Source organism: Nomascus leucogenys, chromosome 22a (assembly GCF_006542625.1).
Source record: "Nomascus leucogenys isolate Asia chromosome 22a, Asia_NLE_v1, whole genome shotgun sequence".
NCBI lineage: Eukaryota > Metazoa > Chordata > Mammalia > Primates > Hylobatidae > Nomascus > Nomascus leucogenys.
The window spans coordinates 24,026,072-24,147,967 of NC_044402.1; the positions used below are offsets into that span (position 1 = coordinate 24,026,072).

The window sequence follows — 121,896 nt, forward strand, 5'->3', positions numbered from 1 at the left end:
GCTTTGAAGCAGACAAATGATGGTAGAGTAAACAGCAGCATACATGGATCAAAAGCCTTTTCATTTAGAATGAAAAGATCTGGATAGAAGGCAACCCTCTGCACTGAGCCAAACTCCACAAGCAGTGACTCATGCACTACCCCAGGGAACGAGGCAGATGTTGACCCTGGAGTTGTGTGCAAGTAATAGACTGTTGTGTTTGACTGACTGAGGGTAAGACCGGATTAGAATGAAGAGAAACCCAGCAGGCCTGCAGCTCAGCCCGGGAATCTGGGCCTACACAGTAGCCATGCTTTCTCCAGGAATCTTTTCAAAATGCGAAACTCACCCAGTCTTTCTTTACTATCCAAATTGTTGTAGCATTAAGCATGGTCTTAGATCACAATATTCCCTTTTTCCACTTCTTGTAGAAAAGATTTTTTTATTTAATCTTTGATTCTATATTTGGGAAAAATTGCAAAGGACTCACTTAGGGAGTAGGAGAAATATATGTACAGTGGTATTTGGAAAAGGACATGCTGGTCTCTTTTAAGTACTCCCATGTATCACCTCACAAGAAAAACAAAAATTTATTTGTTAATATATAATAAAGTGTCATTTCAGATCAGTGAGGGAAAAATGGAGCTGGAGCAAATGGCTAGTCTTTTGGACAAAATGAATCTTTGTCCCTTTATTACTTGTCATACCAAAAAAATTACAGATGGATCGAATATTTAAATATAAATAATGTCATAAATGTATTTGGAAAAAAAAATTAAGTGAACTCTGTCTATTATCTTGAATGACAAAATCCTTCCTAGACATGACACAAAACTTAGAAGTACAAAGGAAAAGATTGGTAAATCTAAGTATATAAAATGTTAAAATTATTGATCAAATATTTAAATATAGATAATAGTGTCATAAATATATTTGGGAAAAAAATAAGTGAACTCCGCCTATAACCTTGAATGACAAAATCCTTTCTAGAGATGACATGAAATTTAGAAGTACAAAGAAAAAGATTGGTAAACCTAAGTCTATAAAATGTTGAAATTATTTACAGTAATGCCGTATTCAAAGTCAAATGGTAAATGATAAACTTTGACAAGTTTTTTAAGTATGACAAAGAAATAATGCCATAAATGCACTACAATTGCTTGCATATCAGGCCAGGTGCAGTGGCTCACACCTGTAATCACAGCAGTTTGGGAGGCTGAGGTGGGAAGATTGCTTGAGCCCAGGAGTTCAGAACCAGCCTGGGCAACATGGTGAGACCCCATCTCTACGAAAAAAAAAAAAAAGAAAAAGGGAAAAAGAAAAAAGCTGAGTGTGGTGTGGTGACACATACCTGTGATCTCACTGCACACCAGCCTGGGTGACAGAGTGAGACCCTGTCTCAAAAAAAAAAAAAAAAAAAAAAAAAAGGAGAAGCAATTTAATAGGAAAATCAGCAAAGGATCTGAACAAGTAGTTCACAGAAAATAAAACAGAATAGTCCCCAAAGGCGGAAAGATTGAAACTCACTCAAAATTAAAGAAATATAAATGTGACCAAAATGAGTTACTGTTTCTCCTATTAGATTGACAAAGATGAAAGCATTTGCTAATCCTCATCATTGCCAAGGATGTGAGGAAACGGTCGCTTGCATACACTATTGGTGAGAGTATGAATTGGTGCCATGTTTTGAAAGACAACTGGTAATATCCCATAAACTTACACTTAAAACAATTTATCCCACAGATACACAAATATAAACATGTATAGATATTTACTGCAGTGTGTTTTGTAATAATCAATAATCTGGGAACATCCTGCATATGCATTAATAGAGAATTGATTAAATAAATTGTAGAAAATTCATACAATGGACTGCAGCTATTATAAAGATTGGGGTAAATCTATATGCATTATTATAAAAAGATGTTCAAGATATACAGTTAACTATACAAAAAGGCTAGTTGCAGAAATGTAACTACAGTATAATGCCACTTGTGAAAACAAAAATGTTCTTGAGATGTAGACTTATTGAACATTTCTGTAAAGAAACACAGAAAATTGCTCATTGCAATTATCTCTGCTTAGTGGAAACTTCATTTTTATCTTTTCATACTCTTAATTTTTACCATGAACTTCCTTTACTTTTACAATAACAATCTCATTTTAAAAAGAAAAAAAGTCTTATCTAGCATTTTCTAGACAGCACTTATCTACCACGCATTTGTTTTTACTCAATAAACATTTACTGAAGGTAAACTATTTATCTGAATCCAAAGATATAAATAAAGATGTCCATAATGCAAGCCTTGCCCTCCAAAAACTGACCTTATACCTACAGAGGTAGAGAGGGAGCCAGGTACCCCAAATAAATAACTGCCCACCTAGATGAGTGCAGTAAGAAAGACCCTCATCCTTTGAGATACCCAATACCTTTTCATATGCAAGATTCCAAAGAAGCCCACACTGGACTCACTCAGGCAAACTTCAGCCTCTTTTGTGATCTCAGACACCAGAATAAAGACCCCACCAGGAGACAGGGTCTTCACAGCACCCCCTAAAATTGGACCATAGCTATCCTTTGAAAGGCTTTGTCAGCCACTCAATGAAATGTTAACCTTTGGAAGCTCATCTTTCAGACAACCTGGGTCAAGGGATCTGACTCTCAAATATGAGCCCACTCTCCACAGGAACTGCAGGTCTATGAAGCCTTAGATACGGAGCAATTACAACGAGGAAGAGGGAAAGTGAACGCCTGAAGCTTTCATGATAAGCAGAGGGGTCTCGGCTACAGCTGTGTAACAAGTATTATTCTCCAAGCACTGTTGCCCCTTCCTCCAACCCACTCTTTAATGCGAACACCCAGCTATTCCAAAAGAGCTTGTGTGCTAGTTCTGTGGAGAGCTCAGAGGTAGAGTAATTTCCCAGCTCCTCACACTTCCTGCTGGCAGGACTCCGGAGTCTGCATTCTTCCCCACGTGGTGCCCTGCTGTTAGAGGGAAAAATTGAGGTCAAGGAACAATTCAGCATGTGGAAACAAACGTGGCCCTTCAGAGCTCTGGGCCCCAAGCGGTCCTTAACCATTGGCTCTTGGTGGGCACACGATTTGCTGTGAAGATCAGTGTGTATGACTAATGAGGTGATGTGGTCTGATCCCTCTGGGAATACAGCCCTGCACAGAAATCCAAATCAAAAGGTTTCACAAACTGGGGTCAAAATTAAAGATGAGGAAAGTTCTGCTAGGTGAGACAGTAGAGAATGTTAGCGCCCCTCCTCAGCAGGCCCAAGTGAACACAGATTTCATGAAAAACTTTGACCTTTTTTCTTCACACCGTATGTTACCTTAACAGGTTTCCAGAGGGGCCCTCTATAAGTGAACAGCATGGAGCAGCCCCGCCATCTTCAACCGCTACCCAGAGAGTTATGCAAAAATACTGTGAATATCATGAATCCAGTGGGGAGGGGGACAGGGAAGCTCTTACCATTTTCCACTGGCAGTCAAAGCCCCTTGATGGGTCAGAGTAGAGGACTAGAGAGAGTCAGAAAGTTGATCTTCTGCACTAACACGGCCAGATCTTAAACAACTCACAGTCTCTCTAGAGAACACAGTCACCTATCTGCAAAATACTGCCTACCCTGCAAGTTATTAGGGTAAATTAAGGAAACATTAGTCAATGAGCTTTGCAAATGTAATGTCATGTTAACAGGTTCCCCTTACTCCAAGGTAGCTGACTTACGCTTCCCCTGCTCTTGAAAATAAAAGCAACCCTTGGCCAGGCACGGTGGCTCACGCCTGTAATCCCAGCACTTTGGGAGGCTGAGGCTGGTGGATCACCTGAGGTCAGGAGTTCGAGATCAGTCTGGCCAACATGAAATGGTGAAACTCCGTCCATACTAAAAATACAAAAATTAGCCAGGCATGGTGGCGGGACCCTGTAATCCCAGCTACTCAGGAGACTGAGGCAGGAGAATCGCTTGAACCCAGGAGGCGGAGATTGCAATGAGCCAAGATCGTGCCATTGCCCTCCAGCCTGGGCGACAAGAGTGAAACTCCATCTCAAAAAAAAAAATAAAAAATAAGCGCAACCTTCACCAGGGTATCATCACTTTATAGTCGAGAAGGGGGAAAATGCGGGATAGGGTACTCGTGCTGAACATCTGTGCAATGGGTGCTCAAATTTTCTATTTCGAACTTTGGGGGAGGCTCAGAAGATAATAAAAGAGAAAAAAGAACTCATTTCACATTTGTCTTCCAAAATAAGTAAGACGAATTCACAAATATTATTATTATTATTTTTTTTTTTTTGAGACGGAGTCTTGCTCTGTCGCCCAGGCTGGAGTGCAGTGGCACGATCTCGGCTCACTGCAAGCTCTACCTCCTGGGTTCACGCCATTCTCCTGCCTCAGCCTCCCGCGTAGCTGGGACTACAGGCGCCCGCCATCACGCCCGGCTAATTTTTTGTATTTTTAGTAGAGACGGGGTTTCACCATGTTAGCCAGGATGGTCTCGATCTCCTGACCTTGTGATCCACCCGCCTCGGCCTCCCAAAGTGCTGGGATTACAGGCTTGAGCCACCGCGCCTGTAAAATACCAAGTAAGGAGGGAAGAGGAGTGTGAGCATGACAGGACACTGTAAGTGTGGTGGTAAGAGTCTTGGGAAAGTTACAGCTCCTGCCTCAGTTTCCCCATCTGTAACAACTTCTACCTTATAGGGCACAAGAAGCACGCGGAACATGCCTGATACCGAGGGAGCCCTGGATACCCGTTTTATTGTTAATGGTCATATTCTGTGCTGGGGAAAATGAGGCAGAGATAACTTGCTGTTTCAGGCACAAGAAGTCGAGTAGTTTCCAGAGGACAGCCTGACCTGTGGTCTGCTGGTTCCCTCTCTCAAACCTGAGCCTTCCTTTTATTTTCCACAACATACAGGTAAAACCTCCTTCCTGGTCTCTCTGCCTCCTTGTCCTACTCCAATCTTTCATTAACATTTTTTAAAATCATATTTACCTCCCAAAGTTCGGTTCAAACCTTACATTTTCTAAAATGTACTTTACTTAGCATTTATAAACTCAGTTTGGCTCCTCCCTCAGGCCCCACCCATTAGCAGGCCCCACCCACCAGCAGGCTCCACCCAGTGACAGGCCCCACCCACCTGCAGGCTCCATCCATGAGTAGGTTCCATCCATGAGCAGCCTCCTCCCACTCACTGGAGCAGCTACTCTTCTTTTACTATTCTGTACGAAAGTGACTTCAAATTTTACCTTAATTTTGTTGGAAACCAGGCTGTAATATTTGTATTAGTCCGTTTACATGCTGCTGATAAAGCCATGAGACCAGGCAATCTGCAAAGGAAAGAGGTTTAATGGAGAATTCGCAGTTCCATATGGCTGGGGAAAGCTCACAATCATGGCCAAAGGCAAGGAGGAACAAGTCACATCTTATGTGAATGGCAGCAGGCAAAGAGAGCTTGTGCAGAAAAGCTCCCATTTTTAAAACCGTCAGATCTTGTGAGACTTACTATCACAAGAACAGCTCCAGAAAGACTTGTCCCCATGATTCAATTACCTCCCACTTTGTCCCTCCCGCAACACATGGGAATTCAAGATGAGATTTTGATGGGGTCACAGACAAACCATATCAATTTTAACATGATTTTATTGAAGGGCCAGAGATAACAAAATATCGGATGCAGAAAACAACTTGCAGCTCCTAGATTCGGCTGTCTCAAGGATTCCAAGCCTGGCCCATTCTCAGAAACCCCCCCGTGGGAGGTGCCTCTGTCCTCAGGCAGGCCGTCTTCCCCCTACACTTAGCATGTGGGCTGCGTATTTAGACTCCTCCATGACCAGACCTGTTGAACAAAGGTCAGAGGGGCACCAGTTTAAGATATACCTTCTAAGTGTTCATTTCCCGCTGTTTCCCACACACACACAAAATGGCAACAGAAATGTGAGGAGTGTCTACTCCCTCCAAAACAAATGGATTCTACCCAGTAGGATAAGACTTGACCCCCACTCACCAACGGGGAGATTTCTCCATGTCTGTCGGAGCTGTTCCCACTTCTACAGAACAATGTGCAGCGTCAGCTTCCGCCAGCCCTGCCCTGCTCCCTTCTTATTGCCTTGCTGTCCTTCCTGCCGTCTGCCAGTCCTCACACCTGCACAAGAACAATGACACAGAGCCCATTCTAAATTAACACAGAAAAGGAGCATCTCTCTAAATGAAATAGAGTCTTCAGACATGCAAGAAGCTGACAACATAAACATTCACGGTTTAGTTCCTTAGAGTCACAGCCTCTCAAACACATTTTCTGATTATGGTGTGATTACATTTACCTAGTAAAACTGTATATTTGGATGGTATTTCCAGAACAAAGAAACAGGCTGCTTCAAAAGTGTTGCTTTTGAAGGAAAATTGCTTCGAGCTTTGAGATGCAGGTTTATCTGCTTCTGTCTCTCCTCTCTAGGGTTTGAGAATCTTAAGGCCAGATTTTAGCTAACAGTCAGACTTACAGCATCCCGTGCTTCTCATCTTGCGGGATGTTTCTGCTAAAGAGAAAAAAAGGCACAGAGCTCAGGAAAGGAAACTCAGACCTGATCCTGACCTTATTGCAACAGACTATTTTCCCACCACAACTTGCTGCATAGATCGTTGCCTTTTCCCCCTGCAACTAATAACTGAAGTTTCTGGGAAACCCATCCTCTTCAGCTCGGACTTCCTATCTTACCTACTTTGGAGCCCAAGAAGGGCATGATGGCCTTTGAAGTTTACAGACATTTGGGAAATGCAGTCTCCCTGGTCTCAAATGCAAAATGCCTCATAGAAATGTCCAGTCTCTCTCTAAGTGAAGTTCTTATTTTGACACGAATTATGTAGAAGGAGGAGGTGAAGGCCCTGAAAAACAAATGAGCAACTTTTTAAAAAGCTTTCAAAATCAAATGTAAAATTCATTAACAAAAGTAATGGAAATTTTATGGCTGGTGCACAGATAAATTCGTTGCTGCCTCTAAATTCATCAAGCACACTTATGGGAGTGTATGCCAAATTAATTGGAACTAACAGCCTCTTAGAAACTCTAACCAGCTGCAGACTCAGGGTAAACTAGTTGGAACAAAACAAAGAACCCCATTGCCTCCTCCTTCTTCCAAGCCCTGATTGAATTAAAAGCTAAGCTTTCTCAACTAAAAATGTTGAAAATTTTTGGTCTTCCATGACTGCAAAGCTATCACCTGCTGTTCAGGCCCAAGCAAAGTCAGAACTAGTTAGAAATGAGGTTTCCCTGGATATTAGAAATCCCAGTTGCACTTCACCATAGCTATAAAGACCCAGCCAAAGAATTCTTGAAAAAAAAAAGACATTCTAACACTGATGATGTATATTGTTCTGATCCAAGTTCATGGGTCAGGGAAAGGAAAGTTGAATTTGAATGATTCACTTCCCATTACCTTCAAGGGCACTTCAGAAAGAAACTTCTGAACTCTTTCTTCAAATTAATGCTCCAGTTCTTGGATATGGTTTCCAAACAGACCATCCAGCAAATCAAACAAGAAAACCAAAGAAACTCTTTATAAGTCATTATAATAATTCCGTTTTAAAAAAAATGGGGATCATGTGCTCCTGAAGACAAGTCAGCACCTGCTAGATTAATCTACATTAATCTAGCATAAATTCTAATCAGACAGTTGTAAATAGTACTTTTTAATAATTATTCATAATTTATAATTTTATATTTTATTAATAACTAACGTTGATTAAGGACTGAGTCTATGCAAAGCACTGTGCTAAACATTATACATGTATTATCTCACTTAACTACCACAACAACCTAACGAGACCAGTATTATTACAGTTCCCATTTTAAAGATGAGGAAACTGATACTCAAGAAGTTGAGAAACTTATCCAAGGTCAGACAGCTGGCATATTTGTTTCCACTCAGAGTTAAGGTGCAAAAGCTCAACCATCATGCAAGAGGTAAAGATTGGCCGGGTGCAGTGGTTCATGTCTGTAATCTAAGCACTTTAGGGGGCCAAGGCTGGGAGGATCACTTGAGCCCATGAGTTCAATATCAGCCTGGGAAACATAGTGAGACCTTGTCTCTACAAAAAAATCCAAAAATTAGCCGGGTGTGGTGGCACATGCATGTTAGTCCCAGCTACTCTGGAAGCTGAGGCTGGAAGATAGCTTGAGCCCAGGAGGTCAGGGTTGTAGTGAGCAGTGACCATGTCGCAGCACTCCAGCCTGGGCAACAAAGCAAGACCCTGTCTCAAGAAAAAAAAAAATGTTAAAGGTAAAAGCCAGAATCCTGTAGATTCTTTTCCTCAGAGAAATCACAGAATTATCAGTGAGCCAAAGAGAAGCTGTTTTAACAACCACTTATAGAAGCTGGGTTTGGTCAGAAAATGTTAAAACTGGATTTTGATCCTCCTGTATAGGTTGTCAAATCTGAACTCTGAGACTTTCATCCTTACATAGCAGTTGCTTTGAGTTTCACCCACATGGAAAAGGGACAGATTTCTACATGGTTTTAGAAAGTACTCATTTTGAGGTTTTTGTTTGTTTGTTTGTTTGTTTTTATGTCCCAGAAAGTAAAGACAATTTGGAAACTTACGAGAACTCAGAAAATCTGAGATAGGTCTCAGTTTAGATAGTTTATTTTGCCAAGGTTGAGGACACACCCGTGACACAGCCTCAGAAAGTCCTGATGACATGTGCCCAAGGTAGTCAGGGCACAGCTTGGTTTTATACATTTTAGGGAGACATGAGACATCAATCAGTATATGTAAGAAGTACATTGGTTCGGTCTGGAAAGGCGGGACAACTTGAAGCAGAGGCAGGAAGACTTGGAAGCAGGGAATGAACTTCCAGGTCACACATAGGTGATGCACAAATGGTTACATTCTTTTGAGTTTCTGATGAGCCTTTCCAAAGGAGGCAAATCAGAAAGGCATCTATCTCACTGAGCAGAGGAGTGACTTTGAATAGAATGAGAGGCAGGTTTGCCCTAAGCAGTTTCCAGCTTGAGTTTTCCTTAGTGACTTTGGGGGCCAAAGATATTTTCCTTTCATACTTATAACTCCTCATTTACAGTTCTTAGAGGTGCTGGGCAGTTACCATGGGAGGGGAAATTCTGAGATAAACCAGTCATTCCGTCTGTCTCTCGCTCTCTGGGAAGTTCTTAGACAACTTCCAGGAAACATCTCCGGGGTTGTTACAGCCTGCATTAATATTGTCCATAAAATGGGGTAACCCATTAAAAGTCTGAGGAAGCTTTCTTAAGAGGGCTAAAAATCAACAAATCCTGCACAGGAAGTGATTTTTCACTTGCCCAATATTATCATTGTATTTATACGATAAACATCTGCTGATTGCCTTCCATGTGCCAAACTCAAGGCAAGATCTGAGGACCCAAAGATAGATGAGTGCTCTTAAGTGATATTTTTGTCCCCTGTAAAGGAAAAGAGTGACAATTTGAAGAAATTGCAATCATTTTGAATACGCGACTTTGGGGCTGGAACATGAAGGTAGATGCTGTGATCAGTCTATACCTTTTCTAAAATAGAAGATATCTAATTAGCTCTCTGGATAATTATGAACTTCAGATTTGCAGCATTTTGTGTATTTGTTTTGTGTTTCTGGATGACTGCTTAATTAGCCACTTGTAGGGAAGAGCAAGGAAGCAAATGCACACTGAGTGTTTTTCAGTGGTGGTTTTGGCAGTGCCTCTGTATCAGATACGAATTCATTTTTCTAAGAAAATCTAAGTAATAGTGGCTTAAATATATAAGGTATTATTTGTCTCACATAACAAGTCAGAAAGTACTTCTGGGGCTGGTAAAGAAGCCCAATATTGCTATTAGATACAAAATTTTCTTCTGTCTTTTTTTTTTTTTTTTTTGCTTTACCATCCTCAGCATGTTGGCTTTCATTTCCGTGCTGCTTGCCTCCTGGTTACCAGATGGTTGCCACAATGCCAACCATCATGTCTGAGTTCCAGGAAGGAATAAAGAAGACAAAGAAGAAGCACCAGAAGATTTTTGTTTATATCTCATTGGCCAACACTATCACATGGCCACTACTAACTTCAAGGAGGACTAGAAAATCAATGAATCCATGTTTTGTTTTTTGTTGTAATAATAGGCTCTCTAATATAGACAGAAAAGAAGAGAAAGAGGTTGGAAATGAAAGGCATTTGCTGTTCCTCTCAACTATAAAGACAGGCACAGGCCTTTTTTTTAAGAATTCTTAGATTTTTTTAAAAGAAAGAAATTTGCAAAAATGGGGGAAATTGCAAAAATTGTAGCATACTTTAAATGTGTATATTATGCATCTATAACAAATGAACTTTTTTTAAAATGCAGTAACTATAGGTAGAACCTCATTAGTCAGTACCAACCTTTAAGAGTCCAGGCCAAATGGTGCTCCTGCCTTCCCATCACTCCCCCAGGCCTCCATAGTTATGGGCCCCATAAACTAAATTGATAATGGCAAGATACACTTCGAGTCTTCTCCCATCAATGTTCTGAAGAAAAATTAATTATGATAGTCCTTGCCACATAAGCCAGAAGAAGAGAGTCTGAAATCAAAAGGGCAGAGAAAGTTTCTGAAAAAGTCCATAAATTATAAAAGGACATCATTTAATGATGTTCTCGAAATAAGAAAGGATAATCCTAAAATATTTTGGAAGACTATGATTTGAGTGATATTTTGGAGAAAATCACAGAAAAACAAATCACAAACTTTTGTTCCATACCCCTTTCCCACATAAATGTCTTTCTTATATTTATCTAGAATGGTGTGGTTCAATATAGTAGCCATGAGTCGCATGAAGCACTTAAAATGTAACTGGCCTGAATTGAAATGTGCTGTAAGTGTAAAATGCATACCAAATCTGAAAGATAGTAAAGAAAAAAGAACATAAGAGATCTTATTAATAATTTTTTATATTAAATACATGTTGAAATGATAATGCATTGGGCATAATGAATGAAATAAACACATTATTAAAATTATTTTTACCTGTTTCTTTTTACTTTTTTAATGTAGCTACTAGAAAATTTAAAATTGCCCATGTGGCTCATATTTGTGATTTGTGTTATTTCTGTTAGACTGTGCTAGTCTAGAAAGATGACATCTTACAAAAGTCTATCTGTAACAGATGCTGTTGGTACATGGCCCCATGACCCCTTGGCCCATTTCTGAGTTTACCAGCAGCCAGTTACAGGCATTCCAAGAGCTTCCCAATTTCCACCTTAAGGGAGCACTTCTCTGCTTCTCTGCCTGAAAGCCATCTCTAACACCATGGGAGATTGCATAGGACAGTTCGGAAGTGCCCAGGATTTAATGCTCCCAAGAGTAACCCTCAAGGGATGATAAATAAATGCCCCATCTTCAGCAGTCTCTCAGCAGGACAATTTTAAGGTATGTCCTGCATTGTCTCTCGGAAGGTTCCAGCACAATTGAACGCCAGTTGCCTACAGCAATAGGTTGCTCGTGGACAGACTTTATTCTGTCTTACCTCCCCAACTCCCTCCCTTGTGCTTCCCAGGATCACCTCCCAAATAAATTCCCTGTTGTAAGAATTAAAAAAAGAGAAAAGAAACATGAAACAAGGTTTAATAGGAAAAGAGGTTTATTTTAGAGAAAAAACCTGAGAGGGGCTTCTGACTGATTTTGGTCAGGAGTGCTTTTTCTTACAAACTAAGAGTATATATTGGTTTTAGGGTTGGGGGGCTTATCACAAGCTTGGAATGTTTCTGTGTTGGGGAGAAGTTTATGGCAGGGTTGGAATGTCTCTGGCAGTGGGGAGGTTATCTTAGGGCTGACATCTTTGGTCAGGGAGGAGTTTGGAATGTTTCTGGTCAGAGATGTTATTTGCAGTTTATGGTCATGCTGACCTTAGCCATTAGACTGATGCCGTTTGGATTTAGGCGGTTTGGGATTAAGGTGAATTTTAGAATAACAGTGCTTATTCAAGATGGCGATACTCCTGCTCTGTCACCTGTGCAGTGTTTGTCTCAGCTCTGCTTTAAGGGGCCCAAATTAAGAGTGCAGTCCAAACATTTTCACAATCTCTCTTTATAGGATCCATGCCAAGTATCCTTTGGCTTCATGATTCATGCTGAATTTTTCTTCCTGTGCTATTATCAGAAAAGATGTCTTTAATTACTACTTTTTTTCTGTCAATCCATTTAGGATTCTATTGTCAATGGCTAAAAAAAAAAAAAAGATTCTGCTCTAATTAAACAAATAGCATGTCATTTGAAAGAGTTTGAGCATTTTTTTCCTTTCCAAGTAATTTGCTTACATTTAAACTGCTCTTGTGTAGTGTTGTTTTAATTACCAAGTCATTAAAGACATTGTTTTGGCCCTTTGAAACATGTTGTTCTGCTTTGGGGCAGTGGCAGGTTATTTTACCCAACAAAATCAAACTCTGTAAGACTATTTTATGTATGTGTGTATATATATATATGTATTTTTTTTTTTTTTTTTGAGACGAAGTCTTGCTCTGTCACCCAGGCTGGAGTGCAGTGGCGCGATCCTGGCTCACTGCAAGCTCTGCCTCCCGGGTTCACGCCACTCTCCTGCCTCAGCCTCCTGAGTAGCTGGGACTACAGGCACCTGCCACCACGCCTGGCTAATTTTTTGTATTTTTAGTAGAGACGGGGTTTCACCGTGTTAGCCAGGATGGTCTCGATCTCCTGACCTCGTGATCCGCCCGCCTCGGCCTCCCAAGGTGCTGGGATTACAGGCATGAGCCACCGCGCCCAGCCTAAATATATTTTTTATTGGGTTTGCCTGAAAAGGCACAACCAGTAGCATGTTGGTAGGGAACGGCCACCATTCTCTGGGCTCTATAAACAAGGGTCAGACCATAGGTAGACACAAAAGCAGTTCAGATGTAAACAAATTACTTGGAAAGGAAAAACGCTTTCAAACGGTATGCTATTTGTTTAATTAGAGCAGGATCTTTTTTTTTTTAATTCGTTGACAATAGAATTCCATAGGGTGTTCTGGATGCCCTGACCTACGACATAGCCATTTTTTTCTTTTTTTTGAAGCGGTGTCTTTCTCAGTCACCCAGGCTGGAGTGCAGTGATGTGATCATGGCTCACTGCAACCTCCACCTCCCGGGTTCAAGCCATCCTCCCACCTTAGCCTCCCAAGTAGCTGGGACTACATATATGCACCACCATGCATGACTAATTTTTTATTTTTTTGTAGAGATGGGGTTTCTCTGTGTTGCCTAGGCTGGTATCAAACTCCTGGGCTCAAGTGATCCTCTCTCCTTGTCTTCTCAGGGTGTTGGGATTATAGGTGTGAGCCATTGCTCCCAACCTGTCACATTCCTATCAGATCTTATTCTTGCCTGGACAATGTAGTATAGTTTTTTAAAAAGGGAGGAGGGGGCTGATATGGTTTGGCTCTGTGTCTCCACTCAAATCTCACCCTTGAATTGTAATAATCCCCACGTGTCAATGGCGGGGCCAGGTGGAGATAATTGAATCATGGGGGTGTTTCCCCCATGCTGTTCTCATGATACTGAGAGAGTTCTCACAAGATCTCATGGTTTTATAAGGGGCTTCCCCCTTCACTTGGCACTCATTCTCCTTCCTGCCGCCATGTGAAGAAGGACATGTTTGCTTCCCCTTCCACCATGATTGTAAGTTTCTCGAGGCCTCCTTCAGTCCCGCAGAACTATGAGTCAATAAAACCTCTTTCCTTTATAAATTACCCAGTCTCAGATATTTCTTCATAGCAGTGTGAGAACAGAATAGTACAGGGGGGTTTAGAATCCAATAGCTCCAGGTTTAAATCCTGTCTCCACTCCTTACTAGTTCAACTTTCTTCAAATCATTTATTCTTTCTAAACCTCAGTTTCCCAATCTGTACTAGGAGGATAGATACTGTCACCAAGTGAACATGAGAGACATTTGGCCAGGGCCTCACATTTTAAAAAGCCTCACGTTTAGATTGTTTTCATTCTCTTTAAATAAAACACGTGTGTGTGTGTGTGTGTGTGTGTGTGTGTGTGTGTGTGTGTGTGTGTGTGTTTAAAAAATTAGATTTTTTAAATTTAAACCTACATTTTTAATATACTTTTCTGGTATTTCTTCAGTCTTTCTGTGCTAGCAATCTGAGAAGTATCCTGGGTTTATCTTGACTCCAACTCTGGTGAGAATAATCATTCAGTTCTTTTCACTGGTTCACAGGGAGCATTAGAAAACATAGCGTTTGTTTCAAACCACCTGTCCTTTCTTTATTCTCTTTCTTCCTGGCAAGGTCCACATCCAACTCTCCCTTGGGTCTTCCCATTGTAGCCTCTTTGTAGCCCTGATGTCCCCAGTACTCCATCTTTTATCTATGTCTGGCTTTCAAATTGAGCATTCATGTCAATTTGGACTGTCATTCCAGGAACCAATATTTGGTGTGGTCCCAGAATGCTCTTACCCATGAACTTTCTCCATGGGAGACGCTAACAGTTCCTTTCAAAATCGCCAGAACTAGGCCCTGGGCCCTAGCGGGCAGAACTGTTGGATAATGTAGTTAGCAAAGTCACTGCCATATAGTACTCGAAAACTGCTAGGTTTTCCCTCATCTACCCAATACTTGTCTTCTTGTCTGAGGTCTCAGGAAGCTGGGACTTTGTTCAGTGTTTCATTTAATTAGAAATAATCACTGAGTGCCTACAAAATGCACAGTACTTTGCTAGATTCTAAAATAAAGAGGGAAAGAGGAGAGCTACAAAGAAGTTTAAAGATGTAGTCCCTTGCCTTTCTGGTAATGTACAATCTAGTGCAGAAGAATGGATCGGGCCTTCAATAAATGTTTGTGAGATGAATAAAAGACCCACACACAATTAAGAGCTCAAGTGGCAGGGGGCTGATGAAGCTTAAGATGCTATTGACTAATGACACCTAAGAATTCCCAAATCCTGCCTTAGCTGGACTCCCTTCCACACTGTAAGGCCTCTCATAAAAGGGACAATGACAGAGCAGAACTGAAGAACTGTGTTATTTTTAATTACCTGTAATTATGCTCTAAACTCCTGGGAAGAGTTGGCTGATAACCTGGTCAGTGGGCATGTGTTCTGTTTCTGCTTGAATGCCAAATGAGCTTTTTCTATCTTCCTAAACCCAAACCCAAAGCATGGGATTGTCTCACCCTCTAACTGGAGGGACTGTATGGGGCAGCACGAGAGACATCACACCGAGCAGCCACAGGAGAAGAGGAAGGAAGTAACTCAAGGTGACTGCACCTGTCACGGGCTGCCTGTCCCAACACTGATTAAGTTACTGAGGCCCCTGGAGGGAGGCAGTACCTGTGTGTGAGACTTTTTAACACACAGTTGCCCTCATCAAGAGTAAACAAAGCCTAACCAGCAGATGGGACTCTGACCTCTCCCTGTGATGACTGAAGCAGTGTATCATTAATTTGTAAGAAAAATGGCAGACGGAAAATGCTATAAAACTCAGAAGAGTGAACTTATTTGGGGCCAGAATAATAAAAAGAGATAATGGGATAGGGCTTTTTTTTGTTTGTTCACAGGGGGATTTTTTTGTTTGTTTTTTTCTAAGACGGGGTCTCATTTTGTCACCCAAGCTAGAGTGCAGTGGTGTGATCTCAGCTCACTGCAACCTCTGCCTCCCAGGCTTAAGCAATCCTCCCACCTCAGCCTCCCTAGTAGCTGGGACTACAGACACATGCCACCACGCCCAGCTAAATTTTTTTGTATTTTTTAATAGAATCAGGGTCTTGACATATTGCCCAAGCTGGTCTTGAACTTCTGGACTCAAGTAATCCTCCCATTTCAGCTTCCCAAAGTGCTGGAATTATAGGCATGAGCCACCATGCCTGGCCCAGAGTTGCTCTTAGACATAGAAGAGTTCCCTAATATCCAATAAGACTAGAGATAAATTTCCTTCTCCCCTTCCTTCCCCCTGAACTTCCTAGAGATTTTTACAAGGGAACTTGCTATGTATTACTTCTCACCCTTTACAATCTCCATAAATGCTTGGTCAATGGACAACCTAATTCTGCGTCAATTACCTGTAAGCTCACAAGCTGATCCCTCTTTAAAATATACATGAGAAGACAGCTACTTGGTTGTTTAATGATATTCCTTTCACAACTTCTTTCTGGGTCTTTTTTATAATTGAATTGTCTACAAACAAAACAAGGATTGCTACTTCTAATAGCATGTGGCATCTCGTGGACACCTTTGAATGAAATGTCACAAAGCACTTCAAACAAATGTTCATTAATTGTGTAGTTCTGTTGAGGGCAGGACACTCTACATTTCTCAGATGAAAGAATTTGAACAATCTAAACATGTCTAAAAAGTAATGAGTAACTCTTGTTCACTAAATATGATGGAAAATGACATCTTTTGGCCAAAATTAATAAAATGCTGTCTCTTTATTTTACTTAACATGATATTTTGGGAAATGTTTTATGTCAATTATAGAAAATGACTTAAAAATGTTAGGACTTCAATTCTCATTACCTATTCTATCCCATGCTATTATCTGCATATCTTTCTGCTCCTTAGCCCAGTCTATAGCCCGAATATGTTTTGCTCCCTCATCTCTGTCTTCATGGGTCCAGAAATTGTGATAAATATAATGCAAGTACTGAACTCTACTTTCCCACAGTCAATCAGCCTTTTCCTATGTACCTGGGTCATACAATCAAGGATCTTTGGTCTTGAAAATCTGGCCAAAGTGCACTATTCACAATAGCAAAGATTGGAACCAACCCAAATGTCCATCAATGAGAGACTGGATTAAGAAAATGTGGCACATATACACCATGGAATACTGTGCAGCCATAAAAAAGGATGAGTTCATGTCCTTTGTAGGGACATGGATGAAGCTGGAAACCATCATTCTGAGCAAACTATTGCAAGGACAGAAAACCAAACACCACATGTTCTCACTCATAGGTGGGAAGCGAACAATCAGAACACTTGGACTCAGGGCAGGGAACATCACACACCGGAGCCTGTCATGGGGTGGGGGAAGTGGGGAGGGATAGCATAGGAGATATACCTAATGTAAATGATGAGTTAATGGGTGCAGCAAACCAACATGGCACATGTATACATATGTAACAAACCTGCACATTGTGCATATGTACCCTAGAACTTAAAGTATAATTTAAAAAAATAAAATAAAAATAAAATTAAGAAAATCTGGCCAACCAATTCATCAATTCAAAGATAAAATCGTCTGCATTTAGCATGTATTCATACCTGTCAATATTTTTGCTATACCATTATGTTTGTTCCTTAGTTTCAAAAGAAAAGTAGCACATAAAGAAATGAGGAGAAGAGGCACTGAACTATTGAAAAACTTGGGTGTGCCAGATGGCTTCAGCTTTCAGTTCCTGCCTATGGAATGTAGAAAAATACTCCAAGCATATTTATTATTCCATGTATTTTTGATATTCAAAAAATACTTGGAGAATTTTCAATTTGGATATCTAAAGCATCACATTTTTATGTCACCCAAGGCTGGTAGAAATAGTATGTAGTTTTTGCCAGGGATATAGTAAATAGGATTATGTACAGGGAAGCCTATTAGGCTAATAATTGACAAATATGGGGGCTGAGGATTTCCATATGCTTGCTGCAATATTTGACTAATTGGCTAGTACCTCTATAGTAGATACTTCTTAAGTGTGCAGCTTAAGAAGCTACCAGTGTCATTTCAGAAAAATAACACTGATTATAAGGGGCAAGGGAGATGAAACGTTTAACCTAAGAAATCCAAACCATCTAAGAGAGCAAATCCAGGAGCGATTACTCAACTCACTAATATTGCTGTTGCCTTGATATGCCAAACAGGCAGACAAAAGTAACACCAGGCTTGATGCTACATGCTAGGATTGAAAAACAAATGAGCTACAGCACCTATTCTCCCCAAGCCCAAAATCTAATAGGAACATCCACACAAGGAAGGGAGGAAAGGAGGAAGGAAGGAAGGAAGGAAGGAAGGAAGGAAGGAAGGAAGGAAGGAAGGAAAAAGGAAAAGGGAAAAGGGAAGGAAATATTAGATAGATTCAACCTGAGGGGTTAAGGGAAAAGGAGATCAGACTTAAACAGGCTCTAGAAAGATGTATCAGCATTCACTCAAAAGACAAGGCAATAAGAGCATCCCAGGCCATGGGAACACTTGGGCAATATATTTGCATTCTCTGTTCTATAAAATAGAGATTGAGGTGTGACTCTACATTTTGAGAAATAAGAAGTCTGATAAGTTCTTATAATATTGTTTGAAAATGAAAAATACATTTTAGCAATTGCCTTTTTATTAACAGGGGTCAGTGGTTCTCAAAAGGTGACCTCCAGGTCAGTAGCATCAGCATCACCTGAGAACTAGAAATGCACATTCTTGACTGCTCCCTCCCCCTAATCCACTGACTCAAAAAACTCTGGGGTGGGATACCAATCTGTGTTTTAAGATGCTCTGTAAGGGATGCTGATGCTAACATGTGAGAAGAGCTGCCCCAGAGCAAGTGACTTCAAATCATCCTGTGATATGCTTTCTGCATCTCTCTAGTGGAAATAATTAAAACTTTCTTAAATCTGATTTCTAGAAATGTATTACATTAGTGGGTCCAAAACTTCTGTTCATGTACAGCATCAATGCCTATCTTGACAAAATTTTTCATTGATCCCCAGAGGAATGAGATAAATGAGACGACTAAGAGTTTTTCATGAAGCTAATTTTTTTTTATTATACTTTAGGTTTTGGGGTACATGTGCACAATATGCAGGTTTGTTACATATGTATCCATGTGCCATGTTGATTTCCTGCACCCATTAACTCGTCATTTAGCATTAGGTGTATCTCCTAATGCTGTCCCTCCCCCCACCCCACAACAGTCCCCGGAGTGTGATGTTCCCCTTCCTGTGTCCATGTGTTCTCATTGTTCAATTCCCACCTATGAGTGAGAACATGCGGTGTTTGGTTTTTTGTCCTTGCGATAGTTTACTGAGAATGATGTTTTCCAGTTTCATCCATGTCCCTACAAAGGACACAAACACATCATTTTTTATGGCTGCATAGTATTCCATGGTGTATATGTGCCACATTTTCTTAATCCAGTCTATCGTTGTTGGACATTTGGGTTGGGTCCAACTCTTTGCTATTGTGAATAGTGCCGCAATAAACATACGTGTGCATGTGTCTTTATAGCAGCATGATTTATAGTCCTTTGGGTATATACCCAGTAATGGGATGGCTGGGTCAAATGGTATTTCTAGTTCTAGATCTCTGAGGAATCGCCACACTGACTTCCACAATGGTTGAACTAGTTTACAGTCCCACCAACAGTGTAAAAGTGTTCCAATTTCTCCACATCCTCTCCAGCACCTGTTATTTCCTGATTTTTTAATGATGGCCATTCTAACTGGTGTGAGATGGTATCTCATTGTGGTTTTGATTTGCATTTCTCTGATGGCCAGTGATGATGAGCATTTCTTCGTGTGTTTTTTGGCTGCATAAATGTCTTCTTTTGAGAAGTGTCTGTTCATGTCCTTTGACCACTTTTTGATGGGGTTGTTTGTTTTTTTCTTGTAAATTTGTTTGAGTTCATTGTAGATTCTGGATATTAGCCCTTTGTCAGATGAGTAGGCTGCAAAAATTTTCTCCCATTCTGTAGGTTGCCTGTTCACTCTGATGGTAGTTTCTTTTGCTGTGCAGAAGCTCTTTAGTTTAATTAGATCCCATTTGTCAATTTTGGCCTTTGTTGCCATTGCTTTTGGTGTCTTAGACATGAAGTCCTTGCCCACGCCTATGTCCTGAATGGTATTGCCTAGGTTTTCTTGTAGGATTTTAATGGTTTTAGGTCTAACATTTAAGTCTTTAATCCATCTTGAATTAATTTTTGTATAAGGTGTAAGGAAGGGATCCAGTTTCAGCTTTCTACATATGGCTAGCCAGTTTTCCCAGCACCATTTATTAAATAGGGAATCCTTTCCCCATTTTTTGTTTTTGTCAGGTTTGTCAAAGATCAGATAGTCATAGATTTTTTAATTCATTGAATAAGTTCAAAAGTTTTTATTGTGAGATTATATCTCTCATACTGTTTTACTTTTAAATCTTCATTCTTTTGAAGAACAAGAATGGTGGTAAAAGAACGGTGATTTTTTTTTCCAAATAATTGGCAAAATAGAATGAAACTCAATATTGGTCCCCAAAAGATTTTTTTTTCAAATGTGTTGGTCCAAGGAATCCAGACATCTGCAAACAACTGAAATTGACGGGATATATATAGCTTTGCCAGGAAAAAAAAAAAAGCATGTGAATGTATTTTTCCGCCTGAGAGTCAATAATGTTAGTAAGATTTTTATCTATTTGTATTTCAAAAATGTTCAAATTGAGTTTGAGATTAATAAAACAAAGTTTTGATAGTATATAAATTTAATAAATGTCCACTATCTCTAATGACTTTTATTCTAAAATTGTCATTTTCTTTATGAACTGTCATTTGGAAGATTTCTTACTTGTGGTGAAATATAATATATAACTGTATCTCCTGTGTATATACGTGTGTATGGGTGTATTTGTTTGGTAGCTTTTTGAGATCCTTAAGCACTTTGTTGGGAGAAAAAAAAGGGTGAGCAGAGATGGTATCATAAATAAACTATTATTATTTGTAATGTACATTCTTCATTCTTATGCACTAATGCACAGTGTTATTTATTAGTTTAATCACTGTTGTGAGAATTGTTATTATTTCACGAAATAAAACTGAAAATGGAAATTGGAAAAGAAAAATACATGCTATCTTGAGGACATGTAAGAGTTACTATATCTGCTCTCTACGTAGACAAGCTATATTTATTTCTCTTATAATATCATATTCATCAAAGTATTAAATTGCCTCTTATCCCAGTAAGCACTGGAGCATTAGTGGCCACTGGAACACAAATGTCATTTCTTCCCATCATCTCCCATATCACTCCCTTCATTTCTCAAGTCTTACTATAACCATCCTAGTCCAGACTTTTAATACTTCAAGCCTCATATGGCTGCAGAGCAAAGTAGCCACTTCCGCAGCCCAGAGGGTCCAGGGAATTCTGGGGATAAAAAAATTCTGAACGTATCAACTCAGATGTCCCCATCTCGAGTCTCAGAGTCCTCTTTCCTGCCACTGGGGGTTTTGACTTGGTGAGGTGCACCTGCTGGGTTGTGAATTCAACCTTCTCTGGCAATCAGCAGTCCTTGTAATTAAATACAGAGCCTGCTCTTCATCTTTTCCTGCCCTCTGGCTGCAAGAGATGAAAGAATATTTGTATCTATCAAGGAGGACCTCTGCCTGTTATAAGTCAAGGGCCTTAAATGGGCCACTGTTCACCCTCAATATTTTGCAAGTGCGTCAATACCCACCAGCAAGAGCATTCGATTAGTAGTAATTCAATAATTACCATTTCCCCCAAGCCTCCGCTGAGACTGAGCTGTTGCATCCACCAGTACATTCTCTTTCAGTGGTAGCCATCCCAGTTCACCACTGGGGAAAGTTGTAACGATTGCACCCTGTACTAATCTTATGATATGAGAACACTCTAAGCCCACTAGAATTTTACTAGTATTTTTAGATGCTTTTTCCTTGACTTCGACTAGACTATAAGCTCTGCTACTTGCTAGGATGCATCCTGGGACAATGAGTAAGTAGATCTCTGAGCCCATTTCCCCGTTTGTGTTAAACTTGGAACTTATTCATTTCGTTCTCTAATGAATATCTGAGTGCCAACTATGTGTCAGGCCTAATGATGGTTTATTTTGTCAAGAACTAGGGGTTGGAAGGTGCCTTGTTTATGGAAGACTGAGCTCATCATTTGAAAGCCAGAGGCAGCCAATGGACGTGCCACAGCCTCATAGAAAGAGGACAAATGGAGAGCAAATTAAGGGAAAAGCAGATTCTGGGAAAAACAGGCATGAAGGGGAGCAAAGTCCAAACCACAAGTCCACATCCACTCCTGCTGGGACGGTCTCTAAGAGTCATTACTAATACCTGATGTCTGTAGCTACTTGTTTTAACCCAAGTCTGTCAAATCCCCAAGAACATTCTCCTCCCTGTCTCCAAATATAAAGAGAAGTTCATGAATAAATAGCAAAAGTAGAAAATTAGTCAGTGAAGGGGAAAAAGTAACTTGGAGAGTGGGTTTCTAAATCTGTGCTAGTGTCTTCAGATTTGGGGGCCCGAGGCAATGGCCATTCTTTATTCCTAATTTAGTTTATCCAGCTCCCTCCCAGGTGTGTTTGTCTGATTGACTCTAAAATTATGCTCTCAGAATGAACTTCTCCCGGGCTGGGGCAAATAAACATCCCTCTTCTATGAGATCATGTCTCCTTTTTATAAAGTAGTGTTGTTCCTTACTCCTGGAATTTCTAAATGTGTGCTTTCTCAATTCTGCGGATGGGAAGACCCTGGAGAAAGGAAAAGAAGGTGAGGATAGGAGAGGCCAGTAGGGATTGAAGATAAAAAATGTGGCAAAGCACACATCTCAGCCCAGTGCTGTCAGAGAGTCTGCCCGCAGCTCGTCTTGAAAGAAGCACATGCTTCCAGACACAGACTTTCAGTCCCCATGGAAGAGAATCACAGTCAACCAAGGCCACAGACTTCAGGTGAGAGACCTGATGTCTAAGAAGTTAGGAGAGGCAGTAACTGCGACTCCTGCCTGATCCTAAGCATCTGTGGAGCTACATGTTTATTCTTGGTCTGACTTCATTGCCGATTTTCTCCTTCCCAGGGTCTTATTAGAAACTACTCTAGGTCTGACCCACAAAATTCAACCTTCTCTGGAGATCAGCAGATCTTGTAATTAAATAGAGAGCCTGCTCTTCAGCTTTTCCTGCCCTCTGGCTGCAAGAGATGAAAGAATATTTATGTCTTAGTTCCTGACTGTGCTGCTACCAACTCCCCCGTTGCCAGTCAGCATCTTTCCCTCAGCCCCTCCTTCTGTGTCCAGGAGGATGCCCAGTGCCAGCTCTGGCTTTGCTCCTTGTCATGATTTTCTCTGGGACCCAGGAATGCTCACATTCAGGTCTCTTTCATGCCAGCCCCATGCACATCACAGAGAATAGATATTGCCCAGTGATGCTTCTGGAAATGGATGATGTGCTCATCAGCAGGTGAACCACGAAGAGGAAAAAAGATGGCAAGTCTTTCTGGCAACAAGGAAGTGACAATTTCACCACATATAGAGAGGCAGCACAAGGACGTGTGCACTACTGGAATCGTGGGCTATCCAGGGGTTTTCAGGGCCAACTGTTTCTCCCCAGTCTAGTTTCTGAACTTCTGTGCTTCTCCATAAGCCAGTCCTCCCATTAACACTTCCCTGCTAACCCAAAATAGAAGTACTTATTCTGAGTCAGGATGCTGATTGCTACTTATTAGTAATATGAGCCTAAGCAAGTCCACCTCTCTGGGTTTTGGTGTCGTGTTCTGTAAAGTGAGGATGTTGGACCAGACCATCTCTGTGATCCCTCCAGCTCTCAGTACACACCGGACACACAGGCTTCACACACATGTTCTTCCCTTACAGATTCAGGGCCATCAGCTCAGAATATGGCTTCATGCACATGTACTTCCTACATAGATTTAGGGCCATCAGCTCAGAACATCCCCCGCTCTGCCTCTGAATAAAGTTTAATTCATGTTTAATTTTGCAGATTCCCCAGGGAGCTGCCTATGTGGGTTGGTTATTGGTCAAGTTGGACATAAAGACAGCAGTTAGGGCCGGGTGCTGTGGCTCATGCCTGTAATCCCAGCACTTTGGGAGGCCAAGGCAGGCAGATCACTTGAGGTCAGGAGTTCAAGACCAGCCTGGCCAACATGGCAAAGCCCCGTCTCTACTAACAATACAAAAATTAGCCAGGTGTGGTACATGTCTATAATCCTAGCTACTCGGGATGCTGAGGCAGGAGAATCAGTTGAACCTGGAGGAGGAGGTTGCAGTGAGCTGAGATCACACCACTGCACTCCAGCCTGAGTGACAGAGCGAGACTCCATCTTAAAAAAAAAAAAAAAAAAAAAAAAGAGAGCAGTTAGGAAGAAAAAACACACAATTTTAGGTAACAGCTAGTCTGTGGTCATTCTGGAGAAGAGGAGAGTTTTGCCCTGCTTCATGCTCCAGTAGTAATTACCTCCATTGAACTCTTGACAGTTTTTTAATGCACTTGTTATCCTAATCAAATCAGCAAAGTTAGCACTAGGATCTTCATCTTATGGAGAAGGAAACTATAACTGGAGGGGCAAGAATTTGACTTGAAACTCCACAGTCTTTCAGTTTTGCCATGCTTGCCCGTCTCAGCGCACCAAGAGAAGGATCAGGCCAGCATGGTTAGAGCATCACTACTGTACAACCACTTTTCAGCCATGCTAGTTTTATGTTTTACCTATTGTTTCTTGAGAATTATATCCGTTTCGTATTAATTTAGCAAAATCTGCTGTCGTTTTTAGTTGTAAAAATTGTTTCATTAGTTTTCATTAACATATTTCCATCTTTATCGAGTGCCTAATAAGTAGAATGAGATTCCATTAAAAGGTCGATGAAAAAACTAACACCTATGAGCATTCACAGACTTTACTAGGTGTTATGCTTCAAGGGAAAAAATGAGTCATGGCATATTTGAGTACATGCAATGATGAATAGATCTGACTGTTCTTTTGCAATTTCTGTGATTCTCTCAGTACTCAGACACTGTCACTTTTCTTCTCGACCACCCAAGAGTGGCCATGTGCCACCCTAGCCTGTCATTCTGAAGCTCATTATTACAGATCCTACAACCCATTCTGGCCAGCCAGTCATTCTATCAACCTGTCCTTGAATTTCTTAGGCAGCCCGTAAATGAGACCAGCATGATTTCGATTCAGTTGGTATAAAGTGGATATTTTCAACTTATCCTTTCGGTTTTTTTTCCTCTATAAATTTTTTGAAAATTTAAAAAATACAGAAAAGTACAAAGAAAAAAAATCTAATTATCATCCAATTATCCCCTGCCCAAAGCTGACTACTATGCATATCTTGTCATATTGATTTCTAGTCTTTTCTTTGTTTTTTTACATTTAAAAATCACCTGTTTTGGTAAAAATGATACATGCCTATTCTAAAAAATATAAAAACTGCAGAAAATCACAGAGCCAAATGTAAATTTTTTTTTAAATCCAAATTCCACATCCAGGAATAACTATTGTTCATATAAGGTTAAAATGATGACATATACCTTTCTATACAAAAATACAGAAAAAAAGAACTGACAAGTAGAGAGAGGGAGGAGGGAAAATCCATTTATAAAAATGAGCTTATTTGTATATACATACTTTTCATTAGAAAGAATTAATTTTAAGTTTACTTGATTTTACAGAAGTAAAAGAAACTGCAGTGAAATCGAAGTAATTTTTGAACTTCAAATAAATGTTTTTTCACTTTTTAAAGCTATATTTTTAAAAAGATATCTCTGAGATTAAGAAATGAGTTTACTAAAAACATGAGAAGATTGGAGTTTAAAGCTACCTATTTCAGGGAGGACGATTTTTCTTCTCTTCTTGCAATTTGCTATGAGAGATGAAAACTTTCAGATTCTCCAATTTTTTTCCTATTCCCTCCTATTCTTCCTCATGTTTGTATTTATATTACTGTGTTTTCTTTATCCATTAATCTCTTGATGAACGTTTAGGTTGTTTCCACAACTTGGTTATTGCGAATAATACTGCAGTGTACATGGGAGCGCTAGTATCTCTTCAAGATCCTCATTTCTTTTGAATAAATACCTGGAAGTAGGATTACAGATTCATATGGTAATTCCATTTTTAATTTTTTGAGGAACCTGTTTACTATCTTTCCTCATAGCTGCACCATTGTGCATTTCCACCAACAGTGTCCAAGGGATGGATTTGCAGACTCGGTTTTGTTTTCAATTCAGAGAAAAGTTACTGTTATTTCCTTGAATACTTCTTTGGAGACATCCAATGTTTTTTTGTAGAATTTTTTTGTCTCTTACATCCATTATCTTCAATTTAATTGCTTTATCTTTTGTCTTTTTCATTTAATTTATTTAGAATGACTCAAGCCTTTCTTTTTTCTTTTTTTTTTTCTTTTTTTTTTTCTTTTTTTTTTTGAGATGGAGTCTTACTCTGTCACCCAGGCTGGAGTGCAGTGGCACCGTCTTGACTCACTGCAACCTCTGCCTCCTGGGTTCAAGTGATTCTCTTGCCTCAGCCTCCCGAGTAGCTGGGATTACAGGCATGAGCCACCACACCCGGCTAATTTTTGTATTTTTAGTACAGACAGGGTTTCACCATCTTGGTCAGGCTGGGCTCAAACTCCTGACCTCAGGTAATCCGCCTGCCTTGACCTCCCAAAGTGCTGGGATTACAGGTGTGAGCCACCGCGCTTGAAGCTCAAGCCTTTCTTCTATGTTAATAATTCAAATTTCGGCAACGTTTAAATGGTGCTCTTTGCAGTTAGCAATTATGAGTTTGAGAATGATATTGTTTAATTCTTCCAATTCCATAGTTGCTTCCATAACTCCTTGATTTTATTCTATTGTTTTATTATCTTTGAGTTCTTGACTTATTATATTTGTTTTCTTATAAAGCCAAGTTGCTCTAAAACATAAAGTGATTGCAGAGAACTTCTTCTGTTCCTTATGTTTTCTTCTAGACACAATCTGTGCAACATGCATCTAGCCTGCTTGCTTTGACTTGGAGTTTTACTTGTTGTTTCTTTTAGTGGGTTTGCATTCCTGCTATGCTGTTTATTTGCATTTTGCTCATGCTCACCAGCCCTGTGCGGACCTTCTATGTGGTCTGACAGAGTGGGATGACTTCTTGGCTCTCTTCTCACCGTGTCTGAGACCAGTTTAAGTTTTCTGCCGAAGACCCAACTGGGCCCTTACCCTTGAGATGGTAGGCAGGGCAGATTTGGTTGGAAAAGTTAATCCTGCTCTTTCTTCCATTATTTTGCTATCTGTGCTGTACAAAGGATCACCCTACCTAATGGCGATGGAGGTGAAAGCGTCTCCTTCCCATTGCTCAATGACCTTGGGATTCGGTAGATTTCTCCAGTCCCATGTGTGGCCATAGAGCTATCCTCACTCACTCCTTTCTTTCAGTATCATTTCCGTGATTCGTCAGTCAGAAGGAGAAAATAAGGTCACTTTGTTCCATCTGCTTCTCTCAAATTTGGGGCTAGTAGTGGGAATTCTTAGAATGTTATTGCCTCTCCAGTCTGGAGGATTCAGGCATTACTAGGGTTCCACTCTGTTCCAGCACCTTCTGAGTCTTTTCATAGTGGCCAGGTTTTTTTTTTTTTAAGTTTATTGTACTATTTTATATTTCTTCATTTGATTGCTGCTTATGGTGTTCTTTGTTTTTCTTTTCCTATTTCCTTATTTCATTATATTTTGGGGAAGGCATGCAGTTTTTTAGGCATGTTAGCCTAAAGTCTCATACTTGTCTATATGCTGTTGAATTGTACAACACAGTTCCATGTACACCCAAGTTTTGAGCAATTTCTGACACAATTGTACCTCCTTCCTTTCTTTCCCACTCAAGAATGCATATATGAAAAGTAAATGTTAGTGTCTGATGCAGTACATACCACAGAGTGCCCGCTCAACTTTTTTTTTTTGTTTACTGAGTGTGACATTAACATACAGCGAAGAACAAAACAGGGCCGTCTAAGCCCTTATGGAACTTGGAGCCCATGGGAGCAGACAGATATTAATCCAAAAAACCACACAAATAACATTAAGTTAATTTCAGTTTTGTAAGATGAAGAGATTTCCGTGGATAGATGAGGTGACGCTAGCACAACAATGTGAATGTACTTAATGACACTGAACTGTACACTTAAAAATGGTTAAGACAGTACATTTCGTTATGTGTATTTCACTACAACTTTTACAAAACAAGATTAAGTATTATAAGAGGGAGATAAATGGTGCTATGAAAGCATAGATGGGGGTAGGTCAGGAGACCCTTCCTTCCCTGAGGAAGAAATGATTGAGCCGAAATTCAGAGCAACAATAGGATGGAAGTTATTATAGGGATAACCTTGAAACCACTTCAACTTATAAAAAAAGATAAATTATCCACAAATGCTGGTACTTTATTATTGGTATGGCAGGATAATATATTTGAAATATTAACCAATATTTTTCCCTATATTTGCTTTCACCTTTCTACCCTTTTCCTCTTGCCCAACCCCAAGCTGCTGGATTCGCCTGTACTTGCTTTGTAGGGAGAAAGGAGGCAGCGAGGAGAAAATCACACAACCTTTGAGATTCATTCTGGATTTTGTTTTTTCAAAAAGACAGGAAATTTAAGTGCCACAAAGAGAATTTGGCGTACAGGTTTTAGAGAGAAATCACGAATACAAGAGCCAGGGTCCCTCCCGTTCCTAGATTTTAGACGCTTGAGATAGGGAACCTAAGGGGAAGCAATGGGATGGTAGAAGTTGGGGACTGGGTGGGGGAAGGGGCACCTTGGGCAAGCCCCAGGGAGGTACTAAAGTCCCCAGGTGGGTGTGAGGCATCTGAGAGCAGGAAAATATCCCCATTCTTGGGGAAGATCTCTGGGAGGCAGCAAGATGCAGAGAGGACATTGTTGCCTGCTGTTTCTGGGACCGCTGGACAGAGCCATGGGTGGCCTCAGAGAATTTGCTGAACTCCAGTGTGACAGAACAATTCCTGCTCCCCCAAAGCACCCAGGAGATAGAGTGAGCCAATGAATCTGCAACTTATCAGGGAGAGAAAGGATGTCTCCTAGGCAACCTGAATAAACTGATAACCAAGAACCAGATGAGTAATGGACATCTCAACAGATGCCCACGTGGCCAGGTGACGTCAAAGGCTTAACAGCTCCACACACTCACCGATGCCTTTCCATCACCCCCTGCCCATGCCACACGACCTGTCCCAGAACAAGAGAAATGAATGACTAAGATGACGTCTCTGGCATCCTAACAAATTGAGGGACAAAATAAAATTAGAAGGACTCATTGGAGGATAAAGCAAGCTACAGGTTTTGCTCCCTGGTTTCTTGGCTGGGATTCACAGTAAAAGAGAATTACAGCCGGGCGCGGTGGCTCAAGCCTGTAATCCCAGCACTTTGGGAGGCCAAGGTGGGCAGATCACTTGAGGTTAGGAGTTCGAGACCAGCCTGGCTGACATGGCAAAACCCCATCTCTTCTAAAAATACAAAAATTAGCTGAGTGTGGTGGCATGTGCCACCTCAGCTACTCAGGAGGCTGAAGCAGGAGAATCGCTTAAACCGGGGAGGCGGAGGTTGCAGTGAGCTGAGATTGTGCCACTGCACTCCAGCCTGGGTGACAGAGGGATACTCTGTCTCAAAAAAAGAAAAAAGAAAGAAAATTGCCTCTGACATCATCATTATGGTTCTTAGCAATATACCTGTGTGTCATGGCATGAATGTTTAGAAGCACTGATACAAATGTTCCCCACTGGGACATCATATAGGCAGAGTCCAGCCCATCAGTCATGGGTGAGGCAGGGAGTTGCGCCTCTTCGACAAAGAGGCCTACAGACAGCTGCAAGCCAGCCCCTGTTGCAAGACCCAGCAGACCCTGCTCTATTGTCTCAGCCCATTGAGCTGCTCTCTTCTTGCTTGTTACTTTCCATTTAGGAGCTTGATAAATCTCACAGATTTCTTTCTTTTTTTTTTTTTTGAGACAGAGTTTCACTCTGTCGCCCAAGCTGGTGTGCAGTGGCGCGGTCTCGGCTCACTGCAAGCTCCGCCTCCTGGGTTCACGCCATTCTCCGGCCTCAGCCTTCTGAGTAGCTGGAACTACAGGCGCCCGCCACCACGCCCGGCTAATTTTTTGTATTTTTAGTAGAGACGGGGTTTCACCGTGTTAGCCAGGATGGTCTCGATCTCCTGACCTCGTGATCCGCCCGCCCCGGCCTCCCAAAGTGCTGGGATTACAGGTGTGAGCCACCGCGCCCGGCCAGATCTCACAGATTTCTTAATGACAGTGACCACGTCTTAACTTTGGTCTCTTTTTTTTAACCCCTTGCTGAAACTATGGTACGTCGTGGGTTCTCTGTAAATATCTGTTGAATCAAAGACTCCAGCTTTGTATCCTCTAGCTACTATAACGGCTTGTACAGAGTAAATTGAATTTAAACGAACTTCAAATGACTGCTGGGAGGCCTGAGTTTAACAGCTTGGCCAGCTCTGCATGAAATTCTGGATATACCAAAGACAACCTAATGCTTTTAGATAACTTGGCCTAATTTTTAACACTCAAAATTTCAGATCCTGCTGAGTCCTAATTTGAAAATTATTTTCAACATCTGGAATGTAGAATACTTAATTAATCGTTCCATAGATACCCAGTTGAATAGAAGCCTAGAGGTTAAAACCTGACACTTTAAAAATATTAGACTAAGCTGTTCAGACCTCTAAATGTTGTGTTAAACTCAGAAAATGAGGCTAATGCTGTGTTCAATGCTGAGAGCCATCTGCATACGACAGACAATTTTCAAACAGTGTGGTCATGCCGCCCTCTCGTGGTGAAATGCTATATTTCAACAGATAGCTGCAACATTTCAACAGAAAAACTTCTGGAAGTAGACTACTACCACTAATGATAAATTAGACCACATTCTATGATTCTGTAAACTTCTAAGACGTTACTAATTTCATGTAATCCTCATAACAATTTTACTTTCAAAGATGATGCTATTATCCCCATGTTACAGATATGAAAACTGAAGCTCAGAGAAGTTAGCACAGCAAGTTCACACTAGAGCTAGTTAAGTAAGAGAGCTGGTGTGTCTTATTCCAAAGCCCATATGCTTTTCACTATATTGTATAAATAATTTGTTGATAGCTATATCTACAGTGCCTTCACATGGTGGATACTGGATACTCACTAAATATTTACTGAATGGATGAATGACAATAGCAGCAGTTATAAATGCAGCAAGTCTATGTCAGTACCTATCATGTGTTGGGTGCCTGCCATGCACATGTATAATTTCATTATGCTTAACCAGGGAGAAGTTTAGACTTGTTCTTCTACCCAGCAATCCCATTACTGGGTATATAACCAAAGGAATATAGATCATTCTATTATGAAGACACACGCAAGCATATGTTCATTGCAGCACCATTCACAATAGCAAAGACGTGGAATCAACCTAAATTCCCACCAGTGATAGACTGGATAAAGAAAATATGGTAAATGTACAACATGGAATACTACACAGCCATGAAAAATAACAAGATCATGTCCTTTGCAGGGACATGGATGGAGCTGGAGGCCCTTATCCTTAGCAAACTAACACAGGAACAGAAAACCAAATACCACTTGTTCTCACTTATAAGTGGGAGCTAATGATGAGAACACATAGACACATACAGGCAAATGACACATACTGGGGTCTTGTGGCGGGTAGAGGGTGGGAGGAAGGAGGGGATCAAGAAAAACAACTAATGGATAATAGGCTTAATACCTAGGTGATGAAATAATCTGTACAACAAACCCCCATGTCACAAGTTTCCCTATGTAACAAATCTGCACTTGTACCCCTGAACTTAAAAAAAAAAAAAAACAAAAAAAACAAAAAAAACGCTTGTTCTGCTATATTCTCTTTTTTTTTTTTTTTTTTTTTGAGACAGAGTCTCGCTCTGTCACCCAGGCTGGAGTGCAGTGGCGCGATCTCTGCTCACCTCAAGCTCCGCCTCCCAGGTTCACACCATTCTCCTGCCTCAGCCTCCCAAGTAGCTGGGACTACAGGTGCCCGCCACCACACCCGGCTAATTTTTTTGTATTTTTAGTAGAGACGGGGTTTCATCGTGTTAGCCAGGATGGTCTTGATCTCTCGATCTCGTGATCCACCTACCTCAGCCTGCCAAAGTGCTGGGATTACAGGTGTGAGCCACCACGCCCGGCCTTGTTCTGCTATATTCTTTAGCTCATTCTTTATTTTTAATTTATATACAAACATATGTGTGTATGTATATATCTGTTTATATATATATACATATATGTATATATATTATACACACACACACATATATATATAAATTTTGGTAGCAAAAGGGTTCTCACTATGTGGCCCAGGCTGGTCTCAAACTCCCGGCCTCAAGCAATTTCCCACCCTCTGACTCCCAAAGCATTGGGATTACAGGCATGAGCCATTGCACCCAGCCTCATTTTTAATAAGAATTTAAGTACACTCTCTATTTATAGATATGTGCACTCATCATCCAATAAGAATGCATGAAAGACCTACTGTGTGCTGAATACTGTTTAAGCTGTGGTGAGGCTTGAACAGTTTGAATGATGTGTCTAAAGCATCGTACCCAGTGTACTGGCTTTTCCTTCGCTTCTCTAAGAGCTGGAACTGAACCACAAATCTGTAAGAATTTGCTCTATGGTGTTTTGGGGCATGGATCTTAATTATTAACATCCTAGATTATCTAAATTACTTAATAGTTAGTGGCATAGAATAGCTTTTTTAAAATGTCTGTGTTGTTTTTTAATTGTACTCATCAAAGCAGCTTTGGCAGGATTGTCCGTTATTTGTAAATCTGAACCTCAGGCAGTTTTGTAACTGTCAAGGGGCCCCACTTTGGAAATCATGAGCCCACAGCAAGACCTAGGATTAAAGCATAAAGACCCCAAAGTCACCACCTGTTTCCCAGCTTAATGAGCCACTCCACAGGCAAGTATTTAGGAAGCATGAGAGAGGAATGGGAAATTTGAGGAAAGAGCAGTTTGGGTATCTTTCTAATAGGTATTCTATTCAAGTCAAAAATAAAAATACTTGAATATATGTTATTAAACCAAAGTTCGGAGAATGAGAAATTCAGGTCATTAAATTCCTATTTGTAGAAAACAACAAGGAAACAGAATAATCACTAAGACTCCTGTCATCCTAAAATATTCTAATTGAAAGTAGAGGAAATTTGCCTTTCTGTTTCCTTTTCTCTGAGATCAGACAATCAATGTTAAACAGACCTCGCCATGTTCTGAAATCTCAGTCTTTGTGACTGCAAATTCATTCATTCAGTCAACAAAGATCTGTTGAATTGAGCCACGTGCCCTATCTTAAGATAGCTTTGGGGTTGGATTTTACACGGAAGGAAAGCTGACATCTTGCTTTATATTCTTCCTGGGTAGTCTGAAGTTGCTGGCTGTTTGCAGTCCTTTGATGAGTTCCTGGAAGTCTCTTTCTCTCTTATCTAATGGGGGTCACAGGAGGCAAGAGAGCTTTCCTGAGGTTGAAAAGCCTCCAAAGTATAGTAGAGAGGGAACGAGGAGGGCTCTCGGGGTGAGTTAAACCATAAAGAGGACGTTCCTGCCTGAAAAGAGGCGTGAGAAGGGGACTGGCAGGAAGATCAATCTCGCGGACCCAGCTGATCAATTGCAGAACATTTCAAATCTGACGTTCAGATCTCTAAAGGTGAATCCTCACTTTCCCCCAGTGTCACTGAGCTGTGTGTAAATTCTCTTCCTGAATCACTAAGGAAAGAAAACAGCACAAAACCCTCTGTCTTCTCCAAGACAATGGGCCACATCAGGAAGCCAGGGCCCCAACACGTGGGTGGTAGTGGCTGGAAGCACATTCCAGCAGGGCTCATCGCTCCTCCAAAGTCATCCCCAGGGGTGGCAAGGGAACGGGAGAGTCCCACAAGGTCTTTGCATGGGGACAAACTGGTTGAAGGACTTGAGGGCAGCCTCAGGAGCCCCTACTGCCCCGATGTCACACATACCAGAAGATACTGATTCTTTTGGTCCTCAATTTTCCAGTCTAATCAGAGGACGCCTTTGAGTTATGATTTAGGAATACAGGGAATCCTAGTTGGCTGCTAGTGGGGTGTTAGACTCTTTAACAAAGCATTGGCCCTTGATGGGTCTGTTACCCTTTCTAAAAGGAGAAGGTGAGATTAGATGATCTCAAAGGATGGATCCAAGTCTGAATTTTCACTTTGAAGAGTGAAAGTAAACAGCCAGCCTTGTTACCCCTTAGTCTTCTAAAATCAAATTCTTCGGAAGCTGCAGATTTGCAAGGACATTTCCACCTTCCAGCCTACTTTGCCTCCAAAAAATTGCACAGGACATATAAGATTTGCTTGGCTGGCCGGGCACAGTGGCTCACACCTGTAATCCCAGCACTTTGGGAGGCCGAGGCGGGTAGATCACCTGAGGTCAGGAATTCGAGACCAGCCTGGCCAACATAGCAAAACCCTGTCTCTACCAAAAATACAGAAAGTAGCTGGGTGTGGTGGCGGGCACCTGTAATCCCAGCTACTCAGGAGATCGTCACTTGAACCTGGGAGACAGAGGTTGCAGTGAGTCGAGATCACGTCATTACACTGCAGCCTGGGTGACAAGAGCAAAACTCCATCTCAAAAAAAAAAAAAATTTACTCGGCTGCTATCTACGTGTTTAAAGGTCTCTCTGTTCCTGTTGGTGGATTTATTAGATCTCCTACTATAACTGTAGTAAGATAAAAATCTAAAGTAAAGCTAGATAAATAAATAAGACATGGCTGGGATACCAGTGCGGACAGAATGGCTTACTTGGCTGAGCCCCATAGCACCTGCCTTATTTGGGTCATTTAGTTTGGGGGTAGAAATGTCCCCTTTTAAAGAAAACGCTACTAACCATTCACTCAAAACTCTACATAGTGTTAGATCTGAATCAATGTTTCTTAAAGTCCAAACAGGTGAAATGGTCTTCTACAAGGCAGCCTCACCTTCAGGTCTACCTGGTAAGTTTCTGTGTACATTCCTCTTAGCGATGGCTTTTTACTCAGCTCACATTTGAAGGCAACAAGCTGTTAGTCTGTTCCACTAGCAGCAGCCCATCAGGCGTGCTGCAGGATATCCGGACTCCTGAATCAATTTATTTAGAAGACAGAGCATTTTTAGTTTATTTTATTTATTTTATTTTATTTTTTGCCTCTTATCTGTAAGCCCTATCACATCTTCCCACATCTCCTATCTGTAGCTTCCCCTGCACGACCACTGCAGGCAGGCTCACCTCTGGCTCATGGCCTACTGGGGGAGACTAATCCTCCGCAATCCACAATCTCCTTCTAAGCATTAATCTGGTTTTGTTTACTTACTTTTGATGAATATATAAGTTTCTACTCTGTCTGAACGTTCTTTCTGAGCTACTTCCATTTATTTATTCACTCGTTTCTTATCTGTCTCCCATTTTGAGGCCCCTGGCAACCTCACACGACCTAACTGAACTCTCTCAAGCCATCATTTCAAAAGGAATGAAAATTGAGGTCTCTAGGATGCCTGCAGAGTCAGGAACTCTGGCATCTTAGGTATCCTCCTTACATATCCATCTCCATCACCCCTGGCTCAACATGCTGAGAAAGAATGACCCGGCATGCATGCAGAGAAGAGTCACTACCTGCTGTGTTCAAACATGCACAGGCACTGTGTACACACTCTATGCATCACCCAGCACGGTCCTGTTTTTGTGTAGCATGGCTTCATTCTTTTGCAATTCTACTCCCGGCAAGCCATATGACAATTTTTTTAATTAAAAGAAATTTTAAATAGTTTTTTTTTAATCTCTGGAAATGTTTAAGATATCTCCTAAAAGAACTCGGGAATGGGTGATTTTGAGTGTTGTGTATATCCGGCAAGGTTATAATTAAATTTGCAAAAACTCCATCCCCCTTTGAATGAGTTATAAAAACCAGCAGAAAGTGAAGTTATCAGTAATTAGGCTGATACTTTTATGTGTCTGATGTATGTCTTATTTTTTTCTTTTTTTTTTCTTTTTTTTTGAGGCAGTCTTGCTCTGTCGCCCAGGCTGGAATGCAGTGGTGTGATCTCGGCTCATTGCAACCTCTGCCTCCTGGGTTCAAGTGATTCTCATGCCTCAACCTCCCCAGTAGCTGGGATTACAGGCATGCGCCACCATGCCTGGCTAATTTTTGTATTTTTAGTAGAGACAGGGTTTCATCATGTTGCCCAGGCTGGTCTCGAACTCCTGGCCTCAAATAATCTGCCCGCCTCAGCCTCCCAAACTGTCTTATTTCTTAATGGATTCTGAACTCAAAGAATGAAGAAAAAGGTAGGCTTTATTATCCTCCTCAAATTCCAACAAGAAAAACAAACACTAAACATATGATACATAAATTTAAAATTAACTACAAGTTGGGATAAGCGCCATGAGGTATAACAGGGAGACCACATCTGTTGATAATATGCACAAGCTCTTTTTCATTTTTGGATAAACTTTTTTGGGCTACATGTGGATGTTGAGCTATAAAAAGCAACTGATCTAGCAAAAGAATACGCTTATCCTTCACTTGAAAAAAATTTACAGTGTTTTGGGGGTTAGGGTTTTCTGCTAGTTTTTTTGGTATCTGGTTTGGTTTGTTGGGTGTTGGCTATTAATTTATAAGAGTTTCAGCCCATGTTTGTATTTAACAAGTCTTTTTTTAACACAAAAAAAGAAAGAATTTTTTTAACCCTCAATCTCTTCCTTGATCCACACTGCTGTGATGCAAGGTGTCAGTACTGATTGCTGTGACCTCATCAAAAGGGGATCCACCCTTGACTCCATATTTTAGGGCACATGCACTTCTGCAAGTGCCACAAATGCGCTCTGGCTCAGTGTGACCTGCAACCTAAACTTAACTCATAACCAACACCAGCCAGGGTTGGGAAAGGATTCTGCATTTCTTTCCAAAGACCTTGAAACAGAAGGCAATTGTGTCTAGAAGTCTTGAAAGGCTTTGTATTGCTGATATGGTTTGGATCTGTGTCTCTACCCAAATCTCATGTTGAAATGTAATTCCCAGTGCTGGAGGTGGGGCCTGGTGGGAGGTAACTGGATCCTGGCAGTGGTTTCTCATGTTTGGCACCATTCCCTTGGTGTTGTTCTCATGATAGAGTTCTCTCAGGATCCAGCTGCTTAAAAGTGTGTAGCACTTTCCCTCACTCTCTTCCTCCTCCAGCCATGTAAGATGTGCATGCTTCCCCTTGGCCTTCTGCCATGATTGTAAGTTTCCTGAGGCCCCCCTGGAAGCTGAGCAGAGGCCAGCATCATGCTTCCTGTACAGCCTGTGGAACGGTAAGCCAATTAAATCTCTTTCCTCTATAAATTACCCAGCCTCAGATATTTATAGCAGTGTGAGAATGGACTAATAGAATTGCTCTGATGCCAATGTCAGAGGTAGACACTGCTTCAGTAAGAGACAACACAAATTGATTTCTCTTAGAGAACAGAAATGTAATGGATTTTCTCAAAATATACTATCATGTCCCAGTAGTGCCAAACATCCATGTTTTTATTTACTTAATACTCCAAGTTACAGTTCTAGAGATTCTCACAACTTTCATGATGTTCACAGCAGTTGCCTAATGGCAATAAAATATTTTGCAATATTAAACAATTCATATTACTCTTAATAGAAATAGGTCTAGACACAAGTATAAAGCTTGACATTGACTCTTTACATTGGTAACTGGAGAGACAATGAATCTTGGAATTATAAATCACTGTAGTTTTATAAAAATATTTAATGTGATTTAATTAAATTTTCAAAAAATTAAACAGAAATATTTTAACTTCATTTTAATCATTTTTATTTAAAATGTTTTTATTAATTAAAATGTATACCCTCCTTTAATTTTAGCATATAATTTTTGATATTTCCAAAGAAATATAATTTTCTAAAATATATATATTTTAATTTTTATTTTCAAATTTACTTCCACTTACATTTTAAATAAAAGTGTGTCTAAATTACATACACTTTGAGTTTTATTGTTTAATGCTTTGAATCATTGAGATCATGTTAGAAATAAGATATACAAAAGTGGAACTCAAAAAGAAAATGAGCTAACCAGAAAATCAGTAGAAGTTCTTCAAAGAGGAAGATTGCATATGTATTTTAAAACTGGAAACAGGGGAAATGAGCAAATGTCTGGGAAGCATGCCCCACAGAAAAGTCCTGACCAAGATATTATGTATTCTCTATTTAATGAAGACTTAATTGCGATTAAAAAATTAAAATTAGCAAATTATTCTTATCAATTCACAGTCTGCACAGGTCATATGAAATGCCTACAACCTCATATTCTTCACCAAATGAAGATGTAATTACAGGTCACAAAACATAATTTGCACATAGAAAAAGTACAATGCAATTTCTGAAACAAAAGGATGAATAAAGAATAATTGATCGTATTCAGTAAAAATAAGGAAATGCCACCTCAGAACCTTACTCTGATGTTCTTAAAAGGATGACACTACGTATCCAAAATTTGCTATGCATAATGATGCTTTCTGTGTTAGCGAAAGCACAATATCTAGGTTTAGTAGAAATTGTTTCATATTTTGATGCTAAAATGAACAAAAATATAATGAAGCAAACGATCACTCTCAAGGTCAGAAAATTCAAAATGAAGCTCCTAATTTAATGAGTAATAAGGTGAGGAAAAAAAGATGTAATTTTTAAAAAGCTACTATTGGCTGGGCACAGTGGCTCATGCCTGTAATCCCAGCACTTTGGGAGGCTGAGGCAGGCGATCTCTTGAGCCCAGGAGTTTGACACCAGCCTGGGCAACATGATGAAACCTTCTTTCTACAAAAAATACCAAAATTAGCCAGGTGTGGTGGTGCATGCCTGTGGTCGCAGCTACTCATGAGGCTGAGATGGGAGAATCATCTGAGCCAGGGAGGTCGATGCTGCAGTGAGCTGTGATCACACCACTGCACTCCAGCCTAGTGGACAAAGTGAGTCCCTGTCTAAATAAATAAATAAATAAAATTAAAGATACTATTATTCAGTTCAACTAGGTTGTAACAGGGTCAAAATTCATGTTGATGAAGTAATATTCACTGTATGTGTTGTCGAACTACCAGAAAAGGAAACAAGACAAAACGCAACAGTATTTCACTGGTTGACATCAGTTATGAAAGTAGGTTTAGACTTTACTGAAAAGCTGAGAAAATAATTTTCAATCTTAGGCATTGATTTAAGAGATTGATGAGGGCAAGCTTCGTGGCTTACCTAATCTCACTAACATGGTTGGCAAAGAATAAGGTGATTAAGCCAGAATGTTTACCAAAAATCCAGAAGCATTTCTTTGTGCTACATATGCACAGAGTTGGAATTTATTACTGGGAGAAATGAGCTCATCTGCACCCATGGCAACACTATTCTTTGGAACAATTCAGAGATAAAATTCAGTATCTCCTGGGTCAGCCCAAAAATGAACTAGCATGTTGAAACACATATGAAATTGGACCCTACACCATCATTTGACACACAATGGGAATTTGGACCACATGTTAGAACAATTAGGATCCACTAGGAGAGTGTGGCAAAATAACATTCTCAAATGAGTGAATAATCACCAAAAATGAAATTAATTTTGAGTTTGTGCCATCCACATTTATTTAGTATAATCTATTGCTTAATTTTAACTTTTAAAAACTAACAAAACAAAACAGATCTAGTTTGATACTTTATGTTAAAAGCATTAAACTATATATACATATATATAGTTTACTTTTAGAAAATGTTTTCTTAATTGAAAAAATTGACATAAAATATGCAACAAAGGTTATGCTTAGATAAAGTATAAAGAGTTGTTTAAAAGAAGGCCAAGCATGGTTGCTCATACCTGTAATTCCAGTGCTTTGGGACACCAAGCCAGAAGAACTCTTGAGGCCAAGAGTTCGAGACCAGACTGGGCAATACGGTAAGACCTTGTCTCCACAAAAAAAAAAAAAAAGTGGAGGGCGGTGTTGAGAAGAGAACTTTTGTTTTAAAGCTGATAGAATATATTCATTTTCAAAGTCCTTTTAAAAAAAATCCTTACATACATTAGTGAGTGGTAAGCATAGTGTGTGGTTCAAGATGAACTACATTCAGCAGACAATCTAAGATCGAAGTCTCAGTCATTGCCTTACACAATTTAAGGCAGCTATGCATTTTACTTTTCCTCCTTCAGTGGGGAGAGAACTTTTAAAAAGGGAATTATAAAGTTTTTATGACAATGAAAGAAGATTCATGTATAAATAATTCTGAAACAAATTTCAGAAAGGCAATTAATAGATCGAAGTATATTATTAATTGAAGAGAGATTTTAACAAATTGAGTATCAAACTGCTATTTTCAAGTTTCTTCATAATACCATAGTGTTGAAAAATTTAAAAGAAGAAAATACTTATTGCAACAGGACTATTCAAAAAAAACAAAAAAAGAAAAAATACTGAATGGATCTAGACATTAAGAGACAATTACAGTTGTGATATAAAGATAGTAATTTAGATGAGTTAAAATATGTAGTAATATTTTCTATGATAAAAATAGTTTATCACATAAAATCCCATGACAATGTTTGAACATGTTAGTAATATTTGTGGTTCATTTTTTAATTTAAGTAATGTCTGAAGAACTTTATTGGCAGTTTTAATTATTATAGCCTCGGCAGAGAGGTTTCCCAGGTTGGAATTTTAAAACCATATAATAACTTCAATGACTCAAGAGAGATTATGTAATTTGGCATTACCATCAAGAGAACAGAAATTTGTGGAAATCTTGATTAAACAGCATAATTGGAGATACTGCTGACGTTAGGCAAGAAAAATAACAATTTTAGAGTAAATGTACAATTTGCAAGTTACATGTCTTTAATTTATGACTCACCCAAACATGCCCAACACATCAAGGGAACACCTAGGCACGTGCAACAATAATTACAGTCAGTTGTCTTTGATATTTGCCGATTTTCAGTAATATAAGGCTATATAACTTTGTACATTTTTTTCTGAAGGTGTATTTGTTTTGGCAGGTAGATAGGACATAATTTAACAGTTTGTTTGCTTAATTTATAACTTTCAATTTGTAAGAGCCATGGTACATAGGCCTCCATTTGTATTCATGCCCTGGGCTCTGCCAGGTGTGTGCCAGGTGTGTCTTTTGGTGGAGTACACAATGCTCAGCATCACCAATGAAAGCTTCCTTTTTTGTTCCTTTTTTGCTATTTTGTATTTAGCTTGATGCAAGTGTGTAGTCTCTTTGCAAAGCAATAGGCTTCGAAGAATATTTGTACATGTTAATGAGTCCAAACATTATTTTTTCATGTGACTGTTACCACAATTAATAAATCAATTATGGAATGACCGTAAAACACAACAACAGCTGGAGACACAGACTCCACACTGAGATTCAAACGTGATAGAACGGGCTTCCATAAAGTGACTTCCTTCTAGATTTCAGAAAGGTGGACAAAAAGTACTTGACAGTGGAGAAGCCTGCCAGACACTACCTCAGCCAGGTGCACAAGGTCAACATCCACAGTGACAAGCCATGTTGGCAGTATGTTTCCTTGATACGATGTGGTGGGAATGGCACTTCACCTCTGTAGTGTTCCACACAAACACTGTAACTCCAGTCTAATCATGAGAAAAACAGCAGACAAATCCCAGTTGAAGGGCCGGGTGCAGTGGCTCAAGCCTGTAATCCCAGCACTGTGGGAGGCCGAGGCAGGTGGATCACCTGAGGTCAGGAGTTCAAGACCAGCCTGGCCAACATAGTGAAACCCTGTCTCTACTAAAAATACAAAAATTAGCCAGGCGTGATGGCAGGCACCTGTAGTCCCAGCTACTAGGGAGGCTGAGGCAGGAGGATCACTTGAACCTGGGCGGTGTAGGTTGCAGCGAGCCAAGCTCACACCACTGCACTCCAGCCTAGGCAACAGAGAGAGACTCCATCTCAAAAAAAAAAAAAAAACTGAATGTCCCCAATTGAGGGGACATTCTGCAAAATGCCCTGCCAGTACCCCTCAGGACTGCCAACGTCATAAAAAACAAGGACCATCTGAGAAACTGTCACAGCCAAGAGTTGCCTAAGGAGACATGGTAAAAGGTAATGTGGTATCGCCGATGGGGTTCTGGAACAGAAAAGGCACATTAGGTAAAAACAAGGAGAAGTGAGGATTTTAGTTAATCATAATGGATCCATTTGGTTCATTCATTGTAACAAATGCACCACACTAATATAAGATGCTAGTAATAAGAGGAACCTGAATGTGGAATACACAGAAACCCCCACACTGCTTTGCACCTTTTCTGTAAACCTAAAACGATTCAAACATTTTAAAAGGTATTTTGGTTTTGTTTTTTTTTTTTTTTTTTGAGACGGAGTCTTGCTCTGTCACCCAGGCTGGAGTCCAATGGCGTGATCTCAGCTCACTGCAACCTCTGCCTCCTGGGTTCAAGCGATTCTCCTGCCTCAGCCTCCAGAGTAGCCAAGATTACAGTCATGCACCACCATGCCTGGCTAATTTTTGTATTTTTAGTAGAGAAGGGGTATCACCATGTTGGCCAGGCTGGTCTCGAACCCCTGACCTAAGTTGATCTGCCTGCCTCAGCCTCCCAAAGTACTGGGATTACAGGCGTGAGCCACCATGCCCGGCCTTGTTTTGTTTTTTCAACATAATGAAACATGACAGAAGGGCAAAATGGCCTCAGATGAGGCCTCCTAGCAGGAGAGGAGAACAGGGTTCCCTAAGACTCACCAGAGAGGGTAGAGGCTGGTCTTGGGAGACAGAACAATCATTGCAAACTCAGCCCATCCTGAGAGTGGCCTGGTTTGGGCACAGCAGGGTAATGATTCTGGAACATTCCTGGCTCAGCCTTCTTAACACCATGAGCATGCTTTGTAGGAAGTGGCCATGTGTTTGTCACCAAGAGCCACAGTCCTGGGAGCCTCAGGCCATTTTTCCCCAGGAGCCGCCTCTGCCTGAAGCCGACCATGACAAGCGGTTCTTCCTGGGTGGTGCGCACCTGTAATCCCAGCTACCCAAGAGGCGAGGCATAAGAATTGCTTGAACCTGGGATGTGGACTCCAGCCTGGGCAACTGAGTGAGACTCTGTCAAAAAGAAGGAAAGAAGGAAGGAAAGGAAAAGGAAAAGGAAAAGGAAAGGGAAAGGAAAAGGAAAAGGTAAAGGAAAAGGAAAGAAAGAGAAATTACCACAAACTTAGTGGCTTAAAACAACACAAATGTACTATCTTATAGTTCTGGATATCAGAAGTCCAAAAATGGTCAGGTGCAGTGGCTCATACCTGTAGTGTCAACTACTTGGAGGCTGAGGTAGGAGGATCACTTGAGCCCAGAAGTTCAAGACCAGCCTGGACAACATAGTGAGGGCTCATCTCTTTTAAAAAGTGAAAAAAGTTAGCCAGCTATGGTGGCATGCTCCTGAAGTCCAGCTCCTCAGGAGGTGGAGGCAGGAGGATGGCTTGAGCCCAAGAGATCAAGGATGCATTGAGCCATGTGCGCACCATTGCACTCCAGCCTGGGCAACAGAGCAAGACTTCGCCTCTTAAAAAATATTAAAAATAATTTTTGTAACATCCAAAAGTGGATCCTACAAGGGTAAAATCAAGAAGTTGTCAGGGCTGTGCTCCTTCTGGAGGCTCTAGAGGATAACCATTCCTCACCTTTTCCAGATTCTAGAAACTGCCTGCATTCCTTGGTTCACAGCCTTCCAGCAATGGCACCACTCCAACCTCCACTTGCATCATCACATCTTCTCCTTTTGACGTTGACCCTCCTGCTTCCCTCTTATAAGAATACTTGTGATTACATTTAGAACCCATCTGGAGAATAGAGGAGAATCTCCCCATCTCAAGAAGCTTAATGCAATCAAATCAGCAAAGTCCCTTTGGCCATGTAAAGAAACATATTCACTAGTTTGAGATTAGAACATGAACCTCTTTGAGGAGGAGGCATTATTCCGCCTAGCACAAAGCATAATTCACATACAGTAAAATGCCTGGATCTTGAAGGTGCAATTCTATGAGTTTTGACAAATATGTATACTCGTGTTACCCACACATGAATGAGATTATAGAAGATTTTCATCACTCAAAAATTCCCTCCTGCCCCTTTCCAGTCAATTATTCCCCTGCCCACCCTTACCCCAAGCAACTGCTATTCTAATCTCTATTGCTGCAGATTAACTTCACGTATTCTTTTTTTTTTTTTTTTGAGAGAGAGTCTCACTCTTGTCTCCCAGGCTGGAGTGCAGTGGTACGATCTCAGCTCACTGCAACCTCTGCCTCCCAGGTTCAAGCAATTCTCCTGCCTCAGCCTCCTGAATAGCTGGGATTACAGGCACCCGCCACCACGCCCAGCTAATTTTTGCGCTTTTAGTAAAGATGGAGTTTCACCATGTTGGCAAGGCTGGTCTTGAACTCCTGACCTCAGGTGATCCACCCGCCTCGGCCTCCCAAAGTGCTGGGATTACAGGTGTGAGCCACTGCACCCAGCCAGCTTCACCTATTCTTGAGCTCCGTATGAGTGGAATCATAAATTATGTGCTCTTTTCTGTCTGATTTCTTTCACTTGGCATAATGTTTCATGTTTCATTCAACATAACATTCATCCGTGATGTTGCACATATCATTAGTTCTTTCCTTTTTATTGCCAAGTAGTATTTCATTGTATGAATGTACCACAGTTTATCTCTTCACCAGAAGGTAGACGTTGAGTTGTTCCAAGATCTTCACTATTACAAAATGATATTGCAAATATAGCTTCTGTCAACATTTTTGCATGAGATGCTTTGTGAATAAATGATTTCATCTCTCTTGAACAAATAATAATAAAAAATGCTGGGCTATAGGATAGGAATACATTACAATTTATAAGATATACTGCCAAACAATTTTTCACAGTTGTACACTTTTACAGCTCTATCAGTTTATCTAAGAGTTTCAATTGCTCCATATCCTCATCAACATTTCACATTGTGAAGCTTTTAAATTTTAGCCATTCTAGCTGAAGTAAGTGATACTTCATTATGATCTTAACTGGCTTTTTCTTAATGACTAATGAAGTTGAAAACCTTTTCATGTTTCTACGTGCATATTTTCTTGGCGAGGTTCCGGTTCAAATTATTCCCTTTATTGTGTGTGTGTTTTTATTATTGAGTTCTTATATTTATAATATGGGTTATATCATATTTATATTGCTTATATTATTTAATACATATTCATTTTGCATGTTTTATTCTACATAGTATTTATAATATATTCATTATAATTTATTGAGTTTTTCATATATCTTAGAAACATGTTCTCTTTAAAATACAAGTACTACAAGTATTTTTTCCTATTTTCTCTGTGGCTCATTTATTCATTTATGCAGAGATTTGAATATAGAGAGATAGATATAGAAATGACTACAGATGTGTGTGACTGTGTATATGTGTGTGTATGTATGCATATGTACACACTCACACACATCTATACCCCACACACACACACACAAGAGGAGCGCATACATATACATTTCCCAGTTCTATCTGCTAAGAGATTTTAGAGGCAATAACACCTCTCGGTAGCAGTAAGCACTCCGTGGATATAGATACCATTTTCCACTGAGGGGAGAGCAGGGCTCCTTGGAGAAGTAGTTGATGTCAGGGCTGGGTCAGGGAAAGTAGAAAAAACGTAAATAGTACAAAAATGTAAGGATGTTCTCAAGGAATGATAGGAATATGTCACAAAGATATAGGTGTCCCTTTGAAGGGGTACCCACTGGTCAAATCTGAAATAATCTGATGATAGTAAAGAATTATAACCTATTGAATAAATTAAGAATGTAAGAGTCCACATCAATGTAAATTAGTTAATTAAATGAAAAAATAAATAAGAAGAGAAAGCTCTGCCTACAGGAGAAAGCCAATGATAAACATAAGAGGAATGATAGAAAATCACCATTTGGCAGCCATCATAATAATTATTCAGGCAAGAATCATGAATATATATGGTAAATTGGTGGGTAAATGTTTAAGAACTCATGAGATAGTTACATAGTCTTAAAGTATCCCCTACAAGATACCTATTAATTACAAAAGGTAAAATACAGTGAAAACACTTCTATACCTAATTGATCAAAATAATCATTGCCAGAATAAGGACTAACCAACAGCATTTGCCTCCTGATACGGTGCACTGAGAATTCAGAATCGTTTTCGTGGTGTTCTTACCAAAAGTGCATAACCTGAATCTAATCACGACACAAACTGAAATTAGCACATTTTACAAAATTACTGGCTTATGCACTTTCAAAATGCCATGTCATGAGACTCAGGAAAACACACACAGACGCACACTGTCTTTCTCACACACATAATCCCCTCAAGAACTGTTGCAGGTGAAAGAAAACTAATGAGATGTGACAAACTGGACACACTTCATGATCTTGGATTTTCTTTTGTGAGGAAGGACATCATTATGGCAAGTTGGTGCAATCTGAATAAAGTCTGTCTGTAGATTAGACAATAGTATTGGATCAGCATTAAGTGCCTGACTTTGACAACAGTACTGCAGTTGTGTACAAGAATTGTTTGTTTTCAGGAAATGTACACTAACATAATTGGGGGGAAAGGCATCGTGTCTGCAAACTACTCTCAACTCTTATGCTGTTTATTTTAATCACATATGTGTGTGCCTGTGAAATATTTTTCATGTATTTACATAAAATATGTCTTTATATATCACATATATTTTACCAACTGCAGCCCTTTGGTTTCCATTTATGTTATGTCAACATGGCATAGATGGGAGAATAGGAAATGGTCCAAAAGCCTTGTTTTGCATCATGAATATTTTCTAAACTTACTCTCAAGTTATTTGCATTTATAGTAATATTATTTCCCTTGTTTGAAGATCTTTTTCTTAACAGCTATTTTGCACTTATCTATCTCCATTTCTTTTTTTATTTTTTTAAGAAACTCCACTACATATGTATATATATACTTTAAGTTCTGGGATACATGTGCAGAACATGCAGGTTTGTTACACAGGTATACATGTGCCATGATGGTTTGCTGCACCCATCAACCTGTCATCTACATTAGATATTTCTCCTAATGGTATCCCTCCCCTAGCCCCACACCCCACAACAGACCCCAGTGTGTGATGTTCCTCTCCTTGTGTCCATGTGTTCTCATTGTTAAACTCCCACTTATGAGTGAGAACACGCGCTGTTTGGTTTTCTGTTCCTGTGTTAGTTTGCTGAGAATGATGGTTTCCAGCTTCATCCATGTCCCTGCAAAGGACATGAATTCATCATTTTTTATGGCTGCATAGTATTCCATGATGTATATATGCCACATTTTCTTTATCCAGTCTATCATTGATGGGCATTTGGGTTGGTTCCAAGTCTTTGCTATTGTGAATAGTGCTACAATAAACATACGTGTGCATGTGTGTTTATAGTAGAATGATTTATAATTCTTTGGGTATATACCCAGTAATGGGATGGCTGGGTCAAATGGTATTTCTGGTTCTGGATTCTTGAGGAATCGCCACACTGTCTTCCACAATGGTTGAACTGATTTACGCTCCCACCAACACTGTAAAAGCATTCTTAATTCTCCACATCCTCTCCAGCATCTGTTGTTTCCTGACTTTTTAATGATCGCCATTCTAACTGGTGTGAGATGGTATCTCATTGTGGTTTTGATTTGCATTTCTCTGATGGCCAGTGATCATGAGCATTTTTTCATGTGTCTGTTGGTTGCATAAATGTCTTCTTTTGAGAAGTGTCTGTTCATATCTTTTGCCCACTTTTTGATGGGGTTGTTTTTTTCTTGTAAATTTGTTTAAGTTCCTTGTAGATTCTGGATATTAGCCCTTTGCCAGATGGATAGATTGCAAACATTTTCTCTCATTGTGTAGGTTGCCTGTTCACTCTGATGGTAGTTTCTTTTGCTGTGCAGAAGCTCTTTAGTTTAATTAGATCCCATTTGTCAATTTTGGCTTTTGTTGCCATTGCTTTTGGTGTTTTAGTCATGAAATCCTTGCCCATGCCTATGTCCTGAATGGTATTGCCTGGGTTTTCTTCTAGGGTTTTTATGGTTTTAGGTCTAACATGTAAGTCTTTAATCCATCTTGAATTAATTTTTGTATAAGGTGTAAGGAAGGGATCCAGTTTCAGCTTTCTACACATGGCTAGCCAGTTTTCCCAGCACCATTTATTAAATAGGGAATCCTTTCCCCATTGTTTGTTTTTGTCAGGTTTGTCAAAGATCAGATGGTTGTAGATGTGTGGTATTATTTCCGAGGGCTCTATTCTGTTCCATTGGTTTGTATCTCTGTTTTGGTACCAGTACCATGCTGTTTTGTAGTGTAGTTTGAAGTCAGGTAGCATGATGCCTCCAGCTTTGTTCTTTTGGCTTAGGATTGTCTTGTGGGCTCTTTTTTGGTTCCATATGAAGTTTAAAGTAGGTTTTCCAATTCTGTGAAGAAAGTCATTTGTAGCTTGATAGGGATGGTGTTGAATCTATAAATTACCTTGGACAGTATGGCCATTTTCACTATATTGATTCTTCCTATCCATGAGCATGGAATGTTCTTCCATTTGTTTGTGTCCTCTTTTATTTCGTTGAGCAGTGGTTTGTAGTTCACCTTGAAGAGGTCCTTCACATCCCTTTTAAGTTAGATTCCTAGGTATTTTTATTCCCTTTGAAGCAATTGTGAATGGGAGTTCACTCATGATTTGGCTGTCTGTTTGTCTGTTACTGGTGTATAGGAATGCTTGTGATTTTTGCACATTGATTTTGTATGCTGAGACTTTGCTAAAGTTGCTTATCAGCTTAAGGAGATTTTGGGCTGAGACGATGGGGTTTTCTAAATATACAATCATGTCATCTGCAAACAGGGACAATTCAACTTCCTCTTTTCCTAATTGAATATCCTTTATTTCTTTCTCTTGCCTGATTGCCCTGGCCAGAACTTCCAACACTATGTTGAATAGGAGTGGTGAGAGAGGGCATCCCTGTCTTGTGCCAGTTTTCAAAAGGAATGCTTCCAGTTTTTGCCCATTCAGTATGATATTGGCTATGAGTTTGTCATAAATAGCTCTTATTATTTTGAGATACGTCCCATTAATACCTAGTTTATTGAGAGTTTTTAGCATGAAGAGCTGTTGAATTTTGTCGAAGGCCTTTTCTGCATCTATTGAGATAATCATGTGGTTTTTGTCTTTGGTTCTGTTTGTATGTTGGATTACGTTTATTGATTTGCATATGTGGATCCAGCCTTGCATCCCAGGGATGAAGCCAACTTGATCGTGGTGGATAAGCTTTTTGATGTGCTGCTGGATTTGGTTTGCCAGTATTTTATTGAGGATTTTTGCATTGATGTTCATCAGGGATATTGGCCTAAAATTCTCTTTTTTGTGCGTGTGTGTCTCTGCCAGGCTTTGGTATCAGGATGATGTTGGCCTCATAAAATGAATTAGGGAGGATTCTCTCTTTTCCTATTGATTGGAATAGTTTCAGAAGGAATGGTGCCAGCTCCTCTTTGTACCTCTGATAGAAGTCGGTTATGAATCCATCTGGTCCTGGACTTTTTTTGGTTGGTAAGCTATTAATTATTGCCTCAATTTCAGAAGCTGTTATTGGTCTATTCAGGGATTCAACTTCTTCCTGTTTTAGTCTTGGGAGGGTGTATGTGTCCAGGAATTTATCCATTTCTTCTAGATTTTCTAGTTTATTTGCATAGAGGTGTTTATAGTATTCTCTGATGGTAGCTTGTATTTCTGTGGGATTGGTGGTGATATCCCCTTTATCATTTTTTATTGCGTCTATTTGATTCTTCTCTCTTTTCTTCTTTATTAGTCTTGCTAGCAGTCTATCAATTTTGTTGATCTTTTAAAAAAACCAGCTCCTGGATTCATTAATTTTTTGAAGAGTTTTCCATGTCTCTATCTCCTTCAGTTCTGCTCTGATCTTAGTTATTTCTTGCCTTCTGCTAGCTTTTGAATATGTTTGCTCTTGCTTATCTAGTTCTTTAATTGTGATGTTAGGGTGTCAATAGATCTTTCCTGCTTTCTCTTGTGGGCATTTAGTGCTGTAAATTTCCCTCTACACACTGCTTTAAATGTATCCCAAAGATTCTGGTATGTTGTGTCTTTGTTCTCATTGGTTTCAATGAACATCTCTATTTCTGCCTTTATTTCGTTATGTACTCAGTAGTCATTCAGGAACAGATTGTTCAGTTTCCACGTAGTTGAGAGGTTTTGAGTGAGTTTCTTAATCTTGAGTTCTAGTTTGATTGCACTGTGGTCTGAGAGACAGTTTGTTATAATTTCTGTTCATTTACATTTACTGAGGAGTGCTTTACTTCCAACTATGTGGTTAATTTTGGAATAAGTGTGATGTGGTCCTGAGAAGAATGTATATTCTGTTGATTTGGGTTGGAGAGTTCTGTAAATGTCTATTAGGTCCACTTGGTGCAGAGCTGAGTTCAATTCCTGGATATCCTTTTTAACTTTCTGTCTGATTGATCTGTCTAATGTTGACAATGGGGTGTTCAAGTCTCCCATTATTATTTTGTGGGAGTCTAAGTCTCTTTCTAGGTCTCTAAGGACTTGCTTTATGAATCTGGGTGCTCCTGTATTGGGTGCATATATATTTAGGATAGTTAGCTCTTCTTGTTGAATTCATCCCTTTACCATTATATAATGGCCTTCTTTGTCTGTTTTGATCTTCATTGGTTTAAAGTCTGTTTTATCGGAGACTAGGATTGCACCCCTTTGTTTTTATTTTTTTCCATTTGCTTGGTAGATCTTCCTCCGTTCCTTTATTTTGAGCCTATGTGTGTCTTTGAATGTGAGATAGGTCTCCTGAATACAGCACACCGATTGGTCTTGACTTTTTTTTTTTTTTTTTTGAGACGGAGTCTCGCTCTTTCACCCAGGCTGGTGTGCTGTGGCGCAATCTCGGCTCACTGCAGGCTCCGCCCCCGGGGTTCACGCCATTCTCCTGCCTCAGCCTCCTGCATAGCTGGGACTACAGGTGCCTGCCGCCTTGCCCAGCTAATTTTTTTTTTGTATTTTTAGTAGAGACGGGGTTTCACCGTGTTAGCCAGGATGGTCTCGATCTCCTGACCTCGTGATCCGCCCGCCTCGGCCTCCCAAAGTGCTGGGATTACAGGCGTGAGCCACTGCTCCAATTTGCCAATCTGTGTCTTTTAATTGAGGCATTTAGCCCATTTACATTTAATGCTAATATTGTTATGTTTGAATTTGATCCTGTCATTATGATGCTAGCTGGTTATATTGCCTGTTAGTTGATGCAGTTTCTTCATAGTGTCAATGGCCTTTACAATTTGCTATGTTTTTGCAGTGGCTGGTACCGGTTTTTCTTTTCCACATTTAGGCTTCCTTCAGGAGCTCTTGTAAGGCAGGCCTGGTGGTGACAAAATCTCTCAGCATTTGCTTGTCTGTAAAGGATTTTATTTCTCCTTCGCTTATGAAACTCAATTTGGCTATATATGAAATTCTGGGTTGAAAATTTTTTTCATTAAGAATGTTGAATATTGGCCCCCACTCTCTTATGGCTTGCAGGGTCTCTGCAGGGAGATCCACTGTTAGTCTGATGGTCTTCCCTATGTGGGTAACCCGATCTTTTTCTCTGGCTGCCCTTAACATTTTTTTCCTTCATTTCAACCTTGATGAAACTGACAATTATATGTCTTGGGGTTGCTCTTCTCAAGGAATACTTTGTGGTCTTCTCTGTATTTCCTGAATTTGAATGTTGACCTTTCTTGCTAGGTTGGGGAAGTTCTCCTGGATAATGTCATGAAGAGTGTTTTCCAACTTGGTTCCATTCTTCCCATCACATAGTCCCATATTTCTTGGTGGCTTCATTCGTTCCTTTTCATTCTTTTTTCTCTAATCTTGTCTTCACAGTTTATTTCATTAAGTTGATCTTCAATCTCTGATATTCTTTCTTCCACTTGATTGATTTGGCTATTGATACTTGCGCATGCTTCACGAAATTCTCATGCTGTGTTTTTCAGTTCCATAAGGTCATTTATGTTTTTCTCTAAACTGTTCATTCTAGTTAGCAATCCCTCTAGCCATTTTTCAAGATTCTTAGCTTCCTTGCATTGGGTTAGAACAGGTTCCTTTGGCTCCGAGGAGTTTGTTATTACCCACCTTCTGAAGCCTACCTGTCAATTCGTCCAACTCATTCTCCATCCAGTTTTGTTCCCTTGCTGGCGAGGAGTTGTGATCCTTTGAGGAAGAAGAGGCATTCTGGTTTTTGGAATTTTCAGCCTTTTTGTGCTGGTTTTTCTTCATCTTCATGGATTTATCTACCTTTGGTCTTTGATGTTGGTGGCCTTCGGATGGGGTCTCTGAGTGGACATCCTTTTTGTTGATGTTGATGCTATTCCTTTCTATTTGTTAGTTTTCCTTCTAACAGTCAGACCCCTCTACTGCAGTTCTGTTGGAGTTTGCTGGAGGTCCACTCTGTTTTCCTGGGTATCACCTGTTTTCCTAGGTATCACCAGTGGAGGCTGCAGAACAACAAAGATTGCTGCCTGTTCCTTCCTCTGGAAGCTTTGTCCCAGAGGGGCACCTGCCAGATGCCAGCCAGAGCTCTCCTGTATGAGGTGTCTCCTAGTCAGGAGGTAAGGGAGTCAGGGACCCACTTGAGGAGGCAGCCTGTCCCTTAGCAGAGCTCGAGCACTGTGCTGGGAGATCCGCTGTTCTCTTCAGAGCCAGCAGGCAGGAACACTTAAGTCTGCTGAAGCTGCGCCCACAGCCGCCCCTTCCCCCAGGTGCTCTGTCCCAGGGAGATGAGAGTTTTATCTCTAAGCCACTGACTGGGGCTGCTGCCTTCTTTTCAGAGATGCCCTGCCTGGAGAGGAGGAATCTAGAGAGGCAGTCTAGCTACAGCAGCTTTGTCGAGCTGCAGTGGGCTCCATCCAGTTCAAACTTCCCTGTGGCTTTGTTTACACTACGAGGGGAAAACTGCCTACTCAAGTGTCAGTAATGGCGGATGCCCCTCCCCCTACCAAACTCAAGCATCCCACGTTGACTTCAGACTGCTGTGCTAGCAGCAAGAATTTAAAGCCAGTGGATCTTAGCTTGCTGGGCACCATGGGGGTGGGATCCACTGAGCTAGACCACTTGGTTTCCTAGCTTCAGCCCCCTCTCCAGGGATGTGAACGGTTCTGTCTTGCTGGTGTTCCAGGAGCCACTGGGGTATGAAAAAAAACTCCTGCAGGCTGAGGCATGAGAATCGCTTGAACCTGGGAAGCAGAGGTTTCCATGAGCTGAGATGGCACCACTGCACTCCAGCCTGGGTGACAGAGTGAGACTCTGTCACAAAACAACAACAACAAAAAAAACAGAAAAACAGAAATAAATCTTAAGGAGAGTAAGCAGCTAGCTCGGTATCTGCCCAAACAGCCACCCAGTTTTGTGCTTGAACTCCAGGGCCCTGGTGGTGTAGGCACCTGAGGGAATCTCCTGTTCTGCAGGTTGCAAAGACTGTGGGAAAAGCATAGTATCTGGGCCAGAGTGCACCGTTCCTCACAGCACAGTCCCTCATGGCTTCCCTTGGCTAGGGGAGGGAGTTCCCCAACCTCTTGTGCTTCCCAGGTGAGGCGACACCCCAGTCTGCTTTGGCTCACCCTCCCTAGGCTGCACCCACTCTCTAACCAGTCCCAGTGAGATGAGCCAGGTACCTCAGTTGGAAATGCAGAAATCACCCATCTTCTGCATTGATCTCACTGGGAGCTGCAGACTGGAGCTGTTCCTATTCAGCCATCTTGCCAGCCACACCCGTCTATCTCCATTTCTAACCGGCATGTGAACTTCCTCTGAATAAACCTTCGAGTACAATGGTTTTAATTGGTTATTTCAGCATTATATCCAAACAATGAATTTAAAAGTTTGTGTAATTAATTTGGTCATTCCCATGCATGAGAGGATCTCCAGGCCATTATACAGGTCACATTTGGAGATAGCCTGTTTCAAAGTCATCAAAAGTAGCATTTCACCTGCCCCTTTATAGCAGCCTAAAATCCTCAGACCATCTGGCTTCAATCACTGCTCAGACCTCACAGCCTCCTACCTCCTCCACTCCTCCCACCTTCTTCTGCAACCATAGAACCCCTTGGTGTTTTTAGAAAACAACAGACATGCTCTTGCCTTGGAAACTTTACACAGTGTGCTCCCTATTCCTGGACAGCTCTTCTCTCCCATATCTTCATGGCTGGTTCTGCCATCATCTCAAGTCTTTGCTCAAATGTAAACTTTACAGGGAAGCCTGCCCTGTCCTCCTCATTTTAAATTTTAATGCCCCTGCTCCAAGATTCTTATTCTTCTTCCCTGCTTTATCTTTTTCTCCATAGCATTTATCACCTCCTAATTTTAAAATTTACTTATTTGTTTTTGTCTGTTTTTCACTCTATTTAGAAGGTAAACTCCATGGTTTTTTGTTTTTTATTCATTGCTCAAGCCCTCATCAAGAACCAGGTGTGTCACACAGCACGTGCTGAGAAAGAAAATAAAGGGCAGTCTCTGACAAGCAGAGTTGACCTGGCACTCAGAACTAGGGCATATTATTTTCTGATTAGACATGAGCAATCCCACAGAAAACCAACCCTAGACAGGTTACTTGAGACCAGGATACAATGAGACAAGGCAAAGTCATTTTATAACTTTAAGCACAGACCCAAACAAGGTCCCTGTGCCACCCACAAAACACCAAACACCTCCTGTCTCGGCCAAAATGAGTGACTGCTACTTCTTTTCTACTTACAGCTTTATCCTCATTCTTGTCTACTCTCCTCAAGATTTATTTCTGTTTTTCTGTTTTGTTGTTGTTGTTTTGTGACAGTCTCACTCTATCACCCAGCCTGGACTGTAGTGGTGCCATCTTGGCTCACAGCAACCTCTGCTTCCTGGGTTCAAGCAATTCTCATGCCTCAGCCTCCTGAGTAGCTGGGACTACAGGCATGCACCACCATGCCTTGCTAATTATTGATTTATTTCTATCAAATCATGGTGTTGCGGGAAGTCAGGGACCCTGAACGGAGGGACCAGCTGGAGCCAAGGCAGAAGAACATAAATTGTGAAGATTTCATGGACATTTATCAGTTCCCAAAATTAATACTTTTATAATTTCTTATGCCTGTCTTTACTGCAATCTCTGAATATAAATTGTGAAGATTTCATGGACATTTATCACTTCCCTAATAATACTCTTATAATTTCTTATGGCTGTCTTTACTTTAATCTCTTAATCATGTTATCTTCGTAAGTTGAGAATGTACATCACCTCAGGACCATTATTGTACAAATTGATTGTAAAACATGTGTTTGAACAATATGAAATCAGTGCACCCTGAAAAACAACAGAATAACAGTGATTTTCAGGGAACAAGGAAAGATAACCACAAGGTCTGACTGCCTGCGGGGTTTGGCAGAATAGAACCATATTTTTCTTCTTGCAGAGAGCCTATAAACGGACATGTGAGTAGGAGAGATATCGCTGAATTCTTTTCCCAGCAAGGAATGTTAATAATTGATACCCTCGGGAAAGAATGCATTCCTGGGAGGAGGTCTATAAACGGCCACTCTGGGAGTGTCCGTCTTATGTGGTTGAGATAAGGACTGAAATACACCCTGGTCTCCTGCAGTACCCTCAGGCTTACTAGGATTGGAAATTTCAGCCTGGTAAATTCTAGTCAGACTGGTTCTCTGCTCTCGAACCCTGTTTCCTGTTAAGATGTTTATCAAGACAATACGTGCACAGCGGGACATAGACCATCATCAGTAATCCTAATTTTGCCTTCGCCTTGTGATCTTTATTGCCCTTTGAAGCATGTGATCCTTGTGACTTACTCCCTGTTCGTACACTCCCTCCCCTTTTAAAATCCCTGATAAAAACTTGCTGGTTTTGCAGCTTGGGGTCATCATCATGGTCCTACCAATATGTGATGTCACCCCCCAGAGGCCCAGCTGTAAAATTCCTCTCTTTGTACTCTTTCTCTTTCTCAGACTGGCTGACACTCAGGGAAAATAAAAAAGAAACTACGTTGAAATACTGGGGGCTGGTTCCCCCGATAGAAGGCAGGGGCACTTCTAACAGCATCCAATCTAGAGCAAACCCAACTTCCTTAGTCTCTGACAAATCACTCAATCAAAGCCCAAATTCTATAATAGGTTCTTTCTAATACCCTCCTACACAGATACCTTATGGTGTGTTTTTTTCCACACTGCAATAAGTAATAAAGCCAACGTGCTCTCAGGAATGTTCCTGTATATTTGTGGAAGGAAGGAAGGTCCTGTAAAAATAATGTTCCTAATGCAACATTCACTAATTAAATACATTGTTATCTACTCAAGGGTTAACTGAATTTAATGGAGCTCTAAGCTGTTTATCTCTACCTTATAAAGTTCACTTCATCAAGTTCTTATTTAAATTTAGTTATAATCCAGTCTCTCCCTGGAACTAGCAGTTAACAAATTTATGAAAATATTGGACCCAAAGATGCCTGTCCAGTTATTTAGGGTATAAAGGTATCCTGGCCTTTCCTTTATCTGGTATGAGTCAACACTGCTCAGAGAGCACACATGTCCAAAGCAAATGTCACTTCACGATGAAACTTGGTAAACAGGCTGAGGCCCCCTTCCCCCTTTCATCTTCTATCAGCTTCGAAGATTAGGTAGATCAAATATACTCCTCCACAATCTATGATCTACAATCCAAACTTAATGCTCTTAATTATAATCATGGAAACTGGCATGAACACCCAAAACTTATTAATTTGATCACTTTGATCACCTGCCATATGCTATCCTGAAGTTACGAGGGATAAGATGAGGTATAAGTCCATTGTTCATTTACTCTAAGAGCTCAGAATATAAATAAGAAGATGCCAGGTTCTATCTCACTATATAATGCAAGAGTTTATATTTTCATTTATGCATGAAAACTTTAATTTACCTCATCTATAGGAAAGAAAGTACATTCTTTTCTAAGCCCTGAAGGGAAAAATATTCTGCTTCTTGCTTCTCCCTAATCCTGCCCTGGCAAATACCTTAATACAAATGCTGACAGTCTTGCCTATTACCAATTCAAATGAAATGCAAAGAAAAGCACAGGAAAGGATATATCCCACTAGAGTTGGTGACAATTGCCCCATTCTCAGGAAAAGTCTCTGGAGGTTGTCTCACCATCCTTAAGTGAAAAGCAAGCTGGGTTTCTGTCCTCAACATGTTCAGGTTCTCAGCATTTGTTGGTTGCTTGATTCATTTCAATGGAATGAGGTTATATCAGTGTCATCTGCATTAAAAGGTGTTTATTACCTGCCTTTATTGAGTGCTATGCTGTGTTGCAATGCAGAGCAAACAGGTTTTCTGCAACTTGGAAATCTCTGACAATGACCCAGAATGCTGATATGGACAGATGGAATAAAGACAGCTGAGCAAATATTGAAGCAGCCTAAGAATTAATAAATAATATTAACATTTTGTACAAGTACATAACCTTAACTGGGAATGGTGGCAGGGAACCTTGAGGAGTGTATGCACAGACTGGATAGGCCATGGAGAATTCACAACCTTTTTTCTAATTAATCTCATGCAATATAGCAGGCTGATAAAATAAATCTGACTTTCCCACAGCATATTCTGAACCACTTTGGAGACTTGGAACTTCCCCAGGAAGTCAGGTTCTATAAGAATTCTCAGAGCATGTCAGTTACTCATTGCTGGCTAAAGGCAAAAGCTCTGGCAGCTCTAAGCCCTTTTCACATTAAGGGCATAAAACTAATTTCCCTCCTTCGCCTCAACCAAGCAATCAATAAGAAACAATACTATATGTAAAACATCCTACAATGTAGAAAGTGCTTTTATCCTGTGTCTCACTTTTGAATCTCACAACAGACAGGCAAGATGTATCTATCAACCAATAAATAATTATCTAGTTCTAGTGGTGGCAAGTCCAGCGCTATATACCTATACACAGAATCACATGATCATCTCCAGCCGCAGCACGTTTACAATCTGTTTATAAGGCAAGATTGTGAGTGTTCAATAGATTCTTAGAGAAATGAAGATTAATGAGGACAGATCTGGTTGGAGAAGTGTGATCTAAGATGAAACGTGAATGAAATTGGGAAGGATGCCAGAGTTATGGCTAAGAGAAAGAAGCAGGGGCAGTTGGAGAAAGGGTAGAGGAACCCTTAGGAAGACATGATTGTGTTAATGTGAAATCTGGAAAGTAAAAGAGAAGTGGCTATTTGGTCCATGCAGCACCCAGGACAACCCTTAGTAAATACGAGACGTACTCAGTAAAGACAAAACTGAAAAAGGAAGCTGAGCCTTAGCTAAGCAGCAAACTTTCCCCAGTTTTAATCAAACAGATAATCACTGGTTCTTCTGTAGAAGACAGAAGTTTCTTCCCCGGTACTTCCCAAACAGAGTGGAACTGTCAGCACAGTTCCTATTTTGTGAGTAGAATAAGTTCTAATTTTTTTTTATTCTGTGAAAAGTGTAGCCATTGAAAATTTTCAATAGGCATATGAAAGCAGAGTTTAAGGAAAATTCATACGGCCATGATATGTGATTCAGGTTAAAGGGAGAATGATGTTAGGGAATAGGGCTAGAACTCAGGTGCATCATCCAGGTGAGAGAAAATGAAAGCCATTGGGGGAGTTTTCAGTGAGGAAGAGAACAGAGATACATAATAAAATAAAACAATTTAAAAGTTACATAGTTTAAGTTGATAGAACTTGATTATCAATAAGATGAAAAAGGAAGGAAAATATACCAGATTTTACTCTATGATTTATAATCAGAGGAACTCAGAGGGAACATTGTTAGTGACAGAAAAGGTGATGAGAGCCAAGGAGGTTGTAGTTGAAAAGACAAGATTTTGGAGGAGATAATTCTTTCCTTCATCTCCTCCAATGTGAATGACAAACAGTGGCTGGTTTTTTACCATCTTCCTGAAAATAAAAGGCTCTATCTCAAAAAAAAAAAAAAAAAAAAAAAGAAGGAAGACAAATGCCCAGAAGTGCTAAGACACATGGCCGGCAGAGACTTTTCCAAAGCCCTTCACTTGGCTGGACTAGGTTCTAGGCCTTAGAGCTGACTGTGGGTGGATTTGGTGCTTATTACATAGAGTATTTCTGTGCCTGCGATGCAATCACTATCACCTCTACCTCCACACACATGAACCTAGTCTCCTGACTTTTGTTAGGAAAGAAGAGAACAACGCAACTCACAAGAGGAGAAGGATGAGGACAAGTGTTTAAAATAATTTTTCAAAGGCTGTTGGCACATTTTCTAGATGATTATTTTCTGGTGAACCTAGTGAAAATAAATACTGTATTGAGATAATCTGTACTGAGTGGATTTATTTCCTTTTGATTTGTCGGAGAAAGGAGGACAGGTAGTGAGTTGCACCCTGGTTTCCGTACTTCACGGTACTGTTTTATTTAAGTTTTAAAAAACACCTCAAATTCAACTACCTGTGGCATTTTTCTCTGTGCTCATATCACTATGCCCAATTTAAATTTTTTAAATAAAACAGGAAAAGATGCTAAACACATTACAAGTTCTTAAAATTACTCCTTAATATTTATTTTGGGTCAATTTAAAAAGGCTTGTGAATCCAAAGCCTTGAGTTAATATTTAGCCCAGGTGTTAGTCAAATTCTACCTTCAACAGTCACCCGCACTTGTAAATCTTGCCCCACGATGGACTACGTTTCCCAAGAGCACCCCCCGAGTTAATCCCATGAAGCGCATTCTGGGAATTGTAGTCTTGGATGAGCCTCTTTTCTCCCAGTCTTTGACTCACGCCCTGATTCCGGTTGAACCCAGGGGCTACCAATTAGCTGGGGCCATGTCCGTGAGTCGTGGTCCAACCGGGAAAGCTGGTGTGGGAGCTTCGTACGATGATTGGCCAATGATGACCCCGGGGCGGAGCAATGGGGGGCGGGCGGAGAGACCATGGTGATTGGACCAGAAGCTCGCGACGGCGGGCGGGGATTGGCTGGGCGCTGGGTCAGGGACGCCTGGGAAGGGGCGGAGGAAGGAGACGAGAGCAGGAAGAGCAGCGGCGAGGCGGCGGCGGCTGCTGACTCCGTGGTGGCAGCGGCGAAGGCGACAGCTCTAGGGATTGGCACTGGCCTCGAGAGGAGGATGCGGGTCCGGATAGGGCTGACGCTGCTGCTCTGTGCGGTGCTGCTGAGCTTGGCCTCGGCGTCCTCGGGTCAGTATCCGCCCCCTCGGGCTGAAGGCCCAGAGCCTCCGCCCCCCAGCCTCTACCGCCGGCGGGGCCGTGGGGACTCCAGGCTCGGGACCCCGTTCTCCCTGGACATACCTCGCACTGGCCTGTCACTCGCTCTTTGGCTTTGCTTGGCCTGTGCCAAAGGGGCTGTTTAGGAAGGTGGAGTGGGGTGGAAAAAGAAGGGGCGGTCACCCTGCCCACACCTCTGTCTCCCACGTAACAAACTTTACGCGACTCTTTCTCACGAACGCGGAATTGACTCCAAAGGAATGAATCCTGATACAGGAGCCCGAGTGGAGTTTCCTCGACCCTGGGGTAGAGGAAGGGTCTGGTCTGGAACTCTGGGCTTGGGAATTGTAAGTTAAGTAATTGACAAACCTGGAGCCGTCACTTTGGGGCAGAGGAGGATCCATCCAGACCAGGATGTTGACAGTAGTTTGGTGAGTTTGCTTAACACCGGAGATGGTCCCTGGTCTGTTTGTCTGTTTAAAAACAAAGACTTTTGATCTCATTGTAGCCACTTTCTACTTTTTCGAAACCTTCCTGAGAAAGCGGTGACCTGTCACAGTGTTTCTGAGTTGCCCCATGTTTGTTGACAGTCATTTTATGATGTTTGGGAAAATCTTGGTTTTTGTAAGATGCGTTTTATATAGATACAGAAATTAGTGTGCTTTTGAATTGATTTTCCAGTTAGCTAATTTTTATTCTGGTTCTGGTTTTTCCCCCTTTTTTTAATGTTTTAATCTGCCTTCATTTGAAAATTTCCATTTTGACAGTGTTCATGAAAACTTCGTCTAAATGTTGATAAAGAAAAATTAGTACAGTAAAACTTTGGAATTTTAATCTGTTTCAGTTAACAGGACAGCTGTTCTGTGGCTTGACGTTTTGGGGGGACAACACAGAGTATAAATGTCAACTTTTTTTTAAATAAATGTCAGCTTTTTTTTTTAACAGAAAATTTCCCAAATGGTTATCTGAATCCCCAAATTACCTGTCCTAGTTGTAAATCAATGCCATAACGTCATTCTGCTTCTAAAATAAGAGGCCTAAACCTAAATTCTATCCATGATGTGGTTTGAGATACTATTTCAAAAGCACCAACCCTATGCTAATTACTTTACTGCCAACATCATTCTTTCAGGTCCACTCCCCTCCCTCCAGTAGTAGTCATGGTTTTTGAGTTAATGACCAGATCTTTAGACTATACATAACTCTCGAAGCACTTTTAGCAGTTATTTAATACTTGATCAAAAAGCATGCAATGAAGCTGTTGAACTTAATGAGTAGAGTACCTGCTGGACCATGGACCTCCTGCATTAGAATTCCTCTTATGGGTTTGTTAAACATTTGGTTTTAGGTCTGGAACAGCTCAGGTATACATAGATTTAACAATCTCCATGAGGGATTCTTCACACTAAAGAGAACTGCAGTAATGAAAGAGCACGGTGTGTATCCCTCTGAATTTAATTGGCAGAGTTTAAAGAAAATTAAAGCATAGAAATTTTTCTGTCTTTGACTACATTTCATGTAGTTAGAGCTCCATGCCAGTGGAAAAGATATTTGAAGATCAACAGTTGGGGCTTTCAGGATGTTATAATAAAAGGCTTAACAGTGATATATTAAATCCTTGGGTTGTATTGATGTAGGTAGAGGACTGTATTCAAGAAATGTCTGCTCTGATTTCCATCACAGTTAAAGCTATGCCAAAACATTTCAATGGTAAAGGCAAAAGCCTTAGCCAGAACTAAAACAATGTAGATGTGCATGCTAAAAGGTAATAAAGGCAGTACTGTGCTCACATGAAGTTCATATATCATAAAACACCTGTGCGGGCCAGGCTCATGCCTGTAATCCCAGCACTTTGGGAGGCTGAAGTGGAAGGATCACTTGAGCCCAGGAGTTCCAAGACCAACCTGGGCAACATGGCGAAACCCCATCTCTACGAAACTCCAGGTGTGGTGGTGCACAAGTGTAGTTCCAGCTACTCGGGAGCCTGAGGTGGCAGGATGGAGTGAGCCCCAGGAGGTTGAGGCTGCACTGAGCTGTGATTATGCCACTGCACTCCAGCCTGGACAATAGAGCGAGACCCTGTCTCAAAAAAAAAAAAAAAAAAAAACCCTGTGTAAAATAAAGTTGTATAAATGAAGCTATGGATTTTCAATTGTGATTTTCATTCACAGGATTTCGGCCTCAAAGTTTACAGTTTTACTCCAGTATAAAAATCAAGTTTTTGGTGATAATTTTGTGTTTGAACATTAGTGGTTACCCAGGGCAGGTCGCATCTGTCCAGGTGGAGTATGGTCAGCCAACAAAGAGAATCTTGATTCTATCGCTGTTGGTAGCTGTTAGCTATATCATGTTTAGAGGCATGATATAGTCACATGCTACATAATGACATTTTGGTCAGCAATGAACCCCATGTAAGATGGTGGCCCTGTAAGAATATAATGGAACTGAAAAATTCCTGTCACCTGGTGACATTGTAGCCATTGTAACATGGTAGCACACTTTTTAAAAAATAAATTTAGTGTAGTTTAAGGGTATAGTGTTTACAATAGTGTATAGTAACATCCTGGGCTTCGCATTCACTCACTCACTCACCCACAGCAACTCTTAATCCTACAAGTTCCATTTATGGTAAGTGCCCTAGGCAGGTATACGTTTTTTAACCTTTTACACCATATTTTTACTGTAGCTTTTCTATGTTTAGCTATGTTTATGTACACAAATACTTACTGTTATGTTACAGTTGCCTACAGTAGTCTGTATGGTCACATGCTGTACAGATTTGTAGCTTATGAACAACAGGCTGCACTATATAGCCCAGGTGTGTAGAAGGCTATCCCATTTAGGTTTATTTAAGTATACAAAAGGAAATCGCCCAGTGATACACTGTTCAGAACATATCCTCGTCATTAACACGTGGCTAACATTAGAAACATTTTCTCTTCTCTATTAATAAATTTAAAGGAGGACACTAAAAAGATATTTCTTCGTTTTCTCAGGATAATAGTGAAAAATTTCTTATTTTTGGCAGGAAGAGGCAAATGGCTTAACCTTTTTTTTCTCTTTGTGCCAAGCAGTGTTAGTCATTTTAGTTAGGTCCACTGCCAGGTATTTCAGGTAATAATTATAAATTCAGAGAGTAGTTTTCAGATAGCAGAGGACGTTTAATTTCACTGTTTTGGTTGTACCTTAAAATATTATTGCGAGTCAGAGGGACAGAGGTGTTACCCCTTTTGACAGATTGAGAAACAGAGGCTGAGCAAGCCTTTGTTACTGAACGATGTGTGTCAGAATTAACATGTGATGAAGCCAGGTTCCAGACCTAGCTCTCCAGGTCTCAGAATTGAAGAAATTTAGAATCGAGAGCATCTTAGGATCTGTACTGATTTAGAGCTAAAGCAGAGAACAGGATATCTGGTCTGTTTTCACCAAACTCTTTAGACTTTCTGTGTTTAAAGGTTATCAGTCTGTTCAATTTACATGATTAATGGAAAAATGATTTTGTAGTGGTCATTTTTCCCTGAAAGCATATCTCTGGTACTTTGCAGTTTTGTTAGCTAATACAATTAAAATAAAAACTGGTCCTTTTCAAAGGAAGGTGTACAATTAATAAAATAATATGAACCATTTGGATGTGATGCTGATGAGTGAGAAATGCATAACTTAATCCTTTTGCATTTTTTTTTGTTGATACCTGTGTTCTGATGAAAACATTACTATTTGCTTTTTATTTATGCATAACTTCAGTCTCTTTAATCCTTACCTGAATACTACATATCAGAAGTTCCTAGGTTATAAACAGCTCTTTAAAAAGTGTTGTGTGAATGTTTATATCAGTTTGAAAAAGAAAATAGCCTATGCTTTGAGACTACCATCTGGAGTAGGCTTTCCCAGTTTAGTAACTGAGAATTATGTTATTCACCAGTAATATTAGCATATAGTCCAGGTTGCGAAGAGAGAGGAAGAGACGAGAAGCATGATGCAATTCACATGAAATAACCCTGATGTTACAAATTTTTGTCTTGGAGTTGGAAAACACATTTTGCTACTCTAATGCCTAACAGCTTGTGCTGTGTGAAATGTACATCTTTAAGTATATTTACAGGTGTGTCTGTATGATTCATCTGTTAGCTACCTATGTAACCTGTTGTGGTGAGGTACTAAATGTGGCAATTTAGTGATAGTGATTTAGAGTTCCAGCCAATCTAAAGTTTCATTCACTATTTGGGGATATTTCATATATGTTTAAACATTTAATGTCTGTTCTTGATATATTAACTAGTTGAAGTTTGTGATTAATTACATGTACTTACAGTACAACTTTGATATAGAGATGGTTTTTTTCTTTATCTAAATATTTGCTGAGAATGGAATTTGAACCACATGTTAGAAATTGGGCTTTGGGTAATACTTGTGAAGAAGTTAGCGTGAAGGACAATTGTTAATTAACTGACATCATTGCCTAATGTTATGGGCGCTGTGGGACTAATATGTGGCATACCCTTCTCTCCACCTGCTGGAAGTAAAACATACTTTGAAGGTAATCTAAAAGTAGGTGAATATGAATAGTAGCTGTAATTTAAATTTTCTTTGACTTGACAGCACTTTCATATATGGCAAAACCTCACTAGTGGACTAGCTTCCTCAAATATTCAAAAGAAATATTGTGAGGTAGTTTCTTGTATTTTGTGCATAATTGAGTTGGTTATACTTCTTAGTCTTAACTCAATACTTTGATAACAAACTCTAACACAGGTTTTTTGTTATATTTGAGAGTTGCAAATTACAAATGATATTTAGGATATAGCCACATGAAGTGAAGTATAAATGACAACTATAGTAGCAAATTTTCTAGTAAAAAATCGCATGGTCTTACAGGGTTTTGTCTACTGGTTAATTTCTCATACAGCTTATGGAGCAAGTAAAACTGAAACTCACTCCTGAACAAAATCAGGTAATTTTAAGAGCAAGAGGGAAACTTAAAGATGATCTGACAGATTCACTGTTTTAAACTGGCAAGGAATACAAAAATCAAGCATTTGCGTCTGCACGAGTTGTTGCATGTGTTTATGTAAGAATAGGAAGAAGAGTAACAAGCAGCCAGAAGAGTAATAGTCAGAAAACATAGAAAGAGTAACAGAAGGAAAATTAATGTAATCAGACAACACCAAAGCAGGCTGTGTGAATGTGTAAGCAAGGTGTAACCAGTGGCTGTTTTTCATTGTTTAATATGAGTTATTGATTTCTTACTACATAGCTCTCAATTGAGTTACTATATGATAGGACCATGCTGCTTTTTACCTGCATCTGGTTATTTCTGAGTATAGTAGAACACAAATCCTAAATATATTTGTTTTGCAACTCTGCTATCGAATAATAATTCTTAGTTTCCATCCTTACTGTAGTAGTAAACAATACAAATACTAATTAGCACTAAAATGGGCTACTCTAACTCAAGATCCTGAGCAGAGAAACAGAATAGGTGGAAGCCGGGAGTATGAAATTAGAGATTTATTTTTGTGAACTTAGTAACTCATTCTCAGAAATAGACTAAATAGACCCACAAGAATTGGATTGAATGTGAAGAAATACCTGTTTCTGTTGGTGGAGGCTGTTGGTCTTCTACCTTTGTAACAGATGAAGCTAATGTCTTTCCTGGAGAAAAAGAGAAACTAAACCCCCAACCCATTTTTTTTTCCTTTCACTTGATCTTTTCTGAACAATTGCTGAATATAGCTAACTTTAAAATAATTCTAGGTTTATTTATCTAATGTTTGATTATTATTTGCTATACTTTTCAAAAGTTTTCTTTTAATAATAACTATAATTTCCCAACAAGAAAGATTACTAAATTGTCTTAAAATTTCTTTGCAGATGAAGAAGGCAGCCAGGATGAATCCTTGGATTCCAAGGTATGTATTAAAATGTGTATTGGCCAGTATGAATTATGTATCTTAGAAAGGATATGAGATCTGCAACTTTTGAGTAACAATTGAATTAAAAAGGACAGAAAAAGACAGATGGTATTAGTATTAGTTCTAGTTTTTCTGGAGGAAGAAAAAATTACTGACCTACAAGAGGGAATAGTAAATATTTCATTTCAACTTGAATATGCTCTGTGCGTGTGTGTGTGTGTGTGTGTGTGTCTAAGTTTGAGGACTTAACCTGTGTCATTTGTTTCCACTTTGCAGTTTTCAAAAATAAATCCAGTGAGCTAATGCACTTATTGGTTGATTGAGCTCTCCCATGCAAGTACTAACCAAGCCCAACCCTGCAGTCAGTTATGAGCTCTGATCTTTAGATTTGAGGGAATGTAGATAAAAGCAGGAAGTAGAAGTATAAGGTATGTTGGGGGCATGTGGAGGAAAACCTAACCCAGACTTTGGGAATTAAGGAAGGCTTCTGGGGGAAATAACATCTAAGTTGAAATTCAAAAGGGCTACAAGTTAGGTGATGAAGGAAGGCACGTGATGGACACATGCCAAAGCCTGTAGAGATGAATGAGTGTGGCACTTCAAGGAGCTGAAGGAGATGTGATACCTGGATTAGTAAAAATAATGGTCAAATAGGGTTGGGGAAAGTCTTGGCATTGTTGATAACTAAAAATACTTTATATTCTCAGACTACTTTGACATCAGATGAGTCAGTAAAGGACCATACTACTGCAGGCAGAGTGGTTGCTGGTCAAATATTTCTTGATGCAGAAGAATCTGAATTAGAATCCTCTATTCAAGAAGAGGAAGACAGCCTCAAGAGCCAAGAGGGGGAAAGTGTCACAGAAGATATCAGCTTTCTAGAGTCTCCAAATCCAGAAAACAAGGACTATGAAGAGCCAAAGAAAGTACGGAAACCAGGTAGTCTGGACATTTTCCTTGCTTTTTTATTTATTTAGGAGACAACTGAAAATTTTAAGCTAATGAGTAAAGAGGCCGAAGAAGACTGGCTTCACTGATTATTACCCACAAATAATATATGGAGTGTAGTTTGGTGAGAATTTCTAGATTTTAATATACCAAAGTTATTCACTTAACAGATTTGACCCAAGTTACATAAACAGAATTCAATAGATGAGATTGCATTTATCTTTTTATTAATATCCTAATGTTTCTTTTTGGACTCTAGTATGTAAATACATTTCTCACTGAGAAATTTTAAAAAATAATCTGTCAGGTTAGCATACAAAACAGAAACTCAGGAAGAACTATCTAACATGCCACTATGGTTATTTTCAGGATTGTGGTAGGATTATTACTACAATAACCTTGTTGATCATCCTAGGTAATGTGATTTAGGTGTTTATCCCTCAGCTGACGCTTGTGTGTACTTCCATCCTATTCTAACTTTCACAATCTTGAAACCTCTACTTTTCAATTTAAAACTTGACCTTTTTCACAATAGTCTTCTAAATATTAATCCTTTTAAAAATTGTTAATGCATCCATTCTACCATGTCTTGCTGCCCTTCTGTCATTTATTATTTCAATGATCACTGCCTTATCTGTTTATTATTCCATTGCTAACCACTCTCAAGAACTGATCCAAATTTGAACTTTTTAAAAAAATAGAATTTTTTTTTTTTACTACAAATATACCATTCTCATGAATGGAAAACTATTTTTTAAAAATTAAAAGTACCTGAATCCCATCAACTAGAAATAACAGCTACTCGCATCATGGAGAATATTCTCTCAGGATATTTTTAGGCATATCAGTAGTTTTAAGAAAAGTAAATTGGGTCAAAATGTGTATTCTATGTTGCAGCCTGCATTTTGCATGTAACAGTGTACCATAAATGTTTTTCCATCTCATTTAGCTTTTTTGCAATTTGATAATTAATGGCTATAAAAAATTTTGTATGTAAATATACGGTACCATAAACCAAAACGTTTACGTTTTGCTGGGAGATCATTTTAGATGTATCTTTGTGCCTATCTGTGAAAATTTCCTTAGAATTCTTAAAGTAAATTTGCTGAATTGGATGTAAAAGTTTAAAAGGCGGTTGATACACATTGTTAAATTGTTCTTCAGAAAAGTAATTCTGTTTACTTCCTCTGAAAATACCTTTTTTCCTGTACCTCACCCAAGTGTGTATTACCATTTTAAAATTTTTACTAAATATTATAATTTAATTCATTCTTCATTTTTTAATTAGGAATTTTTTTTTTTTTTTAGTTTTTATATTTTTAGAGACATGGTCTCACTCTGTCACCCAGGCTGGAGTGCAGTGGCACAATCATAGCTCACTGCAGCCTTGAACTCAGGTGATCTCCCACTTTGGCCTCCCAAAATGCTGGGATTACAAGCATGAGACACTACACCAAGCCTGGGAAATTTTTAAACATGCATAAAAGTAGAGGGTAAAATGACGCCTCTTACCACCCCTCACTCAGCTTCAATAGACATCAACATTCTGCTGGTCTTTTCATCTTTACTACCCTACACACATTTGCCCTTTTTTTCTTTCCTAGAATATTTTAAGGCAAATTCTGCATGTGCTTTTACCTCTCTGTCTCTCTCTCTCTAGTAAGAATTTTCTTTTCAGCAAAATCACAAAATTAGCCATTACTCCTTTATTACCTAATACCCAGACTGTTTAATTTTTCTAGTTGCTTCAAGTGTCTGTTTACAATTTATTTGTTTGAATTCATTTCCAAGCTAAGACCTAGGTTTCTCTTAATCTGTTGCTGTTCTCCCTCCCTTGTTGTTTTTCTTTTTTTTGAGACAGAGTCTTACACTGTTGCCTAGTCTGGAGTGCAATGGCACAACCTTGGCTCACTGCAGCCTCCACCTCCCGGGTTCAAGAGATTCTCCTGCCCCAGCCTCCTGAGTAGCTGGGATACCAGGCGCGTACCACCATGCCTGGCTAATTTTCTTGTATTTTTAGCAGAGCTGGGGTTTCACCATGTTGGCCAGGCTGGTCTCGAACTCCTGACCTTAAGTGATCTGCCCACCTTGGCCTCCCACAGTGCTGGGATTACAGGCGTGAGCCACCACACCCAGCCCCTCCTTTGTTTTTAAGTGTCATTTTATTTGCTAAAGAAAAATGCAGTGTCCTTTGTGCTATACAGTTTCCCACGTTTTGGATCTAGTTGGTCATGAACTTGTAATGTCATTGAGCTTGTTCCATTATCTGCTGTTTATTCTATAAACTGGGAGTTAGTTCTAGAGACATGAGTAGATTTGGTTCTGTCTTTTTATTGAGAGTATTTCATAGGTAGGTGGTGGTATGTACTTTTTATTGCATTACATTGAGAGACATGTAGTATCTGATTTTTCCACTTTTACTGATGTTAAGATTAATCAGCGAGGTCAAGTGGTATCAGCCTGATCTCACCATTCTAAAGTTCCTCACTGATCTTTTGCCTAGGGGTTTTGGCAACCATTTATGTTTGTTGCCTGGATATTTTATTTATTAGGGGTTGCAAAATGATGACTTTCTAATTCTTCCATTCCTCCTGCATTTGTTACCTGGGATTCTCTTATAAAGAATTTTCTCTCGTCAAGTCTTTGATTACCCTGAAATATAGTCTCATTCAGGGAAAGCTAGATAAACTCTTATTTCCTTTGAACTGTTTCAAAATGAAAATTTGGTGCCCAAGCAGTCTCCAAAAGAGACTAATGAGTATGTTTTTGTTTGTATTTGTTTTGTTTTGCTTTGTATTTGAGCATTGTAAGGATATAGGAAAAACCAAACCAAGGTGTGTTTTTCTTTCTCTTTCTCACTGAGTTAAACACTTCTGACACCAGATATGTTGTGTGTGTTTCCCCACATACCAAGTAAGCAATCAGTTCTGCAGAGGATTCTCCAGCAGAGACCAGCAGGATGTCTGCCGATTTAATTCAATTCTGACACTACCTGGAGATAGCATTAGATCTCACAAGTTTAGGGCTCAGTCTCACAAGACCAGTCCCCACTACTTGAGATGCCAATCACAAGCCCCAGGTTGTCTGTGTTTCTGACAGACTGGCTATAAATCAGGGTTCCCAAAACCCTCTTCTTGGGTTCAATTAATTTGTTAGCACTTAGGACTCTGGGAAGCATGATAAATGGGTAAATGTAAATATAAATTTACATTTATTATAAAGGATATTACAAAGGATAGAGACGAAAAGCCAGATGGAAGAGAGGCGTTGGGCAAGGTATGGGAGAAGGACTGCAGAGCTTCCATGCCCTCTCTGATCTGACCACGACACCCACCCTCCAGGAATCTCCATGTGCTCAGCTTTCCAGAAACTCCCAGAACTCAGCTATTTTGGATTTTTATGGAAGCTTTGTTATACAGGCATGATTGATTAAATCATTGGGCATTGATTTATTGGCTCAACTTTTAGCTCCTCTGCCCTTCTGAGGTTGGGGGATGGGACTATTAATTCTAACCCTCTAACCTAATCTAATGGTTGGTTTCCCTGGCAAGCAAGTCCTATCCCAAGGCTATCTAGGAGTCTCCAGCCACCAATTATCTCATTATCATACAGAAGACATTCTTATCACTCAAGAGATTTCAGGGATTTTAAGAGCTATGTTTCTGGAAATGGATGAAGATCAAATATTTTTTTCACAATATCACAAGCATCATTATAAATTCATGGATTCTTACATATAGTCAGCCCTCTGTATCCATGGATTCAACCAAATATTTGAAAATATTTGGAAAAAATGGGTGGTTGCAACTGTACTGAACATGTCCACACTTTTTGTTCTTGTCATTATTCCCTGAACAATGTAGCATAACTATTTACGTAGCATTTCCATTATATTAGGTATTAGAAGTAGTCTAGGGATGATGCAAAGTATACAGGAGGATTGCGTAGGTTATATGCAAGTACTACATCATTTTATCTAAACAACTTGAGCACTCATGGATTTTGGTACCACTAGGCCGGGTCCTGGACCCAGTCCTCCAGCGATACTGAGGGACAGTCATGTGTCACTTAACAATGGGGATGCATTCTGAGAAATACATCACTAGTTAATTTTATCGTGGTGCAAATATGGAGTGTACTTACACAAACCTAGCTAGTGTAGCCTATATATCAGCTATATGTTATAGCCTATTGCTACTAGGCTACAAATTTGGTTTTTTTTTTGTTTTTTGTTTTTTGTTTTTGTTTTTTGAGATGGAGTCTTGCCCGGTCGCCCAGGCTGGAGTGCAGTGGCGTGATCTCAGCTCACGGGAGGCTCACTGCAAGCTCCGCCTCCCGGGTTCACGCCATTCTCCTGCCTCAGCCTCCCGAGTAGCTGGGACTACAGGCGCCTGCTACCACACCTGGCTAATTTTTTGTATTTTTAGTAGAGATGGGGTTTCACCGTGTTAGCCAGGATGGTCTCGATCTCCTGACCTTGTGATCCGCCCGCCTCAGCCTCCCAAAGTGCTGGGATTACAGGTGTGAGCCACCACACCCGGCCGCTTAGGCTACAAACTTCTACAGCTTGTTATTGTATTGAATACGGTACTCAGTTGTAACACAGTGATAATTATGTGTTTATCTAAATCTATCTAAACATAGAAAAGGCACGTAAAAATATGGTATAAAAGATTTTAAAATGGTACACTTGTCTAGGGCACTTCCCATGAATGGAACTTGCATGGCTGGAAGTTGCTCTGGGTGAGTCTGTGAGTGAGTGGTGAGTGCTGAGTGAATGTGAAGGCCTGGAACATTGCTGTACACCACTGTAAACTTTTATAAACAGTGTACACTTAGGCTGCACTAAATTTATTTTCAAAAATTTTTTTCAATGGTAAATTAACCTTAGTTTATGGTAACTTTTTTAGTTTGTAAACTTTTATATTTTCATTTATAAATTTTTTAGCTTTTCGACTATTTTGTAGTAACACTTAGCTTAAAATACAGACACATTGTACAGCTATACAAAAATATTTTCTTTATAATCCTTATTCGATAAGCTTTTTTCTATTTAAAAAAATTTTTTTTTAACTTTTTAAACATTTTTGTTAAAAACTAAGACAAACATACATATTAGCCTGCGCCTACACGAGGTCAGGATCATCAATATCACTGTCTTCCACCTCCACATCTTATCCCACTGGAAGGTCTTCAGGGCCATTAACAGGCATGGATCTGTCATCTCCTATGATAACGATGCCTATACTTCCTGAAGGACACACCTAATGCTGTTTTACAGTTAACTTTTTTTTTTTTTGATAAGTAGGAGTACATGCTAAAGTAAGGATGAAAAGTATAGTAAATATGTAGACCAGTAACAGTTGTTTATTATCACTGTCAGGTGTTATGTACTGTACATAATTGTATTACTATACTTTTATACAACTGGAAGTGCAGTAGGTTTATTCACACTAATTTCACTACAAAAACACGAGTAATGGATTGTGCTACATGTTATAACGACTAGGACATCCCTAGGTGATAGGAATTTTTCAGCTTCATTATAATCTTATGGGACCACCGTCGTATATACAGTCTGTTGTTGACCAAGAAGTTATGATGTGTCACGTGATTGTATTTGTGTTCATTGCAATCATTCTTTTTTGTTGATTGCTCAGAATTTTCCTTTTTTGGCCATTGGTAATCATTCCTTTGTCTTTTTGACTAGATCCTAGTGATCTTTCGTAACTCTTTTTTTTCCAGACAGAACAAGGATGTCCTAAACTTATTTTGTACATTTCTTGACCCAGAAATGAATGTCAGCGATTTCTCCAGAGAACCCAGATTCCTTTTAGTGGGTTAGATACTATAAGCACCAGCGATCTGCATTGCTAAATTTTCATTACTTATAGGCCTTTTTGGTGCATTGGGTTAGGAAATGTATCTTTCATACTGATAACTTCCAGTTCAAATTAAATATTACAGGCAAGATAACAAAAATCAGATTGACAAATTGAACTTATAAGAATCAGAGATCCTAACCTAGTATCAAGCTTGGCAAATGTTTTCAAAGATAAAATTATCATAAGACGTGAGCAGGGTGTAGAGAAGTCTGTGACTGCCGGAGCGGGTCCTTTCTTTCCTCAGTTAGACTGTGCTCCAGCTCAGAGTTCAACACCTCGAGGCCTCTAAGTAATGCCTGTAGAGTGTCAATTCCATGAAAGAAAGCTGTTTCCGACATGAGACATCACTGGTTTCTTCTCTGATAATTACATAGTGTATGTGATATTTTCTAGAGAGTCATGCCTACATACATCTCAGGTTTTTGTATAATGAGCAGTGTAGACAGATCAAGTTCATCCTGCTGAAGCATTTCATAAGTAATGACTCTTCCAATAGTAAATACCTTCAGTGTGTTTGCCAGAGGTCTCTCTTTACCATGTTTCTAAGGTGATTTGATGATGCTTGGAGAGAGGTATCTGCTCACTCTGTTTTGGCCCAGTGAGAAGAAAGAACAGATTGCAGGTCTGCTGCGAGCCCTTTCCACCTTATCAGAGTTTTTGCTTCTTTTTTGTTATCTCCTTTCACGGAGAAAATCTTAGTACCTAATGACATTAATGTTACTTTGTTTTATCATAATAAATATGTATATATAGTTTCAAAATAACAGTGGCCCTTACCACTAACTGTGGGACCACTGAATGCAGCCCAAGATTCCTTTATGGTCCTTCTTCTTCTCAGTATATATTTTGCTAGGGATTTGTAGTAATACAGTGTTTTAAAATCACTAATAATTCTCTGGTTATATCAACAACTTTATAAACATTTAGATTAATTTGTACCAGTTTTCACTTTTCAATAATGATTTATACTTGTTTTTAATTTATTCTTAATACATGAAAATGCTTATGTACTTATGCATATATAATATATAACATAAATTGCATATATATGGCTCTGTGTACAGTTCCAGCTACACTAGAACTGGTTATGTGACAGTTACTCTGAAACTTTTGCCCTTTGTCAGCCTCTCAATCATGTTGCTACCATATTAATCTTTCTCAAACTCAAATTTGACCCCATAACTCCCCTGTTTACAGGCCTCCATTACTTCCCTGTTTGCCTGGGAGGTGAAGTATGCAGTCCTTAGCATGATTCACAGAGCCTTCAGTGTACCCCTCCCCTAAGAAGCCTTTTTCAGCAATACAAAACCCTTTTCTGTTCTTCAAACACAACATACAGTTTATGCCCCTGGGCCTTTGTACAGGTTCTCCTCATTGTTTAGGATGCCTTCCTCATTCCCTTGCCCAAATCCACTGTCAAATTTCTGTTCATTCTTAAAAATAAACGTAGGTTTCTCCTTTCTGAAGTGGTTCCTGAACCAAAGTGTTTACTATATGTAAGAGCTTCCTGTCTGGCCCTCCTCCTTTTGCTCTTTCCCCCACTGTCAGTTCCCTAACAGCAGCCACACTGAGACTTCTTCCTGCTCAGAAACCTCCTTTGGCTTCCTGTCCTACTCAAAATAAAATCCAAACTTCTTCTATTAACAAGGCCTGACATCAGGCCCTTCCTGTCTCTTTAACTAACTCTTCTGCCACTTCCCTTTACGTGACTCCCGCCATACTTGCCCTCTTGCTATTTCTTGAACATTTCACACTTATTCCCAGTTGTGTTGGGGAACCCCAAGACCACATCCTCAGGTAATTGGGTTAGGAAATGTATCTTTCATACTGATAACTTCCAGTTCAAATTAAATATTACAGGCAAGATAACAAAAATCAGATTGACAAATTGAACTTATAAGAATCAGAGATCCTAACCTAGTATCAAGCTTGGCAAATGTTTTCAAAGATAAAATTATCATAAGACGTGAGCAGGGTGTAGAGAAGTCTGTGACTGCCGGAGCGGGTCCTTTCTTTCCTCAACTAGACTGTGCTCCAGCTCAGAGTTCAACACCTCGAGGCCTCTAAGTAATGCCTGTAGAGTGTCAATTCCATGAAAGAAAGCTGTTTCCGACATGAGACATCACTGGTAATTTGGTAGGAAGTGTTCCTAGTAAATCTATGCTGACTCAAAGGACTCTGTAGAGTTGTGTTCACAGCTATAATTTGTCACAGTGGAAGACTAGAAGGCAAAATCAGCAAAGGAAAAGCATGGAATGAAGTGTAGGGGAAACCAGATGTAAGCTTTCAAGGGTCCTCTCCCAGAGGAGTCACACAGGGAGTTCTTAAATCCGGCAGCAACAAGTTAAGATAACACATGTGAAATGTTTTCTACCCAGGTAGCTTATAGAGACCTAGAGTTTTTATTGGGGGCTGGTTAAGCTGGCAGTCTCTTCCTGGCGTGTACCAAACTTGCAGAAGGAAAGCAGGTGTTCAACATTGTAGAGTTTGGGTGAGCCACTCTTATCTGTAGGATGGTGGGAACTCTCCAGAAATCTAAATTTCCAGATGCTAACCAAGGGCCAACCTGGTAAGCCAACCTTCTCAAAGAGAGAAGTTCATGTCTGTTTTGTTAACTCTTCTCTGCACAGTCTACTCCCTAGGTCATTGGCCAAGGCATCTTTATAGCAGAGTTACCAATAAGACCTAGATGGTAGTAAGACCAGCCTGCAGTATTGATTTTAGGTATGCCTTTTAGGAGGCCTGGACTTAGCCAGTTAAAACAATTCCCATTTGTCATAGTGGCCTATCTTAGAAAATCAGTAGGCTTCCTCCTTAAGTTCTTAAATTAACCTTTCTAATCTTTTCACCTTTTTTTTTTTTTCAGACGAAGTCTCGTTCTTGTCCCCCAGGCTGGAGTGCAATGGCACGATGCACGATCTCTGCTCACTGCAACCTTTGCCTCCCAGGTTCAAGTGATTCTCCTGCCTCAGTCTCCCAAGCAGCTGGGATTACAGGCGCCTGCTGCCACGCCCAGCTAATTTTTATATTTTTAGTAGAGATGGGTTTTCACCATGTTGGCCAGGCTGGTCTTGAACTCCTGACTTCAGGTGATCCACCCACCTTGGCCTCCCAAAGTGCTGGGATTACAGGCGTGAGCCACTGCACCTGGCCTATCTTTTTTAAAACACATTTTACCTATTATTTGTTTTTGTACGTGGTCTTAAGTTTCTGTATTAACTTTTTTTTTTTTTTAATCAGCCGCAGCACAACTGTGGCCTAGTAAGTGGAAGCTGACCTAAAAGCTTTCCAGGGCTGAATCAGTCTCATGAGAGTCAGAGTACAAGAAGTTCAGTCCCAGGCCGGGCACAGTGGCTCACGCCTGTAATCCCAGCACTTTGGGAGGCCAAAGCAGGTGGATCACTTGAGGCCAGGAGTTCAAGACCAGCCTGGCCAATATTGCAAAACCTCATCTCTACTAAGAATATAAAAAATTAGCCAGGTGTGGTGGCATGAGAATTGCTTGAGCCTGGGAGACAGAGACAGAGGCTGCAGTGAGCCGAGATCATGCCACAGCACTCCAGCCTGGGTGACACAGCGAGACTGTCTCAAAAAAAAAAAAAAGAAGTTGTTCAGTCCCAGAGGGTATGCATGGTAACCCTGGAAGCAAACCATCAATTACAGATACTCTGTTTCCAAAACTCAAAAGAGTTCAAATTCCAGTCCTCTCACTGGCAGCAAAAAGCAAGGAAGTTGTGTTCCACTAACACATTTTTTTGCAGCTTCCCCTGATCAGGATTATTCCTCTGGTATTTACAAAATTACAGGTGTTTAACATTTTATTTTAATTTTTACAATACGTCTAGATGCAATAGCCACAAAATATAAAGCCATTGTAAAAATTTTCTTCTTTTTTTTTTTTTCTCCCTACTGCAGTTTACTCAGCCTCCTAGCAGTAAATTCAGTGTTTGCACTGTTAACATTACAGCTGCCAGGGAAGATCCTGGAATGCAGTGGAGGAAGGGAGGCGGGCGAGGATATTGTAGCAAGAGCAGCAGCCAGGCTGAAAAAAACTGCTGGATTGTTACCTCCCCCAGTTTTTTTGTTTGTTTTCTGGTTTATCTAAAATTTTGTTCCAGACCAGATTTAACTTTTTAAAGAGAGCAGTTCAAACTTGTAACATTTTTGGTTTGGCCCATCCTTGGGAATTTGGGGGTCCTTTCTCTTCCCATCTAGAAGAGAGAACAAAAACTACAGGCCTCACCTGCAATACACTGCCTTTTCCCTCATTTTAGCCAGCAGGACTAAAAGCAGTCAGGGGCATCTAGCAAGCCAGCTTTCCTGGAGCTGGATCTGTCACTTTCAGATTCTATGGCTCTCAACAAACAGCAGCTCAGCTACTGCTTCATACCATGGATGACTCCATGACCACTCAGGCCCCAAAGATTCATCATATTCTGCCCTTTATCCTTCCTCTTCTCAAACAACGCGTTCACCATATATCAGTGAGTCAGGGTCATTCTAGCAAATCCCACTTCTGATGCATCTGTGTCGGGGATCCCCTAGACCATCCCCAGGTTTAATGATTTGGTAGGGGGATTTGACATATAGTTGCCTTCACAGCTATGATTTATTACAGCAAAAGGGGGCAAAGCAAAATCAGCACAGGTGCAAGGTACATGAGGGGAAGTCTGGAGGAAACAAGGTAGAAGCTTCCAAGGGTCCTCTCCCGCAGAACTTCTGCAGGATGCACTTAATTCCCCCAGCGGCAAATTGTAACAACACATGTGAAATGTTGTCTACCAGGGAGGCTCATTAGAGACCCAGTGCCTGGAGTTTTTATTGAAAACTAGTTTGTAATCACCCTCTGCTAGCATGTACCAAAACTGTAGAATCCCAGAAGAAAAATGGGTAGTATTGAGTGTAAACCACATGTTTGTACGGTTTGGGCTCCATACACTTTTATAAGTTAGAATAGTGGTGTGTCCGGAATTTGTTCCTTCTAATGCCCAGACTTCAGGGTTGATTCCCTCCTCAAGCAGAGGACAACAAATGGGTAACTTGTTCCCCATATTCATGTCGATAATAGCTCCAGCTTTGGCTAATATATCCCTCCCTAATAAGGGTACTGGGACTTCCAGGCATAACAAAGGCATGTGAAAAGAGCAAAGTCTCCCAATTACAACTGAGGAGGTGGGAGAAATACCTGGTTACAGGCTGTCCTAGGATTCCTCAGATGGTAACGGTCCTCAAGGACAGTTGTCTGGGACAGGAGATTAACACTGAGAAGGTCACAGTGTCCAGGAGAAAGTCAATTTCCTGGTCCTCAATGGTTAAACGTACCTGGGGCTCAGTGAGGGAGATGACATGAGCTGGCACCTGCCCTGGGCACCCTCAGTCCTGTTGTTGGATCATCTGGTTGGGGGCTTTTGGCCCAGAGAACCTTTGTCCTCTGGGACAGTGCACCTTCCATTGATTGCCTCGGCATAGTCAGGCGAGGGGGCAGCTTGTTTCTCATTGGACAATCTTTTAAAGTGTCCTTGCAAACCACACTGATAACAAGCCCCACCAGGTGATTGGCCTGCTCCATTTTCTGTCCTCTTTGAACGACCAAGGTTTGTTTGTCTGAGGGCCATGACCAAGGTTGTGGCCTTTCTCTGATCTCACTTTTCCCTTTCGGTCTGTTCCTCTTGGTCCCTATTATAGAACACCAAGGTTGCCAGGTTTAGTAATGCCTCCAGATTTTGTTCAGGGCCCAGGGCTCGCTTTTGGAGCTTTCTTCTGATATCTGCGGCTGATTGGGTAATAAACTTATCCTTTAGAATCAGTTGACCCTCAAGTGAGTCAGGTGACAGGGGAGTATGTTCTCTTAAGGCCTCTTGAGGAAGGCAGAAGGATTTTCTTCCTTTCCCTGAGTTATGGTGGACATCATTGAATAATTCATGGGCTTTTTCCTAATTCTCCTTGGTCCTTCTAGAACACAGGTCAGCAGATGTTTATGACTCCATTCCCCATGATCTGAGTCTAGATCCCAGTGGGGATCCATACTGGGGACGGCTTGCTGACTGGTAGGGAATTTGTCCCTTTCTTCGGCTGTCAGTCTATCATTTACTTGACTAAGATACCAGGTATCTCCAAACTCTTGGGCTGCAGCTAAAGCTGCATTCTTTCCATTAAAGGCCAGGGTTTGATCTAGCAATAACATAACATCTCTCCAAGTGAGATTGAAGGTTTGCCCTAGACCCTGTAGGACATCTATATACCTATCAGGATTATCTGAAAGCTTCCCCAGGTCTACTTTGATCTGCTTTAAATCAGAGCGGGAGGAGGGGACATGTACCTGGGTTGGGCCAAATTCCCCTCCCCCTACAGCTTGAAGGGGACATCACCAATAGCCCGGGGGCAGGGGGTGGGTGGTTGTGGTCCTTTGGAGATTTCTTTGCTTGTTTCTTTCTGGGCAGGGGAGATTAGAGGAGGCTTATCATTAATAGGAAGGGGAGCTATAGGGAGGCTAGGATATGGAGGTAAGCTGAGAGGTCCTCCTGTGAGATGTAAATTGTAAGCTTTACATAGTTGTGGATTCTCCTTCAATGAAAAGAAAGCTTGGACATAAGGTATTTCACTCCATTTGCCTTCCCTCTTACAGAAAAGGTCAAGCTGCAGGATAGTACTGTAATTGATACTTCCCTCAGGTGACCATTTTTCCCCATCAGAGAGAATATTGGGGCCAGGCCATAGTGCAGAAAAAAATGAGCTGCCTCTTTTTCAGGGTTTGTGGGTCAAATTGGTCCCAGTGGCTTAGGATGCATTTCAAGGGTGAGTCTATTGATGCCTGTTTCCCATCTGAAAGAACCGCCTGTGGTTTTGGTTTGTTTGTTTCTCTCCCTGCCCAAGAACCCACAAGGGTCCCTGGACCCTCCTGATCGGATAGTTGCACTCACCGACAAAGCAGCAGAAACACTAGTTTTCATCCTAGACCACAAAGAGGACCAAGGAAGGTCGGATTTAGTGGCCCTTACCAACGCATTCTCAAAAACCTGCACCCTTGCCTGTTCTCCTAGACCACAAAGAGGACCGAGAAAAGTCGGATTTAGTGGCCCTTACCAATGCATTCTTGAAAACCTGTTAGAGTCCTAAGCATTCTCCTGTTAGTAGTGGGACTTTACCCACGTCCTATAAAGATGTTATGCCCCAAAAATGAAGTGGAGGGCCATACCCTAAGGGAGGGGAGGGATCTCCAGAGTTGGAAGAGTGATGCCTTTTGTCCTCACTTGAATAGGAAGGATATCATTTCTGAGGCTTCCCATATCCTAGCTTCAGGAATAGCTTTTGTTAGGCCTGCTAGCCTAAGGAGGGAATCCTAAAATTCCAGATAAGATAGTCCCCTGCCCCGATGGGGCTTTGGGCAAAAATTGTATCTTTCTGATTAGTGAGCCCAGGTGCCTAAAGAAGGGAATAGAGTCCTGGAGTATATACTAGAAATCATTCTCATAGGAGAAACTAGAAAAACACCAGAGACAGGGAGTGGTTTTTAGAAGCGGGACTAGCCTCAGAGAAGAGAGGTGAGAGGAAGTTTGTCTGACAAGCATTAGGACCCAGGGGGCAAGGGTCAGGATAGATAGGATAGATGGGTCAGTCTCGCTTGGGTGATGTGACTTTGAGAGTTCCGCTCATGGCCGCAGGGTCAACCAACTTATTGTCGGAACCCCGGAGCTGAATAGCTTTCCTCTCTGTTGACCCTCGGCTCAGCCCAGAAGTACAGGGAAAGCAGAAGCTGGTTCCAGGCAAACCAATGCTCCCAACTCCGAAGAGTTGGGGATGGTTAGAGAGCTCTTTCCCAGAAAGCCTGACATCCATGTCTTTATTCCGGCAGCCGCGCTGGTTGCTTTTAACTGGCCAACAGGTGCCAGTATTTAGCCCCTGAATTCTAAGGAAAAATAGGACAGAATAGCAAACGAAAGGGGTCCGATGGTACTCACTGCTTGGTGATTGTCCCTTCGTGGGTGCCAAAATGTGTCCAGAATTTATTCCTTCTGGTGGGTTTTTGGTCTCGCTGACTTCAAGAATGAAGCCACAGACCCTCGCGGTGAGTGTTACAGTTCTTAAAGGCGCGTCTGGAGTTGTTTGTTCCTCCTGTGGGTTCGTGGTCTGACTGACTTCAGCAGTGAAGCTGCAGACTTTCGCAGTGAGCGTTAGAGCTCATAAAGGTGGTGCGGACCCAAAGAGCGAGCAGCAACAAGATTTATTGTGAAGAGCAAAAGAACAAAGCTTCCACAATGTGGAAGGGGACCCGAGGGGGTTGCCACTGCTTGCTCGGGTGGCCAGCTTCTATTCTCTTATTTGGCCCTGCCCACATCCTACTGATTGGTCCATTTTATGGAGCACCAATTGGTCCATTTTACAGAGAGCTGATTGGTCCGTTTTTACAGAGTGCTGATTGGTGTGTTTACAAACCTTTAGCTAGACACAGAGCACTGATTGGTGCATTTTTACAGAGTGCTGATTGGTGCGTGTACAAATCTTCAGCTAGACACAGAGTGCTGATTGGTGTGTTTACAATCCTTTAGCTAAACAGAAAAGTTCTCCAAGTCCCCACCTGACCCAGAAGCCCAGCTGGCTTCACCTCTCAGTGGGAACCCTTCCAAAATCTAAGTTCCTAGATAGCAGCTGAGGGCCACGTGATAAGCGGTCTTTCAAAAGATAACTAGTCAGGCTTGCTGTGCTAACTATTTTCTGCATATCATCTAAACATTTGTTGATCATGAATGAATAATTAAATGGCCATAATAAGGAGAATGATTACATTGTGGTATTCCCTATTATAGAATACTCATAGCCATTTTAAAAGGAATGTGTTTTGTTGTAAATAAAATCCATCAGACAATGGCAGAACCAGAGGTTTATTTGGCTCATGTAACTAGAACTCACACATAGGCAGTTCAGGACTTGTGCCATCAGAGACTCCAGCTCTCCCTTTCTTCCTGTTCAGCTCCTCAGTAGACTGGCTTCATCCTCATGTTTGTTCCATGTGGTCAAATCTGATAGTGGCTGCACCTTCAGGGCCTGGGTCCTCAGGAAGAAGTGTTGCCTGCATCAGAAGAGCAGAAGCATTTTCGGAAGACACTAGGAGAATTCTGAAACTATCACCTGGGAAGAGGTTGCAAATCAGTAATGAGGCAGTCTGCCCTGTCTGCCACCTACAAGAATGTCAACGAATATGTAAAGCAAAAAAATGTCCTATTGAAAAGTAGTTCAGTTAGTATGATCCTCTATTAGTCACAGTTCTCCAGAGAAACAGAACCAAAGGCCATTTGCTTGGAGAATTTCTTCCTTATAGGGTTCAGTCTTCATTCTGCTCAGTCCTTCAACTGATTGGGCGAGGTCTGCCCACATCATGGAGGATAATCTGCTTTACTCAAAGTCCACCAATTTAAATAATAATTTCATCCAAAAATCACCATCATAGGAACATCCAGAACAATGGTATACTCAGTATCTGGGCACTATGGCCCAGCCAGGTTGACACACAAAATTAACCATCACAAATCCTTTATGTGAAAAGAAGCGATTTGTAAAAATAAGTTTACAAATGAAAAAGGTCCAGAACTTCTTTTTTTCACTAACTGTCATTACCTCTAGACAGAAATAACTTGAAGTGATAGGTAAAGATAACTGTCATTTTTCTTTAATTTTGTATACTTTCTTACTGTTTGTCTCTGCAGTAAACACATCCTTATAGCCTTAAAAAAGAAAAATAGAATAATCAGCATCTTGGTCTATCTCAAATGGCACAAAAGGAACTGAGTTTAAACTGACTACATCTTGCTTAAAATTGGGTTCTGAAGCAAGTTGTTGAGCAATAGAATGGCATTTCTATTTAATTGTTGCTTAAGTGGGGATGGCAGGGAAGGAATGACCTTTAACCTAGCAATCATATTAAACAGAAGATAGAAGAATAGTCATTGCCTGCAACAGGTCCTGACTTTCATGAAAAGGCTTTTTTTTGTTATTGTTGTTTCTTTGGTTTGATTTGGTTTTACAAGAAAATTATTTGTGCAAGGAAACTCATTTAGGAGACCATCCTTGTAGATACCAGCCACACCACAGCTTTGAAAACTCACCTGTCTTTAAAGCCATTGTTTAGAGAAACCCACTGTTCTTAAATAGCAGCTTTCCTGAGCAAGTTTTACTCTGGATGGTTTTTGACAGTGCCTGTCACCTGATTAATATGAAGTTTGCCACTTTATTCTGGTCACATGGGCCAGTGATTGTGCTGCTTTCTCTTTGTATTTTAAAATGATTAGTTGCTTCTCACAGAAAGAGCTGAGCTTTGTATGAACCCTGATCTTAATGTTTTATTCATTCTACATATGAATACGTCTTCTGAAAAATACATTTTAATCTGTAAAGCGGTGGCTTTCTTCATATGGTGTGTGTTTATTTACAAAGATAGTTTCTAGACCTTATTTAGAAGTTTTCAACTTTTGGTGAAAGCAGTCTGTAGCAAATTGCATACCATTGGTATTTTCCCCAAAATATTACTACAGCATATTCCCAGACAGCAGTAAAATATTGCCTATATCATTTGGCCTATATCACCTACTTTGAGTCAAGTACTTTGTTTCCTTTAAACCGTATATGCTGGTGCTTTGTTCTTAGTCCTTGGGAGTTTTTTTTGGTGACAATCGTTTGCTTGGTTGAGCTTTTATCTTGGTGTTTACTAAAATTGATGAACACTATGACAGTTGTCTTGAGGTTGGTAGCTTTTTAACATTAAATAATGATTTCTCAGCTATCTTTGACTACAGGTATATTTGATTCATATGCTACTTAGTACTCTATGTTTGGAAGTACCAGATTGTTTCAGAGAGACAGCATGATTAAATAGATAATTTTCTCATTTAAAGATCACCTATGTAAACTGTAAAAGTTCTTAAAATGAGAAATTTGCAAAGCTAAATTATTTATCTATATAGATCAAGAAATTAACTTTTAGTTTTTTGTTTTGATTTTACAATTTAAAGTGAGAAAAAGATGTGCTTATATTCCCCTAGCCTTTAATTCAGTAGAGAGAGAGAGAGAGATCAGCATTCTAGCTATGTTTACCTTTTTTATCTCTTGGATTCTTTCCTTCAATGTTCAAGCATGCTGTAATATCTTATCTGTTAAAAACAAAAATATTGTGTCCCTTAGTCCCCCTCCAGCTACCATCCCACTCCTCTACTCCCCTTTATAGCATAATTCTTTGAAAGGGTTCTCTATAATCACTGATTTCCCTTTCTCTCTTCCTGTTCTGTCATCCAGCTCCAGCAAGGCTTGAGCCTCCTCCAGACTACTAAATCTACTCTTCTCCACTAGTCACATTCTAATTGCTGAATACCTGGTCGGTTCCTGATCCTCATCTTAACCCCTCACTAGTAGTCTTTTCCCTGAAGATACTTTCTTCAGTTGGCTGCTGGTTCCTTAGAATTTGTCTGATCTTGAAACATGAGCTTGCCTCAGGACTCAGCCTTTGACCTTCTTCCCTGGCTCCACTACTCTCTAGGGACCTCTAATTCCTTCCATGTTGACGATGCCCCGGTTTTCGTTTAATGGCTGCCCCATAGTGTATTTACCCAGTTTCCTATCAGTAGATCTTTGAGTTGATTTGGTTTTATGTTTTTAAAATTAGGATACTGTACAAGTATTCTCTTGCACATAATCTCTTGTGTGTTTATGGGAGCATTTTTTTAAGTAAACATCCTGGAAGTAGAAAAGCTGGATCTGAAGGTATGGACCTTTACATTCTAATAGATACTACCAAATGCCCCTCTTGAAGAGATTGTATTAATCTATACGCTTGCTAAGAGTATGAAAGTGCCCATTTACCCGTCCTCTGGCCAACACTGCATATTTTCAGTTTTGTTTTGCTTTTTACTTTTTCTTACTTTCTTGACTGATTTTAATTGACTTTGCAAGAGCAGATTTCTACTAGTTGAAGTGTAAAGCATTCTGTTCATTATTACAATAAGTTCTGTACTATAAGTATCTTCCTCTTGAGGTCTAAATAGATTGGGATACTGTGTCATTAATTGTAGAGCCAAATTATGATTCATTATCTAGAAAATGTGAATTTTTACATGAAGCTGCAGAACTGAGAACCCATTTTTCCCTTTCATGGTATCAGATTTGATTACTGGTTATCGCTAATTTAAATTGCATAACCTGTCAGCTTCATTATACCGGAGCAGTGATTGTTTTTAAAATTGATACTCTTCTTGTGGAGGTTTTTAAAAGGATGGCTTTGAAATTATTGCAGGATTTCTCCATAGAAAGAAAATTAACTGAAATTAAAACTATTGTGAGGAGTTTCTGTTTGAGATAATCAATTTGAAACTAGGGAGTCTCAATCAATAACTTTTGGAAGATTTTAAAACAAGTTTAAAAGGTGGTAACACTTTCCATATTGTGATTTCCCTTGGAGAAGGTAGCTGAGAGAAACAAATTTTCTTTGTAGTAACTCACTAATGAATTATTTTGACAGGTAGCAGTTTTGACTAAATTGATGAAGCAAGTGCCTCCTGGGGTTTCTTCCTCCTTATATCAGTGCTAAATCAGCAGTAGATGAAAACCTTTTGTTGTCAAAAAATTTTTTACTCTCTCCAGTTTCTTTTCTGTCATATAGTTCATCACATGAAAGGGAATTATTTCATATATTTGAAACATTTAGAAAATATAAGTTTTGGCAAACTAGGATTCCTATGATAAGCTATTTGTTTTTAAGACAAAGATTTCTATTATCATAGAAGTATTAATTCTTTTAAACCATCATTTGCTATTTAATTTGAAATTCAGGTTTACAAACTGCAGTTCCGCAGACGCTTTCTTGGCTCACTGCAACCTCCGCCTCCCAGGTTCAAGTGATCCTCCTGCCTTAGCCTCCCAAGTAGCTGAGACTACAGACGTCCACTGCCACACCCAGCTAATTTTTTGAATTTTTGGTAGAGACAGAGTTTCACCATGTTGCCCAGGCTGGTCTCGAACTCCTGGGTTCAAGTGATCTGCCCACCTCAGCCTCCCAAAGTGCTGGGAATTACAGGCGTGAGCCACCGTGCCTGGCTTTCAGACACTGTCTTTCTAAAGCAGCGGCAGATTTGTATCTAGTAGCAGTGTATAGGGATGTCCTTTCCAAATTCTGTAGTCAGAATGACTCCTCTGAAGTTGTTGCTAAAGGATTTCTTGCCTATACATTGCATTAAAGATCCTTTCTTTAAAACATAGACAAAGCAAAGGTAAAAAAGTTATTTGCCTCTTATTACCAGGATGATGAGTGACATTTACTTGGTGTAAACCATTTGAAATTCATTTTGTCTTTCATAGCTTATTGAAAATATGTTTTAAATTAATATCATAGGATATGTCTTTTGTTTACACTGGAAAGAAAGAAGGGATACTTTCTAGCCTTCAGAGCAGGGGTGCCCATAATAATAATAGCAGCTGTCATCTCTTGGACTTTTATTACCCAAAGTGATAGGCACCATAATGAGTCCTTTACATGTATTATCTCAGTCAGTCTTTGCGAACAACCCAATGCAATAAGGACTGTTATTCCTATTTGGAGATAAGGAAGTTATCCCTAAGTAATCTTAAGAGATTAAATAATTTGCTCAAAGTGCACAGCTAATAAGTGGTAGGATTTGCATCAAATATTCTGACCCCAGAACCTATACCCTTCATGACCGAGCTCTGCTACCCAATTAAATTCTCCATGTAAAAGCAACCCAGTGGAAGTTGACATGGGCTCATACCTATTGTGTATGCTTTTAGGCTTAGTCCTGGACCTCTGGTCTTCTCATATACCTCTCATGCAGCATTCTTATGCATACCCTTGAATTCAAGTGTTATCTGTGTACTGGAGAATTTTTTTTTTTTTTTTTTTTTTAGCTATGACTGAAACATGTTTAAGACATTTTCACTTGTGATTTTTTGTTTTTGCTGGGTTTTTTTTGTGGGTTTTTTCTTTGTTTTTTGTTTGTTTTTTCAGTAGCCACCTTGAATGTAGCAGTACCTACCCAGTAACCTACTCCTCCTTTAGAATTCTGTATTTTAGTAAGGGCAGCCATCTATGTACCCCTAAAGCACCTGGGTGTCTTCCTTGACTCAACTTTCCTCTTATCCACACATCTAGAAAGTGGTACCATATCTACCTCCTTAGCATCACTTGATCACATCCACATCTTCCATTCTATTCCCCTCTCCGGGCTACCATTGCCTCTCAGACTACTGTTACAACCTTTAAACTGGTCACCTTGCATCCAGCCTTACTTCTTACCTACTTTCCACTCTTTTAATAAAATGTGAGCATGTCACTCCTATGCAAAACTTTTCAGTGAGTTTCCATTTTTCTCAGGATAAAAGTTCAAACTCCTTATTAGGACGTGTAAGGTCTTCCCCAGTATGGCTTCCTCATGCTGCTTTAGCCTCTTCTCTTGTCCACTTTGCCACTCATTTGATTCTTGTCACCTTAGCACCTATCTGTTTGAGTACTCCTACCCACCCCACCCCTGAGCCTTTCATTCACTGCTACTCCTGCATGCCGTTCAGGTTCAATTGAAACCTCAGTTCCTGAGAGGGGAGGCTTTCCTTTCCATAGCATCCATCACACATTTGCTTAATATCTCTCTTCCTGGCTAGGCAGTAAGTTGTGTGTAGCAAAGATCTCTGATCCACCTCATTTCTAGCACCTAGCATAATTTTCAACACGTAAGAGATACTCATAAAGAATTTATAGAATAAATTACAGATGCAGTCTCTACCCTTAACAAGCTCAAAGTCTAATGGGAGCTAGAGTATGGTAAAGAAGTAACTTCCATACATGTGATAAGTACTCTAATAAAATGCCACAGGATTGCAGAGGAGTGTGTGAGTGGTTAACTTTGCCTTGGGGGGAGCATTTGCCCTATGTAACTCTGTATTACTGAAGAAATTGACTTATGGCATTCAGAAACAAGGAGAGCTGTGCTGAGCAGTAGAATTGATTCACTTGCATTTTGCCTTATTTTTTGCTTACTTTTTGGGCAGGAGTTTTACAGTAGACCTTTAATATTCTAAGGTTATATATCAGGAACTTGAGAAAGTCTAACCTAGACACAGATGCTAAGTAGTCAGCTAGCCATGCTCACTAAATTGACTAAACCAAGTCCTCCCTAATCAAAATCATTGCTAGCCCTTTTATGTTCCCAGTTACAAATCAGGCATCATGAATCTTTGCTTCAAATTCTAACAGCCAAAATTGATGGCATTGAATCCATGAATACCAGAGGTGTTGTTCATGTTTAGATTTTTATTTCTTGTCATTCCAGCTTTGACCGCCATTGAAGGCACAGCACATGGGGAGCCCTGCCACTTCCCTTTTCTTTTCCTAGATAAGGAGTATGATGAATGTACATCAGATGGGAGGGAAGATGGCAGACTGTGGTGTGCTACAACCTATGACTACAAAGCAGATGAAAAGTGGGGCTTTTGTGAAAGTAAGTATTGCTCAGTAGGAGGCAGATCTGCAATGTTTTTAAGGCCTTTTTCTAGCCATCCTTTTCCACATTGGTCAGAAATGGCCAGCGTTGCTGATGTTGTTATAGCTTTAAAGAGTGTACTTAAGAGTGGGAAGCATGTGGTGTATTTATTTTCAGGCTGTCACTCAAGTTACCCTCACGTTTTATTTAGAGATGGTTTTCCATTGGTATATACAGGTTGTTTTGTTAAACCCTTCAGGCAGGCTGGTAAATTAACATAAAACTTTTGGGGGGCAGTAAAGGAAACTGGGCCGTTATGGAGAAGGTTAATAGTGATTAGAAGAAAAATAACTAACTTTTTAAAAATACTTAAGGTGAAATTTGCTATGCCAAGGTAACATTTGACAAATATAGTATATTTAACCATCTTTAGTATAAATGTCATAAAGATGCTGACCTCTGAGGAAAGCTATTTTCAGGAAAAACTTTCTAACTATGAAAAAACAACAGAAAATCTTGAAAGTTATAAATGCCAATTTTTTAAAAAATAATGCCTGTTATAGAATATTTGGGCAATCCTAAAAGAGCACATCAAATATAGTCCATCTTTAGATATAGGCCAGTGTGACTGGGTACTCCAGTTAATGCACCAGAATTTTTTTATATTATAAGAAGAATTTGCTTCTGTTTCTATATATACTGGTTCTAATGAAATATGTTTCTTTTGATGAGTTCTTACAGTAGCAAAATAACTTTTGAAAAATCTATAACAGTTCTATGATTTTCAGTGTTACATCAGTATGAAAAATTGGTGAGCTTGAACATTAAATCAGTTTCTATATTTAATAATCAGTTTTTTACTAATTTATATTATGTAGTTAATCAAATATTTTCTCCTTGTAAAGATATACAGTATTTCCAGTAGAGCTAAAGTGTCCTTTGGCTCCAACAGTATTTTTCTGACTACTGTGTTCTAATGTCTTGACCTTATTTTAGCTGACCTTGGCATATTGTATTAGTCCATTCTCACGCTGCTGTAAGGAAATACCTGAGACTAGGAAATTTATTAAGAAAGGAGGCTTAATTGGCTCACAGTTCTGCAAGCTGTACAGGAAGTATGATGCTGGCATCTGCTTGGCTTCTGGGGAGGCCTTGGGAAACTTACATGTGAGATGCAGCCATCTCATATGGTGGGAGCAGGAATGAGAGAGATGGTGAGGAGCAAGGTGCCCCATACTCTCAAATGACCAGATCTCGTGAGAACTTACTATCACAAGAACAGCACCAAGGGGATGGTGCTAAACCATTCATGAGAAACCATCCCTATGATCTAGTCACTGCTCACCAGGCCTTACAGGTGAGCGAGATTGTAATCACCAGGGATTACAATTCAGTGTGAGATTTGTTGGGGACACTGATCCAAACCATATCACATATCTGAAATTTTAGTTGAATTATATTTAAAAAGTTAACACTACTAACAGAAAAGTACCCTCTGAGAGTGGCTTGGTATTGGTATTTCTATAAGAAAATGATTTCAATGAATTTTATATATATATTTTAAGTTTTATCTTGTGTCATGTAAAGGCCACACTTAAGTGTTTTTAGAATCATATTTGGGAATAGTGAAAGATCATTCATTATGTTTGTATGACTGCCCAAAAGAAAGAATACTGATGATTGATAATTGATGTAGAATTAAAATCCATTTAAATGCGTCTGACATTTTGTTTTTAGCTGAAGAAGAGGCTGCTAAGAGACGGCAGATGCAGGAAGCAGAAATGATGTATCAAACTGGAATGAAAATCCTTAATGGAAGCAATAAGAAAAGCCAAAAAAGAGAGTAGGTAGCACTGCTAAGTCCACTTTTCTGCCAAGACAGGCCATTATTGAGACAAATAGCAACTACATTCTTTAAAAAATGCACTGCCAGAGACACAGAAGATTTTTTTAAGTTCCATTACAAGAAAACGTAATATGACTTATGGGCATTAGTAGCATTGCTTTTACCACACTTTAGTTTGTTAAGGTAAAATTGTTACACATACTAATTACAGTAACAAACAGTGAGTAAAATGGCAACGATTGACTCAAGTTGTAGTAGTTTCTAAGAACCAAGAATGCATATACTATTTAGAATTCAAAATGACATAAAACAAAAAGAATTGTTGTCAAGTACATTTTTTGTTTTTGCTTTGTAATTTTTGACTGGAATTTAGGAATTTGTGCTTGGAAAAAACAGAACAAGTGATTATCTCGTAACATCTTATGTCTTTTTAATTTCAGCTGACATTTTTATAGTCTGCAAAGATTTAAAAAGAAAATTGCAACAGTTATTATTAGATCATATACTGGACACCATCATATTCTCTTACTGCAAATCTGGTTAACTTTAATAGAAGCTTTTAGAATTACTGTTAGTATAATTAGACTATTTCAAGATATTAGGATAACAGGGAGAACTGGTACCTTATATGAAAAACAAAATAGCTAGCCAATCTGGGCAGCATAGTGCAACCCTGTCTCTAAAAAAAAATTTAAAAATTAGCCAGGCATGATGGTGCACACTGTGGTCCCTGCTACTTGGGAGGCTGAGGTAGGAGGATCACTTGAACTTGGAAGGCAGAGAGGCTGCAGTGAGCTGTGATCGCACCGTTGCACTCCAGCCTGGGCAACAGAGGAAGACCCTGTCTCAAAAAAAAAATACAAATAAAAATTTAAAAAAAGGATGTTTTTTACATATAAAAGTAATATGACTGAATAGAAATAAGATTATCAGAGGGGGCGGCTAGGTGTGGTGGCTCACGCCTGTAATCCCAGCACTTTGGGAGGCTGAGGTGGCCAGTAGTTCGAGACCAGCCTGACCAACATGGTGAAACCCCGTCTCTACTAAAAATACAAGATTAGCCAGGCGCGGTGGCACACGCCTGTAATCTCAGCTACTCAGGAGGCTGAGGGAGGAGAATTGCTTGAACCCGGGAGGTGGAGGTTGCAGTGAACCGAGATTATGCTATTGTACTCCAGCCGGGACAACAAGAGTGAAACTCCATCTCAAAAAAAAAAAAAAAAAAAAAGATTATCAAAGGGGTTTTGTAACATAAGGAAATTATTTATGTTGCATTTTAGTAGATCAAAAAAACTTAATGGCAGTTTCAAAACATTACTGATTTGGTTTTTAATTGTTTACATTTAAAGAGCATATCGGTATCTTCAAAAGGCAGCAAGCATGAACCATACCAAAGCCCTGGAGAGAGTATCATATGCTCTTTTATTTGGTGATTACTTGCCACAGAATATCCAGGCAGCGAGAGGGATGTTTGAGAAGCTAACTGAGGAAGGCTCTCCCAAGGGACAGACTGTAAGTACATTCTCAGTGAAGAATCTCTCTGCATGTAACACTTGTTAGTTTTAAAAGCAATTTACTCTCTATCTCCTGACTTCTTTTAAAAAGTCAGACTGGAAGATAAATACCAATTTTGTGGCTGACCATTTTATCAGTCTTCTTGGACAGTCTTTTTCCTTAGTCTAGGAACATTTATGGTCATGGAAGACCTCTTTGCAGTTGTGCCTTGCCACAGTTACATTTGTACTTTTCCAAATTAGATCTGTAGAGAATGAAATTGGAAGATAATTACTTTTTATCTGAAATTACTCACCATTGCATTTTTCCAAAGTTCAGATGTTGCAGCTCATGTTAATCTTGATGTTTTTTTTAAAAAAGTATTTTATTACAGAAGCAGTACATGTCCATTATAGGAAACTAGAAATACAAACTAACAAAACTAAGAAGTACACATCACATATGTACCACCCAAATATGAGTAATAATATATTAGTGTATGCATATCCTTCTGTAATAGATCTTTCTGTTTGTGTATGTATACACGATATTTTTATTAAAATGAGATATCACTGTCTGTTGTTCTGGAACTTCACCTTTTCATCTCAGCACATTTTAAGTCATATCATACCCACACTATGTTCATATGATGTTGAACCCAAAAATTTTCTTTATACCCATTTTGTCCAAACCGGTATTCAATCCAGAACTCTACCTTACATTTGGTTGTTATCTAGTATACCCCAGTGCCTTTTTTGTCTATATTACAGATAGGGTCAGTTTTTCTGCAGAATATCCTACCTCAGTTTGTTTTTTCATGGTGGCTTTTAGTTTGTTTCTTCGTCACCTGTATTTCCTGTCAATAGGATATTACAGCTAAAGGCTGATGAACACAAGTAAAATATTTTTGGCTAGACTGCATTACAAGGGATGTTCTGTATTCTACATTGTATCACATCAGTTGATAACATATCTGGTTGTTTCCCCATTAATAATGCTAAGATTGACACCTGGATTTTGGGGGCCATCATATTTATTTAAAATTCCTTCAATAATTCAAGTTTATTCAAGCCATGAGACTTGCTTAAAGATAAATGAAATATCTAATCACAAGGAAAGTCTGTTTTCAAACTATATAAACAATAACAGGAGTCATAATGGTTGTTTTTTTAGAACTGAATACCTAACCATTCTGCAGCTCTTTCCTCGGTATTGTATTATAAACAGATTATGTCTTAATTTTTCCCCTTTGTTTTCAAAGCTTTTTCTCTTCTTTGCGTGAATCAGTTTATATAAAAACATATATCTTCTTTTTTTCAGAGGTATTCTGCTCTGAAGAACGGTTTTACTTCATAAGGCATCAGTTCCCTCTAATATTAGAACCTTACAAAGCCACAGCACTTTATATGTTGCAAAGCACTCTCTCCATGAAAATTAATTCTAGTTGATGCAACAGACAAAACCCGAAAATCACAGTGGCTTAACACTACAGAGAGTTATTTCTTGCTCATGCTAGATTTGATGTAGCTCTCCTGTTGGCATCACTCTTTTCTGAATTGTGACTCCTGGTCATAGGCTGTTTCTATTATGTAGCTACACTGATTGCTACACGGGGCTTCCACACCATGATGAAGTGAGAAAAGAGAGCCTCAGGATTCATTAGGATGTTTTCAGGCTTACATCCCTGACACCATATCCCAGGCATGTGATTCTACAGAGAGGCTGGAAAATGTAGAGGAGCTCATGATTTCAGTGAGCACTCCAGTCTCTGCCACAACTGCCTTTGTCACGTTAGCTTATGCTTTCCTATCATCAAGGGTGATCCATAGAAGGCAAAGGGTTGAAAGGGTTGAACTGCACCCATGCATTGTTTGTTCCATTTTTTTGTTTTTATTTTTAGAAAATCATGTGTGCTCTAACATTGTAGAGCAGCCTTTCTCCCTTGACCTATTCAACTTGACCCCTTGCTCCTCTTTTTATATCTGAGATAGTTTATCTTGGTAATTCATATCTTGTCTGTTTTCATAGTGTATTCCTCTCTGCATATATAGAGAAATATGCTGACGTACCTATAACGAGAGTTGTCTTCATAATGGCTGTTCATAAAGATAAAGTCATGTTTACGTGTATTCAGCTTTGTCTTTCTAGTTAATATTAAATTGTCCTCAAGCTAAACTTTTTGTCTTATTTAAAGTTACATTTGGCTGGGCATAGTGGCTCACGCCTGTAATCCCAGTACTTTGGGAGGCCAAGGCGGGCAGATCACAAGGTCAAGAGTTCAAGACCAGCCTGGCCAACATGGTGAAACACTGTCTCTACTAAAAATACAAAAAGAAATTAGCTGGGCGTGGTGTCAGCACCTGTAATCCCAGCTACTCAGGAGGCTGAGGTAGGAGACTTGCTTGAATCTGGGAGGCAGAGGCTCCAGTGAGCCGAGATTGTGCCATTGCACTCCAGCCTGGGCAACAGAGCAAGACCCTGTCTCGGAAAAAATAAATTAATAAAAATAAAGTTACATTTAATTGTGGCTGGGTACAGTGGCTCACCCATGTAATCTCAGCAGTTTGGGAGGCTGAGGTGGGTGGATCACTTGAGGTCAATAGTTCGAGAGCAGCCTGGCTGACATGGTGAAACCCTGTCTCTACCAAAAAGTACAAAAACTAGCCGGGCATGGTGGCATACGCCTCTACGTAGTCCCAGCTGCTCGGGAGGCTGAGGTGGGAGAACCACTTGAACCCAGTAGGCGGAGGTTGCAGTGAGCCAAGATCATGCCACTGCACTCCAGCCTGGATGACAGAGTGAGACCCTGTCTCAAAAAAAAAAAACAAAAAACAAAAAACCACAAATAAATAAAAATTTTTTTAAAATAATGTTACATTTAATTTAATTGTGTAATGTGTAAAACCCTGAATGCTTTTCCAGGGCTCTTTAATCCATGTTTGTACATACTTGAATTCAAATCTTTTAGCATTTAAAGACTCTTGCATTTTTTCATAGTATATAAAACTGTGTCTGTCTGTGTCTGTCTTGGATAAACCTTCACCAAAGCCAGATTTCTTATTTTTATCATTTATTTCAGGCTCTTGGCTTTCTCTATGCCTCTGGACTTGGTGTTAATTCAAGTCAGGCAAAGGTAATACTATTAAAACTTTATTGCATATAACAATTTGAATTGAATAAATGTGTGCCTGTATTCAGTTAAACATGTGTTGTTCTTTCACAGGCTCTTGTATATTATACATTTGGAGCTCTTGGGGGCAATCTAATAGCCCACATGGTTTTGGTAAGTAGACTTTAGTGGAAGGCTAATAATATTAATATCAGAAGAATTTGTGGTTTATAGTGGCCACAACTTTTTCAGCTTTGATGATCGAGATTTGCTTGTATTAATTAAGACCAAATATTCAGTTGAATTTTCTTCAAATTCTTGTTAATGAATATAACACATGGAATCTACATGTAAATGAAAATTGGTAGAGTCCACAATTTTTCTTTAAAATGGTTAGTTTGGCTGATTGCCCCTAAAGAGAGAGATCTGATAAATGGCTCTTTTTAAATTTTCTCTGAGTTGGAATTGTCAGAATCATTTTTTAAATTAGATTATCATAATTTTTAAAAATGTTCTTTAGTTTTTCAAAATTTTGTAAATGGTGGCTACAGAAAAAGAACATGAAATATTGGCCAGGAGTGGTGGTTCACGCCTGTAATCCCAGCACTTTGGGAGGCTGAGGCGGGTGGATCATGAGGTCAGGAGATCGAGACCATCCTGGCTAACACGGTGAAACCTCGTCCCTACTAAAAAATACAAAAAAAAATTAGCCGGGCTTGGTGGCAGGCGCTTGTAGTCCCAGCTACTCGGGAGGCTGAGGCAGGAGAATGGTGTGAACGCGGGAGGCAGAGCTTGCAGTGAGCCGAGATCACACCACTGCACTCCAGCCTGGGCAACAGAGCGAGACTCCGTCTCAAAAAAAAAAGAACGTGAAAGAATATTATACATTATTTTGCAACAATGCCCTAAGAAATGTTAAAGTTCATGAAGTTATTTGTGCAGAATAACTCCAGAGAGCTCTACTTTCTGTTTTTTACTCTTCATGATTAGCTGTCTTCCCATTTATTCTGGTCATTTATTGCTAGTGACACTGTGCCTGCTTCCAGTAGTCTCATTTTCCCTATTTTGCTAATTTGTTACTTTTTCCTTGCTAATTTGGAAGATTAACTCATTTTTGATAAAATTGTGTCTAAGATTAAAACTGGTTCTAAGCGAAAGCCCTTATAATTTTTCTCTTACGAGTAAAATGTACACACTTCAAAAATAAAGTTTATGACATCTATTTTGATTGCTCTAGGAACTATATTATTTATTTCCTTGTTCTTAGCTATGGCCTTCTCGTTGAAGTTGCTGAGTAAATTACCTCAAAACCTAAAACTTAGCATAAATAAGGTGTTAGTGTACTTGGATCAAATGACAGCAAAATTCTGGGTATGCTTAGCTTTATTTTTTCCACGAAGAATGACACTGAGATACATGAAACTGCTGCCTCCTCATGTGAAGTTGTTTTACAGGGTTACAGATACTGGGCTGGCATCGGCGTCCTCCAGAGTTGTGAATCTGCCCTCACTCACTATCGTCTTGTTGCCAATCATGGTATCTATGTTTCCCCTTTTACCTTTTAGGGAAAAAAAAAATAAATGGAATTAACTTTAAACATTTCTGTTTTTATTGTTCTATTTGAAGTATTATAAATGGCTCCTTTGTGGACTCATCTTTAAACTAGTTGAGGTTCAGAAGTACTTTTTTCTTTATATAATTTTGCTTTAGGTTCTATTTATGTTGTGAAAAAAGTTAATTTATTAATAGATTACTGATTTGCGACCTATATAGACTACTGTAAAAACAGCTTCCTTTAACATTGTGTTTGTCCACGTTTGGCAGCTAGAATTGTACTTCTCTCTCTGGAACAATTCTTCTGATTTTCCTCCACCTTATTATTTTATCCCTGTATTTCAGTTGCTAGTGATATCTCGCTAACAGGAGGCTCAGTAGTACAGAGAATACGGCTGCCTGATGAAGTGGAAAATCCAGGAATGAACAGTGGAATGCTAGAAGAAGATTTGATTCAATATTACCAGTTCCTAGCTGAAAAAGGTGATGTACAAGCACAGGTACGTGTTTAAACATCTCACCAAATGTCTTTACTGCATTGTATATTTTAATCTGTGGGGGACGGGAGCAAGCACTTATATCTGTAAGTTGCGTTTTCATTGCCCTGAGCAATTATGAACTACATATTAGAATCACCTGAGTCCCTTAAAAAAATACCAAGAGTCACACTCTCAGGAGATTCCATTTGGGTTAATGTGGGATGGGGCCGAGGCACTGAGGCTTCCTAAAACTGTCCAGGTGACTCTCCCGTGTACTGCCACTGAAAAATCACTGCTTGAACAGAGCAGCATTAACACCGATGATGAAGGCTGTTACTAGAGTCACCAATGATGAAAACTGTCACTTTCTCTAAACAAGTCCCTGGAATATTTGCGATATCAGATGCTCTTCAGAGCTATTTGCCATTCATGTTTCTTTTGCTCATCTTAAATCATAATTTCCTCAAGGTCAAGAACAGAAGTAAGCTCGTTTAATGGAAGTTGTATAATGTCCATCAAAGTACCATGTGTGCACACATGTTTCGTGGCTTCTTTTGATATTAAAATAAAAAGAACTTTAACATTTATATTTTTTTTTCCACTAAGTTTGCAATTATTTCTAATTTAGGACATGTACAGATGAGCATTAGATACTTACTAAGAATGGTTGGTTTTAAGACTAGCAGTGGAGTCTTAAGGAAAAAAAAAACAGTGAAAGGTAGATCTAAATGTTAGCTGATAGGAATTATAATAAACTTGTTCAATTAAACATCTTATTTTTACATTAATATAAAATTTAGTTTACTTAAAATTTTCTGTTTTACTTGCTTTCTGTGTATCTTGCTTTTTGTGTTTACTTTTCTCTCCTTTCTTGACCTTTTTTGGTTTGAGTGCTTTTTCCTGTTGTATCTTTTCCCCTCTGCCAGCATGATACTACTCTTGTAGTGGTTATCTAGCGATCACAACATGCATCTTTGACTTACCAAAGTCTGGTACAATGAGCACTTTTACCGTTTCCAGGACAGCACAGAGATCTCAGAGTATTCTGTGTGTGTTTGATTTTATATGTTTTGGTACTATGAGATACTGTTGTTTTGTACAGTCCATATTAATTTACATTTATTTTCAGATTTACCTTTTCATTGCTTTTTATTATTATTTTTTATTTTTTGAGACAGATCCTTGCTCTGTTGCCCAGTGCCACTATCTCGGCTCACTGCAACCTCCGCCTCCCGGGTTCAAGCGATTCTTGTGCTTTAACCTCCCCAAGTAGCTGGGAATGCAGGCATGCACCACCATACCCAGCTAGTTTTTGTATTTTTAGTAGAGATGGAGTTTCACCATGTTGGCCAGGCTGGTCTTGAAGTCCTGGGCTAAGGGTTCCCGCCCACCTTAGCCTCCCAAAGGCTGGGATTACAGGCATTAGCCACCACACCTGGCCAGCTCTTTATTTCTTACTGTATCTCCCAGCTTCTAGTAAGTTTCCTTTTTTCTCAAGAGCAGCCATTTGTATTTCCTTTAGAGCACATTCACTGGGGACAAATTCAGTTTTTTTTTTTTTTTTGAGACGGAGTCTCGCTCTCGCGCAGGCTGGAGTGCAGTGGTACGATCTCGGCTCACTGCAAGCTACGCCTCCCAGGTTCATTCTCCTGCCTCAGCCTCCTGAGTAGCTGGGAGTACAGGCACCCGCTGCCATGCCTGGCTAATTTTTTTGTATTTTTAGTAGAGACGGGGTTTCACCATGTTATCCAGGATGGTCTCAATCTCCTGACCTCGTGATCCGCCCGCCCCGGCCTCCCAAAGTGCTGGGATTACAGGCGTTGAGGCACTGCGCCCGGCCCAAATTCAGTTTTAATTTATGTGAAAATGCCTTTATTTCACTTCTACTTTAGCAGGATACTTTGTGTTTTTGTTTTTTGTTTTGTTTATTCATTTGTTTTTTGAGACGAAGTCTTGCTCTGTCGCCCAGGATGGAGTGCAGTGGCACGATCTCGGCACACCTTAACCTCTGCCTCCCAGGTTCAAGCAATTCTGCTGCCTCAGCCTCCCGAGTATTTGGGATTACAGATGTCCACCACCACGCCCAGCTAATTTTTGTATTTTTAGTAAAGACGGGATTTCACCATGTTAGCCAGGCTGGTCTTGAACTCCTGACCTTAGATGATCCACCCACCTCAGCCTCCAGAAGCACTGGGATTACAGGCATGAGCCATTGTGCCTAGCCCGTTTTTTGTTTTTTTGGGAAAACAGCTCTCTCTGTCGCCCAGGCTGGAGTGCAGCAGCACAATCACAGCTCACTGCAGCCTCAACCTCTCCAGGCTCAGGTGATCCTCCCATCTCAGCCTTTCAAGTAGCGGGGACTACAGGCATATGCTACCAAGCCCAGCTAATTTTTCTGTTTTTTTTTTTTTGTAGAGACAGGATTTTGCGATGTTGCCCAGGTTGTTCTTGAACTCCTGGGCTCAAGTGATTCGCCCTCGACCTCCCAAAGTGTTGAGGTTACAGGCGTGAGCCACCGCACCTGGCCGCAAATGGTACTTTGCAATTACAAGTACACGTTTTTACTTTTCAAAATTTTTAGGTTAATTAAAGTAGAATAGCATTTTCAGGAGTTAAGACTAAATCTTTTAGTTTTTTGAGTCATGAACAGAAAACCATTTTACGACCAAATCATTTCTTGTTGGTCTGATTTTAATTGTGTGCCAGATGGTACCACTTACTTTTGCGTTGTTGGTGATCATTTTCAGGTTGGTCTTGGACAACTGCACCTGCACGGAGGGCGTGGAGTAGAACAGAATCATCAGGTAACTACCCTGTTCCTAGGGCTTTGCACCTCAGTTATAGCAGGAAATGATGTTCCCAATATATTTCTTGCTAAGTCAATGCCAGTATCAAACTTCTGTCATTTAAACACCCATCACAAATGAGCTTTCAAGATGTAACCAACCCCTAAGAAAGCTGAAGAATACAAATATTAGTACCTACTATGTGCCATTCACTGCTAGGCATTCACCGTGCAATATTGGACAAAATAGTTTTGGTCTTTAACCTTTTGGAGCTTTAACTTTAATAGGAGTATTAGATATTTTTTAAATGATCACACCAAATATAAATTGTGCTTATTCTTACAAAGGAGATTTAAAAGATACAATAATTGATTAATGGGTAGGAGGTACCACTTTCCAGGGAAGACTTCTGTAAAGAGAATTAGAAAACATTTAAGTTGACCCTGGAGATAAGGTCCTTCCAGGCCAAAAAGAATGGTATGTGCACAGGCCCAGAGACAGGAAGGAATATGGCTAGTCTGCCCATACTACAGGAATATGGCTGGTCTGCCCATAGTACATGAAACAGAACTGAGATCACATCAGCATATCCCTGCAGCACTTCAAGGAGCTACAAAGATCAGCATGTTCAGATTTGAAAACAATGGCTTTGGCTGCAGTATAGAAAATGAATTAGAAGACCCCAAGAATAAAATCAGGCAGATCAGGGAGGGGAATAGTCCAGAAGTTCAGGTGAGAGAGAATGTGGCTTGGACTAGAACCACGGTAATGGAAGATAGTAGTGGATTCAAGATGTATTTGGTGGTAAATGTAACGGGACTTAGGGATGGATAGGATATAAGTGAAGGGGAGCTGATACCTTAAGCAACCAGTAAGATGGTATTGCCATTTGCTTAAATTGAGCTGCTGGAGGAGAAGCAAGTTGAGGCCAAGAAGAGAAGATTTTAGGGGTATGTTCAGGCATTGGATAGTGTGTTCAGAGGTAGTTGAATAGACTGGATTGAAGCTGAAAATATAAATTTAGGAGTTGCCATCATCTTGATGGTGTGTGAAGCTATGGGAGTAGATGAGATTGCTTAGAGAATGCAAAGTGAGAATGGAGTCCAAAACTGAGTCCTGAAGAACTTTAATGTTCAGAAGTCAACTGATAGAAAAATAACCAGCAAAGGACACTTAGGTGGTACAAGTAGACTTAGGATGGAAACCAGGAGAGTGTGACATCTTGTTAGCCAAGCTAAGAGTTTGTCGAGAAGAAAGCCATGATGGACTCTGCCAAATGTTGCAGAGAAAGGTGGAGTGAGGTGAGCTGAAATTTAGATTGGCAATATGAAGATCATCACTGGCCTTGATGAACTGTCTTTTTGATGTAGTGTATGGAAGTCAATTAAGACTAGAATGCAGAGTGAATTGAAGTGCATGTCACCAATTTATTCGAGAAGCTTGGCTGTGAAGGAAAGTAGCTAACAGAACAGTCATCATTGGAGAGAAATTGGGGGTCTAAAGGAGATACATATCTTGTGTGTTTTGGTTTGAGTTTTATTTTTTATTTTATTTTATTTATTTATTTATTTATTTATTTATTTATTTATTTTGAGACAGAGTTTCACTCTGTCACCCAAGCTGGAGTGCAGTGGTGCAGTCTTGGCTCACTGCAACCTCCACCTCCTGGGTTCAAGCAATTGTCCTGCCTCAGCCTCCTGAGTAGCTGGGAATACAGGTGCATGCCACCATGTCAGGCTAATTTTTGTATTTTTAGTAGGGACAGGGTTTCACTATATTGGCCAGGCTGGTCTTGAACTCCTGACCTCAAGTGATTCGCCCGTCTTGGCCTCCCAAAGTGCAGGGATTACAGGTGAGAGCCACCGCGCCCTGGTGAGTTTTATTTTTTGATGATGAGATTATAGAATGTGGTTGAGGGGGAACTGGTTCCTAAAGAGGGAGAAGTTAAGTCAGCAAGGAAAAGAAGAGGAATAACCAATGGTACAAGGTCCTTAACAAAAATGGGCGGCAATACAGTTGAGAGTGGTGATAATGAATTTCTGCTGATGCTAGTGTGTTTACTTAAGTGATTTTTAAGTAGGGTCAAGAATTTTTCTCTAAACAGTACAAGAGGAATGTATTCCTTTAGACAACAATGAAAATATGCTCCATGTTTTGGAAAGACTTCTTAGTTTTTCCTTTCTCCCAGGTTATCATTAGAGAAATAGACCAAAGAAGTCAAGCTGCTCTTAAATGTCTTTTAAGCAGGCTGATGTTCGCTTTGCCTGTAAATAACAGGAGCCTTGTTGGACCTTAAGTTTAGGCAACACAAGAAATTTCTTTGCATGTATAATTATGCAGTGACTTAATGGTAAATGGTACTATTATTTGGTAAAATAAAACTTCTAGATGTACTGATTTCTCTTTCAAAATATTGGCAACTGGATATTCTTGTTTTTAAAGCACTGTAATATAACAAGATTTTTTAAATGTTCCTGAAATAATTATTTTGGCTGAAAGTCAAAAGCAGATTCTGTTAAAAACTAATTATTTTAATAAATTCTTTTCTCATAGAGAGCATTTGACTACTTCAATTTAGCAGCAAATGCTGGCAATTCACATGCCATGGCCTTTTTGGGAAAGGTACTGTACATCCTGTGAATGTTTTATGTAATAGCAAGAGGTGTTTGCATAATTAGCATGTATTGTGTTCAGGATCTACAATTTACCAAAAATAAATTGGAAATAAAATTTCTAGTGCAAGACTATTATATCTTAAAGTGCTGTTCTGAGGCATTTTCTTAGGCAACTTAAGTATAACATAGTGTTTGCAGCCGGGTGTGGTGGCTCACGCCTGTAATCCCAGCACTTTGGGAGGCTGACGTGGGTCGATCACGAGGTCAGGAGATGGAGAGACCATCCTGGCTAACACGGTGAAGCCCCATCTCTACTAAAAATACAAAAAATTATCTGGGTGTGGTGGTGGGCACCTGTAGTCCCAGCTACTTGGGAGGCTGGGGCTTACAGTAAGCCGAGACCACGCCACTGCACTCCAGCCTGGGCGACAGAGCAAGACTCCGTCAAAAAGAAACAAAAAAATAGTGTTTGCTCATCAGTATGTTAATTCTTCATTGAAATCAGCTCTCACTGAGCTCCTACTTTTTGTGTATTGTATGCAATAATGAGGAATGTATTCTTGATGCTGTGCAGTTTTTTGCTAAGACTCTCACAGTTGTCTGTTTCCTGAATAGAGGCAATTACAGTTTGTTGAAATTTATTTGCAGAGTTTTTAATTGTCTTAAGTGTGATAGCCATGACCCACCTCTTCTCATTGTAGCTGTGTTCTCAGTCAAGGGAACAGAACATTTAAGTCTAGAAACTTTATAAATAAATTCCATATGTCATGGAAGAATCTCAAAACTTCTTCATTATTTTGAAACATAGTATAAATCAATGGGTATTTTCACTTATAACTAAATCCTAAAGTAAGGAAGTTTAGATGGACTGTATCACAAAGGTTTTTACAATAGGGAAATTTCGTCATGATTTGCCTCATGATCATACTAGTAGTTGGGGTGTGGTAACTACATTTAAATATTCCAGCTGTTCCATAGCATAGAACTTGGTATTTCCCTCTGTTTTTGTTAAGCATTTAAGAACGTTTCATTCCTCCTCCTTTGGTTCTTGCTCTGAATTACTGTCACTGTCTTTAAAAACTATTTTTTAAATTTATTGTTTCTTTCACATGTATGTGAATAAAGACAATCTTGACCAATCTGTTTTTCTTTCTCTTGGCCCTTTATCATTCTCCATACCTAATGCTCTGATTGTTTAGTGTTTAGACCCTCTTCAAGTAAACCTTTTAGTTACTTCATTTCCTGAACTTAAGACCCACTTGTGATCTTATCCTGGGGAAAGTAGTGGTAGAGGAGAAAGAAGAATGAATGCTGCAAGCAGCTTCCCCTTTCCTTGTTGAATCACTGATCTGATCCTAAGCAACTTACTAACCATTTGACTGCCCTGGAATAGAGTGAGAAAAATGATTCATGTTGGGCTTAAAGATTTCTTCTGAGACTAATATATGAGCTGATTTTATGTATTCATGTTTACAAATAAGTCATACATTTGAGATGGCAACAAAAGATATAATTACTAAAATGTTTGCTTTTAAAGAGTTTGCTTTTAATTCTTTTGTTTTTTGTTTTGTTTTGTTTTGTTTTTTGTTTTGATATGAGGTCTTGCTTTGTGGCTCAGTCTGGAGTGCAGTAGCAAGCTGTCAATTCACTGCAGCTGCAGCCTCCTGGGCCCAAGCGATTCTGCTGCCTCAGCCTCCCGAGTAGCTAGGATTACAGGCACATGCCACCACGCCTGGCTAATTTTTGTATTTTTAGTAGAGACGGGGTTTTGCCATATTGGCCAGGCTGGTCTCGAACTCCTGACATCACGCGATCCACCCACCTTGGCCTCCCAAAGTGCTGGGATTACAGGCATGATCCACTGTACCCGGCCTTTGCTTTTAATTCTAAAATATCCTGTGGGGAATTCTAAATTTTTTGGAAAGATTTAATGAGATCTGACAAAACCCAAAGGAGATGAGAAAGGAGAAAAATGTAATTGGAGAGAGGGTTACAGCTCTTACTGAAATTGGGATCTGTTTTCCAGATGTATTCGGAAGGAAGTGACATTGTACCTCAGAGTAATGAGACAGCTCTCCACTACTTTAAGAAAGCTGCTGACATGGTAAGGCTTTGTCTCAGTGTACTGAAATGTGTACCATATTACTAATATTTTAATAATTTGTTATATTAAAGGGTTAATCATAACCAACTCATGCTATACATTATTGAAACTGCATATTAAGTATGATTCATGTGAATGTATTAATTAAACAAAGCCCTCCTGATAAAAAGCAATTTTTTTAGGGACTAGGTTGTTGATTTTTAATTGTTAAGTTTCACTGAGAAGCTTCCTAATTGGGGAAATACTGATTTTTAGTAATGGAGCTTGAACTTATATAATCTCCCCTATTTATATCACAACATGAAATTTAAAAGCTTACATAATAGGGTACTTTTGATAATCATAGTACATAATTTAGGCTTTCTTTGGCTCAGAAAACTGCATATGAGTACCTAAAATCTTGTATGTCTTCAGTATGTATACTTACCTCTCTGTCAACTATTATACATGTTACTGTAGTTCCAGATATCACTTGAATGCTTCCCAAAGGAATGCTATGACAATCTTTTTAAAGAAGTCTTCTGTCTCTCTAAGTTTAGGCAGATTCTAGATTTTTTCCTTTCTAGTCCCAAAACAGTGATTCTCTTGTTCCATGACACTCCAATAATCCTAAGTATATCTTTGTCACCTGATAGCAGCATTGCTATTATTACATGATTATGCTATTATTACAAGATGTTCCATGATATCTTCCCTCTTTATTGGGGTGGGATGTTACCAATGAAAAACTGCAAAAATGTGACCTGCCTTTCATTTTGATGAAATACTTTAGTCATGCTTTATGTCATAAATTCATGGTACAGATGGTCGTAAAGTAAAGAAAATTTAATTCTAAATGAATTTACTATTTACTCTTTTTCAGCAAATTACCCAGAGCTCCCAGATGTCTAAAAGTCAATATTATGTTTAGTCTGATGAGAAGAAGAAAGTTTTGTTTTGAATTGAAAAGTACTAAGACATGTTTTTGAATAAGCTTATAAATGATTTATTTTGCAGTTATTTATTCTTGCCTATTTTTGAATGCTTTTCACTCTTTTGTCTGATTTCTCTGCTTTGCAGGGCAACCCAGTTGGACAGAGTGGGCTTGGAATGGCCTACCTCTATGGGAGAGGAGTTCAAGTTGTAAGTGTTCAGTCTGACATTCTCTCTTTAATGAGCAGGCAGCTGGAGAGATAGGGACGTGTTCCTTAATTAGCTTCCATTCAGCCCAGGTGGGGCTATTCCATTGTAAGCAAAGCTGAACCTCTTCCTGTTTTCTGAGTTTGTCTCACTACCACCCCACACCCGACAGACACCATCTCAACTGTCTTAGAACAGCTCTGTGTCTGGCACTTTCTCCCAGAGATGTGGAGCTGTTTCTTGTTCTTCCATCTCTGCTCTCTACCCCACCTGCTCTAACCATTTCTCAGGACTTAAACATCTCCTTGCCTACATTTTTATTCAGGCCTGACAAAATGCATAACTGCCTTCCATTAAGGAGGAGGAAAGCTTTCTGTTCTGCCCTTTGCCCCTTCTAGCTACCACCTGTCTTCTCCCAGCCCTTCTCTCAGAGTCAAACTAAGTTGCTGCCATTCACTCTTGAGTTCTTAGCAATCAAACTTCTGCTTCATGGAACTATACTCTCTGTACAGATCACCAGTAACTGCCTAAATGTTGGTCCAATTGACATTTTTTGATTCTACCTCACTTGACCTCTTGCTTCCCTGGTGTTCTGTCTGTGTCTGGGTTTCCTTGGCCATTGCATCTCACCCTTCTGTGCGGCCTCCTCATGTCGGATGTCCCTGGATTCACATTGCGGTTTCCTTCTCTATATGATCTTTCCAAGTAATATGTCCTTTTAATTTGAGGCTGAAACTAAGAGCTAGGTTTAAGAGCTAGGTTTTTAATATCTGTAGGTATTCTCTAACACAAAAGACAGTGATATGTTCTCATTTTGAGGCCTTCCAGTCATTCTAGGACACTAAAATTCAATAGTAACCTTTATTTTAACTTTTCTTCTTGGATACATATGACCTTTGAAGTATAATAATCATGTAGTGTTTGGTAAGGTACACAGGGAATAAATGAATAAGGAGAGAATTTTCTTTCTTTAATTTTAGGAAAATTGAGGTTTAAAAAGGATTAATTGGTTAGCAGAGAAGATTGTTTCTTAATTCCTGGTCTGATGTTCTGCTAGTGTTTATGCTTTCTGAGAGCAGCATACAAATTGTTTCACAAAAACTCTATTTGCTTTTCTTCACCACCTTAAATATTAATCCCCGTAGGACTTAATGTGTATTACTATGTATTATAAGAATTAGAAAGTGGCCTTTTTAATGGCTCTTCGGGAATTTTTTTATATGCTTTGTTCATTTTTTTAATAAATCTCTTAACTTTTGAGTATGTCTGCCTTTTGAACTTTCTCATCATATGACATCTTTTTCTACAGAATTATGATCTAGCCCTGAAGTATTTCCAGAAAGCTGCTGAACAAGGCTGGGTGGATGGGCAACTACAGCTTGGTTCCATGTACTATAGTAAGTAACACTGGAATTAATGATGGATACACCAAGATCTAAATTAAGCTGTTTTCCACTAGATGGCATTATGATATGGATATGGGTGTTATCAAATTCTGGCTGGTTAAATGTTCTCCCAGTTCAATGATTTGTATATCTTGTTTTTCACTGTAAATTATATTAATTTGTATCAGTATGTTAATTTGTATTAGATTCACATATTTACTCAGTAAGAATTCTTTCATTAGAGTTTTATTCCTCATATATAACTAAGCCTTCTCTGATACTTAGCTAAATCTTAAGTCTATTATCTCGTGTGATTTTTTTTTTCTTACAGACGGCATTGGAGTCAAGAGAGATTATAAACAGGCCTTGAAGTATTTTAATTTAGCTTCTCAGGGAGGCCATATCTTGGCTTTCTATAACCTAGCTCAGATGCATGCCAGTGGCACCGGTGTGATGCGATCATGTCACACTGCAGTGGAGGTAAGGTCTTTTCTACCAGCTTGTGTGTAGAGAGTTGATCTGCCCACCAGGAAAGTCTGCGTTTGTAATTCTGGTTTTCTTTGTTTTCTTCTATAGTTCTAGACTCAGCCTACCTAGCTTTGATATACTGAGGAAAGACTGAGGTGTCTGTGTGTAATTATTATACCTACTTATTCAGTCTCTCCCTATTAGAATCAACTGTATAAGGGGAGATATTGGTGTCTGCAGTATTTCTAGCATCTAAGACAGTATCTGATAATAATCAGCATCAAAAAAATATATAAGCTGAGCACAATGACACGTGCCTGTAGTCCCAGCTGCTTAGGAGGTGGATGATGGCTTGAGTCCAGGAGTTCAAAACCAACTGGACAACATAGAGCCTATCTCTTAAAAAAAAAAAAAAAAAAAAAAGAAAGAAAAAGAAGTAAGTTGAATGAATGTTCCAAAAAGGAATGCTAGTATCTCCTAATTGGAAATTTTCCTCTTAGCTCTCTCTTAGACCTGGCACTTTAGAGTGACATTGATAAATGCTTAGCAAAGTTTCTAAATCTGTGCTTTTGTTTACTCACTTGTCAAATGGGGCTTTTAACAGGATTTACCTCCTAGGGTGGTCCCTCATGAACCTCATGGGAGGATTCAGAATGGTAATATACATAAATCATTACAACAGTGCCTGGGCAGAGTAAATGGTAATTTTTGTAGCACAATAATTGTGTACTGTTATTTTTTTATAAACCTGTTGACTTCTAAAGAGTAAGTGAAAACTTTAAATAAGTATCTCAAACTTCTATGTCTATTCAAGAAAGCTGCCAGAAATTGAAGGAACAAGCTTAATAGTTATCTGCAACCAACGTGCATAAGTGATATTCTGGTATATCTTTCTTATTTTCTTGTACTGATTTTTTTTCCCCACCTCACACAGTTGTTTAAGAATGTATGTGAACGAGGCCGTTGGTCTGAAAGGCTTATGACTGCCTATAACAGCTATAAAGATGGCGATTACAATGCTGCAGTGATCCAGTACCTCCTCCTGGCTGAACAGGGCTATGAAGTGGCACAAAGCAATGCAGCCTTTATTCTTGATCAGAGTAAGGTTCATTTTAGTCCTGCCTTAGGTTTAGAATGTACGAGTTCATGCCAGTGAAATGTTTAGTGTATTCAAAAAGAAAAGCTATTAGGAAACAGTCTTTATTATTGTAACTGGAACTGAACACACAGGCTTAAGTTATTAATATTTTACTTTAGCCATCAAAGTTAGTTTTATAACTAGAGTTGACTGTAGAAATGGATTTGACATTCATTTTGAAATTAAGCACTTTGCATAAATGTATTTTTCAAAATACAGTGGATACAAAAATGCCATTTTCCCAACACTGTGTAGAAAAGTGTCTCAATAGTCTCATGATTGGTTCCATAGATAAAACATGTTTCACAAAGTAGTGCCTCTTGCATCCAGTGATTGCTTTTAACTCACTATTTTAGTTCAGTAATTGATTTCAGTATTTGTTTTAATTCTTATATCCTAATTCTTGTTTAACTTACGCTTCACCTATCCTCCCTGCTTTGCAAATGAAAAATAAGTCTAGTGCCTTTTCTTAAATGCCTGATTTGTATTTCATTTCTTTTCCTGTAGGAGAAGCAACCATTGTAGGTGAGAATGAAACTTATCCCAGAGCTTTGCTACATTGGAACAGGGCCGCCTCTCAAGGTGAGTGATTAATTCTAAGATAAGAGTTGCACCCAGGGACCTCCCTATGTTGTTTATCTCCCATGAACATTAAATCATGTCATTCATCACCTTTAAATTAAGCAGAAGCCGGGTAGGGTGGCTCACGCCTGTAACCCTAGCACTTTGGGAGGCCAAGGCAGGAGGATCACTTGAGGTCAGGAGTTCAAAACCAGCCTGGCCAGCATAGTAAAACCCTGTCTCTACTAAAAAAAACAAAAAAATTAGCTGGGCATGGTGGCAGGCACGTGTAATCCCAGCTACTCAGGAGGCTGAGGCAGGAGAATCGCTTGAACCTGGGAGGCAGAGGTTACAGTGAGCCAAGATCATGCCACTGCACTCCAGCCTGGGCAACAGAGCGAGACTCCTTCTCAAAAAAATAAGCAGAGATACTGTGACTTAATTTGTTTGCACATTATTGGTATTTATTCTTAACATAGAAGTTTCTAGAGCCAGAGTTTCTAAATTGGGTTGTAAAGTCTTTGTACTACACATTTCCATCAAGCTGTGATTCACTCTTTGGTTTCCAGTTTGAGGACAGTATACTGTGTGAAATGGCAATTAAATAGAATATATGATAGAACATTAGTCTGAAACCTAAGAGACTTTTCTTTTTCTTTTCAATGTTTATTTTTTATACATTTCCTTTCAACATTCTCTGCCTGTTCCTTCTCCAAGCCTAAGTGGTCAAAGCTAGACTATTTTAAAATGTAAATAACATTATAAAGTAGAGCCTGATCATTTACATAGGAGTGTTTGTGAAAGAAGGGAGTACAGGTTGAGTGTCCCTTATCTGAAATGCTTAGGACCAGAGTGTTTCAGATTTCGGATGTTTTTTATTTTTTTGTGTGTTTGGAATATTTGCACATACATGTTGTTTGAGCATCCTTAATCTGAAATCTGAAATGTTCCCGTGAGTGTTTCCTTTGAGCATGACCTTTGAATGTCAAGTTTCAGGTTTTGGAGCATTTCAGATTTCAGCTTTTTGAATTAGGGATATTAAACCTGTCCCCCTACACACACACCAACTTGGTTTTACCTCTCTCTATTCCAAAGCCTTCTGCAGAAGAGCTACACTTCTAGTTTAAATTTTTACTGGACTTTATAACTTGGCTGAAAGGATTTGTTACAAAGTTTGTGTACTACGAATTAAAATTCTTTGTTTTATGTAAGCATGTTAACAGGAGGAGAAAAAAGTTTCGTCTGTTTTAAACATTATTTATTGGCAGTTCTGCATTTAACTTTTGTTTAAGGCTATACTGTGGCTAGAATTAAGCTCGGAGACTACCATTTCTATGGATTTGGCACCGATGTAGATTATGAAACTGCATTTATTCATTACCGTCTGGCTTCTGAGCAGCAACACAGTGCACAAGCTATGTTTAATCTGGGATATATGCATGAAAAAGGACTGGGCATTAAACAGGTGAGTGTGGCTTCCAAACACGTTTGAATCATATAATTGTGATTGGGGAAAACACTTGCATTTGTATAGAAAATAGACTTTCCGTGACATTCTGTTGGATTTCAGGCCACTAAATTATGGGACTGATTTGTAATATTTCAGAAGACTGCCCTTCCATCTCTCATCTTCTAGCACCCACAGATACTGCTATCCACGCTGTTTTATTTAGGGATTAAGCTGAAGACAGACTCATGAAAATGGAAGTGCAGTGCTTCCTCTGCTGATAACTACTTGTTTGAGAAACTGTCTGTCCATCTTCAGCCAAATTCTTTTCTTTTCAAATTATTTTGAAATGAATTAAACGTATTCTACTGATAAATTTATTTCTGATTCTTATACTTTCCTAATGAAGTCTGACATTCTCTGGACTCATGACTTAAGGTTTTTCCTGTGTGCCCTCAAAAGAATTTGGAAAAACTGTGGACCACCTTGTGCATTTTTAAGCTGGCGTTTAAATTTTTTCTCAAGTTTCAAAGGGTCTAAATTCTAGCTATTTTAAGCATTAACATTTTTAAATAAAATTAATTACCCTTAAAATATCCAATAGAATCTAAATAACAATAATTTAATACCCACCTACAATTATTAATTTTTTAGAAATATACAAGCAAGTTTTTTAATTGAAAGTTACGTCTTTTCCTGTTTCCCTCAATTTATGTTTTCTACCACGACTTCTGTGGAATGTAATACTAATGTATTTAATGCTTAGGTCTTTTATTGATTACTCTATCATACTTATCTGAAACAAACAAGTGTATAAATTCATTTTGAATTTTATTACCAGTGATCTAAGCGTTAAGAAAAATTCATGAGATATTACTGGTCACAGTTGGTCAGTTAATGCATTGTTGATCAAATCTACAAAATACATTTTGATAAAACTTTGCTTTTTGTATTATTAATTGAAAATGCATCTTTTAATGAGATAAATGGAGTATTTGTTAAAAATTGAGTAGATTTAGCATTAATTCTGTTTTTCATTTTTTTAAATGTATGACTAGAATGTCATTCATATAAATATGTATATGAAAATGGGAAGAGTTTCACTATAGCATGGTCACTTAATTCTTCAAACTGCCTTAAGAGTTAGATGCCAAAAATCAGAGTGACTTGTCATTAGAAATTATTTTTAATGATCAATCCCCTGACTACTTGATAGGTCCCTCTTCAGTTGTGTTGAAAGCAGAATTGGAAACCAGAGACTTGTGAAAGCATGCATTCCCTGACACTGGAGCCTTTCACTTTTCTCATTTTCTAGGAAGAGTACAAAAGGCTTTACCAAGACTTATGAAATAGGCTGTTAATTATACTCACTTCCTGTGTCACTTAGAGGCCCTTTGTTGACCTGAGGATTGAGGGGAAAGTTAAGTTCATTTTTGCTAATGCGGTTATTTTCTTGACAAAATGCTGCTGCTTTGTTCACATTTGGACATTTTATTTTCAGTATGTAAATGTTTATATTTTTAACTTAACCTTAATATTTAGAATATTACTAATATTAGATACTTAAATATAGTTCAGTCAATGCTCAGGAGCAGCAAACTCAGTACATTCAACTTCTGGAAGATCTCTGCCACTTAATGTAGTAATTGAAGCTTCTCTTTATTGTCAAACCAGTCATCCAGTGTCCCAAATTAGACTTAGCTTCTATCAGAAAGGCTGACAGGTTTTTGTCTTTTTTTTTTTTAAATGGAGATGGGGTACCACTATGTTGCTTAGGCTTGTCTCAGACCCCTGGGGACTGAAGTGCCTTGGCCTCCAAAAGTGCTGGGATTGCAGATATGAGCCCCTGCACCCAGCTGACTTTATTTTTAATTCAAGTGAAGTTTAACATGTCTAATATAAAGATCACATGTAAGTTATGGCTTTCATGTACATCTAGTAATAATTTACTGACTGTAGTCAAGATTTAAATGATATTACTAATCTGTTTTTATAATAGGTTATAAAACAAGAAAATGTGTTCTTCTATTTTAATTTGTAATACAGTGTATAGCTAATAATAGAAATTCTTGTGAATAAAGAATATGATAAAAGGCATAGTATTCCTTTGATAAGAGTAGGGGGGAGGGAACTTTTGTTTAGCTTTTGAGAATAAATAATCATGTATAAAAATCAGTAACTCCATTACTGTGTGTGTGTGTGTGTGTGTGTGTGTGTGGTGTGTGTGTGTGTGTGTGAGAGATGGAGTCTCACTCTGTCACCCAGGCTGGAATGCAGTGGTGCAATCTTGGCTTACTGTAACCTCCGCCCTCTGGGTTCAAGCAATTCTGTCTCAGCCTCCCGAGTAGCTGGGATTACAGGCGGCTGCCACCATGCCCAGCTAATTTTTGTATTTTTAGTAGAGACAGGGTTTCACCATCTTGACCAGGCTGGTCTTGAACTCCTGACCTCATGAGCCACCTGCCTTGGTCTCCCAAAGTGCTGGGATTACAGGCGTGAGCCACCTTTTTATATAAGACATTGTGATCACCTTTTCCATTTTTTTCTTTTGAGGTTTAAAACATTCATGCTACTAAAAACAATCCCCCATTTAATATAGTTAGGAAAATATTAAATATGAGGATTGACTATAATTGGAAAAAATCAGGATATTATTTGATAAATTTTAATTACACACTGTTGAATCTATTTAATTACCCTAGTGAATCATCCAGTGTATGAATCACATGAAGTTTGATCCATGATCTTGAAAAATACAGCAATCCAAAAAACCATTTCAGTTATATTTTTCTAAAAACTCAGACACTAACCATACTGTTACCATTATTTGAAGATGCTCTTCTTTTTAAATAATGACACACCTTAAGGACAAGAATAAGGAATAGCTGAAAGTAACTGCTTATATTTAAATATGTTGGGCAGGGGCAGTCATTTTTGGTCTTTAGCCTTTCTCCCTCATGTCTCATGGAATTCTTTCTTAAGAGTTTGGTATTCTTTGATAATAGGGAGTAGTAGAAGTGAGATCTTTAAGTGAAAATTCCCACCATCCCATTGTATTACGTATCTGAATTCAGAACACTCCAAACTGGGCCAAAATTAAGAATGACTGGCTTCACCCTTTACAGAAATATATCTAACACAGGGAAACACAAGATGCCCTAATAAGGGTTTATAATTAGTCAATAAAGGAGCCTTCTCCAGAACCAGTATTTCAAGGTATCTCTTTCAGTGGTAGCCTCTGAGGTTTTTACACCCCAAGGCAATGTACTTGAGGAAAGAGTGCGGTAGATAAGGACTGTGCCTTCCTTTCGCAAAATGGAGAAACTTTGCCATGTACATAGGCCTATTCTCTACAGATCCCTTTCAGGAAAAAGCACATATGGAAGCTGCAGAACTGCAGAATCGAGTCCTTTCACATGTCCATGCAAGTACCTCTTGTAAAATCTGTTTCTTTTTTCGGAGACAGGGTCTCACTCTGTCACCCAGGCTGGAGTTCAGTGGCACCACCTCAGCTCACTGCAACCTCTGCCTCCCGGGTTCAAGCAATTCTCCCACCTCAGCCTCCCAAGTAGCTGGGACTACAGGCAGGCGCCACCACACCCAGCTAATTTGGCTTATTTTTTATAGAGACAGTTTCACTATGTTGCCCAGGTTGGTCTTGAACTCCTGGCCTCAAGTGATCCTCCTGCCTTGCTCTCCCAAAGTGTTGGGATTATAAGAATGAGCCCACTTTGGGAGGCCAAGGCGAGCAGATCATGAGGTCAGGAGATCGAGACCATCCTGGCTAACACGGTGAAACCCTGTCTCTACTAAAAATACAAAAAATTAGCTGGGCGAGGCGATGGGCGCCTGTAGTCCCAGCTACTCTGGGAGGCTGAGGCAGGACAAAGGCGTGAACCCCGGGGGGCGGAGCCTGCAGTGAGCCGAGATCGCGCCACTGCACTCCAGCCTGGGTGACAGCGAGACTCCGTCTCAAAAAAAAAAAAAAAAGAATGAGCCACCGTGCCTGGCCTCTGTTGTAAAATCTTGAGTGTCTCTACCCCACTTTGAAGATCACGATCCCAAACTGAAACCAGACGTTGCTAACACTGATTGAAGTTTTCAGTAGCAAAAAATTAGTGTGAGTTTCAGAAGTCGCCCTTGGAAATCTCTAGTTAACAGTGTTAATGCATAGATATATGGCTGTATCCAGTGTATCTACACAGCAAATGAGATGTTATGTTGGGGGAAAATTAGTTTTTTAATTAAGTTTTTCAATATTAAGCAGTTAGATAATTAAACGAATTTTACCCAACTAAAGCTTGGCATTTTTGTTTAGGTGAGGGAAACTCATTTTAAAATGAAAACTTCAAAGGTAAAATAAATTTGTCTAATATGTTCACTAAATATTTTTACTTATTTTGACAAGAAATGCATTTTTGTTTCTTACCTATATTATAGGATATTCACCTTGCAAAACGTTTTTATGACATGGCAGCTGAAGCCAGCCCAGATGCACAAGTTCCAGTCTTCCTAGCCCTCTGCAAACTGGGCGTTGTCTATTTCTTGCAGTACATACGGGAAACAAACGTAAGTGGTCCGTGCCTCTTTTCATTAAAATATAAATGATGGAAGGTCTGTCCTGGAGGTTTGTTTTTCAAAAGTTGAGAAGCACAGGGAAGAGTGTCCTGCAGGTATCAGGTGTGTTCCCTTCTCAGCTCAGGTACCAGAGGACCTTATCAGGGGAGGGATAAATGCAGGCATAAAGCAGCTACTGCAGTTTTTAGGTAGTGTTTGACACTTCTTAACGCTAAAGCATTTTTCATGGAGGCAGATGTTTTCTGGTTTAGGGAATACTGAGACTAACTCATGGCAGTTTGAAACGGTATTTAATTCAGTAAACATTAAATCAGGTGACTCAAACCAGTCCCTTAAAAAGAAAAAGAAAAAAAAAAGAAAGAAGAACCTGAGAACCTGCCCAGGTTGTCGTACTTCAGATTCTTCCGATAGTGAAGCATTAAGTTGAAAACACCACCCGAATTTTCTTCTCTAAAAATAGCGTGAGTTATTTAAATAGGCTAATGGGAGAACCTATATAGGAAGTGGGTTACCCAGTTTCTTCAAAATTACCAACTTTAGTTGGCAATACTGGTATGTAGGTACTCTTGGGTTCTGCCAGCTTTATATTTTGTTTCCAGTACTATAGTTCCTAGAATGGATTAACTGGTACAGCATTTCACTCTGAAAGCCCTAAGATGTTCAGAGCCCTTGTTTCTAACATAGGCTTATTCAGGACAAGAAAAGTTTCTTCAGGACCAGAAAAGGATGATGTTTCACCCTTTTGTTAATGTCTTTCAGTTTTAGATTCAAGAACGGGCTTTCCGTCATGTGTGTCACAGGTATAAATGTAGTCCATGCTGCTCCAGCATCAGTGAAAAGAAATGGACTTGTGTAGTCCATGCAGCTGAAGTCCTCCACAGATAGGGCTCCAGAGCACTGGTCTTGTGGGACTCTGGCCTCCCAGTCACTTACACATGTGTAATGTCAGTTGCTATAATTTCATGGTAGTACGAGTCAGATGTGCTGTAACCGCTGCCAATTGAAACAGTCTTTGTTCCTTTAATTAAAAAGCTGATCGTGTGGCAGCCTACTCTTTCTCTTTCAGTACCATTTCAGACCCTTATCTCTCACAATTTTTATTACTAGCTGTTGGTTATAGTCTAGGACTTCATCTTACAATATGCTGTACTGGGTATATTATATCTTTGCTGTTTTTTTTAATACAGAAGTATAAAGAAGACAGTAAAAACGCCCCATAATCCTACCACCTATCTATTCCAACTAAAAAGAAAAAGAGAGTACAAGACTAATAGGTATCGATCATAAGAAAGTCAAACAGTACAGAAGAACACAAATCTCCCATCCCAGATTCTTCCCCAGAGAACACAATTAGTGGTTTCTTGTCATTTTTTTTCCAGAAAAATTTAGCACCTGTTCCTACAAACGTGTTATAGAGATCTTTCGAATGTAATTTTATTTAAAAAATGATACCCCATGTTTACTTTCTTAATGGGTAAGTATAATAGAAGTCAGTATCAGTGATACTAAAACAATTAAAATATCATAGGCTAAGAACATAACTTTCAGGTTTCAATTCAGATGTTAAATATTTTGTGTTTTAGTTAAATCCTAATTGAGAAGGATTATTCATTCAGCTATTAAATGTTTGAATTCCTGCTATTTTCAATTACATGGGAATAGTGAAATGGCCCCACTGTCATGGAACAGAGCTTTCCAGCTGGTGTGCTGTCACTGCCAGTAGGTTCGCTGTGCCAAGATACTAATTTCTCCCCCTTGGCTCGCCACTGTTTTTTTCTTTTTTTTTTTTTTCTGAGACAGAGTCTCGCTCTGTCGCCCAGGCTGGAGTGCAGTGGCACAGTCTCGGCTCACCACAACCTCCACCTCCTGGGTTCAAGCAATTCTTGTGCCTCAGCCTCCCAAATAGCTGGGATTGCAGGCACCTGCCACCATGCCCAGTTAATTTTTGTATTTTTAGTAGAGATGGGATTTCACCGTGTTGGTCAGGCTGGTCTCGAACTCCTGGCCTCAAGTGATAACACTCACCTCGGCCTCCCAAAGTGCTGGGATTACAAGGCATGAGCCTCCGCACCTGGCCCCAGTGTTTTTGTTGTTGTTGTTGTTTTGTTTTGTTTTCCAAATATTTTCTGTGAAAAATGGTTAAAATTAGTGTATTGGATTACTGATGGAAAGAACACTGTCAGACATTTTATATTAAGTGTCAGCTATTGTAAATTAATAGCTTAATTCCTCAGACACATTATTTTGAGCTTCATTTGAAGGCTTTTAAAACCGCTTTAAACACACACACACACACACACACACACACACACACACACACACACACATTGCAAAACGTTTTTAAAACCAATTATTTTAATTTCTCTGGTGATGTAACTTTCCCAGTTCCTTGCCTGACATTTTAGTGATAATAATGGTTTCTATATTATTTTCATTAAGATTCGAGATATGTTCACCCAACTTGATATGGACCAGCTTTTGGGACCTGAGTGGGACCTTTACCTCATGACCATCATTGCGCTGCTGTTGGGAACAGTCATAGCTTACAGGCAAAGGCAGCACCAAGATATGCCTGCACCCAGGCCTCCAGGGCCACGACCAGCTCCACCCCAGCAGGAGGGGCCCCCAGAGCAGCAGCCACCACAGTAACAGCCACTGGGTCCAGCCTTGATCAGTGACAGCGAAGGAAGTTATCTGCTGGGAACACTTGCATTTGATTTAGGACCTTGGATCAGTGGTCACCTCCCAGAAGAGGCATGGCACAAGGAAGCATTGAATTCCTAAAGCTGCTTAGAATCTGATGCCTTTATTTTCAGGGATAAGTAACTCTTACCTAAACTGAGCTGAATGTTTGTTTCAGTGCCATATGGAATAATAACTTTCAGTGGCTTTTTTTTTTCTTTTCTGGAAACATATGTGAGACACTGAAAGTAACATCTACTGTATCCAGCTATCTTTCTTGGATCCTTTTGGTCATTATTTCAGTGTGCATAAGTTCTTAATGTCAACCATCTTTAAGGTATTGTGCATCGACACTAAAAACTGATCAGTGTAAAAAGGAAAACCCAGTTGCAAGTTTAAACGTGTTCGAAAGTCTGAAAATAGAACTTGCCTTTAAGTTAAAAAAAAAAAGCTATCTTGAAAGTGTTTTGGAACTGCGATAACTGAGAAACTCTTACCAGTCCACATGCAATTAGACATACTCAGCATATTCGTTATTTTAAAAGGGAAGGTTGGGAGGTTTCTTATTGGTGATTGTCACGCAGTATACCATACTCCTGTCCTTCAATGACTGAAAGGCCTTGTTAAGGAGTTTTTTGTGAGCTTTACTTCTTTGGAATGGAATATACATATGCAAAACCGTGTGAACTGACTCCTTGCGCTAACGTGAATTTGCCCCACCTACTCTGTAATTTGCTTGTTTGTTTTGAATATACAGAGCCTTGATCCAGAAGCCAGAGGATGGACTAAGTGGGAGAAATTAGAAAACAAAACGAACTCTGGTTGGGGTACCACAATCACAGACACACTTTTCCTAAAGTTGAAGCATTTGTTCCCAGGATTTATTTTACTTTGCATTTCTTTTTGCACAAAGAACACATCACCTTCCTGAATTCTTTAAATATGAAATATCATTGCCAGGATATGACTTACAGTGACTACTATTATAATACTAAAACTCAGAGAATCAAAGATGGATTAAACTCAGTGGTTGATGAAAGCCAAAACCTGTTTATACTGTTCTATACTATTCAGGTATCTTTTTATTTCTGATAGTTTTATATTATAATAGAAAGCCAGCCACTGCTTAGCTATCATAGTCACCATTTTCTCACTGTTAACATTAGGAAAATCAAGGCTACTATGCTTCAGGATTGTCTGGTTAAATAGTATGGGAAAAAAAACTGAAGAGTTTCACATAATTACGTGGAAAAAATTAAAGCTTAAACTGAATTTGTATTTCATTTTGTTGTCAGATGGTGGTGTTCACCAGCCTGTATCTTGTCTGAGACTGCATTTGTATCTGAGCAGGTTTTCTACGCCTGCTGATGTCAGTCTGTTTATACTAACCTTCATGCTTTTTTCCCAGAATCCCTCATCTGCCAGAAAACTTGAAAAGTTTATTGCTTGTAGAGTTGTACTGCTTTGATTTTTGAAGTTGAGGTAGTAGTTAGAACTAGATTTAACTAGTTTATAATGAACATGAAGGCTTTTATATATGAAGTTGTATACCTTTTTGTGTTTAGAGAATTATGGGAAACCTGGTAAGCAAAACTTTCCTCCCAGATAATTGCCTCCAAATTCAAAGAGTTGGTCACCAAGAGAGCCATATGTATGAAAGCATATCTGTGAAAAGTAGGAAATTTACCCCCCCGCCAAGTGTAATGTTGCTTTAGGCAGCTCTTGTAAATATTAAGACTTGTTTGGTCTCTTACATGTAGAGATTTGAGTGCAGTTGGTACAGTACTTTGGTGTCTCCACCACTGCCCCTTCTCCCCGCTTCAAAATAAGTGTAATCCATGGTAGCAGCCACACTTCCTTTAGAAGGAACTGTTATAATTTATTTAAACGTTGAAAAACCACCCAAGATGACTACCAACTTTCACTTTTTTCTTCTGCCATCCACCCTCATTTTTCCTTTAGCAATATTTTTATATCTAACTTTCCTTCCCTCCATTAAGTACATGCTTTGAGAAAACATTTCTTAAAACAGTGTGTGCCACTTAAGCCTGGATGGGAAAGTGCAGTCTTGTTCTTCATATAAAAACACACTTCTTATTAGTTTACCACTTGCCTTTTTTATTGTTAATGTTCTGAATTTCCTTTTCTTGGCTTGTTTCCACTTCATTTTACCCTGGGTCATTTGCTGCCAGCAGTTTGTGAATGACATCTTTCAAATAACTTAGTTCTTATGGCTTCACTTAAAGACTGTCTCAAAAATACTTTGCTGTCTTCTTTTTTGTTCATGGGACATGGTACCTAAGCAAATAGGAGTTGGGTTTGGTTTTTCTCCTAAAATAATGCTCAAACCTAATCAAATGGCATCCATTTGAATAAAATGACAATAACTAAAGCTAGTTAATGTCAGTGACATTAAACTAACTCCAGGATTCAGGAGTTTTAATGTTAGAATTTAGATTTAACAGATAGAGTGTGGCTTCATTTGTCCATGGTAGCCCATCTCTCCTAAGACCTTTTCTAGTCTGTCTTCCTACCTTCGAACTTGATGACAGTAATACCCTGTTTAGTATTCTCTTGTGCATTTGGTTGTTGCTTAGCCGACTCTCTTGAAACTATTCATTTTGCTTCTATTTTTATTTTGCAGAGGTAGCATTGGTGGGTTTGTTTTTTTCTGTCTCTCTGTGTTTGAAGTTTCAGTTTCTGTTTTCTAGGTGAGGCTTATTTTTGATTAGCAGTCAATGGCAAAGAAAAAGTAAATCAAAGATGACTTCTTTTCAAAACTTACTGTTTAGCACTTAACTCAGATGAATTTATAATTATTAATCTTGATACTCTTAAGGATTTGTTACTTTTCTGCATATTAGGTTAATTTTTACCTTACATGTGAGAGTCTTACCACTAAGCCATTCTGTCTCTGTACTATTGGGAAGTTTTGGAAACCCCTGCCAGTGATCTGGTGATGATCTGATGATTTATTTAAAGAGCCGTTGATGCCTCTAGGAAACTTAAGTATTTTATTAATATACATATAGGAATTTTTTTTTTATTTTGCTTTGTCTTTCTCTCCCTTCTTTTATCCTCATGTTCATTCTTCAAACCAGTGTTTTGAAAGTATGCATGCAGGCCTATAAATGAAAAACACAATTCTTTATGTGTGTAGCATGTGTATTAATGTCTAACTGCATATGCAAAAACTTCCTTTACAGAGGTTCGGACTAACATTTCACATGCACATTTCAAAACAAGATGTGTCATGAAAACAGCCCCTTTACCTGCCAAGAAAAACAGGGCTATATTTGTTTCAATGACAGCTGATATTTGTTTTGAAAGTGAATCTCATTATATATATATATATATATATATATGTATTACACATTATTATGACTAGAAGTATGTAGGAAATGATCAGAACAAAAGAAAATTTCTATTTTCATGCAAATATTTTTCATCAGTCATCACTCTCAAGTATAAATTAAAATATAACACTCCTGAATGCCTGAGGCACGATCTGGATTTTAAATGTGTGGTATTCATTGAAAAGAAGCTAAATTTCTCCACCCACTTGGTATTTCAAGAAAATTTAAAATGATCCCAAGGAAAGATGATTTGTATGTTGAAGTGACTTTGCACAGGTAAAAGTCCGATGTTGTGTGCATGAACAGGATTCCTTGGTTATGTGCAGGGAATCATCTCACATGCTGTTTTTCCTATTTGGTTTGAGAAACAGGCTGACACTATTCTCTTTGATTAAAAAATAAACTCATAAAACTCATAATGTTGATATAATCAAGATGTAACCACTATAAATATGTAGAAGAGGAAATTTTAAAAGACCTTAAGCTGGCATTGTGAAGGAACACCATGGTAGACTCTTTTTGTAAATGTATTTTGTATTTAATGAAATGCAGTATAAAGGTTGGTGAAGTGTAATATAATTGTGTAAACAAATCCTGTTAATAGAGAGATGTACAGAATCGTTTTGTACTGTATCTTGAAACTTGTGAAATAAAGATTCCACCTCTGGTTATCCTGTGTGCTGTAATATACCACAACCAAGCACCTTTCCAGACAGACTTTTTTTTAAGCTGAATGATTCAATTTTTTAATGTTTTTTGGAAATTCAGAAGCTTCTGAAAACATTCATTTGGGGCAATTTGAATTTATCTTTCATTTTAAACTCCTGAAATGCAGATTTTTACAAGTTCAATATTGCCCTAGGGAGAACATGAATTT

At 39.5% G+C, this 121,896-nt stretch overlaps 1 protein-coding gene across 1 annotated transcript; it reads left to right on the plus strand.

Annotated features, from left to right (window-relative positions):
* Nucleotides 1-59,875: 59,875 nt before the first annotated feature.
* SEL1L (SEL1L adaptor subunit of ERAD E3 ubiquitin ligase) lies at nucleotides 59,876-121,690 on the plus strand. The gene is made up of 21 exons (XM_003260841.4): nucleotides 59,876-60,056; nucleotides 65,955-65,992; nucleotides 66,703-66,934; nucleotides 88,149-88,316; nucleotides 90,036-90,141; nucleotides 91,494-91,656; nucleotides 94,718-94,771; nucleotides 94,862-94,921; nucleotides 96,202-96,283; nucleotides 96,647-96,801; nucleotides 99,528-99,584; nucleotides 102,120-102,188; nucleotides 104,208-104,285; nucleotides 105,345-105,407; nucleotides 106,714-106,801; nucleotides 107,121-107,269; nucleotides 108,192-108,357; nucleotides 108,903-108,977; nucleotides 110,249-110,421; nucleotides 114,844-114,972; nucleotides 117,421-121,690. The coding sequence occupies exons 1-21, from the start codon at nucleotides 59,987-59,989 to the stop codon at nucleotides 117,628-117,630; spliced, it is 2,385 nt and encodes a 794-aa protein (XP_003260889.1). The 5' UTR covers nucleotides 59,876-59,986; the 3' UTR covers nucleotides 117,631-121,690.
* The last annotated feature ends 206 nt before the right edge of the window (nucleotides 121,691-121,896 follow it).

Bases quoted from the DNA above. Each gene is read 5' to 3' on its own strand.
- SEL1L (XM_003260841.4), top strand. From the start codon at position 59,987: ATGCGGGTCCGGATAGGGCTGACGCTGCTGCTCTGTGCGGTGCTGCTG. The intron at 99,585-102,119 runs GTAACTACCCTG...CTTTTCTCATAG, and splicing joins GAGTAGAACAGAATCATCAG to AGAGCATTTGACTACTTCAA. The intron at 104,286-105,344 runs GTAAGGCTTTGT...TCTGCTTTGCAG, and splicing joins TTAAGAAAGCTGCTGACATG to GGCAACCCAGTTGGACAGAG.